The sequence below is a fragment of the Sapajus apella genome, unplaced genomic scaffold (assembly GCF_009761245.1).
Source record: "Sapajus apella isolate SASKATOON/1434 unplaced genomic scaffold, GSC_monkey_1.0 scaffold110, whole genome shotgun sequence".
Taxonomy (NCBI): Eukaryota; Metazoa; Chordata; class Mammalia; order Primates; family Cebidae; genus Sapajus; species Sapajus apella.
Window position 1 is genome coordinate 178,348 of NW_022437050.1, and position 144,179 is coordinate 322,526.

The 144,179-nt window shown below is 44.0% G+C and overlaps 1 protein-coding gene and 1 long non-coding RNA gene across 2 annotated transcripts; one reads left to right on the top strand and one right to left on the bottom strand.

Moving 5' to 3' along the window:
* Positions 1-3,254: 3,254 nt before the first annotated feature.
* On the bottom strand, positions 3,255-60,018 carry ADRA1B (adrenoceptor alpha 1B). The gene is made up of 2 exons (XM_032259538.1): positions 58,652-60,018; positions 3,255-4,380 (listed from the first exon to the last, which is right to left on the bottom strand). Exons 1-2 carry the CDS (start codon positions 59,598-59,600, stop codon positions 3,773-3,775), a joined length of 1,557 nt encoding a protein of 518 aa, XP_032115429.1. The 5' UTR covers positions 59,601-60,018; the 3' UTR covers positions 3,255-3,772.
* LOC116537407 lies at positions 24,292-41,954 on the top strand. The gene is made up of 4 exons (XR_004263114.1): positions 24,292-24,916; positions 29,229-29,230; positions 39,128-39,136; positions 41,942-41,954. It is a non-coding gene; the product is annotated as an uncharacterized LOC116537407 (long non-coding RNA).
* Positions 60,019-144,179: the final 84,161 nt, after the last annotated feature.

The window sequence follows — 144,179 nt, forward strand, 5'->3', positions numbered from 1 at the left end:
CTCTGACTATTTTTTGTCTCTATATTCAGATTTTCCAAATTTCATATTCCAAGTAAATAATTGAAAAGTGACTACCTCTGTTAGTAGCTGCTGTTCCTGGGATGCTCACCGAGTGCTTGGCATGGTGCCAACTGTTAGCCTCATGACCTCATTTGATCCTCCCGATGTCCCTGTGAAATAGTTAGTATTATTATCTCTATTTTATAGTTAAGGAAACGGAGGTTTAGACCCAAGATGTGAGTTGCCCAATGTCACACAGCTACTGACCGGCAGAGGTGTAATTTGAGTCCAAGTCTAGAAATTAACTAGTACTCCACTTGCCAAGCCACTGGCCTCTTAACGGGTTGGCAGATTTATTCCTGTGCATGCTTCAGTGGTGACAATGACCCAGCAGTCTGGGTGGCTGGAGAGGAAAAAGTAGGGCTGCTTTGCCGCCAGTTAGGAGATCAAAACAGAGAGGACCTGTCTGCCTGAGGGGATCTGATGAACCCTGAGTCCTCCTAGGGCCTGGCTACAATGAGGTGACTTGGAAAGGCCAGAAAAATGTAGACTCTGGCTAGGGGCAGATCTGGACCCCAGCACCCTGTGGGGATGTAAGCCACTGCTTGGCCAGTCTTCCTTCTGGAAAGAAACAGGAGACTGCTACTGCCTCTCTATGCTACCTGGGTGACCTCCAAACACCAGTAATGAATGAGATCATCAGAACTGAGCAGCTTAGGAAATGCCTTTAGTGCCTTGTGGCTTCAGATATCCAAGGTCCAAATTATAACTTGCATCTGCCCAGTGATTTGCATTTCAATGATTATACTACAATGATCTCATTGAATCCTTTGTGCGTCCTGGTGGGCTGTGATGATCATGACCATTTGCTAGAACGGAAGAGGCGAGATGAACTACCCAAGGTCATGCAGAGCCAAGACTCGAACCCAGGCCCTACTGACTCCAAATCCCATTTACTTGCACTAGATCAGTGATTTTTAAACATCATTTCATGGAACCCCAGGGTGACTGGGGCAGGCCAGAACAAGGGTCTCAGGAGAGGGAAGAGGCTGAGAAGGCTCTGTCTTCTCTCCACTTCACTATGGACTGATCTGATATCAGATTTCTGTGTAAAGTTTATTAGAAGATTTGTGTTGCTAACAAAATTGTTTTCAGAACTGTCCCAAATGATTCCTTCTTTTCTGGGAATTGAGTTCGAGTTTTCTTTTCCTAGGGCCCCCATTTCTTTTTTTGGGCAAGAAGAGGCCTGCTGTCTGTTGGAGGATGTACTCAACTACAGGATGGTAGCACAGGGGAATACAAAAGGTACTGGACAAAGAGGCAGAGGACCTGGGTTCTACTTCTAGCTTTGGTGTGACCCAGTAAAGTTATTTACCTCCATCTCCCCCTGTGTAAAAATGAGGGAGTTGGCCTAGATAATTACTAAAAATCCAGTTCAGGGCATATAAACCATAGATAGTGAGATCTTAGGGGTACAACATCTACAACTGAATGAAAATGTAATGTTTTTTGGTACGTGAATTTTTATGGAAAGAGAGTCTACTGCCTTCATCAAAGTCTTAAGGCGGTTTGTGATACGGAATCTCTGGCTTCTTCTTCTTCTTTTTTTTTGAGTCTTGCTCTTGTCACCCAGGCTAGAGTGCAACGGCACGATTTCGGCTCACTACAACCTCCACCTCCTGGGTTCAAGTGACTCTCCTACCTCAGCCTCCCGAGTAGCTGGGATTACAGGTGCCCGCCACCATGCCCAGCTAATTTTTGTATTTTTAGTAGAGATGAGGTTTCACCATGTTGGCCAGGCTGGTCTCAAACTCCTGACCTCAGGGGATCCACTCACCTCAGCTTCTCAAAGTGCTGGGATTACAGGCGTGAGCCACTGCACCTGGCTGATTTTTTTTTTTTTTTTCTTTTTTGATGGAACTGCTGGACAATCTTGTTTCTCCTTTTGTGGGTATCAAATCATAAGAATGTTGTGAGAAAGGCATTTCAGGAAGGGAAACTAGGGCAATATGCAAAGATAAGCCGAGCTAAAGGATGGAAACTACAGGGAAGAGTAAGAGACTGTGAGTAACCCAACAATCTCGTTTGTGCCCCTGGATCCAGCAATGCCTGACACCCCTACACTTTTCAACCACATCAATCACTGGTTCTCTCTCCTTTAAGTATTTTCTCTGTCAATCACCTATATAATGAATGATCGATGTACTAATACTATGGAAGAGGCCCTTGCCATTTGTAAAATCATGAAGCTCAACTTAGAAAAGCTAAGTAGAAAGGGAAAAAGGGATGGAATGGGGGAAGAGAGTTCCTTCTATGCTTTTCTGAATGTTTGAAGAAAAATGTTTGATATTTTGTTCACTGTCCTTCATTCTCTTTTCAAACTGGGAGCTTTCAGAGGCAGCAAAGATCTTAGGATCAACCCCACCATTACACAGATGGGGAACCGAAATCCAGAGAGGGGATGTAACTCTCTCCTTTTCATGCAATAAATCAGTAGTAGGAGTGAGACTAGAACCCAAGTTATGAGCTCCAAAGAATGCTGCACCTTTCTGTGTGACCTTCCTCAGTGCTTTTTTTCCAGGCAGGGTCACAAGTTAGCAGAGTGTGGGAGGGTTCTTGTGCCCCTGTGTGTTGCTGGGTGGCAAGGATCCACACCTTATCCAGAAACATCTGCAGTTTGGATGTCTTTTCAAGTTCTGTGGGCATAGGCAAACAATCAGTGGAGTGTTGGCCCCGGGAGGGAAGGGAACCGGCCCCGGGAGGGAAGGGAACCAGCTCCTCTCTTATGAACCCCAGCCTGGGGTCATCCCCTCTCAGGAAACAGGCCCATTTAGGGGATTGACCAGGGAACCCCACCTGGGATTGGGGCTCTAGGGATCAGGACCAAGCTCGACATTGCTCAGTGTTGGTCAGAGCAGGAAGGAGCCGCAGGAGGATTCACATGCTCCTAATGGTCAAAAGCAGGTAAGTAGGATTTATTAGGCAAGTCCAGGGGGTAACGTTCAGCCACAGGGCCAGATTGGTGCAGTCCCGGAGGTCAGTAACCGCAAAGGCATAAATGGGACTTAGGAGAGCCTGCGCTAATTGTCCTCAGGACATGGTGAGAGCAGCTCTTCTGGGGTGGGGGCTGGAGGGCAGGGAAAAGGAAAGCGAAGAAGGAGCCTAAGACCCAGGACTGGGTCAAATCCGAAGCGGAAGCAAGAGGAAACGCAAGGCTCTGCCTGCCGCTCGTCCACAAACCACGCAAAGCCGCACAGGAGAAATGACCTTTAATGTCCGACTTTGTTTCCAACCCCACCAAAGTGCCATCCTTCAGTGAAGTACAAGTAGGGGCTTGAGAGGTACGAAGTCACGACACACAGAACGCCCCCGGCTGCCTCCTGGGCGCACGCTCGCTCCGCCCCCGCAGGGCGGCCCCACGCGCACACACATGCGGAACACACGCACACCGCACAGACACACGCACGTGCACCCACGGTTAAATACAAGTAGAGAGGGACTCGTTTATATATACACAGAGGGAGAGAGAGAGGTAAATCCCGGCGGCGTCGGGTCCCCCAGGCTCTCAGCATGCTCGGCCCGGCTCTCTGCGTGGTACCTGGCACCCATGCCCCTGCCAGAAAAGCAGCTGCCCCTCTCCCCGGCCCTCCCCCCGGTTTCCCTTGGGGCGCGCGTCTACCCGGCGCGGACGCTCCCCTCCCCCCTCCGCCCGCCCTCCCCTCCCCCCCACGATGATTTCCTCCCCAGGGAAAGGAAGCTGCGCACCGGGACCCTAAAACTGCCCGGGCGCCAGGGGCATGTTGCTTTTGAAGCCCGGCTGCCCGTTGGCCACGTCGGCCGCGGGCTCGCAGCCCCCGTTGCTGGCGCCGCCGTCGGTCCCGGGGCTCTCGGGCTCCGCCAGGAGCTTGAAGGTGAAGAGCGGGCCCGAGTCGTGGCGGCCGCGGCGACCGGGGGGCTCGGGCGCGGGCAGGCTCAGGAGGGCGCCGGGCGCCTTCCACTCCGGGAAGGCGTACAGCTCGACCGGCGGCGGCGCGCCGCGGCCCAGGTAGCCCGGGCTCGGCGAGGCCGAGGGCAGGGTCCGCTGGCTGCCGCTCAGGCAGCTGCCGCTGTCGTCCAGCGAGTCCTTGCGCGACTGCGAGCGCTCCAGCGAGCCGCCGCGCGTCCACGGCCGGTAGGTGTAGGCGCAGCCGCCCAGGCGACGGCGGCGGCGGCGGCGGCGGCGGCCGCGGCACTGGCACCCGAGGATGCGCACGAAGGCGCGCTTGAACTCCTTGCTGGAGCATGGGTAGATGATGGGGTTGAGGCAGCTGTTGAAGTAGCCCAGCCAGAACACCACCTTGAACACGGCGTCGGGGGGCTTCAGGGTGGAGAACAGGGAGCCTGCAGTGGGGAGGGGGGTGGGCACGGGCAGAAAGACAGCAATTTGTGAGTAGTCAGGCTCTCACCCCAATGTGCTCCTCCTCAACCTTGTCAGCCTGCAGCGTTTCTGCCTTTCCCAGAGCCAGTTCCTCTGCCCGGAATACTTCCCTTTCCATTTCAGAATGAATGAATCCTACATTCATTTTTAGGGCCGGCCTCGAAAACTTCGCCTTTGTCCATGAAACCTTTCTTGATCTAGTTAAACAGCAGCTAAGCTCCTATGATTTCCTTCGGTAGCACTTGCCACCTTCAATCTAAGGGCTAACAATCATCGCCCACAATTGCACATCTCTTTTGGGTCAGTCACCGTGATGGGTGCTTTCCCTATGTTAGTTTATCCTGCATAAAACTCAAGGAAGTAGATGCTGAATTATTTCCGCGAAAAGTAGAAGGTGTATTAAAGACCTAAATGTGAAACGTAAAGTTTTAAAGGTAAAAGAGGACAACATAAAGGACTATCTTTTTGATCTAGGGGTGAGGAAAAACAATACTTCAAAAGGACGAATCATGAGGCAAGAATCTGAGAAGATATTTACAATGTCCAAAACAGTCAAGGGATTGATATTTAGAATATGCAAGGAACTCTTACAATCAGCAAGAAAAAGTGTTCCCAGTAGAAACGTGGGCAATGGAAATGCGCAGGGAATTTACAAAATAGGAAACTCGAAGGCTAATGAACATATCAAAAATAATCAAAATAGGCAGTCAAATAAAAACGGCAAAGAGACTGAGTGCAGTAGCTCATGCCTGTAATCCAAGGCAGTAGGATCACTTGAGCCCAAGGGTTTGAGACCAGCCTGGGCGGCATAGGGGGACCTTGTCTCTACAAAAGAAATAAAGAATTAACCAGGCGTGTTGGTGAATGCCTGTAGTCCTAGCTACTTGGGAATCTAAGGCAGGAGGATCCCTTGAGCCCAAGAGTTCAAGGTTGCAGTGAGCTATGATCATGCCACTGCACTCCAACCTGGGTGTCAGAGCAAGACCCTGTCTCTAAAAAACAACAACGACAATGAAAACCACAAAGGGACATATGTGATAGGTTGGCAAAAATTAGGAAGCTGGATAGTTCCAAGTGCACACAGGCATGTGGGGACATGAGGAGCCTTGTGGGGACATGAGGAGCCTTGTGCATGGCTGGTGGGGGCACAGGCTGTATACACATACTGGAGAAGACTCTGGTAGCACTTGGTCTAATTAAGTATACACATACCTTGTGACCCAGCCATTCCGCTCCAGGTCACCGATCTCAATGAATTTTCACACAAGTCCATAAGAATTCATATATGAAGGGGGCTCATGGCAATATTGTTTGTAGTGACAGGAATTTGGAGACAAATTCCTCCCTGGGAATGTCCCTCCCTGGGAAAAGTAGAATGGGGTAGATGCATTCTCGGATATTATGCAGCACTTAGAGGCCTAGGGTGACGTGTCCACATGGCCACATGGAAAGATCTGAAATACACGGTTCTTTGTGAAAAAAGTAGGAAACAGAATGAGATTTATGACACAATACCGTTTAAGTAGCTCACCAAACAACCAGATGCATTTTGCAAAAACACTTTCAAATTAACAGAAACATACTAAAGACAGAATGCCTAGGGGTGGAGGCAGAGGGAAATGGGAATGGGAATAAAAGGAAATAAATCCATATAATAAGAGAGAGGCCTGGCATAGACTCATGATGATGAGACATTATGAATAAGAAACATGATTAATTCACCCCTCTGAATTGGAGATCCCAAAACATTTTATGGCAATATTAAATTAAAAACAATTTCCATTTTAAATATAAGTCAGGAGAGGTTAAATGATTTGCCCCAGGTCACACAGCATGCTTGTAATATATCTGGGATTTAAATTCTATTTGAATAAAAATGTTTTTTTTTTTTAAAGATGCAATTAATAATACTCTGTATAAAGATGAGAAAATGGAAAAATGCAAAAATAAAAACTATTTTAAAAGCACATATAACTCCACAGTGCCAAAATACCACATTTTGGTGTATATACTGTCAGATTTTTCCTCTTGTATATACAAATAAAAATTTTTTTTTTTTTTTTAAGACAGAGTTTCGCTCTTGTTACCCAGGCTGGAGTGCAATGGCGCGATCTCGGCTCACCGCAACCTCTGCCTCCTGGGTTCAAGCAAATCTCCTGCCTCAGCTTCCTGAGTAGCTGGGACGACAGGCACGCACCACCATGCCCAGCTAATTTTTGTATTTTTAGTAGAAACGGGGTTTCACCATGTTGACCAGAATGGTCTCGATCTCTTGACCTCCTGATCCACCCGCCTTGGCCTCCCAAAGTGCTGGGATTATAGATGTGAGCCACCGAGCCTGGCCTTAAATATTTTAAAAAATGGAATACTTTCTAGAACATTGTGTATCTTCTAATCATATCTCTGTCCCTACCACCTGGCTTGTGGCATATTAACTTTTGTATTCCTGTCTTCTCAGACTGAGCTTCCCAAGGGCCTGTTGTATGGGGTCTTCATTGAATCTATTTGTTAAATGAAGAGTCCAACCTGCAAAGTCCAACCATTTTGCAGGTGGAGACACCAAGACCCAGAGAGTAGCTGAAAGTCCCTGAGGTTGTTGGTACAGATGCCACAAGGATTCCTATCTGTGATTTTGGATTGCTCTTGCATCTCTTCTCTGTAGCATTTCACCTTCTTGATTATTTGAGATTTGGCCTGTTCCAAATCTCAAATAATCAAGAAGGTGAAATGCTACAGAGAAGAAATACAGGAGCCTGACTCCTAATTCTCTGCTCAGTAACTCAGTGGTGGCTGCTGGAGGGCAATGTCTGGGTTCCTGGTGCAGGACTAAGTCAGCCAGGAGTTCACCTTAGAAAGGTTATCCATACCTGGAGATAAGTGCTAAGTATAAATACTGACTTCTTCAGGTAGGGGGAAATGTGGCAGTGGGCTACTTTCTAGGTTTGGTCTAGGTGAGACAAGGGAGGGCACCATCTTTTTTTTTTTTTTTTTTGAGAGAGTCTCACTCTGTCACCCAGAGTGGAGTGCAATGGTGCGATCTCACCTCACTGCAACCTCCACCTCCTGGGTTCAGGTGATTCTCCTGCCTCAGCCTCCCGAGTAACTGGGGCTACAGGTGCCAATCACCACACCCAGCTAATTTTTTCATATTTTTAGAAGAGATGGGGTTTCATCATGTTGGCCAGGCTGGTCTCGAACTCCTGACCTCAGGTGATCCACCCACCTCGACCTCCCAAAGTGCTGAGATTACAGGAGTGAGTCACTGCACCCAGTCGGAGGTCACCATCTTGTGGTCTGATTTGTGACAAGACTCATACCATTAGGTTTTGGTCTCACTATTGGAGCTACTCTTTTGGATTAAGACAGTGTACAGAGGCCCCAGCTGAAATGCAACTATGGTATATGAACATCAAGTATTCCCTGATGGGGGAAGTTGTCCCTGTCCACAGGGATGGGCTTATTTCCATCACTGAGTCTTGAAGAACATAGGAAACTGACCTTGACAAAATCGGAAACTGGAGAATAAATTTTGGGGAGGGCTAGACACAGAGGTTCACATCTGTAATCCCAGCACTTTGGGAGGCCAAGGCAGGAGGATAGCTTGAGTCCAGGAGTTCAAGACCAGCCGGGGCAACATAGTGAGACTCCCGTTTCTACAAAAAAGAAAATTTGGGGGAGAAGTAGAGTGAGGGAAGCAAAGTCTGGAAGCCTTGTGCATTACCCAGGGATGAGTGCGTATGAAGGCAGCACATTACTTTGCATGGGGACTCATAGGGCCTAGGATGGAGGCTGGAGCGGTGGCCACAGGTGGGCAGGATACAGAGCAGGAAAGCATGATTGTTGCAGACAAGTTTGTGACTTCGTTTGGTGCCAGCGTGAAGGTGGTTGTGAAATAGGCAATAAATGGATAAATGGGGATGCAGCCTGAGAAACTGGCTCTTTTAAAGGATACACAAATATAAAAAAATGCTAATAGCTAACATCTATCATAGCCACCATTTATACTGTGTGTTAAATGCAAGTCCTGAGCTAGCTCTTCACACTACCAGTTATTGAATAATTACAATTGGAAGGTACCACTGAGTAAGGTACTATTGTTGGTCTCATTTTCTTTTGGATCAGAACACCAGTGTAGGATAGTCATAGTTATTTAAATTTTTATACATTCATTCATTTCATTCATTCATTCATCTGTTCCACAAACACTGAGCTCCTGCTAAGTGGTAGGCATGAGGACAAGCCGTGGGAATACAGAGATGAGTTTGAGGTGTGGTGTTGTACCATGGCAGCTAAGAGGCCATTCAACAGAACAAATGTAGCATTGCGGAGGGGGTGTAAGTTTCACTCTTCCCCTGTGTACAAGTGGCGTATCTTTTTTGGTTGTTCTTCACGTTCATCACACTGGAAGCGCCTTGTCAAGGGCAAAGATGGGCTAGATTTTTGCCTTTGTTTTCTTACAAAGCACCCTCCAAGAACCATGGCCCTGAGAAGTGTCCAGCCAAAGGTGAGGAGGTGATGCCAACTTTTCTCATGGGCATTTGCTGCCACATTTTGGGTTTGGGCTCGTTACACTGTTTACTCCTCTGAGAAGAAGGCCATTCTTTGCCCTTGGCTGATTAGGCAGTGTGGTCAAGTGGCTGGAACTCGGAACTTAGGATGACACAAACCCGTATTGAAGCTCCTCTTGATGTATTGGCTGTTCTATCTTAGAAGAGTTAATTAGCCATCTCAGCATCAATTTTCCCATCCATAAAATGGGGACAATATCTGTGTCATAGAGTTACTGTGAATACATGAAAATATCCATGTAAAATACTTGACACAGGGTCTGGCATCTTGAAAATAATAAATAGTGATCATTTTCTAAATATACTTTACATCCTGGTCCATTCTCCTCCAGGAACTCAGCTCTGATTAGCCCCACCCAACTCAGATGGACTTCTTTATTCTGCACCCCACAGAAGTCACACAGGCAGATTGTATTTATTATTTTATCATTTGCTTTTTCATGTTAAGCCATCCCAGGACTGGCTGAGCCTTAGTTCATCACCCAGATTGTAAATTCCTTCTGGGAAGGAGCTGTATCTTCTTTTCTTTTCCCCTCTAGATTTGTATATATTTTTTAATTTCAAAAGTAATACATGCTGAATTTAAAAATTACATATTACAAAAAGTCTGCTAAATATAGAGCAAAAATACTTCATTTCAGCAGAAGGAATCAGAGTTAACAGTTTTGTTTTGAATCTCCCTAGATTTTAAAAAGGGTTTTTTGTTTTACTACACATACCTCTCCCCAAATTGCTCTCTTTGCTTAGAGTATATAAAAGATACTTCCCTGTCAAGGTATGTGGTGCTATTTCACTTCTCTCCCTACCCCACAAGGGCTGCATTACATCCTACTGTCCGGATAGAAGGTAGCTTTACTTAATGCCTTCTCTATAGGTGATTTCCAAATTTTGGCTATTGCAGACTGCATTGATGGAAAGCTAGATGCATTCACTTTTTGCCTGCACATTTGAGGGTTTCTGTACAATAAATTCCACATGTGGAATCACTAGGTCATTTCCACATTTAAGCACTGACAGCCACATGGCATTCTGAACTGGTTGTACTGACTTACCCACCTATCAACTGTGCCTGAGTCTGACATTTTCCCTACAACTCCCCAGCTCTGGGCTCTTTCAGCCTTTTTAAGCCTCACTTGTTTGGTAGGTGAACACTGATCTTGCCCTCTTATTCTATTTGCATTTCATTTTACTTTGTCCTCTTGCAAAGGAGGGCACCCTGAGCGAGTCTACAGTGACTTCCGACAGGGAGTCCCCCTTTTTGTTGGAATGGGGCTCCCTGGGATAGAATCCTGGCTTTAGCCATGTGACCTTGGGCCAGTTTTATACTGTTCCTAAGCCTTAGTTCCTCATCAGTAAGATGGGCTAATGATAGCACTGACCTCTCTGAGTTGTTGTGAGGATTGAGCAAGGTAAAAACATGTAGAGTCCTTATAAGCACTCTGGATCCCAGGTGTCTGTCACCCAGTCAGCTCTGCATGAACAGTAATTAACTAAATAATAATTACTGTTCCTATAAATCCCTGATTGGGCTGGAAATCTAATTTTAGGGAACATATCTGAGATCTATTTTACTAACTCCACGTATCATTTTGGTTAAAATGCTTTCTAATTTTGTGCCTGTTTTCCATCTTTAATTGAGTGGTGTGAGCTGGGTCTTTTTCAGCCTTAAAATTCAGAGTTCTGGCTGGGCATGGTGGCTCATGCCTGGAATCCCAGCACTTTGGGAGGCCAAGGTGGGCGGATCACCTGAGGTCAGGAGTTCAAGACCAGCCTGGCCAACATGGTAAAACCCTGTCTTTACTAAAAATACAAAAATTAGCCAAAATGCTCGCTTGAACCTAGGAGGTAGAGGTTGCAGTGAGCTGAGAACATGCCATTGTTCTACAGCCTGAGCTGTCTCAAAAAAAAGAAAAAAAATTCAGAGTCCTCATGAAGTCGGAGATGGATGCCTTGCCCATCCCTGCTGTGACATGCCTGCTTCCCTAGACTCTCACCACAGCGGGGCAGTGTGGGTCAGGGGCTGGACCGCCAGACTGCCACAGAGTCCACAAATTTTTCGGCCCCCTCTCTCCTTCTTCCTCCACTAGCACAGCAGCTGCTGGGATTTGGAGGGTCCTGTTTGCTGCACTGGCCTGCCCTGGTGAGAACCAAGAAGCTGTCGTTAAGTGACAAGCTGCCGAGCCTTTTAGGCATGTAAAAGGATGTGTGACAGCGATCTTTTTCCCTGAGCACACAAACAGACCTGTCACTGGAGAAGAGCGTGGTGGGTGAAGCTGCTGGGAGAGGAGAATAAATACAACGGGGTGTATGGGTTCTTGGAAGGCCTGCACGCTCTGTGCTGGAACTCCTTAACAATGCCACTAACCCTCTGTGCATGTTCCTGAGCCCGGCCCTCAGTCTGCCTCCGCTTCTCTTGCTCATGGAATGTTCCCGATGCTCCTTGCTCTGCCTCTTGGAATCATGGCTTGCCAGGCCCAGGAAGGCTTCTTCCTTAATGGAGGGTCAGTGAAGGTGAGAGGAGTGACTCACTCAAGGTCACTCATCTGGTGAACGCCAGAGTGACCACCAGGACCTGTCCAAGTTGCCATTTATTTGCTTCAACAAATATGTATTGAGGCAGTAAAGTTTAGTGGTTAAGGACCTGCTCAGACATCATAGGTATGTAGATCATGGCTCAAACCCTAGCCCTGGCGTTCTCAGCTGCGTGACCTTGGAGAAGATATTCGAGTTCCGTTAGGTTTGGTTTCCTGGAAAATGGGGAGGGTAATAATTCTTTTCTTTACGGATGAGTTGAGCTTAGTCTTGGTAAGTACCTGGCATATTGAAAGCACTCAATAAGTATAGCAGTGAAGACTGCCTTGAATACTGCTACTATTACAACTGCCAGTGCTGCTGTTACCACCAGTACCACTGCTACCAAGATGATAGACTATGTGCTGTTTGGGCATTGAGACTTTCCCTACTGCTCTTTCCAGTGCCAGCTGAATGATGGGCTCCACATGGTTCCTGAACGTGCTAAAATTGTGGGCAACGTTCCTGTATTTTCCTTGGTGAGGGTCCATAGCTGTCATCATGGTCTTAAAGGGATCAGGTCTAAAGCTTCCTAAGCATTCATCACTCTGCCATCTGGACCACCATCTACTTAGTGCTTTTCTTTGCATCAATTAGCTTTCGATATCTCAATTCTTTTAAAGGAAGCTTTCTATCACTATTTTAAAACTTGCATCATTTGCTACAAATTTCATGGTGGAGAAAATAAGATGAAAACAAAACAATGTTTGCACCTCTGGATAGCTCCAGACTGTGGTGTGAATGAGGCCTACTCCTTCTTTCTCAAAAAGGGGGATTAGCAGTGCTTGAGAGATGCTGAAGACATTCTGGCTCTAAACTGAGAGGCATTCCTCTTCGAGAAATCTACAGGATTGAAAGAGAAGTGAATAGGGAGCCAGTCTGTCACTGGAGAGACCATGCCCTGGCACACGCAGCAGGTGCTGAATGGATATTTGCTCCGTGATGGACTGACTGAATATGTGACTCCCAGTTTCTTGTGCTTTCTCTAGCTGTCATTTCAATCTTGCACACCACCCAAATCCATGGTGAATTTCACCTGCTGTGTAGATGCAGCCCTGGGAAACCACGTGTAGGAGGCATTTCTATTATTCTTTTTTTTCCCAGGGTGGGGCGGTGAGGGGAGGACGGATAAATCGAGGAACAGATGTTGCCGCAAGCCCACCCCATGTCACTTAGGCTTTAAGTGCCCAAGGGTGATTTAGAGGGACTGAGAAGTGCCAGATCAAAGGCTCATGGTGAGCAGTATCTACACAGGGAGAAACACTTCTTGGCTGGACATGGCCCCAGCCAGTCATTCTTAAGGTGCCATTCAACGAATCTGAACAGTAAACAGTGAACCATGGAGGTCTCAACTCTCTGTGAACCTCCACTCGTCACAACCTCAGGGCATGTCTGTAGAATAGTTGCTACCACTTAACAAGCTCTGACTCTGTGCCAGGTAATGGGCTAAGCGCTTAACTGCTATTGGGCCAGTTACTCATTCAACAGCCGCCACTGTTCCCAGGGCAGCCCCTCATGACCCTGTTCTAGAAGGCACAGTTCATACTGTCATTTACAACAATTCTTGATGACTGTGTCCAACCCGCATCACAGGCCTGGGGGCCATGATTCTTATACAAGCAGGAACAGAAACTGAAATTTGACAGGTAAGTTCCCCGAGGCTACAGAGCTAGTGGGTAATAGAGTTAGAATTTAAATCCAGGCAGCTGTAACAGAGGCTCTTAATCATCACAATGCAGCTCACAGGAAAACAAAATATACATACTTACGCGTGTGGATATATATACATACATATATATATTTAATTTTTTTTGTTTATTCACTGTCAAGGCTCAAGGCTCGTTATAGAAGGGACTGGGAGGGAGGGTGTGCACTGGAATGTCAACAGTGCTTATCTTTCAGTGTGGGGGAATTACGGGTGAATTTTCCTTCTCTGTGCTTTTCGGTGTTTTCCAAAATTTTCTCCATGAACACAAATTCCTTCTGTAACTGGGGAAAATCCAGTGAATATTATCTAAAAGCTAAAGACAGGCCATTTAGCAGTGGCTAAATGGAATATAGGAATGCAGTGGCTCATTCCTGTAATCCTAGGACTTGGGAAGGCTGAAGCAGGAGAATCGCTCAAGCCCAGGAGTTTGAGACCAACCCAGGCAACATAGACCTTGTCTCACACACACACACACACACACACACACACACACACACACACAGAAAAGAAAAGAAAAAGAAAAAGAAGAAATAAAAGCTAAAAATAAAACAAGCCAAAAGGTTAAAAAAAAAAAAAACCAGGTGTGGTGGTTCCAAACCTGTGGTCCCAGCTATGCAGGAGGCTGAGGTGGGAGGACCACTTAAGCCCAGGAGGTGTAGGTTGAAGTGATCTGTGATTGCACCATTGCATTCCAGCCTGGGGAACAGAGTGAGACTTTGTCTCAAAAAAAAAAAAAAAAAAAAAAAAGGTAAAATAAAAGCTGAAAAACAAGCCAAAAGCCGCTGTGCGTATTGGGTCCTTATGTGCCACCAACTTTCTTAGATCCTATTTCATTTAATCCCACCCAACAGCTCCCTGAGCAGGGTGGGATTATCCTTATTTTGCAGATGAAGAAATGGGTAGATGGTAGCACCAGTGCAAGGTATCTTACGGGCGAGAGGAAGTGAGGTTTAAAATGAAATCAGATGGATGGCAGCACCACTCAGACAGATGGCAGCATCAGTCTGAGGTCCCTGAGTAAGAGACTTTTTAAATGAAATCTTTTGCTATTAACCCAGGCAGCTCCCTTATTAGTTCCTGATGTGCCCGTGGCCCCCTTTTGCTATCTCCTTATTATGAGGCGTAAGTGGGGGGAACTTTTCATTCTTTGCATACTCTTTTTTTTGAGACAGGGTCTCACTCTGTTGCCCAGGCTGGAGCGCAATGGCATGATCTCGGCTCCCTGCAACTTCTACCTTCCAGGTTTAAGCAATTCTCCTGCTTCAGCCTCTCAAGTAGCTGGGGCTAGTTTTTTATGTTTTGGTAGAGACAGGGTTTTATCATGTTGGCCAGGCTGGTCTTGAACTCCTGACCTCTAGTGATCCACCTGCCTCGGCCTCCCAAAGTGCTGTCTTTACATATTCTTAAATCCATTGGCCTTCACTCAATACTAGCTGAAGAAATGAGGCAATGAGAGGGCTTGGAGACTACAGCGTGGCATGGGGACTGAAATATCATTTATCTGGTCCACAAAATGCCAGCCACAGGCTGGGTGGCTTCTAACATCCCTCTGGGCCCTGACATTCTGGAACTCTGGGATTATAAATTTGATGTGATTTATTTCACAGCGTCAAACAAGCCAATGACCTCAGGGGAGTCAGTTGGTGGGGAAACTCTTTTGATCCTCTTGTAAATGGAGTGGAACTCCTTTTCAGTGTGGCTCTTATTAGGGGCATTTGGCTACGCTGTCAGCAAAACCACATCTCCTCAGCTGAAACAATTTGGCCCAGTAAAAACTGGAAAGATTTACAAGAGTTGCTCATTGTTTCAGCACCAGCTTTGTAAAAGAGGTTTCCTTGGATTTGGAAATTCCCTTCAAGGTTTTTCCATTTTTGTTTTCCACTTAACCCTAGAATGAAATCATAACCTTGTCCGATGAATACAATATTTTTGGGCCAATAGAGCCATGTTAAGTTTTAAAACAATTGCTGAAAACAGTAATAACCACCAGAGCCACGTTTTGCAACTCCATTCCCAAACGAGTTATTAAGGTACCACATTTACAAACATTCTCTCTTGCAATTCTCCAACAGCCCTGCTACTATGTATTTCATTTTGCAGATGAGGAAATTAAGGCTTAAGAGGCTAACAAGGTCACATGCCTAGGATGTGGTGGACTGTAATTAAAATCCAATTTTGAAGCGTAAGTTTTTACTCATTTAATAATAAGAAAGAGGAGCATTAATTCATTTCTGTAAACACTAGGCAATTTCTCCCTTAACTGGGAACACTGAATTGTCAAAACACCTTTTCTGAAACGAAAATGTGGCATTTATCCCTTTTGACCTTGGATTACAATTGCTTAGGTCTATCACTCATCTCCTCTGGTTAGACTGTGAACAACTAGAAAAGAGAGTTCATGTCTGATGCCTCTCTCTTCCTCAAGGCCTGCCTAGCACAGTGCCTGATGTGTGACAGGCACTCAGCCAACAGGTGTTGCATGAATAATAGTGATGAAAATAAAAAAACCAAAATGTGTTAGCCTCCGGCTATGCAAAATGAGGTTCATGGATAAGCAGCACCTGAGTGGTGGTTAGAAATGCAGAATCTCTGATCCAGTGCATCAGAATCTGCTTTTTTTTTTTTTTTTTTTAAAAAAAAAGAGCTGGGGTCTTGCTATATTGCCCAGGCTGGCTCTGAACTTGCTATGCTGCCCAGGCTGGCCTTGATTGCTGGGTTCAAGCAATCCTCCTGCTTCAGCCTCCTGAGTAGTTGGAACTACAGGCAGGTGCCCCCATGTCCAGATCAAAATCTACTTTTTAACAAGCTTCTGAGGTGAGAAGTTTTGCCTTAGCCCACATTGCAATTTTATTTTATTTTATTTATTTATTTTTTTTGAGACAGAGTTTCACTCTTGTTACCCAGGCTGGAGTGCAATGGCATGATCTCGGCTCACCGCAACCTCCGCCTCCTGGGTTCAGGCAATTCTCCTGCCTCAGCCTCCTGAGTAGCTGGGATTACAGGCACACGCCACCATGCCCAGCTAATTTTTTGTATTTTTAGTAGAGACGGGGTTTCACCATGTTGACCAGGATGGTCTCGATCTCTTGACTTCGTGATCCACCCGCCTCGGCCTCCCAAAGTGCTGGGATTACAGGCTTGAGCCACCGCGCCCGGCTGCAATTTTATTTTTAAGAACTATTATTGTGCGTATCTTGGGATTCATGGGTGAGCAAAGGCTGGGCTGAGGGCCACCTCACTATGAGATTGACTCCCTTGGCCCCAGTCCTCCAGTGGCTCCTCTAGTGCATAGGATAAAGTTCAGACTGCTTAGGCTAGACTGTAAGACCTGTTCAACTTGTCTGCAATGGACTGATTCTTTGCAACAGCATTGACTTTTCTGGACCCTTTCCCTCCATTCATGCTGTCCACATTGGTCTGAGATGCCCTTTTTTCTCCAAGATGCCCTTTTTTGCCTAGCTTAAATTCTTTCTTCTTATAACCATTTTCCTCTGAAGTGTGAAAGCAGAAGGAAGGAATGAACAGGCCAAGAAGGACTGCTAAGATCCAGGTGACCTACACGCCTGACCTATTAATATTTTTATCTTTTTTTTTTTTTGAGACAGAGTTTCGCTCTTGTTACCCAGGTTGGAGTGCAATGGCGCGATCTCGGCTCACCGCAACCTCTGCCTCCTGGGTTTAAGCAATTCTGCCTCAGCCTCCTGAGTAGCTGGGATTACAGGCGTGTGCCACCATGCCCAGGTAATTTTCGTATTTTTAGTAGAGACGCAGTTTCACCATGTTGACCAGGATGGTCTCGATCTCTTGACCTCGTGATCCACCCGCCTCAGCCTCCCAAATATTTTTATCTTTGCAACAGGCATGAGGGCGCCTTGTGTAATGCCTAGGGTTCTGTAATTCCCAATTTACAACCGTGGAAATGGAAGCCGTGTGTGTATGGAACTCACCCAATTTGACACAGATATTAAGTGGTAGAGTTATGATTGAAACCCTAATCTTCCTGCCTCAAATTAGTTTCCATAAGACACAATATTGTCCCTAAACTCTTAGAATACTTTTGGGGTGGGGAAGGCTAGAACTAGGTACTTAGGGTTTTTTTTGTTATGGTGTGTTTTTACATTTAAAAAGTTTTTAATTAAAATTAATGTTATTTTGACAACTGGTAGAAGTAATGACGTCTTTACATATATTTTATCTTTACATATCTTTACATATATTTATGGCTATTAAAATGCAAGTATCTAGAAGCTAGGAGTTTTATGTCACTTTTAACTTGCCAATACTGGTTAAGGAGATAATTCAGCACCATGTAATTTCAGGGGTTTACAGCCCTGCTGAATCTCATCTATGGATGTCTAGGAAGTACAGAGTCCCCAGATTAAGAGTCTCTGCTCTTCTGTCTACAGATTTCCATCATAACAGTTGAACTTCTTTAAAGATTTGTCTTCCTTGTTCACAAGCTCCTTAAAACCAGGCTCAGTCTTACTTGTCTTGGTTTCTCTAGCACTCAACACAGAGCTTGTCTTATAGGGAATGTATAAAGATACTTATTGAGCACATAAACTCCTTTTCATGTGCCTAACTCAGTATTGGGTTCATAGGAGGTGCTGAATACATGGTTGTTGATTGCTGATTCCCTTGCCTGTATTTGATTCCTTTCTCTTCTTTGCTTACCTAAATGACATCCATGTGTCAACACCAGCTCAGTTCCCATCTCCTCCCGAAACCCTTCCTGACTGCTCCAGACCCCTTCTTTTTTATTTACCATCAAAGAGAGTCCATAGTACATGAGTTCATATAAAATGCCATTGTTAGGGGGTGTGCCTCTTGTCTCTTTGGAAACTGTAAAAGCTCCTTAAAGATGAGGCCTGCGTCTTGTCCTTCTAGCACAGGCCTGGGTATGCAGCCAGTGCCCATTCATTACCACTAATTAATGGATCGACCCATTCCAACTTCCAGTAGGGGAGCTACCTTTTGATGGAAGCCCAGAGTTGAAAGCAGATGGGATGAAATGGGTGCTGCAGCACTAAGGGGTCCATCTTTGAGGCCAGACTGAGTTTATTCCATGCTTTGACCTCACTGGAAATAGCAGTGTCCCTGAAGAACACTTTTAGGAACTGAGCATTGGTGGGACTTAACGTGAAGAAGCTGTGAAACTTTATAAAGGGTCCTAAAAGAAGATATTTATAAATGGAGATACATATTGCTTTTGTATAGGAAGTCTCTGTCCAAGATAACTTCAGTTCTCCCCAAATTAATCTGAAAATCCAAAAGGGTCTAATTAAAATCCCAACAGATTTTTGTTTTTACTGTTGTTGTGTGGAGAGCCAAATAATCCAAAACCAAATTTATGGAAGAATATGGAATTTATAAGAATAACCATGATAATCCAGATCAATGGAAATAAAGAGGAATGGTAAGAGTGGGTATGAGGAAAATGGATAAATTCAGCTCTCTAAATATTAAAACCTGTCATAGAATCACACTAATTAAAAAAAATCCTAGGGCAGGAAGTACAGAAAAAGGCAGAAGAAAGATGAATGAAATTATGTAATTTAGAAAGAGAACCAAATATCCATGAGAATTTTATATGCCATGTCAATGCTTCTGGGAAAACATAGACTGTAAGTGGAGTTGGGGCAACAGGATAGCTATTTAAGGAAGAAATAAGGATGCATCTCTCCTTTATTGCTTACAGTAAAATAAACTCAGACAGATCCAATACTTTAAATATAGAAAAATTGTTAAAGTTTAGATGAGGATATAGGTACATACTTTTATAAGTGTGAAATAGGAAAGACCATTTTAAGCACAGCTAAAAGTCCAGGATCTGTAAATAAATGTATTGATGAATTTGTCTACACATTTTTTATAAGGCTGCAAACTTCAAAAACAAAAGAATTGAGAGAAGTATGTGTAATTCAAATGACAGTAAAAGAAATGATATTTCTCCCTTCCCCTCCCCTCCCCTTTCCTCCCCTCCCCTTCCCTTCCTTTCCTTCCCTTCTCTCTCTCTCTCTCTCTCTCTCTCTCCCCCTCTCTCTTATGTCAAGGCTGGAGTGCAATGGCATGATCTCCGCTCACTGCAACCTCTGCCTCCTGGGTTCAAGCGATTCTCCTGCCTCAGCATCCCAGGTTGCTGGGATTACAGGTTCCTGCCATCATGCCTGGCTAATTTTTTGTATTTTTAGTAGAGACGGGGTTTTGCCATGTTGGCCAGACTGGTTTTGAACTCCTGACCTCAGGTGATCCACCTGCCTCGGCCTTCCAGAATGCTGGGATTACAGGTGTCAGTCACCACACCCGGCCAAGGAATGATATTTCTAATACACAAAGCTCTTTTACAAATCAGTAAGAGAAAACTCAGTAGAAAGCTAAATCTTATAAATAAGCAAATAAGAAGAGTAAGTATAATTGACACCAAAAGAATTAATGAAAAACATAACATTTCTTTTTTTTGAGACAGAGTCCCTCACCCTGTTGCCCAGATTGGAGGGCAGTGGTGTGATCTTGGCTCACTGCAGCCTTGACCTCCTAGACTCAAGTGATCCTTTCACCTCAGCTTCCAGAGTTGCTGAACTACAGGCATGTGCCACAGCACCCAGATAATTTTTGTATTTTTTTGGTGGAGATAGAATTTCACCATGTTGCCTGGGCTGGTCTTGAACTCCTGGGCTCAAGTGATCTCCTACCTTGATGGCAGATCAACGTGCTAGGATTATGGGAGTGAGCCACCATGCCTGGCTTGAAATTTCTTTATAAAATACATAATGCAAATTAAAAAGCAGCTAAATAAGGCTAGGCGCAGTGGCTCATGCCTATAATCCCTGCACTTTGGGAGGCCCAGGCGGGCAGATCACTTGAGGTCAGGAGTTCGAGACCAACCTGGCCAACGTGGCGAAACCCCATCTCTACTAAAAATACAAAAATTAGCTGGGTGTGGTGGTGCACACCTATAATCCCAGATGCTTGGGAGGCTGAGGCAGGAGAGTTGCTTGAACCCAGCAGGTGGATGTGGTAGTGAGCTAAGATTGCATCACCGCACTCCAGCTTGGGCAACAGAGTGAGACTTTGTCTCAAGAAAAAGAAAAAAGAAAAATATTTTAGGTGTATTTTTGTGGAAGATATTTTAAAAAGTGCTTATGCTCAATTTGGCAAGTGTGTTTGGAAAACAGACATTGTCATACATTCTGGGTGGAGATGTAAATTTTGGGTGGAAAACTGGTATTATCTAATAAAATTAAAATAAACATGGCTTTGGATTTAAGTATTTGACATTCAGGAATTTATCCTACAGAAGTATTCTTGAAAGAGTGCAAAGATGAAAGTATAACAAATTACAGTAATGCTTTCCCTAAATAGGAAATGATTCAAATTTTTAACAATAGGGGATTGTGAAATAAACCATGTAGCATTTACATAATGAAAAACCATACTTTTATTAAAATGGTAAGCTGTCAACAATGGAATGATGTCCATAACAGAATTAAGTAGCAAAAAAGCAAATTTCAGGAGGGAATGCTTAGAATGCTTTGGATTTCTATAAAAAAAAAACAAACCTGTGTGTGTGTGTGTGTGTGTGTATGTGTGTGTGTGTCTGTGTGTGTGTGTGTGTGTGTGTGTGTGTGTGTGTGTGTTTTGGTATATTTACAGTAAAAAAAAAAAAATCTGGAAATCTGGGTGACTATACACCAAACTGTTCATAGCTGTTATCTCTGAAATGTGTTTATGTGAAAATTTCACTTTGTATTTAAAATTCTTTTTGCAATGAACATTTTGTTTGTTTGTTTGTTTTGAAAATGATCTCCCTCTGTCATCCAGGCTGGAGTGCAGTGACGTGATCATAGCTTGCTGCAGCCTCAAACTCCTGAGCTCACGTGATTTTCCTGCCTTAGCTTTCTGAGTAGCTGGGACTAAGGGTCACCAGGCCTGGCTAATTTAAAAACTTTTTCTGTAGAGATGGGATCCCCCCTATGTTGCCCAGGCTGGTCTCAAAACCTTGAGCTCAAGTGATCCACCTGCCTCAGCCTCCCAAAATGCTGGGATTACACGCATGAGCCATTATGCCTGGCCCCAAATATTTCTTTGGTAATGAGAGAGAGACAGAGAGAGAGAGAGAGAGAGACAGAGAGACAGAGAGAGAGAGAGAGAGAGAGAGAGAGAGACAGAGAGACAGAGAGAGAGAGAAAAAAGGAAGACTGAGGAAGAGACAAAGGTTGAAACTGTAGAGATGGGAAAAGAGCCAGGAGAGGGCTAGTAGCTGGTGGACCTTCAGGCTGGGTCATGGCCTTTCTGAACTCTGGTTTCTCCATGTACAAAAAAAGGGGGTTGCATTAGCTACCAGGGCCCCTCCTGCTCTGACTCTAAGCCTTGTGTTCACCCTTTAGAAGTAAATGGAAATTAGGGAAGAAGGTGCAGATATTTCTCCAGCCAGAGTTTCTTTGAGCCTAGGACAAACAGGCCACACAACACTGGATCCTTGCTTCCAAAGCAGCAGATGAACCTGCCGGCTGGCAGACAGGCCCAGGTGTCTTGGGATGAAAGCCTTTATGGGAGAACAGGGACAATTTCCAGCCTTGGGGAATCAGAGTAAAACATCGAGATTGGGCCTCTTAGGCCATTAGGCTCTCTGCAGTCCCTTTCATCCCTCCTCTCAGCAGCTGTTCGCTGATTTCCCGGCCCTCTTCTTTCTGACTCATCCCTTTGTTCTGTCCTTTGACTGGTGGGCATAGAAACTTTTTCTGTATCCAGACTGACATGACAGGTTAAGGTTGTGTCTGGATCCCTGGATAGCTGTGTCACTTCTCACATGTCTGGCCCAATCTGCGATGCATTCCTCTCTGAAGAGGCCACATCTGGGGCTCATACCTTTCTTGACACCAGCAGCCCTCAGGGCTTCTCCAGTACAAAGTGAATGATGCTCGTACATTGTCTCTAGGGGGTCTTATCTTCTCACCAGACCCCTTTCTTGCCTTTCTGTATCTTGAAGGCCAAGCACATTGCCTGGCATCATGAATATTGTATAATGAAATGATTAGTCTTTGCTGCTGAATGTGTGCCACTCTCCAGGTTCCAGCAAGATGAACCCTTATCTTGCTTCTCTGTCTAGGTCTACTGGGATGCCATAAATGACCCCGAAATTACAGCTCCCAAAGTCTCCTTATAGTGGGGAAACCTTCCAGGTGCAACTCGGAGATATCCTGTAGAGTCTCCTGATTCCTGTCATAGGGCAGGGACGCTACCTTCATTCTGGCCTCTCCTGACTTGTGGTCTCCACTTCCCTTAGTGGCCTCCTCATTTGTACCACACCAAGGCAATGATTCCACAAGAGAAAAATCACCCATACCAAGTGCAATGGACTGACTGTCCTCCTAAAATCCATTTGTTGAAGCCGTATCCTGCAATGTGATCGTATCAGGAGGTGGGGTCTTTGAGAAGTAATTAGGTCACGAGGGTGGAGCCCTCATGAACGGGATTCATACCCTTATGAAAGAGACCCCTGACTGCCTGGAAAGTGCTGTTAAAGAAAAAAAACAAGAGAGAGAGAGAGAGAGCCCAGAGGGCTTCCTCCCCCTCTTTCTTCTATGTGAGGCCACAACAGGAAGGCATCCGTCTGCAACTCGGAAGACAGCCCTCACCAGAACCCGACCATACCAGCACCCTGCTCCTGGACTTCCAGCCTCCAAAACTGTGAGGAATAAATTTCTGTTGTTGATAAGCCACCTGGTCTATGGTACCTTGTCACAGCAGCCGGAGCTGACTCAGACACCATGCATGGGGGAGAACCATTGATTCGGGTCTCCCTGACCCCCTCTTTGTCCACTCGCATCCCTGCTCCTCTCCTTTTCCCTCTCAGTTTGCTTCAGGAGTTCCAAATTCATGTAAATGTCTTTTGTCACTTTTCTTATGTCTCTTTTCCAGCGAGCATTTTTGTCCTGTCTTCTGGCAGCTTTCGTGTCAGCCTTGTTGAGGGCAGCCAAGTAAAGAGAGTTGGGGATGGTAATGGTGGAAAATGGCTTTCATTTTCTTTCTTTTTTTCACCAGCTCTTTTCATGTAGATAAATGCTCCATTTTCAATTCGGTTTAGGTTTTGGATTAACGTCCTCAGCAGGAGGCCCCCGAGCTTTGCTCTACTTCACAGCAAGTCTGTATTGAACATCTCTTAGATGCCTGCATCTGATTCAGGAAGCACAGAGATTTCACTAATTAATCAGTCCTCAAAAGCCTATGAGGTGGGTATAATTATTATGCCCATTTTATGGATGAAACAATGACAGCTCAGCATGATTAAGGAACTTGCTCAAGATTGCACAGTGGTAGAGACAGGCTTCAATTTGAAGGCTGACCCAGAGCTACTTCCTGTCCACCACCCCAGTGCTGATTGCCGCAGACTGGAGACTTGTGATGCCCCTGGAACATTCAGTGTGGGAGTGTCTAGAAGAGGAGGTGCTGGTTACACATAGGGATGGAGAGATGTGTGGTGGGGATAGATGGGAAAGGAGGCATTATTTGACATTGCTGCTATCTTTTTCTTTTTTTTTTTTTTTTAATTTTCTGAGAGAGTCTCACTGTCTTGCCCGGGCTGGAGTGCAGTGGTGTGATTGGCTTATTGCAGCCTCCACCTCCCGGGTTCAAGTGATTCTCCTGCCTGTCTCCTGAGTAGCTGGGATTACAGGTGTGCACTATCACACCCAGCTAATTTTGTATTTTTAGTAGAGACAGGCTTTTGTTATATTGTCTAGGCTGGTCTTGAATCCCCGACCTCGAGAGAGCCACCTGCCTTGGCCTCCCAAAGTGCTGGGATTACAGGTGTGAGCCACTGCACCCAGCTCCTGACATTGCCACTTTCAAAGAACGTTCCTATAAAAGTGGTTCCATATTCACATATTTTGAGGACACAGGAGCTGGAAGGGCAGGAAATAGCATCCCCTCTGTGTCACTGCAACAGGACAAGTGTGTTTCAGAAAGCCTGTATGTAAGAAGGTTATTTAGCTCTTGAGAGGGGAGGTCTGGCTTCTTATGCAGTGTCCTGATCGTACAGAAGGCAGAGAATGTGTGCTGATTCTAACAATAATTAGAAATGGACTTGGTTTTTATGAGAAAATTCAAAGAAAAATACAGGAGAGGGTGGGGAATCTGAATTTTATAACAATGACAATGATGGCAAGAGTAGTTACCAACTACATAGAGCTTATAGGTGGTAAGCACTGTAATAACCTCTAACATGCACCCAAAACAATTCTGTGTGGGAGATGCAATTAACTGCCACCATTTTACAGATGTTGAAATCGACACTTAGAAGTAATTTGCTCAAAGTCACGGAGCTATGACAGTACAACCCACGAATTCCTGCTCTCCTATCTGCTGCTGCTTTAGCCTGGTGAGGCAGCCACCAGGAAGCCAAGGACAGTAGTTCCCCCTTATCCACAGTTTTGCCATCCATGCTTTCAGTTGCCCGAGGTCAACTGCAGCCCAAAAATGTTACATACAGTAAGATGTTTTGAGAGAGGGAGTGAGACCACGTTCAGATAGCTTTTATTACTGTTTGTTGTTAGAATCGTTGTTTTATTATTATTACTGTTAATCTCGTACTGTGCCTAATTTATAAATTAAGCTTTATCTTAGATATGGATGTATAGGAAAAAACTTAGTGTATATAGGGTTAGGTACTATCTATGGTTTTAGGCATTCACTGGGGCTCTTGAAACATATCCCCCAAGAATAACGAGGGCCTCCTATACCAAAAGGGAATTTAAGGAAGTGTAGCAGATTCCACAGGGCAGTGGAGAGTATAGGGAATAAGCATTTGAGTGTGAATACACTAGTATTCAGATGACTCATTTTGGCAGTGAAATCTGGGAGAAACTGTAATAATTTAGAATTGAAAAGTCATCCTTCTGCCATCTCCAGGCCTTGTGAAAGTAAGTTCTGGGCCTCAAAGAAGGTGGAGGGAGAAGGGATGCCTAACTCACACATTCTTCCGTGATCTGTGGACGGGCAGTGCCAAGAACAAAAGTGAGAGGGTAGAGCAAAGAGTGAGTTTTCAAAGGATGAAAAAGATAAGTAGGGATGAAAAGGTAGAACCAAGCCAGACAATAAAAGGGCACAACAGCCCTGTCCCCCTCACCACTCTGTTCCATATTTCAGACTAAGGTAGTTTTATGCACAGTGAGACCCAAAAGGTGGCCATGGGTGGGCAGCCAGGCCAGGGCAGCTCAGGCTCCAGCCCGAGGAGCAGACTGCATTCTTTGCCCCTGTCTCACAGTGGTCTGGTCTATCCATCCAGTCTGAGCTGAATTCTCCACTAGGGGCTCTCCGCTCCTCCAGTTCGACAGACATCCGCATCTTCTCAGGCATCGCCAGCTGCATCCCTGAGACACCATGATGAAGGTGAAGGCTGGAGTCAATGGATTTGGGTGTCCTGGGTGCCTGGTCACCAACGCTGCTTTTAACTCTGGTAAAGTGGATACTGTCGCCATTAATGACCGCTTCATTGACCTCAACTATATAGTCTGCGTGTTCCAGTATGATTCCACCCGTGGCAAATTCCATGGCACTGTCAAGGCTGAGAATGGAAAACTTGTTACCAATGGAAATTTCATCACCATCTTCCAGGTGCAAGATCCCTCCCAAATCAAATGGGGCGATACTGGCGCTGAGTATGTTGTGAAGTTCACTAGCATCTTCCACCGTGGAGAAAGCTGGGGCCGACTTGCAGGGAGGAGCTAAAAGGGTCATCATCTCTGCCTTCTCTGCCGATGCCCTGATGTTCGTGATGGGGGTGAACCACAGGATGTATGACAAGAGCCTCAAGATTATTAGCAATGCCTCCTGCACCACCAACTGCTTAGTGCCCCTGACCAAGGTCATCCATGACAACTTTGGTATTGTGGAAAGATTCATGACCGCAGTCCACGCCATCACTGCCACCCAGGAGACTGTGGATGGCCCTCTGGGAAACTGTGGCGTGATGGCCGTGGGGTGACCCAGAACATCATCCCTGCCTCTACTGGCGCTGCCAAGGCTTTGGCCAAAGTCATCCCTAAGCTGAACAAGAAGCTCCCTGGCATGGCCTTCTGTGTCCCCACCAACATGTCAGTCATGGACCTGACCTGCTGTCTGGAAAAACCTGCTAAATATGATGACATCAAGAAGGTGTGAGCAGGTGTCGGAGGGCCCACTCAAGGGCATCCTGGGCTACACTGAGCACCAGGTTGTCTCCTCCGACTTCACCAGTGACACCCACTCCTCCACCTTCGATACTGGGGCTGGCATTGCCCTCAATGACCACTTTGTCAAGCTCATTTCCTGGTATGACAATAAATTTGGCTATAGAAACAAGGTGGTGGACCTCATGGCCCACATGGCCTCCAAGGAGTAAGATACCTGGACCACCAGCCCCAGCAAGGGCATGAGAGGAAGAGAGGCCCTGACTGCGGGGGAGTCCTTGCCCCCCTCAGTTCCCACCACACTGAGAATCTCCCTTCCTCACAGTTTCCATGCAGATATCCTGAAGAGGGAGGGGCCTAGGGAGCCCCATCTTGTCATGTGCCATCAATAAAGTCCCCTGTGCTTAGCCAAAAAAAAAGAAAAAAATTCTCTACTAGGGTCACTCAAAAGGGCAGATCACTTAAGCTTGCTATTTCCTCTGTCCACCTCCTTCTTTGCAAGCTGGAACCCGATGTTCCACCCCTAATCCTGATGTGTCCCTGAGCCTCCATGGATTATTACAAAAAACTGCCCTGATGGACGATTAGGAAAAACTGACCCATTCCTCCCAGAGAGCATGTGCTGTGGTTAAGGAGGACTCACAGAAAGATCTGCCTGGCACAACAGCATTCGGAGCAGATGGACGGGCGAGGCCCTGGACCTCACTCTCTCTTCCCTGCTTGCTCTGATCCACTGCTTGTGACAGGAGGGGAACGGGTAGGGTTGGTGGAGGTTTGACTGATCTGGGACGAGGCTTTGCAAGCCATAAAGGAGCAGGATGCAAGGGGAGATAATGAAAAACACCAGCGTGTGAAGAAGTGCATTTGGCAAGAGAATCTAACACTTATTCTTGGGAGGTTGCTGAAGTGCGCAAATGGAGGCAGGCTGGTCCCGGCCAGTCCATCTGCTCTGAGATCTTGCTGATCTTAGTGGAGGACAGCATGACCTCAGGAGAGAGTCTTGACCTAGGTATCTTCCACCACGTGGCAAATGCACTGTTATAGTGCCTGGGCGTTTCATTTCAGTCTCTCCTGATCTGGCTCCTTATGCTTCAGGATTGTTAAAAAGAACAATATGGCAAAACCAGCATTTGAAGAATGGGTGTATTAGTCCTGCTTTTAGCTTTAGTTTTCATGTTGTTGATGCATCAATCCTCTGGCAAGCCCAGAAGTTCTTAATGGTGTTTGTGAGCCACTGAAAAATAAAAGGTTATTTGATGTGCATATGTGCATTTTCTGCATAGCTGTTTCATAGCGTAAGCGCCCATGTACCAAAAAAAAAGATAAGAGCCATTTACTTGGAGAAAATCACTATTTTGATCAGGAACCGTGTTGCATGCATGCTCTAAAAGCGTGAATGGGCTCTCAGAATATTGGGCTTCATTTTTCCCTAATGAATGATACAGGTTGAATAGTACCCCATGTTGGTGATGATGTGAGTGGATGGGCATTCATACATTGATGGTGGGAGTATAAATCGTAATATGCTTTCTGTAGGGTAACTGAGTAAGCCGATTCAAAAGCCTTGCAGTTTTATGTACTTAGTTTCCCTGAAATTGCAATTCTAAGAATTTGTCTTAGCTGTTAAGTGTGCTAGCTCTGCAGTTAGACTGACTTGAATTAAATTTTAACATTGCTACTTATTTTCTGTGTCACTGTGAGAAAGTTATTTAACCTCTCTAGGACGCAGTTTCCTCATCTATAAAATGGAGATAATATTATTTATCCACAGGATTTTTGGAAGGGTTAAATGAGATAATACAAGCAAAACACATAGTACAGTATTTGAAACAAATAAATATTCAGTATATGTTATTATTATTTAGACACAAGGATTTTATTGGGTTATTACTTATCATAACTAAAAATGGGAAACAATCCCAAAGATTCAACATAAGTGACTGGCTTAATGACACATACAATTCCACCAGTAAAAATTAGCTAAGTGAATATGTTCATAATACATCAAAAGACAAAAAGCAGGTTACAAAATAGTACGTTTGATATCATGCCATAGAAAAATGGCTGAATAAATATGTCTTCAACATTTCAGTGGTTATGTTTAAGGGGTGGCTTTTTATTATCTTCTTTTTGTTTTTCTGCATCTTTTAAATTTTCTACAATGAAAACCTGTGTATAACTTCTTGTAATAAAACATAACTAACCCAATAAAAGTTACTTTTTGAAAAAATGATGACTGATCTCTGTTGAAAAATGCTTTGTAGTTTTGAGTCATCATTTCTGTGAAGGTTCCTTTCTTCCTGTTGAAATGAGGGTTGTACTTTCTTCCCTTGTTAAGATACCAGGAAACTCAAACGAGAGGGTGAGCATAAAGTGCTTTGTGAAGAGGGGTACATGGCATGTGTGAAAAGGCCCAGATTCTTAACCTGTGGAGATTTCACAAAATGATCTGCTGTAATGCAGGAGGACTCAAGAAGTCCTGTTACCCAGACTTGGAGAATATGCCTCCAGCCCTGGGCCAAAGGCCTGTTATGATTAACTCCAGGGAACTGGTATGGACTCAGGATGAAGGTACAGAGACTTTCAGCTATGAAAATTGGTCTGCAGTCAGGATCCCAAGTTTAATCTCTGTGAAACCGATGGGCCAGTGTGGCCATGCTTACTAATTAGGCAGCAGCAATGTAATTGATCAAATCAATTCCCTTCATGACGCAGAGCCAAAGAACCCAGGGACAGCTTGAGCTTGGAAGAGCTTCCAGAAAGCCAGAGAATGCGAATGAATCCCTCTCCCAGAGATGTTAACATGGTTAATCTAAATTGCTGTGCTAATTGCTGCCTCCTTTCGCAATAATGGATAATATGGTGATGCAAAGTAGATCTCCCGTCCCTCACGTGGCCAGACTCTAGGCTGAAGAGATTTAAATTGTGCTCATTCATTTCTTTCCTGGATATACAGTAAACGTTAAACTTCATCAAGCTTGAAGAGCCTTTGATTTCTTGAAAGAAGCAAAGTCATAGCCAGGTTCTCCATTTTATTTATGAATAGCTTTAGCGTTAATTTGAAAGCCAGTGTATTGAAAAAAAGAATGTAAAAGGGAAACCATTAGAAGAAATGAGGCTTATTGCAGCAACCAAGTATTGAGACCAACACTTCAATCTATTTTATGCAGATCAAATGAAGAAAAGTACTAAAGAGGCTGCAATGGTTGAGTGAAATAAGCATGGGATTTGGTGGCAGACAGAGCTACTTGCAAGCTCAGCTCTGCCACTTATCACTCTGAGAACTTGGGTTAATTATTTTACCTTTCTGAGCCTCGGTTTTCTTTTCTTTTCTTTTCTTTTTTATGAGATGGAATCTCGCTCTGTTTCCAGGGCTGGAATTCAGTGGTGCGATCTCAGCTCACTGCAACCTCTGCCTTCTGGGTTCAAGCAATTCTCCCTGCCTCAGCCTCCCGAGTAGCTTGGATTACAGGTGTACACCACCACACCTAGCTAATTTTTTATTATTTTAGTAGAGACGGGTTTCGCCGCATTGGCCAGGCTGGTTTTCAACTCCTGACCTCAGGTGATCCACCCACCTTGGCCTCCCAAAGTGCTGGGATTATAGGCATGAGCCACCATGCCCAGCTAGCCATGGTTTTCTTATTTGCACAATGGAGAGAATTATGCTATCCTCAAAGGGTTGTGAAGATTAAATAAGAAAACATACTGAAACACCTAGCTCAGTGCTAGGGACATCATAAGTGCTCAGTAAATATTAGTTCTCCACCAGTGTCTTGTCTTCTGAACAAAGCCCTGAAATCATGTCTTTGTTCTATGCTACAAACTCATGTGTCTTAGACTTACATTCTGTGCCATTGGATTTCCAGATGATTCTAGACAAGGTAACCTGCAGACTTTCCAGAATTTATGCCAAGTTTATGTGTGAGCTCTGATTCTTAAGAGAGGGCACAATAGAATCTGAGCATATTTAATATTATACTATAATTTAAACTGTTTTCATAATACACATCACAGAATATAAAATTCAAATCATCTTGGCTGGTGGTATCAGAAAATCTCTGATTGCAGAGGGCATGCAACTTTCAGTTTAGAAAAAGAGGTCATGAGATAAGCAAGACTGAGAATATGGATTTACAGGATGTCATTCTGGCAAAACAAGTGACAGACACACTTGGAATGCCGGAGGTGGACTGGAAGGAGACATGGGGAGGCTTTGCAGGTACTGTTGCTCTTTTCTTTCTTATTTGGGGTGCTGCTTTACTGGGATGTGTTCATTTTGTGAACACTGACACGGCCATCCCTTCTGACTGGTGCTCTTTACTGTATGCATGTCATACTTCAACAAAAAGTTTATTTAAAGAGAAATAAGCGTCACACAGTGTGTATGCATTCAGTACGAGGTGGGAAAAATCCTGGAGAGGACTCATGTCAATTTACCAGGGAATTCTCTGTAAATCCTGGATCAGGCTTTCTCCTGGATGGTCTAGTTTTTATAGGTAAGAAGAGAATGCAATCCAAGGTTACCATCATTTCTGCTGGACCACGCCTGCAGCCTCACAACTGCCCTCCCCCTCTCTACCCTTAAGCCTTTACAGTCCATCCTCCACTTACCCAAGGAGGTCTTTAAAAACAGAAATCGGATTATATTGTTCCCTTTCCAAAACCCTCCTGTAATTTTCACTTGCATTTAGAGAAAATGCTAACCTTTCTATCTTGACCTATAAGGCCTCACAGGATATCCATGCTTCCTTCCTGTCTGGCATCATCTGCCACCTCTCTTCTCCTCCCTCTGTGCAGTCCAGCACCCTGGCTGCCATTTTCCATGTCACCCACCTCAAAAGCATCCCTATCTCAGGGTCTTTGCATTTACTGTCCGTACAGCCTGGGATGCTTTCCTGCGATTCCTGCAGGGCTGGCTCCTTCTAGTCACTCAAGTTTCAGCCTGTGACCTCAAAGACTCCTTCCCTCTCAGCCTTCTCATGCTTTCTTTTTTTGGTAAAAAAATTATTTTCCTTTTCAATCAGCTTCCTCAGGTTGAGCGCACGCTTTTTCTTGATCATCACCACCCTGCTCCTCTCTAGCACAACACTACATTTTATTTCCTCTACATACCCTCAATTACCTGATATCACATGTTTATTTATAGTACGATCTGTCCATGTCCACCCCTCAGGACTGTAAGCTTCATAGAGGCAGAGACTGCCTGTCTTTTTCACTCTTGTATCTGCAGTGCCTTGAAGAGTACCTGAGACATAGAAGGCACTTAATAGATATCTGGCTATGTGATCTTTACAGGCCTCTCACTCTCTGAATTTCAATGTAAATTTAGGCTAATGACAAGCCCCACCCCCCGACCTTTCCCCAGGGTTGTTGTAAAGATCAAAGAAGATAACATAGGTGAGGCACTTTAGCACAGTGCCTGGCACACGGTACAAACGGTGGCCGTGTTCCCCGGTGCTAGTTGTAAGGCGTTGTTAGTTTTACGCCCACCAGAAGCCTCTCTCGTTCATTCATCATGAGGAAGCAATCATCTTTTATTAGGGGCCCTTTGACAAAATGGTAACACAGCCTGTTGAGAGACCAGGTTTCACAGCATTGTTCTGATGTTTCTTTGGCTAAGTGTTAGCCTTTCTCTGTGTGATGTACAATAATTAACTGATTAACAGAGACCTTGTGCTACTTTGGAGCATTCTTTAAAAGACACTGCAGATGGAATTTGTATCTAGAATAATGAGTAGCCTGCAGGACACTGCACCACAGTCAGTCAGGTAGTAAATGAAAGCATAGGAGCACGACACTCTGGCCAGGAGCCAGTGGCCAGTGAGAAAGCTGATAGCATGGCTCTCTGCTGCGGCAAATGGGGCCCTTTGTTCCTGGGGCATCCTGAGTAAATGGGTATCTTTAGAAGGGTTTTGCTAAAAAACAAAAAAACTGCCTGAAAGTTTCAGAAGAAAATGGGCCCCGCCACTTTAAGAATCTGCGATGGTAAAGATGAAAGTGGTCTCTGTAAGATGTGATGTAAATAAATGAGCAAATCTTGGGTAAGGAAGCACATTGAATGGTAAAGAGGTATGGGTTTTAAAGGAAGAGAGAACCAAGAAGAATAAAACTGGGGAGTGAGAGAGAGAGAGAGAGAGAGAGAGAATGAGAGCCAATTGTGGTAGTCAGTCAGTCACCCAGGTAACAACATACTGATTGGAAGAAAATATTACAAAATTTTAGTTACAAAATGAGAAAATCATTTGTTCTTTAAAATTTTTATCTTTTTTCTTCTTATGACCTGAGGAAGAAAACATTGGGAAAAAAATCAAATGAAAAGCAAATCTTTTCCTCTTCCCAACCCCTGAAAAAAATTCCCTAACTAGGTCACACACGGTATCCTCAATTGTCTCAGCAGAGGCTCGGCTACAGCAAGCATAAAAGAATTTCGAGGGTTACCTAGATAGATCTGGTTAGGGAGAGATGCTGACAGGTGACAACAGGGTGGAAGTCATTAGACTAACGATCTTTAATCAGGTTGGAGCTGAGGAGTTAGGAACATTCATGTCTGGGGTTCTTTCATCAGGGTCTTAAACTAGAGGAACTGGCCCTGTGGGTATTATTTTTTTTTTCAGCCCTAGAGCATTTAGAGCTAAGCAATGTTTAAGAGGTAACTTTGTTTCTCTGGGAAAACATGGGAGCTCAATTTACAAACAGAAAAAGTAACTCATTTTAGTTAGTTTGTATCATTGAAACTTGTTCTGTATTATAATTCTCTTTATCCTGCACTGAGATGATCTAATTTATTATTTATTTATTTTTTGAGACGGTGTCTTACTCTGTCGCCTAGGTTGGAGTGCAATGGCACAATCTTGCCTCACTGCAACCTCTGCCTCTTGGGTTCAAGTGATTCTCCTGCATCAGCCTCCTGAGTAGCTGGGATTACAAGCGCTCGCCACCATGCCTGACTAATTTTTGTATTTTTAGTAGAGATGGGGTTTTACCATGTTGGCCAGGCTGGTCTCAAACTCCTGACCTCAAGTGATCCTCCTGCCTCAGCATCCCAAAGACTATATAATTTATGTTTTTATTTTAATAAAGAAAGCATTGAAATTATTAATTACATATGTAATAAATGAATACTTTTTCTTTTAAAAATTAAGAACAAATTTTTTGGCTACCATGTCTAATTCCATGTCCCTCCTTTATAGGGAACTATTTTCATCTTTTGGTGCATTACCTTCCAGTTTTTTTCTATGTATTTCCATACATATAGAAAATAGAATATTTGGGATTTAAAACATGTCACATTTCGTACTATATGCAATGCTTTGAAACTTGTTTCTCCCAGCAACAATTTGTCTTTTTTGTGTGTGTTTGTAGGGACAGGGGTCTCACTGTGTTGCCCAGGCTGGTCTGGAACTCCTGGGCTCAAGTGATTCTCCCGCCTTAGCCTCCCAGAGTGGTGGGATTACAGGTGTGAGACTCTACACCTGGCCAGCCAACAATTTATCTTCAAGATCTTTCTTAATTAATATCCAGATCTAATTTATTCCTTCTAACTGCTGTATTATAGTCCACTGCATGAAAGTGTGAGAGTTTATTTCCTACCTGCTTATGGATAGACATTTAGGTTGTTTCCCATTAGAACAGTATTTTTTTTTAAGCCATACTGAGCTACATAATTCCCATACCATAAATTCACCCTTTTAAAGTGTACAAATTAGTGGTTTTTAGTACATTCACAAAGTTGTACACCAACCCCACTATCTAATTACAGAACGTTTTCATCACCCCCCTAAAGAAACCCAGTACCCATTAGCAGTTATCTCATTTCCCCTTCTCGGTCTCTGCGAACACACATCTACTTTTCTCTGTGCATTTGCCTATTCTGGACATTTTGTTTTAACAGGATTATATGACAAAATGTGACCTCGTGTTTGGCTTCTTCCCCTTAGCATATCGGTTTCAAGGTTCATCTGTGTTGTAGTATGTATCTGTACTTTGTTCTTTTTTCTTTGGCTAAATAATATTCCATTGTATGGATATACCACATTTTGCGTATCTATTCTTCGGCAGATGGACATTTGAGTTGTTTCTTCCTTTTGGCCATTATGAATAATGCAGTTACGAACATTTGTGTGCAAGTTTTTGTGTCAGGACATGTTTCCAGTTCTCTTCTGTGTATACTAGGAGTGGGACAGGTGGGTCATTAGGCAATTCTTTGCTTAACTTTTGAGGAACTACCAAAGTGTTTTCCAAAGAGGATATGCCCTTCTACATTGCTATAAATGTGAGCTTTTACAACAAGAACAAGGAAGAACATGTTCATGGGCCAAAAGGGTGTGTTTATTCCTGAGACATTTCAACCATATTTGAAGCAAGCTGAAAAACAAACAACTCAGCAATGTCCAGCAGAACTTTCTGTGATGATGAAAATGTTCTAAATATGTGCTATCCAATATGGCAGCCACTAGCCATGTGCAGCTGTTTAACACTTGCAAGGTGACTCTTGTGGCTGAGGAAGTACATTTTTAATTTTAATTAATTTAAATATGATTACACTCACGTGGCCAGTGGCTACTGTATTGGATAGCACAGTACTTATTCTCTCCTGTATGTAAAAAATGACAGTACCCAAAAGGTCGCCATAAAGATATTGGAGAAGTGGTTCACCTTCTAGCATGTACCTTGCAACTCCAAGTTAGCTCTTGTCACAGATATCACAAAGAATAAATTCAGAGACTGTAATGCATTAAATCAGAATTGTACCACACTGAAATTCAGGTAACTCCCAGCTTTTACAGAGTTATGCTTGGAAAGCTGGTATTTCATGTGTCTCCTTTCAGCTCACCAGTTTAAAGAACTGTCTTTATATTGTTTTGTTTCTTTGTACAATAGGAACTCATGCTCACTACAGAGGAGCATGAAAAGAAAAGAAAAACTACCAGCAATAATTGCTGCTAAAATCTTGGGGGTGTGTGTGTATGTGAAAGCGTGTGTATATGCATGTGTGTGTGTATGTATGTATGTGTATGTGTGTACTGTTAAAGAAAACATTATTTAATAATCCTTCTTAAAGCACAGTAAAAAAGGCTTTATTTAAAACCATTGAGATGGGAACAGGAATTACTGCAATGGGCCTTGAAGTAGGGGAGAGAGACTGGGCTTAACTGTGAATACAGAATAAGCATGTGGGAATTTATAGCCAAGGAGCAGGGTTGGGGGCAACAGATGGAAAGTTACTAAGAGAAAGCATCAGGAGTAAGGATGATTCTGGCTAAACTGAACTAACGGAGTTCTTGCTGAAGGCAGGCTGGGATAATCACATGTCACTTGTGGGATACTGGAGGATAAGAGGCCTGAGCAGTCAGCTATTGAGAGTAATTAGATATTGAGGTTGATCAGATATTGATGTGGGTAGTTCTTTCTGAACTGACTCACCATGGTTCTTCCCAAAACTGGGTTTTACAAAGAAGTGCACAGATAAATCTAGGAGAAGATTCAGGAGCTGGACTCAAGTTTGGTCAAGCAAAATCTTTGTCGGTAAACACAGATTTCAACTATATTTCAGCTTTGGTAGAAGAGCAGAAGTGACATTGGAATCAATCTTGTTCCTTCCTCACAGTTCTCTTCACAATTCTTCTGATCAGATTTCATTTCGGAGACCCCGTCTCCTGGGAGAGATGGACATCCAAAAGCCCAGTGTGAAGAGGCTCAGATGGGCATGGAGGGAGGACAGAGAGAGCCCAGGAGAGACAGTAGCCACTGCCTGGGGAATCGTGGAAGACAGCACAGGAGAAGCAACATTTGAGCTGGACATTTGAATTAGGGGAATTCACAGTGGACAGGAGAGAAGGAATGGTGTTACAGGCAGAGGGAATTGCACTGGCAAAGGCTTGGGGCATGACGGAGCCAGGTGTATTCTAGGAAGGGAGTCTGCTCCTGTGTGGCTGGAGGAGCAACAGCATGGGCCACATGTGATTGTCTGCCTTCCTATCTTTTATTTACCCCAATGAGGTAAGTAAAATGTCATCCCTGTCTTACAGGCAGAAAAATGGGAGCTGAGAGAAGTTAAGTAACTTACTTAAGGTTGCATAGCTAGTGAGGGACAGGGCTGAGATTCTGATCTGTTTGAGCACAAAGCCCTATCTTGGGAGGTAGGGTACATTAGACTCCTATTATGAAGAGTCTTTTCTGTCACACTCAGAAGTTCAGAAGTCACCCTGGGTTAATTCAGCAGGGTACCAGCTTGGCTGGATCTGTGCTCTGGGAAGATCTTTGTGGCAGCAAAGCAAAGACAGTTAGTTTGTAAGCAGGTCAGCAATTTACCTTGGGCTGAACTATCTTCAGGGCATCACATACACCATACACACACACACACACACACACACACACACACCCCTTCAAAGAAAGGAGCCTTTGAGAACCCAGCCTTCTTTGTTTCCCTCTTCCTTCTCAAATGAAAACTCTGAGTTCTATGTTTATTCCAGATCACAATGGAAGAAGATTAGAGGGGCTGGGGACTCTGCTCCTTGCTGAGGGAACTTGGACTTAATCGATTCTCACATGGCTTCAGTTTCCTTATCTGTAAAATGAAATCCTTGGCGTTTCTACCTTTGCGCACCCTTTCCATCTTTAAAATTGTCTGGTTTCTAAGAGTGGTGGGACCTATTAAGGGATTTCACTCTGGTCGCATACTACAAATATAGTTTCGGACTGGCTGCCCACAAATTTGGATAATCTCTTAGCATTTAGAGACTGAATTTTCTAGGCATCACTGAGGACTTAAGAGTCTTCTTTGGTTTTCGGGCTAGGCCAATGGCTGCAAATAACCTAATTAGGACCTTGAAAGCAGCTTGCCCAGTGAAAGCTAATTTAATTAGGGTGTTATTAGTTGTTATAACTACTTTTTAATGAAGCTTTATTACATTCAACTACCCAAATCCTAAGCAATTGTATTAAATGTTGGCAAATGGCCCATTAGTCTTTGATTTCACTTCTTTTTTTGCATTGTTCACATGTATTCTGAGATTCAGATGCCTGTAGTTCATGTTTCCTCTTTGAACCAGGTGCAGCCTTGAAGGCATATCTTCTGTTTCAGTCGCATTATCCATTCTCTGGGATTCCCCATCCACTTATCCTAATGATAGGATAATGGAGTGATATGAGGGGTGGAGAAAGGCTGGGAGATCTCTCCCCAGTGGTCTTCCATATTCCCTAACGTTTCCATCATTAACCACTCCATGGCTGCAAGACTTTGAGAACAAGGGCCCCTGGTTGAAATGTAGATGCCATTTGCCAGACAGATGCAGAAAACCATTATTATGAATTAACACCTGAGGATTAGCTCATCATATTAGCTAATTGGTCAGTACAAGAGATTTCAACAGAATGGATTCTGGATGGAGTAGTTTTGATAGTGGCTGGTGTGTAGAGGAGGATGAAAGAGGAGGTAATTAGTTTCTACGGTGCAACAGGCACTGGGCGAGATATGTTTGCATATATTACCTCATTTAATTCTTTTAACAACCTTGATATGAATGTATTATTATCACTGACTTGCAGTTGAGAAACAGGAGCACAGAGAGGTTGAGTCAGCTTCAAAGTCACACAGCGAGTAAGAGGAAAAGCCTAGGTGAGCACTGAAGTGTGGGAAGCTTTGGCCTCCAGTGAGGCAGTGTAATGAACCTGGGGATTAACAACTTCAGAGGATTGCCTGAAGCCAGGTGAACCCCAGGATCGGTGACTGAGGGTCACTAAAGACAAGCTTGATAGGGCTCACAATTTGGCCTGAGTGCTGCTGATCTTTGTGATCTGTTTCTTTTCATTCTCAGTGGGCAGTGTGATGTCACGTATGATGTCATCATTAAGAGGCTAGGATCTGGCCTGAGGCAGACTGAGAGTCACATCCTGGTTCCAGCCTTTTTGTGCAGGTATGACCCTGGACAAATTGTTTACTCTCCCTAAGCTGTGTTTTTTTCATCTGGAAAGGAAATAATAGCAGCTTCCTCATAATCTTCTGGAAGTTGTAGAGTATGTGGCAAGCATCCGACACCAGGCAAGTGCCAGTGAGCAGGGCTTCCTCCGCATCTGAGCTGGTGTTGGAGTGCTTTGTGGCAATGGTGGGGAAACCGGAAACATGCACACAGGAAATGTAGGGTCCGTTCTTTTTTTTTTTTTTTGAGACAGAGTTTCACTCCTGCTACCCAGGCTGGAATGCAATGGCACGAACTCAGCTCACCGCAACCTTCACCTCCTGGGTTCAAGCAATTCTCCTGCCTCAGCCTCCCGAGTAGCTCGGACCACGGGCTGCGCCACCATGCCCAGCTAATTCTTGTATTTTTAGTAGAGACGGGGTTTCACCATGTTGACCAGGATGGTCTCAATCTCCTGACCTCTTGATCCACCGGCCTCAGCCTCCCAAAGTGCTGGGATGACAGATGTGAGCCACTGTGCCTAGCCGGGTATGTTCTTATTAGGCTGGTATTTCTTAAACTTAAGTGTGCAGTCCTCTGAAGTTGTTAACCCCCAGATTCATGACACTGCTCCACTGGAGGCCAAAACTTCTGACATGTCAGTGCTCTCCTAGGCTTTTCCTCTTACTCGCTGTGTGACTTTGAAGCTGACTCAACCTCTTTGTGCTCCTGTTTCTCAACTGCAAGTCAGTGATAATACATTCATATCAAGGCGGTGAAAAGAATTAAATGAGATAATATATGTGAACATACCTAGCCCAGTGCCTGCCTCTAGTACCCAGAGGGCTTGGGAAAACCCAGACTGCTTAAGCTGTACCTCCAGTTTCTGATTCACTTGTTCTGGGTTGGGGTCTAGGAACTGTCATCTATAACAGGTTTCCGGGTGATGTCGATGCTGCTGGGCTGAGGACCCCACTTGAAGACCCGCTGGATAAGGCCACTCGCGGTGGATGTTCTCTGACAACACAGGCAAGCAGCTGCAGGACGGAGTGCTCCAAGTCCACCTGAGCCTGGGGTGAGTCAGAGAAGCAGAGCTCTGGCTGTTTTCCTATTCCTCAATTTCTACCCTGTCTCTGTGGTGTCTTGAGTCCTTGAGAGCCAGTCTTTGTGCACAGGGGCCAAAAATGTTGTCATAATTTCAACACCTTATTTATTTATTCATAGCCACGCCAGTCCCTGGGCCTGCTTAGGTTGAAGGGATTTTTAATTTTGTTTTGTGGTTTGAATGAACTAATTTTGTGGCTGAAAGCACTGATACAATTTGGTTTTCACCGAGAGCAAAGAGAAGTTAGGCTCCAAGTAGCAATTTCTGATTAATCTATCAGTCTGAAAGTTTACATTTTTAATAGGCTTATCATTTTGATGTAACAAATGGTATAGACATTCTCAGACATACAGAAAAAACTGTGCTTGCTGTCCATCATTCTTTTTATCAAGAAGGGGCAACTAACTGGATACCAGTGAGATAATTTATGTAAAATTGTTTAACACAACAGCTTTCAAAGAACAAATTATAATAATTTATGTTATTGTGTTTACTGAACAAGTGTTTATTGAGCCCTTATAAAGTGACAGCATGCTTGATGTCAGGTTTTCTCCACTTCAGCAATGATTGACATCTTGGGCTGGGTAATTCTTTGTTGTGGGAGCTCTCCTTTGCACTGTAGGGTATTTAGCAGCATACCTGGCCTTTCTCAGTTCATGCCAGTAGCACCCTCAGCGTGACAAGCAAAAATGTCTCCTAACATTGCTAAACGTCCCCTGGGGAAAAATTGCTCTTGGTTGAGAACTACTGATTTACATGAATAATCTTATTTCATCTTTGCAACACCCAATGAAATTAGCTGTTATTTATTTTATTTTAGAGACGGGAGAAAAGAGGATCGGAGAGTTGAGAAATTTACCACAGGCCATAGAAGTAGTAAAGAAGCAGGAGTGGAGTTTGAACCCAGGACTGACAGTCCGGAGCCTCAGTTTTGACTACCATTCTTGCTTCTTAGAGTACACATTTAAGAATGAATAGAAGGCCGGGCGCGGTGGCTCAAGCCTGTAATCACAGCACTTTGGGAGGCCGAGGCGGGTGGATCACGAGGTCAAGAGATCGAGACCATCCTGGTCAACATGGTGAAACCCCGTCTCTACTAAAAATACAAAAAATTAGCTGGCATGGTGGCGCGTGCCTGTAATCCCAGCTACTCAGGAGGCTGAGGCAGGAGAATTGCCTGAACCCAGGAGACGGAGGTTGCAGTGAGCCGAGATCGCGCCATTGCACTCCAGCCTGGGTAACAAGAGTGAAACTCCGTCTCAAAAAAAAAAAAAAAAAAAAAAAAAAAGAATGAATAGAAGAGGCTAGGCGCGTGCTTCATGCCTATAATCTCAGCACTTTGGGAGATGATAGGCTGAGGTGAGTGGGTCACTTGAGATCAGGATTTCGAGACCAGCCTGGCCAACATGGCAAAACCCTGTCTCTACTAAAAATACAAAAATTATCCAGGTGTGGTGGTGCGTCCCTGTAATCCTAGCTGCTAGGGAGGCTGAGGCCCGAGAATCGCTTATACGCGGGAGGTGGAGGTTGCAGTGAGCTGAGATCATGCCACGGTTCTCCAGTCTGGGTGACAGAGCAAGACCCTATCTCAAAAAAAAAAAAATATATATATATATACACACACACACACACACACACACACAGAGCAAAGTCCACTCGGTCACAGACAATGTGGTAATTGCTTTCAGGAAGGAGAGAGGTGAATGAGATGAGGGGTGCGAGGCCTTTTAGATGTATTTGTAATATTTTTATTTCTTAAAAGAAGTATAGTAAATTCAGCAACATGTTAAATTTGGTGGAGGACTCATGGGTGTCCCAAATTACTTTTTGTACTTTTTGGAATGACTAAAATATGACAAATCTAAATATTGAAACAGTTTTAAAAAGAGAGAAACATGACCATAAATGTTAGGTAAAGCCATCTGATGTTTTTGAACTGTGTGACCATCATACCTGGCCCTCTAAAAAAACTTTAGTTTTTTTCCTCTTTTGCCTTTTTTTAATAGAGGATTTCCCCAACTATTCAGTGAGAAGAAACCTGTCTGATTTTTGTTTCCTCAAAACACATAGCCCATTCATAGAATTTGTCATGAGGTAACAGGTACTTAAATATCTCCTCTGGCTTCATGTACATTAATAGCTGATGTTCATGAAATATTTACCAGTGTTTGGCACCCAGCTGAGTTCTTTTCATCCATTTCTCATTTATTCCTCACTGCAATTCTTTGAGGTTGATGATTTCAGTCTCGTTTTACAGATGAGTTAACTGAGGCTTAGCAAGCTGAGCAGCAGAGCCAGACAGATATGTCAGATTTCAATGTCCCTGTTCTTTTTTTTTTTAGATGGAGTCTTGCTCTGTTTCTTAGACTAGAGTGCAGTGGTGTGATCTTGGCTTACTACAACCTCCACCTCCTGGGTTGAGGCAATTCTTTTGCCTCAGCCCCCTGAGTGGCTGGGATTACATGTGCCCGCCACCACACCGGGCTAATTTTTGTGTTTTTAGTAGAGATAGGGTTTCACCATGTTGGCCAGGCTGGTTTCAAACTCCTGACCTCAAGTGATCTGCCCACCTGGGACTCCCAAAGTGCTGGAAGTACAGGAGTGAGCCACCAGACCTGACCTTCAAGTTTCTGTTCTTTCTAGTACAGCAAGCTGCCGCTCAAGCAGGAGTCAGGAAGAGTTACCAAGGTGTCCCAGAGAAGGGAAGGTGCCAGCCCTCTTCCTCAAGATGAGGGGGTAGGATGGCGGTGATAGAGGCAGGTAGCAGGAAGGGCTTTCCTGGTCAGATTCTGGAAATCACTAGGCCTCTGGCTTAGTGGCATTCCCTTGATTTCCCAACCCTGTGGCAAGTGGGTCAAAGTTCACCCCATCCCTGCCTTGTCCTAGTTGCTGGTTCCAACACGTCTAGATTTAGTACAGTCTGAAGATAACCCAGCTTCTCCCTGTAGATCAGCAGTTCAAGGGTAGGATTAAATTACGCCCCTGACTGGAGCCCATTGGCTCCCTCTCAAAAGACCTCCTTCCCTGGCAGAATCTGCCCAAGCGGCCAGCTTCTTGCTTCTTGAGCGGTGCTCAGTTGAGTTTTCAGTTCGTGAGTCTGGCATCTTCCAGGGCCAATCCGAATTTTGCAATGAAAATGTGGTGCATTTGCTGTGCCCTGATCTAAATGTAGGCTGTCCACTGCATTCCCTTATCCACACAGGCCCCACAGTGGGGTGGGGATGAGCTTGGATGCCTAGAGGAATTCTTCCTTATTAACTCATCCTGTGAGTGCCTCCAACTGGATTGTTTTCCTGGGGATGGCAACAGTGTTTTATTTTTTTATGGTTTTAAATTGGAACATCAGTCCTGGAGCCTCAAACTACTGATGTGGACGTGGTGGGCCTGGCAGCCCACCACGTGTGAAAGATCAAATTGGTTTACACATCATGGCTGACTGCTTTTTGTTCTCAGCTCCTGGATAAAATACGCACGTTCTGAGGCTGTCTCCTCTGGCTTCTCTGATGGATGGGTGTTGCATCCCAAGAGGGCAGCTAGCTAGCCCTGAACTCAGGGAAGCTGACACCAAATTAGCTGGAAGGATTTGAAGCTTTCAGGACATCTTATCACCTTTAGAGGAAGTCATGTAGATGCCTGAAACTTCTTGTGCCTCAGGCAGTGAGAAGCTATCGGCAGAAAAACTGGCTTCTTCATCAATGTTGAAACACACGTTGTGGATGTGCAAATTGCTACACTATTCCCAGAGGGTAATTTGACAATATACATCTGAGGCCTTTCCAGGAGTCTGCCTTTTGATCTAACCATTCAAAGTGGACTTTATCCAAACGAAATCCTAAAGGGCAACTGCCCTAAAGATATTAAGGAAAAAAATGTGTGTATCACAATATTTATCACAGCTAAAAACTGAAAACAAATTGCACATCAAGAGGGAATGGATTATTTTAAACATATAAAAAGATGCTTAACCTCATTCACAAAAATTCCACCTGTCAAGTTGACAAAAATCCAAAAGTTTGATAACAGCTCTTAGTGAATGTGTGGGCACCCTCAAATTGAAATGTAAATTGATATAATCTCTATGGAAGACAATCTGGCAATATTTATAAACATGAAAACATTTACTCAGAATAGTCCACTTACAAGATTTTACAGATATATTTACTCATGGAAATTGGTGATGTATAGGAATATTATTTTGTAGCAACAAAAATTTAAAATAACCTACAGTGTTTTTCCATGGAGATCTATTTGAAAAAAAAGAAGTACTATGCAGCTATTAAGAATGAAGCTACTCTGTTTACATTGAAATGGGAAGACCTTCAAGATACATTGTTCAGAAAAAAGCAAAATGTAGACTAGTGTTTATGTTATTTCCATTAAAAAGATCATATAAACATATTTATATATGCATAGAATATATCTGGAAAGATATATAAGAAACTGGTAACAGTAGTTGCCTCCTGTTCAATGGAGGGGAATTGGATGACTGGGGCCAAGCCAGTGAGAGACAGACTTTTCACTCCACATTTGTGCCTTGTAAATGTGATACCTTGTGTGTGTCATATCTATTGGTATAAATGACTTGTTTACATAACTGGATTGGTTAAGTACATTACGATACCTTCCATTATGGAATTCAGTGCGCATTAAAAAGATAGGAAAGGCTGAGCATGATGGCTCATGCCTGTAATCCCATCACTCTGGGAGGCTGAGGTGGGATGACGGCTTGAAACCAGGAGTTTGAGACCAGCCTGGGCAACTTGAGGAGACGCCATTTGGACAGAAAAATTTATAAATTAGTTGGGTGTGGTGGTGCGCACCTGTGGTCCCTGCTACTTGGGAGGATGAAGTAGGGGACTGGTTGGGTCCAAGAGTTCAAGACTGCAATGAGCTATGATTGTGTCACTGCACTCTAGCCTGGAGGACAGAGTGATACCCTTTCTTTTTTTCTTTTTTTTTTAAAAAAAAGGAAAGGAAAAACAAAAAAATGAAAAGACTCATATTTATTGATATGATAAGAAATCAGCCAGCATGACTCACTGATTAGTGAAAAAAGCACTGGGTCCTCCAATTTGTGTTAATACACATAACAGCACACGCAGAAAATTCTGGAAAGTTACATAGGCAAATATTAAACATGGTTATATCGATGGTGCTATGGTCTGAATGTTTGTGTCTCCCAAAATTAATATGTTGAAACTTAACCCCCAGTGCAGTGGTATTGGTAAGTGGGGCATGTGGAAGGTGAGTAGGTCACGAGGGCAGAACTCTCATGAATGGGATTGGTGCACTTATAAAAGAGGCATTCGAGAGCCTCTTTGCCCCTTCTGCCATGTGAGGATGTGAGGACACTGAATGTGCCAGATACTGAATGTGCCTGCCCCTCGATCTTAGACTTCCCAGCCTCCAGAATTGTGAGCAATAAATTCTGTCGTATTTTATAAATTACCCAGCTGAAGGTATAGCAGCCTGAATGGACTAAGGCAGGTGATATGATTATGGATGACTTTTCCTTTCTTTTGTATAAATTAGTTTTTGCTACCAAGAAAGAGAAAATTCTTCTCATTTTGAAAAAATTAAAAAATCACGAACTTGACGGCATGATTTTGAACTAGGGGAATGAGCAGGGCTGTAACCAGTAGAGGAAGGGGCTGAAGTCATTTCTTTCTGTCTTTTTTTTTTTTTTTTTTTTTTTGAGCTGGGGTCTTAGTCTGCTGTACAGGCTGGAGTGCAGTGGTGTGTGGTTATGGCTCATGGCACCGTTGACTTCCTGAGCTCAAGGGATCCTCCCCACTCAGCCTCCCAAGTAGCTGGGATTACAAGCACGTGCTACCACACAAGGCTAATTTTTATTTTTTATTTGTAGACATGGGGGTCTCCCTATGTTGCCCAGACTGGTCTTGAACTCCTGGGCTCAAGTGATCCTCCTGCGTCAGCCTCCCAAAGTGCTGGCATTACAGGCGTGAGTCACTGCTCCCAGCATGGGCCAAAGCAATTTCTAAGTGTTCCAGGGCTCGTAATCACAGAGCAGGATATATATACATTTATATATATAGTATGTTAAATTATATATATTTATAATAATATATTAAATATATACAATATATTTAAAATAGATATATTAAATTAGATTGAAATTAACATATATATGTTAAATTAGATTGAAAATGACTAAGAACAACAATCTTTTCTTTTTTTACGATTGATAGTTTTTCTTCTGAAATCATAAAAATATTTAATTGTCCCCACTATAATTCTATTGAAACCCAATTTGTATTCTGTCACATTTTCTTAATTTGATGTTCTTAATCATAGAGTATTTGCTCATTGCAACATGTGAAATAATTCAGAGGTTGTGAAAAAGCTAATAATCTACTCCTCCTCACTCCAATCTACCCCTTGAGGTAACTAAACTAATAGCTTTCAAAAATGGGATTAGACAAAACTCTATGACTTACCTTTTTTACTTAGATACCTTGAACAACTCTCCTAATAGATTAGTTAGTATAGATCTAACCTATTTTTTTTTTTTTTTTTTTTTTTGAGACAGATTCTTACCTGTTGTCCAGGCTGGAGTGCAGTGGCATAATCTCAGCTCACTGCAACCTCCACCTTTCGGGTCCAAATGATTCTCCAGCTAATTTTTATATTTTCAGTAGAGATGGGTTTCGTCATGTTGACCAGGCTGATCTCAAACTCCTGACCTCAGGTGATCTGCCTGCCTCAGCCTCCCAAAGTGCTGGGATTACAGGTGCTAACCACTGTGTCTGGCCTAACCTATTTGTTTTAACACCACTTTACATTTTACTATATTTTAAATTTCTTATTACACATAATCAGGTTAAACCTAAAATACCAAATCCTCCTTGCCCCAGCAACTTCATTTCTAGGAATTAATACTGAATATGTGCACACAGATGTATATACAAGAGTATTCATTACAACATTGTAGTAAAAGACCGAAATGAACCTAAATGTCAATCAACTGGGAAATTGATAAGTAAAATAGGACACTCCATAAAATGGATTATTATGTGGCCATGAAAAGCAGCAGTAACGATGCGTTCTGACATAGAACAATGTCTAAGATATGCCGTGCTGTTGAGTGAAAAACGAAACCTTCAGTGAAGTGTTTCTAAAATGACACCATGAATCAAAATAAACACAGTGAAAACACACACATTCTACATGCATACACACTCAGACATATACACATACACATATGGATATGCATGCTTACAAATAAATATGTTTTGGAGAGCATACGCAATCTGGTAACAATGTTTACTTCCAGGGAAAGAAAACAGCATGTTGGATTTGAACATGGGGTAGGTAAGAGCAGAAGAATTTTTTCATTTTTTTTTTCTGATTTGAATAAGAATCTATGCATCATTTAAAAATAAACTAGTTGATTTTTAAAAATTGCTACAAGTAATCATGCAAAATAGTTACAAGGCATTATGGCCTGGTCCAAGTTCCCTTGGTCCTACGTCTAAAAACAGGCATTCTTTACAAAATATTGTAAAGAAAAAAAGTATAGAAAATCTTATATCCTGAAGTATACCTTTGTAATGTTCCAAGGCAGGGTTCTTATTCTGGAGTTAGGGGGTCCATGAATTCGGATGAGAAAAAAACTGTATTTTTTTTTTTTTAAAAACCAAAAAACAAAAACAACCCCAAACTAACCTTTGGCTGAAACTTTGCATTTTCTTTGATAGGAATGTAGGCAAGCAGCCACACTAGAGTCAGCAGGATTTGTCACCAATAGAAATTAGATTTGTGATATCACATTACATTTGTTGCAGATATCTTGAAATAGTTCTACTTGTCAGTACTTCAAAATTATAGTAGTTATCTATTTGACTTGCTGCTAGAGCTTGTTTAATATTTTAAAGGACGTTTTTTACTCTATAATAAATTTGTTTTTTCAACCTTATAAATGTATTTCAATATAATTGCTTTTCTTTGAAATTGTGTGTCTCTTATTTGATGTGTCGACTTTGAGAACGGGCTGCATCAGATTGCCAAAGGGGTCCACGAAACAGTGAAGCCCAGGAACCTTTATGTTAAGGTAAATGCTAAAGCGCTGGGGACAAAGAATCACAAATGCGCGCTGTGGGGAGTGTCCCTAGAAGCTGGGAGGAGAGACCCTATCGCTTCCTCTTGATGCCAGGGGCTGATTAATGGCCTGAATATATGAATCGGAGATGTAATTTTTTGTTGCTGTTCCAGTTGGTGGATCCTCCTCCTCCCCAACCAGCTGCCTGCCTGGATCTCCGCCCGGCCCTGTGGTGTGAGCCCTGGGGCTGACTCCTATGAATGACAGTGAGCCCGGCTTGCCCTTGGTCCCATTTTAACCTCCTTTTGGGGCATAGCCAGGGTGCTAACCTCGGCCTCTAAGCAATGCACATTAGCCTGGCAGGAAATTCTGTCTTGAAGAATTTCAAAAAGTGTGCAAAACCGAGCCCCAATTTCATCCCAGCGGGAGAGAGAAAGCTTAGAGGGGAGCAAGACGTTGTGGGCAGACACCCCTGGAAAAAGTTAAATGGGGCTCTGTGAGGAATGGGCCACTTGCATGTGCTAGAACATTCTGTTTCTGAACATTTTGAACTGAATTGCTCATTGGTGCAACTTTTATAGCGCCATTCCTGCACTCGCACCAGAGAGGGGCACTTGAGTGTTCAAAGGGGGCTCAGATGAGCTGCAGGCGGGGGTGGCCAGGAGTGTGCTGTTAATAGAGCCCTAAGAGCAGAGCCTGCCAGTGAGGACAGATTCAACTGTATACTAAGCTGACTCATGTGCTGTCATGCCAGGAGGAGTGATGGTGGGTGGGGTGAAGATGGCCCTCCCGCGCACTGATTCCAGCCTTCCAAGTCCTTAAAACACAGCTCCCTTTTCTTCTCCTCCCCCAAATCTTATTTCAGCTCAGTCTTCTTTCAGTCTTCTCTGCGTTCTGGAGACACCCGTCATTCAGATAGCACCTTTTAGCTTGTGCTGAAATTGATCCATTCCTCCATTTAGTCATTTATTCCCTAAGTATTTCGGGCTGGCCAGCCACAGATTGAAATCCCAGCTCAGCCACTCACTCATGTCATCAGGACAAGTAAAATAAATAAACACTTTATTTAAAAATTTCAAACCCTCATTTACAAAGCTCCTGCTTCCCACAAAACACGCACACGTTAAGTTGTGTTTTTCCTTCTTAAATGGATGATGGCTTTGCTCTCTCATCATGAATCTTTCTCTGGACTGTTGAGGCTGTTAGTGCCAGTTTCTCTTTCCTCCCCATCTCAGGCTCTGGCATAAACCTGGGTTACTATTGGATGTCCCCACTATAAACACTCTTATTCCAGGTTTTAACATAGGGAGACATTTTATTGTTCAAATTGAGACCCTTTTGAGAATAAGAAGAGGTTATTATAATAATTATAATTATGTTTTGATAATAGGCATGAAAGGAGACCATCTCAGTGAAATGGGACATATGATCGCCCCATTAGAGAACAGTGACACATTATTCAACAGAAAGACCCAGTGTATCTTCAGATCACTTGAAAGCTGGGGCATCTGTATTTTTGGTGAAATAATCTGATATTAAAGAAATAAAAGTTATCTCTGAGGAAAGAATCGGAATACTGTTGGCCTTCCTTACATTTATTTTAGGGCTTTATGCATACATGTCTGTGTGTACACATGTTTTAATGTATAATTTTATTCTTCCCTTTTCAATACCTTAGGCCTTTAGCAGTCTCTATCTAGCTCTGCTATAAAGTCACTGGAATGCTTTCTTCTTTTCCTGCTTCTGCAGGGATCACCTCTGACCCTATCCCTCTCAGAGGTGAGAGGCAGGTGACCAGGGCTAGTAGGGTGAGGGAATATGGGACCAATTGGCAATGGGATGATTTCCCCCAGAGGCAGGTGGAATGGCAGCCTTTTAATAAAGAATGAAGAGGTCCTCCATTTTCAAGATCCTACCTGTGTCCACACTTGTATTCACCAAGCCAATCTTTCTTCACTGGCTTCATGACCAGGCCCAGATGGGCATCTTGGTTTTAGAAGACCAGTCAATGACAGTCTCTTTGTAAGGAGCTTGTGGTAGTTTCAAGGAATGAAACAAGCCTCTTAACCCCTCTAAGCTCATTTCCTTATTTGTTTACTTATTATTTTAATTTAATTTACTTTTTTTGAGACAGAGTCTTGCTCTGTTGCCCAGGCTGGAGTGCAGTGGTGCAATTTTGGCTAACTGCAACCTCCGCCTCCCTGGTTCAAGTGATTCTCCTTCCTCAGCCTCTGGAGTAGCTGGGATTACAGATGTCTGCTATTAGACCTGACTATTTTTTGTAGTTTTAGTAAAGACAGGGTTTCACCATCTTGGCCAGGCTGGCCTCGAACTCCTGACCTCAGATGATCGGCCCACCTCAGCCTTCCAAAGTGCTGGGATTACAGGGTTGAGCCACTGTGCCCAGCCCCATTTCCTTATTTATAAAATGGGCAAAGCATGAATACCTATCTGATGGGCCATGGGAGGTTCAAATGGTAGAAGAAGTCTGGCACACGCTGTATGAATCCTATTGGTCATTGCTATTTTTATTGAGTCTACTATGTACACATCCCTGGGCATGAAGGACAAGAAGACAGTTTGAACTTGGACCCAGCAAAGGTTTGCAGCCTGGCAGTGCTGCAAAAGCTGTGCACATCAGCCTTTATCCCCGGAGAGAAATGTGACAAGCACCACAAACCAGGGATAAAGGGAGTGATTGCTAATAGGGAAAAGGGTGGGATCCAGGAAGACTTCGTGAGGAAGGTGTCAACAGAACTGCATGTTTACAGATGAGCACGAATTGGATATTCAGAGAGTATGAGAAACACACCAGTGAGAGAGGGAATAAATGCACAGAAAATGGAAAATGCAAAGTGTATTTGGGAAGTGCCCAATAATTCTACTACAATTGAGTGCACTCTTAGTTCTTCTGCCGGACTCTGTTCTACTCATTCGTTCATTCATTCAACTTGTGTGATCACCCCTGTTAGGCAGAATTTGATCACTGCTTCAAGACATCCACAGTAGGTAGAGGAGAAAGAACAGTTGACAGGTTGCTGGAGAGAGCCCTAAGCAGAGTAGCCTTAGGGCTTCTCTCCTCATGGGACCCTACAAGGCCTGAGCAGGGGCCTTAGCAAGGCCCCTCACCCCCATGGCCACTCAAAGTTTTCAGAAGTAGGGTTTGTTAATTCAATTAGTTATTCCCCTTATTTAAATATTATTCCTATTTCCCCTTATGTAGGTGGTAATGTAGGAGCCATGGGCATTTTGGGAACCAGCTAAGAGTTGATTTAAGATAGATTTTGTGTTCTGTTGAATATACGTATGTGGTTTACAGTCTTTTCTTTTTGTATAGCTAGGTCACCACTAGCCACAGTAACTACAAAGTGAAAAAGCAGCTTCTAGAAATACTGTCTTGCCCATGATGCCAACTCATCTGACCTTGTGGCATCAAGAAGTAGGACCAGAGGCTGACTCATGATGGAAGAGTGTCCCCATGGTGCTGGCCCCACATGTAGGTGGGTGGATGGTGGTGAATCCAGGTCTGAAACCTATGCAGCCAGAAACTAAACTGTAAAAAAATCCTCTAAATTTTATGTTTTTCTCCAAATTTGATAAAAATCTTAAAAATGTATGTGACATTACCAATAATAAATTGTGAAGCTCAAAAAAGTCTTCTAAAGCATCAATAATAAAAGAGAAATTTGGACTTATCTTGCTAGAGAAAAGACCCAATTATTTTTATCTTCTTTACAGTCTCTTCAGGATACGGTGCCTCTTGGTTGCTGAATGACAGGCAGCCACATGCTTTTTCCTTCCTCCTTCTCAGAATAAACGATGGCTTTCCCAGTTTCTTCCTGCACTTGCTTAAATCAGGCTTAGAGCCCCACCTCCAGGAGAGCTCCAGAGACAAACCCATCTGACTGCCTGCATTCGAATCCGTGTTCTGTCAATGATCTGCTGGGTATCCTAAGGCAAATCACTCAATCTCTCTGAGCTTCTGTTTCCTCATCTGTACACTGGGGACAATACCAGTGCCTACTTCATAATCCTGTGGACAGGTATAAGTGAATGAATGCAGAGAAAGGACCCCCACCCAGCATGGAGAGCACAGTAAGCCTGGCACTGGATGAGACCTAATAAATGGTAGCTATTAGCATTACTATGATCAAATGTGGCTAGGAAGCACAGTGACTGCAGAGACATCCAGCAGATATGGTAGAAAGCAATTTCCCTGTTCTGCCCAGTGGACATCAGTTATTTTTACTAGTCACACACACACTCAGGTAAAGGCGTTTCCTGCATAACATCTTAATAGGCCCATCCGAGGTGGCACTGCAGCCACACGTTCACCTGCTGGCATTTCTGTGGGCTGTTTTGCTCCAGCAGGGGTGGGTGCCTCCACCACTGGCCCTGTTATCCTGTCGAACCTGACAGGCATAGCTCTTCACACATCATTCTTCCCCTCCCTGCCCCTCTGCCCCAGACCACCGAATCTGACAGCAAAGCTGAGGCTGACCCATTCACCCAGCCCTCCTTCCTTCTTTCTTGCCCTCACTTCTTTCCTTTCTCCCTCCCTTTTTCTTTACATATATTTGTTGTGCCTAGCCTCTATGGCATCTTCTGTGATTCCAAGATTTTAGGAGACTCAGTAAAGTTTGAAAACAAATTTCTGAAAGGGACTGACATAGGGTGCTAATGTTTTATTTTGCCAAGTAGGATATCACACACACACACACACACACACACACACACACACACACACACACACAATCACCACTACTTATTACCATCGTTCCATCAAAGAAGTGCTATTTCAGTGTCCCCAAATAGAAAAGACACAGTCTTTAGAAGAAAAAGACAATCATTTATACAAAATACATTCAGTTTTTAAAAGGACACAGCATTTTCCTAACTTTTTTTTCTGATTTGCCATTAGCCAGTAAAAACTCTGGGTGCCCGATCTCAGATAAATGTTGGAGGAGTGTACTAACAAGAGGAATAATAAATGTTTACTGAGCGCCAAATGTGACGTTTGATAGACTACCATTTACTGACTGTGTGATCTTGGGCAAGTTACTGAACCTCTCTGAACTCTAGTTCCCTCACTAGGGTAAAGACAGGGATGATAATGCCAGCTCTGCAAAGCTTTCTAGGGGTTTCTAGGCACGGAAAGGACTTGTGCTGTGCTGGCTGCCTAAGAGTCGCCAGGGAAACTTGTTAAAATTAAGATTCTTGGCACTACGAGGACAGAATCTGATACAAGAGATCTACAACGGGGCCCAAGGATCTATGCTTTTAGAAACAGCCCCCTCCTCCAGATGTTTCCGATGAGCAGCTAGGTTTGCTGTTGCTCACAGTCCCTGGCTTTTGGGTTGGACATTCTGTCTGCTCAGCTCATGAGAGTGTCTGGTGGATTGTTCCTAGCATGGTGTGTTCAGAGGGAAATCTTGGGAGGAATCCTGTTTGCTGTGTTCAGCCTCCCCTTCCCTCCCACTCTGTTCCTCTCCTCAACAAATGGTACCTCCATCTACTTAGAAACCCCAGGGTCATTCTGAACATATTTCCTCTCTCACGGACTCTCCCATGCCGTCACCAACCCATCCCCAGGTCCTTGGAGCTGTCTGCTTCTCCACCTCCACTGCCCCAGCCTGGTCGAGGTCATCATCATCTCTTACGGCCACTGCAAACCCTCCTACCTGTCTCGTCTGAAGTGTATGCTCCACACAGTGGCTGGAGTCACTTTTAAAAGACACGATTCAGACAGTATCTTTCATCTGCTTCAAGCCTTGCTGTGGTGGCCAATACACTGAAGGTAAATCTGAAGTCCTTAATGTGACCTAAAAACCCCTGCATGGCCTGGCCCCTGCCCGCACCTCTGGCCATGCCATGCACCTGCCTCCCTTCTCTTCTCTGGGCCCTGTTAGTTCTCCCATCTCACTTGCCTCAGGGCTTTCAAGCATTCCCCTCCTCCTGCCCACACCTTTCTTCCTCTATCAGACCCCTTTCCTGAATTAGCTCCTCCACACTGTTCAGGGTTCTAGCCAAATGTCACTGCCTCAGGGACCCGTGATGTACTAACCTCTGTTTTAGAATTCCATCAGCATCTCACTCCTTTTCTTCAAGTCACTTGTTGCAATTTCTGTTCATGCTTGTTTGTGTTTCAATATATCTGTGCTCCCTACTAGAGCCAAATTCTATGAAATATAACAATTTTGCTCACCACTATATCTTCAGTATAATGCCTGAAGTGGGACATAGTAGCCACTTAATAGATACATATTTGTTCAGTGAATAGAGAATGATTAAAGATGTGAACTTGTGTCCCTAGAAGAGCAAGTTTCCCTTTTCTTTCTGGCCGGGGTGACACGAGATGCCCAATCCTGAGAGACCCTTGTCATACACAGTACAGGAAAACATCCAGCCCTGAACTAGAACATGGATGACCTGCCCTGACATGTCATGGGTTGGTTATTTTCTCAGGAGTGAGCAGGCAGTGGAAGAAAGGCAGCTTTTGCAACAGAAGCATCGTTACTAGTTCTTGACAGCGTGGTTCTGGGTGTCCTGGAGAACATTTGCTATGAAAACAGGTTGCTACCAAATGGCACAAAGGCCAGACATTTCCTTGGTGTGGTGGAACAGGTATGGGCGTGTTCTGACAGACCTGGATTCATCTTTTGGCTCTATCGCTTACTTGATGTGCGACCTTGGACAAGAAGTCAAACCTCTCTGAGCTTCAGTACATTCATCCGTGAAGAGGGAGCAGTTACTTTTGCCTGTTGGGGTGGCTGGAGGATTAATGAGCTAATGTCTATAGGAGGCCTAGCACAATGTCTGGTACCCATGGTACGTATCTAATACTAATGACAGTCTCACTAGGCTGTAAGCCTCCTTCAGGTAGGGGCCAGGTTTGTTTTTAGCTTGGTAACTCAGTATCTGGTACAGTGCCTGGCATGTAGTAGATGCTTTAGGAAGTCTTTATTAGTGATTTAATACATGATCAAATGTGTTTTACTTCAGTTGGATTTCCCCCTTCTAGGAAGGAATCCCGTGTGTAAAAACTTCCCCCTTGCCAAGTACTCAAACCAATTGATTTCCTGTGGGCAACTCAAATCCCTGTGTTTTGAAATCTCAGCGCTGGAAGATTAATGTGTATTTGTGGGGGGTGGCTCTGTCTTGAGTCACCTCTGAGACCCTTGTGCTTGTGGAAGGTGGAAATTCGTCAGCCCCCATTTGAATGAAGGACCAAATCAATGGAGAGAGGAATTCCTATTTTGTTCCAGTAGTATAGAGAGCACAACTGTTTCTTTGAAATTGACCTTCATTTATTTGGAGGGGAAAGCAGTTAGTTCAATAATGGCTTCCTGGTGCCTTCCAGCATTTTAAAAGACAGAAGCAAGATTTGGAGCAAGGCAAGGTTCCAGTGTTTTCTAAACAACTCACTAAGCCCAGCCACTGGTTGGCTGCTGAGCCCTTCCTGCCACCGGCCCTGCATCCCCCTCTTTCCTTCACTGCCACAACGTACATCCTCAATAGCTCAGCCACTTCTTGAGACCCTGACCAGGCCTTCCCCAGGTGGGCTGGAAGTTAGTCTTTGTTCTAATGCTGGGCATCTGAAGATTCTCTGACATCTTGCAAATGGCTTATGGAGTAGAAATACTGCTATATTGTCTTCCAATTATTTCCTGTCCCTTCCTGGCCTGATTCTAGCACCAAATAAAGAGGTCCTTGTATGGTGGAGTCCATCCTTGCTCCTGAGTAAGTGAGCACTGGTCCCTGGTCCAACTTGGTCTGAGGCCACAGGGAATGGGTGGGGAGGACGTGGGGGAGGGTGTCCAGGTGGGGAGAGCACAGGAGGAGACAAGAGGTCTCACTCTGCAGGCAGCCCAACCCTGCTCCCAGAAATAAAAATAAAAGATGAAGGAAAACAAATGGGGCCCCTGAATAGGATCCTGTAGGGGGCACAGCTATTTTCCCTCCTTCCCAGGAGAGATCCCTACCCTACTCTCCCACGGAGAAGACAAACAGAGCTACGAAATCTCGTGCCATCCTGGCACCTGAAAGTCTATCACCAATTGGAAGTTGCTCCTACCTGCACTTCTCCCTTTGACAAACACAGTCCTCCCCCAAATGTGCGTCCTCCCCTTATGAGTGAAAAGGTTTTGATGGAAAATTTAGAATTTGGAACCTTCTTCAGATTCCAAAGAAGTTATTGTTCTATATCATGCTACTTTTGCTTGGGTGTTATTTCAACTCAGAGGAAGTAGAAACCCACACCTCTATGTTGCTGGAACACTCTTCCTGAATCATTAAGAAAACAGTAATTAAGTACTTTCTTTGTTTGAAGCTCTTGAGTACTTTTTGAAGCCCATCCCAAACCTAAGTCCACATTCCTCACCTTATCCATTGGGTTTTCAGGGAAGAAGGATGTTGATGGGGTCTGCTCAGGGACAAATCGTTGGAAGATCTCTGGGTGATCGTCACATGATAGAAAGTTTTCATTGCAAGGAGAAGAGAAACAAGATAGCATCAGGGTGGCAAAACCCTCTCACTTTCTGTTATGTAGAAGCTCAGGACCTGAGATGCTAGGGGGACAAGGTCTCAGAAAGGCACAGACAGAAAGGAGAGAGATGGTGGGAGTAATGTGAGTGAGAAGAAACTGAGAGTGGGTTTGATGACTTGAAGAGCAAGGCCCAGAGAAAAGCCACATCATCGCATACTACCATGTGGCTGGGAAAGGTCTGAGATTTGCAGCATTTTAAACCCTGGCTTCCAGGGTGCTGGAGCCTGAAGGTAACTGAGAGGATTTCTGGCCAGTGATTTTCAAAGCCTGGTCTGTGAATACCCTCTTTAGAATCACCTGGTGGGCTAAATACACCTGCAGATTTCTGGGATCTTTCTGACTTACTAAATCCCATTCGGTGGGGGTTCAGCCCAGGCAGCTACCATTGTTTATCACGTTTCACGGGTGATTCTTATACTTATCAAAGTTTGAGATCCCTTCATCTAATTCAACCCCCTTGTTCTCGAGATGTGAGACCTGAAGCCTAGAGAAGCAAAGTAATAATCCTAGGGTCACAGAGCTAATTGATGGCAAGACTCAAATGGAAACTCTGTTGCTCTTGATCACCAGAGCCGCGTTCTTCCCATTTCAGTATGCTGGAAGCCTCTTTACCTGTTTGGAGCTATTTCCCCTGCCCCTAAAGACAAAGCCTGCACCTTTGAACCATTCCTGCATCCTGCTGGGGCCTTTTTCCTGAGCATGCTCTGGTCACAGCCTCTGCAGGCTGGAGGGCAGGGGCAGAAGGAAGAAAGGAGAAAGACTCAGGTCTCTTCTGAGACTTTAGTAACAGGTGTGGGATTGGCAAATGAGTAGAGAAGAGGAAAAGACACAGTTATACCCACTGGGAGGTTGGGGTTTGGTTTGTACTGCTCATAGCTAACTTTCATTGAGCATCTGCTATATAACAGATACTGTGCTAAGTCCTTCCTATACATTAGTACAAACTCCATGGAGCAAATATGAATTAGCTCCATTTTGTAGATGAAGAAACTGAGGCTCATACAGGAGTGGTCATTTGCCCAAGGTCATGAGGCTAATAAGACACCAAGTCACCTCCATCAGCTGCATGTACAACCATGATTTTTGTAATGGCCCAATGCAGTGTGAACTGTCATTCACTGAAAACCCAACAAGCCTGCAAAAGGACCTGAGACCTTGGGAAAGAAAAGCAAGCTTCCCTGCAATGGTATGTGATCAAGCCTGGGGAGCAGAACTTTTTCAACCCTTTTCCACTCAACACTAACCACTGAAAATATTTCTGAAAGGCATCAGCCTGCAAGCCTGCCTTAGAAAAGACGATATGGAGAATAGGTTAGATGGCTTTTGAAAATCTTTTTCTTTTTTTCTTTCTTTTTAAATGGAAACTTTCTTTTTAAATGGAAGCTTCCTTTCCATTTGCCTTTTTCTCTTGAAAGCAGTGTGTCTTCAGAATTTATAGCTGCTTGAGGGATTTGGTTACATTTGGGTCTAACCTGAGACCCCAGTGTGATTGCAGGCGTATGTGGTTGTGGCATGTAGCAGCTCTTACCTCTCCTGATATCATGGCACATGACTGTGTCATGATCACCTCCCTCCATTCATTTTGTGTAGTGTCTCCCAGGGATAGGAGAAAAAAATCAAAGCAAATCAGTGCCTCAGAGGAAGGACAAGGGTTTCCCAGGCCATGTGGACAGCATGTGACAGATGCCCCCCTTTAGGTTTACCTGCTAACCAGACCTTGGCTTCTTCCTTAGAAAAAATTAGGTAGCCTTTTGAACAATTCAGTTAGTAGGACCACCAAAGAAAAAGATGACAAACATGTTTTCATAAGAGGGGAAGGGCACACTGAATTCCGTCTCACTGGGATTTGGTGTCTGTCAGCTTAGGTGAGGGACAGCTGTAATTTAATTCTGGGCATTCCAGAAATCACCAGAGTTAGAAATATTTTTGGGTGAAAACTAAAAATGTGTGACCCTCTAGTCATCTTCTCTTTCTATCTCAAGCTTTCAATAACTTAAAGGCTGGTTGGGGCTGTGTGGCTGTAAAATGCTCTTATTAATGGATAATGGATGTAGTGCATTTGGGTGATAGCTGTCAGTGAAGAGGGGAGGGGAAGAATGCAGCCTCTGCAACGCTCTTGAGAAGCGTGGCCTCTGCACTAGCCCTGGAAATGCTGAATGAATGCTGGCTTTCTGCGTATGAGCTGCCTCCCTGCTTCCCAAATGCCGCGTCTGCAGTAACTACAAACTATTTTGTATGCTGCATTAGTGACGCTGCCTTAGCCGACACATCATTACTACTGAAATAACGCCGCTGTGATATTCAAGCCCAGTGTCCTTTTTAATTATTAAACTGAGGCTGTTGAGTGAGTCATTCCCCATACCAGATTTGCCTTCTGTGGTTCTATTTCTAGAGGCTAGTACCTTAGTATGTTCCACTGACACCTGAGTTGGTTTTTAGCCAGCTCCCCAATCTGCAAAGCCTTTGCAGAGCAAACAATATTATTCAATCTCTAACCACGTACAGACTGCATAAGAAACAAAACTCGCAAAAAAAACTTTAGAGTAAGCTCATCAGTAAACCCAAGGTCCAAAAATGCCCAGTTCTCCTCCCACTAGTCCCCAACTTACCAAGTGGCAGAGCGATGAAGAAGGGCAGCCAGCACAAGATGAACATACCGACCACAATGCCCAGCGTCTTGGCTGCTTTCTTTTCCCTGGAGAACTTAAAAAGTTTGACAGCTATGGAACTCCTGGGGTTGTGGCCCTTGGCCTTGGTACTGCTAAGGGTGTCCTCGTGAAAGTTCTTGGAGTGGATCCTCAGGGTCAGCTCCTTGGAGTTGGACATCTCCTTCATGACTCCCGCCTCCAGGTTCTTGGTGGTTCTCTTGGCCACGATATAGACACGGCAGTACATGACCAGAATGACCGCCAGAGGGATGTAGAAGGAGCCCAGGGAGGAGAAGAGGGCGTAGAAAGGTTCTTCGGTGACCCCGCACTCCTTGTCATCGTTGGGCGCCGGCTCCTTCCACCCAAGGAGAGGCCCGATGGAGATGACGGTGGACAGGACCCAGACACTGAGCAGCGCCAAGATGGCCTTCCTCCGGGTGACCAGCGTGGGGTACTGCAGAGAGTAGCGCACCCCGATGTAGCGATCGATGGAGATGGCGCACAGGCTCAGAATGGACGCTGTGCAGCACAGGACATCCACGGCCGCCCAAATGTCACAGAAGATCCGCCCCAGCACCCAGTAGCCCAGCACCTCCAGGGCCGCCGAGAAGGGCAGGACGGTGAAGCTCAGCAGCAGGTCGGCCATGGCCAGGTTGACGATGAAGTAGTTGGTGGGCGTCCGCAGGTGCCGGTTGCAGGCCACAGACAAGATGACTAGGATGTTGCCCACGATGGCAAAGAGGATGAAGGCGCCCAGCACCAGGCCCACAGAGATGGCCCTGGTGATGTCCAGCTGGGGCAGTGTGGAGTTGCTCGAGGTCTGGTTGGGGCCAGTGAAGTTGGCATTTTTCAACTCTCCCCAGTGGGCAGGTGCTGATGTGTTGTGGCCGGTGTCCAGGTCGGGATTCATCTTAGAGTCCGCCCTCCATAGCCAGGGGGATGATTGGGCTCGGAAGCGCTGCGGCGAAGGCTCCTCAGCTGCCCTGAAACTTTGCTTCCCCCTTGGTCTTCTTCCCAGAGGCGCCCTCCCGGCGAGGAGTCATCTCCCCCGGGCAGCCCAGCCCGGCAGCACGTCTCCTGCCTGCACCGAGCCGCTCGCTCGCCCGCCTGTCAGAGGGAGGAGGAGGAGAGAGGGGACGAGGCGGCAGCTCCAAGTTTAATGGTCCACGTCAGGCGCGCCGGGCCGGGCTCGCCGGGGAGCAGCGGGGAGGAGGGGGCGGCAGGGCTGGGGGCGCCCGGGGTGCCCGGCTGGCGCGGGTCTGCGGACCGCGGCGCGTCCTCCGCCCAGCAAGCGCTGAGGGTCTGCTTTCAATGAGCCGCCTCTGGGCTGACTGCACGGCGGTGACATCAGGCGGGGGAGCCCGGCGCCCTGACTCCTCGCGGCACTAGGGGGCAATGCGGGTCCAGCCCAGGCGCCCGCAGCCCCGACGCCACCGCTCGCGCCAGCCGGGAGGCCGACCGCGCCCCCCGCCGCTCCCAGGGCGCGCCCTCTGCGGGGGCCGGGGGGGGGGGGCCGGGAGGGCGGGACCTAGGCGTGGAGATCGCGGGTCACCCTCCCCGAGGCGGCCCGCTGGGGTTGTTTTCCCCGCTAGTCACTCTTCCGTGTCAAAGGTGGGTTGGGGGCTGCTTACCTCTAATAGGGGGCGCCCGGAGTCAGGACCCGGATTTAACGGGATAGGCAACTTGTTTGGCATCTAAAAGAGGCAGAGAGAATTCTAGGGTTAGGCAGGTGGGAGGGACTTGAGTCGGGTCTGAGGCCAGCCCCCATCCTTCATCTCGCTCCCCCGCCCCGTGCAAACTGTTTGGCCCCAGTAAAATCCGGCTTCTCTCCATCGTTTCATTCATGCAGGCATTCACTCATTTATTCAGCCAATGGCTACTGAATCTCCACTCTCTGCCTTGGCACTAGGCGCTGTGGACTTAGCAACTGAACAAAATAGACGGACTTCTGCCCTCTAGGAGCGTACATTCTCCTGACAGAAGACAAACAGTAAATGAAATAAGCAAATGATGAGGTGTGTAGTGTGATGACAGATTTAGGCTGAAAATAAAGTAAGGAGAGGGAAATGCAGTGAGGTGTGTGTGGGGTGGATTTGAAATGTTAAGTGGGTGCTTGGGATGTCACTAAAGTGGTATTTGAGGAAACCTGAAGGGAATGAGGGAGGAAGCTAGCTGGCTATTGGGGAACGGGGGGTGAGGGAGATCAGAGACCTGGGGAAGGGACCTAGAGGATCTTCGTTATTTATTGAGTTTTTTCCTTTCCATCTGATATCCATGTTGGACATTCTGTCACAGGACACACTCTCAAAGGTGGGTGAATGATACTTAGGAGAGAAAGTATGGGCAAAGAAAGAAAGAAAGAAAGAAAGAAAGAAAGAAAAAGAAAGAAAGAAAGAGAGAGAGAGAAGAAAGAAAGAAAAGAAAGAGAGCCAAAGAACTTTATGTTCACATTTATCCAACATTTATTATGTCCTAGATAGTGTGCTAAATTATTTTTGGAGTTTCTCATGACTCTTATGAGAGAAATAATATACTTTTCATCATTTCTGTTTCATGGATGGGACACCAAATTACAGCAAAGTTCAGCTGTTGTCCCAAGTCCACAAAACCATGGAAGAGAGCTGCTGGGAATGGAACTCAACTGTGGGGTCTCTCTCAAAGTTGGGTACTCAGCTACTGTGTCACACTTTTCCCGCTGGGGCAAGGTAGGGGATAGAACCAGTGTTATAGATAGAGTTACCTTTTGAAATTTCGAGTAGCAAATTTTGGAGCCTGAGCCACTGGTTCTGGGCAGGGACTCCCATGAATTGAGCGCTTACTGATAGCCATGCATTTACTCATTTTCTCTTACTCTTCACAGTTCTTTGAGACAAGCATAACCATTCTTCATTGACAGATGAGAAACAGTGGTTCAGAGAGAGTCAGTTGATTCCTGAGGCCGTAGGCTAGCAGATATACGGCAAAACACTGGGCAGTGGCAGCTGGAGATTGAAAAGTAAAGCCCGATACCTTCTTTTACTCCAGTTCACAAACTTGCATCCTGGGCTTCTCGCCTCCTGCTCTTGATCCTATTATAACTTAATATTCAGGGGTGGGGAAGGTGGAAGTCACTCAGGGTGACTTACACCTAAGATTCTCAACCTAGAGGTAAGTTCTTAACCTCTTTTTATTTTTTGGGAAGGGGGTCAGGTGGTTGTCACACACCTATAGAAAGTTTACATTTTCTCCCAGCAAAATGCACAGACTCCACAAATGTGCAAAATATACACTTTCAGGGGGTTTCCCTCCGGCTAAGACATCTGTGCCAGAGACAGCCCTGAAAATAGATTTTTTTTTCTGTTATAATCAAATTGCCCTAAACTGTATTTGAAGATTTGAAAACAAGAGATTCACAAGTTTGTAGTGATTTAGATCTTCAGAAGCTCTCAGAACCCTGTTTACTCTTCCTGTGTTGGAGGTGGTGAACTAGGGAAACGGACTTGGCAAGCTGATCAGGTGCAGAGCCGGTTAGCAAACTCTGTTTCCCTGGCCTACAGGATGGTGCTCTTTCTGCTGCTGCAGCCACGCATGACCTACACAGTGGGGTGTGAGACTGGAACAACTTGGCAGCCCTCTGCCAGGGGTCTTTATAAAAAGGAGAGGCTGCCGTTGGTCCTGGATGGCTCCTGTGCTAGTCTGTCTACAGATAGGAGCTGGCTTAGATGATCTTTTGAGATCCTCTAGCTCCAGGTGGTCAGCTTCTCTTGCTGGGTAAAGTGGCCCCTGAAGGCACCTGCTGTCCTTTCTCTCAAGCATCTTCCAGAGTAGGGGTGGGAGTGAGGAATCATGAACTCAGTCCCCACCATTCCCAATGTATCTTCAAGTCTAGGATAATGGGGCTTCTCTTGAGCTGGTTTACTTACCAGGGGAGAGGGAGGAGGAAGAGAATACTGGTAGCCTGGCACGTAGCTGGCACTAGCACAAAGACAGGGTGTAGGGAAGAGTAAGGGTGGGGTAGAATGAAGAGCAAGTTCCAAATCCACATTTTGATTGTAGTGGCCCATTTCCCACTTCCCTGGGCATTAATTTCACCAGCTATTGAACAGCCAGCAACACACCATTGAATTTACCGAGGCTGTGTCTACATAATCACAGCTGCGATGTGAAAACTCAGCCTATCAGACGTTTTTCTGTGGTGGCAAAAGGCCAGGAGGAAAAAAAATAGAGCAAATCTGAGATTCAGAGATGGTATATCCTCATTGTGAAAGAAAATAGTTTGTTACTTAAATGAGAACTTATGTCTTGATTCAGGTGTCAGGATATGGAAGAAATTATTGAGCAGATCGACAAGTTCAAAATCCTTGCAGATTTCAGACATGTTGTCATTTACCAGTGTCTTTTGTGAAGGCAAAACAAACATCTCATTGTAAGGGAGACAGGTGTTAGCCTTAACTGCAGCCACGTAGCAGGACCCACTCAGCAACCTTTGTTAACAGTGCTTTCCTTGCTGCTCCTCCCCTCCCTTTGCTGGAGATGCCTCTTAACCCCTCTGGCTGATTTTTGACCCATGGACTTGACCATTTGTTTAGGTGTCATGAGAATATAGACGATATTTCATTTTCTCGGTACTCCCTGGGGCAAAGCCAAGCACAAAGCTCTGACTCACTCGACGCTTGTGGAGGAAGAATCTTTTCATTATCCGTCTTATTGCATTAGAAGCCTCTGATGTTGCAGAACTCCCATTTCTGTGAACCCTCCAGGGGAAGCTGCCACTGAATTTGACCTGTAGGGAAACTGAAGCTATGGGAGATTCAAGGATCTGCTTAAGACATCTATGGGAGGAGAACTCTCACCTGTGATCTTGCAATTTTTCGTGGTGCTCTCTCTAGCTTTCAATTCGACCAGGCGTATAGAGGAGCATCTACTCTGTGCAAGCATCATGCTAAGTAGCACGGGCGATTCAATGATGAATTAAACCAAGCAAACAATAACCTGACACTGGGTTAGGTATTGTGGGAGATGATGATAACGCTAAAGCACCTTGCAGAGAGTACCTACTATGTGCCAGGCACTGTGTTAGGCAATCTATGTACATTTAGTCAGTTACTCACAACAATGCAAGGGAGGAATTCTCTCCATTTTACAAACAAGGAAACTGAGATTCAGAGAGGTTCTGTGACATGGCCAAGGCCATTCAGTGAGTAAGTAGCATTGGTATTCAAAGCATTGTTGTCTGGTTCCAAAGCTTGCATCCTTCTCTCTGTACCAGATTGAGATTAAAAAAAAAAAAAAAATGGCAGCAAAAGGCTCAATGGTGGCCTGAAGGAAATAACAGCAGAAAACAGAATGTGACCAGGGTCCTGAGTAAGGCAGAGGTCAGGGAGGAGAGGGCAAGGGAGAGCTGTCTGGGAGAAAAAGGTTCCCCAGAAGAGCACCTTAGGTTAGTCTTCCTTGCCTCCCAGGCCAGCACTTGATCTGCTGAGGGAGTTGAGAGGTAACTTGGATTCTAATGTTTACTAATGTGATCTTGGGTGGGAGAGTGAAGTGATGAAGAGCTTTAATGCTGGATCAGACACACCTGGGTTTATGTCTCAGTTCTACTAATTTATTAGTTGTGTGTTCTTTGGGAAATCACTTAACCTCTCTGGGCCCAGTTTCCTCACTTGTGAAATGAAGATTGGAATAGTTCCTACCTCTACAGGGCTATCGTGAGAATGACATGTGAAAATGTGTGTAAAATGCTTACCACAGAGTAACAGTGACACTATCTGCTAGGAGTTAGTGCTTACTAGGTGCCAGGCATTGGGCCCAAAGTGCCTTATGTACATTATCTTATTTAATCCTAATGATCACGTTATGAGGTAGGTACAATTATTGTTGACATTTGACAGATGAGGAATCTGAGTCACAGAGTGGTTAAATGACTTGCCCAAGGCCAAAGGGCTAACAAGTGGCACAGCTGAAATACAAAACACCCCATAACAAAAAAGGAATTGGAGGAGTGAGGCATCTGCTTTTGGAGGTGCACTAGGGTCTGTGGGGACTCAAAGGAGAATTTTTGCCCCACCTGTACCCCAGTGGGAGGATGAGTTGCATTCTTTCTTTTGGGTGGCAGCAAAGCCTTCTCTTCTACCTCCAAAGGCAGCAGGTCAGAGACTCCCAAGAGTGAGAAATGTCAGCTCTCTCTGAGAAGGACTGCTTTTTCTCTCTGGTAATTACAAGTTGCCACTCTGGTGAGCATGCATTCCCCCAACCCAGGACTTCCAGTCATACAGCAAGCCCTGGTAAGACAGAGAGAGCTCAGTGCAGCAGGCTGGTGAAGATTGATTGTCAAGTCACCCAGGGGCTGAGTGCACATCACATGTTTGGGGAGAGCCTGAGAGCCCTGAGGCAGGGGCTAGGGTTTGAAGGCACTGGGTGCCAGCAGGAGAATCCGAAAGGCCTGCTGTCTCTGGAACTAGAGAGCAGATCCATTCCGCTTTATGCCTTTATGTTAGTCTGGTGGGACTGTGTAAACAGGCTGTCAAAACCTACCCATGCTGCTGCAGAATTGAGGGCAAAGGGGAGCACGTGCTGCTTTCCTGAATGACTCTGGCTGAACCTTGCTGGCCATGGGTTTGCTACCATCACTTTGGCCAAAAGTCTGTGGTGCCTCCAGAATTTCTCTGGAAAAGATCTTTAAGTTGCAATCTGGTTTGAAGGTGAGTGTGCAGCTGTTTGCCCCATGACCTTCTCCAGATAGATGTCATTGTCCACATCACAGACCGAGGGCAGGGAGCTGACGGAGATTTTACTGGGGCAAAAGTCCTCTCAAGATTCCTTGGTATTGCTGCTGCCAGGATCTATTTTGCAAGTGTATGTCCTAAAGTCATCAAAGGTTGAAAACATAAAAACGGAAAAAAGAACAGCAAAAAAGATCTATGGCAATAGTTCCTTACAGCTGACATTTCAGGACTTTGCCCCTCTGGGCTTCACTGCCCCAAGTCAGGATAAGAGACTATAGAAGTGTCAGAACTAGAAAACTCTAGAGATCATCTAATCCAGAGACTGCAAACTACAATTCATGGATCAAATCCAGCCTTGTGTCTATTTTGCAGATAAAGTTTTACCGGAACTATGCCAATTTGTTTGCGTGTTGCCTATGGCTGCTTTCAGGTTATAACGGCAGAGTTGAGTCGCTGCCACAGAGACCGTCCGTCCTGTAAATCCTAAAATATTTACTCTCTGGACCTTTGCAAAAAAAAGTTTGTTAACCCTTCATCTAGTCTAATGCTCTTAATTTGCATGTGAGAACAGAGGCCCAGAAAGAGGAAGAAATTTGTCTGAGGTAGAGCCAGGGTCTCTAGCCAGGAGATTTGACTCCACACCCACAACTTGTTGTCACCACGTTCACCTGTTTCTGCAGCATGGCGCAGGCTCCGCAGGCTCTGAGTTTGAATCCTGGCTTTAGTCGACAAGATGTGTGACCTTGGGCAAGTTACGTAAACTCTTTCAGCCTCTGTATTTTCATCTGTGCCTGGAGGATAATGCTTTCTATTTCTTGAGATAATACACATACTAGGTAGTTGTGAAAATTAAATGAACTATATATAATCTGTTTTGCTTAGGCTGGGAGCTGGCTCTTAAAAATACTCAATGCAAGACCTCTACTATTATTATATTGATGTTCTCTATAATTTATATGTATTTGTATGCATGTAGAATATATATATGTGTGTATATGTATGCATGCATGTACATGTATGTATGTATATGTGTGTATATGTATGCACACATGTACATGTACGTATGTATATGTGTGTGTATGCACACATGTATATGTATGTAGGTATATGTGTGTATGTGTATGCACGTATGTATATGTACGTATGTATATGTGTGTATGTATATGCACGTATGTATATGTACATATGTATATGTGTGTATATGTATGCACACATGTATATGCACGTATGTATATGTGTATATGTATGCACACATGTATATGTATGTATGTATATATATAAGTTGTATCTTCCCCACTCCAGATTTCTTAAGGGAAAGGGCTATCCCTTACTGGTGGTTCTTAAGCTTTTTGGGTTCTAGACCTTACTGAGAATTTGCTGCAAACTGTGAATACAGCTGTGGATACGTTCTTTACCCTACACTTGTCCTGAATTCTTTCTAGGGGCATCCTCAGTGCCAAGTCCGTGGCAGGGTCCCTTGATAAATTGATTTCCACTTTGTTACTTCTTATTTTTGTTTGCAGAGCATCTCTGTTGTAACTCTCTTTATCTAGGTGTAAACTCTTTCACTTTCGGCCAATAGAACTAATTCAGCGTTTTACCATTTATCATGGAACAGAACTTGAACTGAACATAGTGAATTGATGCTGGCCTTCCTTGTCCTCCCGAAGTTTACAGTCTAAGATGAATAACTGGGATATGCAACGGAGGATGCGTGGAAAACTGTGTCTGACATTGAACGGGGATGTGAGTTAAATAAGGAAATAAATACATGACACAAATCTCAAATTTCTCCATCCTTTCTCTCCTTCCATTTGTTGTGCTCTCTGAATCAAAGCATCCAGCCCTTTTGGGGGATCTTCACTTGTAGCTACTGAGTTCAGCAAGGTCTAAAGGAAGTGGTGGGAACCTTTTCCTTGGGGGCATCTAAAAATTACGTCTGGACAAAATGTTAGAGCCCAGCTTTGGAGAGGACAGACCAGGCCCCAGGGGAGCAAGGCAAGGCAGTGAGGTCAGAAGGCGGTTTCTGCCTTCTCATCTCCATTCTCTGGCAGAGGTGGCAGTGTAGGGTCCTGGAATGGATGTGGGCTTGCTTGGGAAATAGCATGTGGCATCACTTGGGAACGGGGAGCGTAGAAAAGGGGGGACCAGGGTGAGAAGGAGGCAGTTTCCTTTGCCCATCTTCATCGTGCATTGAGGAATGCTAGAATGGGAAATGCCCAGCATGTCTCTGCTGTTTACTGGACAGCAAACCAAAAGATTTGGAAGGTTGCCTTGGGAGTCCTGAAAAGATAAGGGGAGAAAGAGGCAGTATTTTGGTTATTTGGCTCCTTATGGCACTTCTCGAGTGAGTGCTCGGAGAATGGGGAAGATCTGTGGAAACTTTAGACAGGGGCAGCCTGGTAGAATGGCAATTAGCTATGTGGTGTGAATTGCAAGTGTGTGGGGGGGCCCCAAATATTTCCCCTGCATTTGGAGTGCTACCCACTTACAGGTAAGCATTGCCTGCTTTCCTTGGCCCCATTTGAGTTAACTATGACTTACTGAGTGCAGTTAGATATGCAGCATTGTGCCAAGAGGAACCACATGCATCATCTCATTTAATTCTCCGAACAACACTTCTGCGGTGTGTCTTAATTCGTTTGCACTGCTGTAAAGGAGTATCTGAGGCTGGACAATCTATAAAGAAGAAAGGTTTATGGGGGCTGTACAAGAAGCATGGTGTAGGCATCTGCTTCCGGTGAGGGACCCAGACTACTTCCACTCCATGGTGGAAGGGGAAGGGGAGCTGGCATCACGTGGGGAAAGAGCAGGGAAGTGGAGGATGTGCCAGGCTCTTTTGAACAACCAGCTTGTGCAAGAATGGCACCGAGCCACTCATAAGGGATCCTCCCTCACAATCTGAGCTCCCCCCACCATACCCCACTTTCAACACTGGGGGATTGAATTTCAACATGAGACTTGATGGGGCCGAATAAACCATATCCAAACCATAGCATAGTTGATATATATATATATATATATATATTTTTTTTTTTTTTTGAGATGGAGTCTTGCTCCGTTGCCCAGACTGGAGCGCAATGGTGCAATCTCAGCTCACTGTGACCTCCTCCTCCCGGTTCAAGCGATTCTTTTGCCTCAGCCTCCCAAGTAGCTGGATTACAGGCACACACCACCGTGCCTGGCTAACTTTTGTATTTTAGTAGAGATGGGGTTTCACCATGTTGGCAAGGATTGTCTCAATCTCATGACCTAGTGATCGGTTTGCCTCGGCCCCCCAAAGAGCTGAGATTACAGGTGTGAGCCATCACACCCAGCCAGCCTCGTTGATGTTGTTAGCTCCAGTTTACAGGTGAGAAAACTGAAGATAAGAGAGATTGATTAACTTGTCCAAGACTACTCAGAGATGGGATTAGAGCGCAGGCAGTTTGACTAGAATATTAATAGTTTTCACTTGCCACGTACCCCAAATTTGGCTACAGGCTGGCCTTGCTGCTAAACAAAACTACAGGGACTTCTGTGCAAGCCTCAGCAGACCAGGGACGTGGATCCAGGGAGGCAGAAGGTGTGCTGGGCTGCGTGCTACTGCACAACTCAAGTATGTGCCCTTCTCCCTGGGGATATCTGAGGATCGAATCTCTCCTCCTAACCCCTCCTGGGGAAGCTTAAGTGAGTTTCTATCAGGATCCTGCCTTAACTCTTCCATGAGAAATGCCAGTTAGAAGGGAGACCTGACTTAATAATTGTCTTCAGGGATAGCAAAAGTTATCATTCTCATGATGGCAACCAACAGTTGTCAACTGGGAGAGGGAGACAGAGAGAGAGAGAGAGAGACAGAGAGAGAGAGAGAGACAGAGAGACAAAGAGAGAGAGAGACAGAGAGACAGAGACAGAGAGAGAGAGACAGAGAGACAGACAGAGAGGGACAGAGAGACAGAGAGAGAGACAGAGAGAGAGAGAGAGAATGCACAGATATAGACTCCAAAGACAAAGACAGCATGAGAAATGCCAGTTAGCCCTAAGGAAGTAGCTTATTAAACACCAAACTCGTTTCATCCAGGCAGATCCAATTCTAGCTCCTGCCACTTCCTGGCTTTGTGACCTTGGGCAAGTTACTTTATTTATTTAAGCTTCCGTCTGTTTATCTGTAAAATGGGGATTTTAATGGTATTTACCACATGGAGTTGTTGTGAAGATTAAATGGAACTGTGCCTGGCACCCAGGAAGTGCTCAATAAATGTTAGTTATTGTAGATATTTTTGTATAATCTTAAAAGCACACAAAAGATTTCTCCGTATCTGGAGTATTTAGGTCCAGATTTTCTCTGTTAATCTCTCAGCTATCCTTACAGACTTTTACTTGCCAAATGATGTCACCAATGCCTTTTTTTCTGACATAAATTGTCCTGAACCAACAGTGGCTGGGAAAAGAACAACAATACAAATAACGACAGCTAACATTTGTTGAAACTTCTTGTGTACTAGGCATCCGTTTTATGCTTTACATGAATTATCTCATTCTAATATGAGAATCTTATCAGGTAGGCAGAAATAATATGTCTGGCCTTTGAGATGCAACTTCTGAAATTGCCATATCCAGAGAGCTGGGGCTTGTTGGAAATATTTGTATCCACAGTAAGGTTGGAGATCAAGCCGGTGTGGGTGTTGGTGAGCTTGGGGAATGGGGTGTGGCAGGTAGTTGGCCAGTGAGCTCGCTGTGCAGCAGGAGAGAAACTCGACTCAGTTCAGAAGGCAGAGTGGTAGGTCCTTGGACTATAATTCATGGCCACTGGTACAGTTAGTGTCAACAGGAATTTTCCTTGTGTATCAGACCAAAGAGGCTCACAGACTATAAACCGTCTTATCAGAGGCTGGCCATTCGTACCCTAGAAGGGTGGGGGAGGCAGGAGGACTCATGTGAACCTCCATCTGCTCCTAGATACTTACACAGAGGACCAGGTCCATGAGAAGGGGATGAAGAGAAGGAGCAAAGGGCAAGGAATAAGTGTCAATGAATTTGTATTTTCAATTAAATCCCAGGGACTAAGGGGAAAAGAAAAAACTGTTCAGTCTGGAGCTCTCACGTCAGGCTGGGGAACTTGTCCCTAAAACAACTGGATCATCTCCAGCTGTGAAAGTCTGGCCCTTCGTTGTCACTTGAAAACTTTATTTCTTTGCTCAGTCTAGGGAACTGCCCACTGTATCCCTTCTTGGTCCTGCTCCGTCAAGAGCCTGGAATTTAGAGAGGAAGGTGTGTAGAGCCCTTGTGTAGGCAAAGGTTTGTCCGCCTAGCCAGCTATGCTCAGACTTTACAGGGAACAAAAATCACCTAGTGCAAGCCTTAAGATGCAGATTCCTGGGCCTCGGCACTAGATATCCTGATTGAGGAGGTTTGAAATAGGGTTCAGGAGTTTATGTTTTTGTAAGTAACCCAATGATTTGATTGCAGAAGACTTCATTTTGAGAAACATCATTTTAGTCCAAACATCCCTATTTTTTTATTTATATTTTTATATTTTTAAATTTTACTTTAGGTTCTGGGGTACATGCGCAGGTCATGCAGAGTTGTTGCCTAGGTGCATACTATATCCTGCATTTCTACCCATGTTATACCTCCACACCCTTCCCACCCCCTGCTGTCCCTCCTATAGCACCCCCCAACTGCCCCCAGTGTGTGATGCTCCCCTCCCTGAGTCCACGTGTTCTTATTGTTCAACACTGCCTATGAGTGAAAACGTGGTGTTTGGTTTTCTGTTCTTGTGTCATTTTGCTGAGAATGATGGTTTCCAGATTCATCCAAGTCCCTACAGAGGACATGAACTCATCGTTTTTTACGGCTGTGTAGTATTTCATGGCGTACATGTGCCACATTTTCTTTGTCCAGTCTATCATCAATGGGCATTTGGGTTTGTTCCAGCTCTTTGCTATTGGTAAACAGGGCTGCAGTGAACATATGTGTGCATGTGTCTTTATAGTAGAACTATTTATAGTTCTTTTGGTATATACCCAGTAATGGAATTGCTGGGTCAAATGGAATTTCTATTTCTAGGTCCTTGAGGAAGCACCACACTGTCTTCCACAATGGTTGAACTAATTTACACTCCCACCAACTGTGTAAGAGTGTTCCTATTTCTCCACATCCTCTCCAGCATCTGTTGTCTCCAGATTTTGTAAAGATCTCCATTCTAACTGGCATGAGATGGTATCTCAATGTGGTTTCGATTTGCATTTCTCTAATGACCTGTGATGATGAGCACTTCTTCATGTTTGTTGGCCTCATGTATGTCTTCTTTCGAAAAGTGTTCATATCCTTTGCCCACTTTTGAACGGGGTTGTTCAACATCCCTAATTTTACAGATGATCCAATGGAGGTCCAGAAAGTACACATTACTTGGTTGGATGTCTCAAAGAGAGGTTCTTATAGGATGCAGGTCTTAAACCCAGGTTTTCTGATTGTCAGTCTGGCCAGTCTTGCCTCCACTGGACTTTAAATATGACACTGTGGCTGGTATGGTGGCTCACTCCTGTATTCCCAGCACTTTGGGTGGCTGAGGCAGACAGATCACCTGAGGTCAGGAGTTCGAGTCCAGCCTGGCCAACATGGTGAAACCCTATCTCTACTAAAAATACAAAAATTAGCCAGGTGTGGTGGCATTCACCTGTAATCCCAGCTACTCAGGAGTCTGACAGGAGAATTGCTTGAACCCAGGAAGCAGAGGTTTGCAGTGCGCCAAGATCGCACCACTGCACTCCAGTCTGGGGGACAGAGCAAGACTCCAACTCAAAAAAAAAATGGCATTAACCTTCACATGCTGTAGTTTATTCTTGCCTAGTGTTTCTCCATTCATCACATCTCAGTTCAGGGTCACTTTCTCAGGGAAGACTGTCTTGTCCCTCCCCACTCAATCTAGGCAAGATTCCTTTGTTCTCCACTCTCTGAAAATCACCTCTCTCTCCTTTATAGCATTCGCCCTGTTTGTGGTTACACACTTCTGCATATGACTCTGTGATCACACTCTGTCTCCCTCCCCAGGCTTCAGGCTCAATGAGAGCAGGGCAGTGTTTCTTTTCGTTCCTTCAAGGGCGTAGTGCAATGTCTAATGGTTAGTAAGAGCTCAGTAAATATTTATTAGATGAGTGAGTGAATGAATGAATGAAAGGGGCAGGTTGGTCTCAGCCTTAACTGAAAGTCAAAATGAAGCAGTATTTATGAAACTTCTGTCTTTCAATGGCATTCTCTTTTTAGACATTTTAAAGTTGTCATTCTTGTTTTTGGCCCAGCCTTTTTGATTCCAAATGCCCATTGCATTCCTGAAACTTCAGCTTTGTTTGATCATCTATGTGCCTATCACAATTTTTCTAGTTCTGTGGTGAATTTTGTGTTAGAAATCCATTCTCCTCTCTGCAACTCTCCTTTCCTTTCAACTATAACCCCTCCCCAAGATCCCAATGCTCTCCTGCTGCTTTCAGCAACCCCCAAATCTGACGTTTTCTAACCTTTTGTTCTCGAAGTCTACCAGTCCAATTTCCTATTTCCTCCAGGCCTGGTGAGTGTTAGGAACTCTTGAAAGAGACAGATTCCTGCTAACAGTGGATAATGGCCTGATCTGTTCGCTCATCTTCCTCCCCTTTCAATTTTAACTAAGATCATTACTTTCTTAACTAGAGCTGTGTGCTTCAATGAGCTGGTCAAATCCTTGACTCTATGGAGCTCACCAAACACTGATGATAGGAGGAAGATTCTAGTGATTAGCAAATATTTATTGAGCACTGTGTTAGGGTCTGAGGTTTATACAAGAATAAATTAAAAGTCTTTCTTTCTTGCAAGGTTCTTTATGGGAAGAGAGTCATGGGCTCACATTCAATAATGGTGTGGCAGTTAAACAACACTTCAAGAGATTTCAGTATCTTGTTACTTGCCAAACAACTGATGATCACAAGTGCTACGAGTTTAAATTAGACTGCGTTTATAATGTACTTTGGAGTGGGCCTGACACATAGTAGGCTCACTCAGTAATGTTAATCCTTCTTCCATCTAAGTGAGGGAGAGATTTTTCTGGGCTGGAGTAGGTCAGCTGGTCTCCACTGAGGAGGGGTCTTTCTTTAAGATCTGGAAAGCACTCGCAATTTATGACGAAACCTTTTCAGCTCCACAAGTGTTCCTATTTGCATTCAGGATTAATTTCTATTTGGGAACAACTACTTTCCCTGGATTAAAGCAGGTCTCCTAGAACCTAGCTTATCCATGCTTTTTCATTTGCTGTGCCTACATAGGAGAGAGGCATTTAGAATCAGAGCTGGAAGGGGCTGAAGAAGTTGTGTAGCCCTTTCCTCATTTCCCAGGTGGGGAAACTGAGGCCAGACAAGTTATTTGACCATGCTTCCTCAGAGCCAGAACCAGAACTGAGGCCTCTAATGTCCAGCCCCATAGTCTTAAAAATAACTACATGTTATTTTCAGTATTTAAATACTAAAAAAATGAAAGCAGTTTAAAAAAATTATCAAGGTAAATCATGCTCATTGCAAAACTATGGAAATACCACAGAAAACAAAAGGAAAGTCGCCCTCAGTTCACCATCGAGAGAGAACATCATTGTTAACATTTTGGCAAATGCTTTCTAGAATTTACACACACAAAGTGTGCGCACACACATCTGTGTGTGTACAGGTCAGGTGCCTCTTGTTTAGACCCCAGCCTACTTTTAGCCTCCCTTTGTAACTGAACTGTGTCCTGAGTCTTCCACCAGTCAGGCCAGGTGAACCCTCCCCTCCAGCTCTAGGGGTACCCCTGACCCAGTCAGAACCAAGGACTGCCCAGGTGCTCTTAAGATGTGGGATTTGAAGATGAGGGGATATAAGGTTTGGAGCCAGGTCTGGAGGTGTTGTGGTTGCTATGCAGCCACAGTGAGAGAGCTTGTCTCGGTGTGAATGGAGCTGAGTGAATGTGGCTGCCCTTCCCACACACTCCCATGGGAATTGCCAGAATAATTTCTACCCTTTAAAGTAGCTAGTTGGCCATTACCAGTGGATCCAATTCTTAGCCGAAGGACTTTGAACAAGTCACTTAACCTCTGAGGCCAGTTTCCTCATCTGTAAAAGGGGATAACACTTGGAAGATCATAGTGAGGATAATATACCACCACCATTACTAATAAAGATAGTAGTTAAATTTAGAGCTGTCTTTATTAATTGTTTGCTAGATATCAGGGCTAGGCTAAGCAGTTGAATATATTGGTTCATTCAGTCTTCACACGCAGAGTGTGGAAGGAAGGATTTGCTTATCATTGCCTATGTTCAGAGAAGGACTAAGACACAGGGCCAGGTCCCAGCTGCCCTGATTTCTGGTGCAGTCGTTTGCTAACTGATTGCTTCTGCCTTTTGGAACGTTTGGAGTGGGGACCTTGATGCTTTTCCAGGCGTCTTGGTTGGGGAGTACCTGGGTCCTTTAAAGGGACAGGTCGCTGGTTCCAAACTAGAGAATGGGAAGGTCCTGCTGGGCTGTCAAGGGAGAGGTGGCCAGAGCCCTCTCTGTCTGCAGAGTCCCCCTTCCTGGCTGTATCCAGAGTTCCCTAGATAACTGCCAGGGTTGCAGCATAGATTCATGGGCCTGCTGCTCCCAAGCAAGTACCTGATGTGTTCTGTCCGAGAGTGACAGTGTCTGATTCCTGTATGACTCATCAGGAAGGGAATAGACAGACGCTGGAGGCATAGGAGGAAGGAAAACCCCCACATTCTCACCTCCCACCAGCAAAGGGATGGAGAGGAATTTCTCCACTGCACACATCGCTTAAAAGGCAGGTGTTTTCCACATTTTATAGGTGGGGAAACTGAGGACCCATTACATCCACTCTTTCATTTGTTCCATGGACATCGGTTGAGTGAGGGCTTTGTGCCAGGCATCATGTTGAATTGTGTGGGAGACACAAACTTGGGAAAAACCCTGACTCTACCATCACCTGGGCTGTTGACTAAGATGTGGCAACCGGGAGTATCACCCAGGGTGGGGCCTTGAAGAGGGAAGGCCCCAGGAGTTAGCATGTCGGCGTTTGTCTTTGAATAGGTTCAACTTCACCTCATGTCAAACATTCCTTTTTTCTTTCATTAAAAAAGCACATAACATCTATTTACCCCTTTAACAGTTTTTAAGTATTCATTACAGTGTTGTTAACTCTATGCACATTGCTGTACAGCAGATCTCTAGAACTTGTTCACCTTACATGACTGAAACTGTGGACTCATGGAACAACTCCCCATTTCCCCTCTCCCAGCCCAATTCTACCAATTCTACTCTCTGTTTCTATGAATTCAACTACCTACCTCATGTTGGTGAAATCATATTGCATTTGCCTTTTTGTGACTGACTTATTTAACTTAGCATAATGTCCTCAAGGTTCATCCATGTTGTAGCATGCATCAGAATTTCCTTGGGTTTTAAGGCTGAGTAATATTCTATTGTGTATATATTGTGTATACATCAAATTTTCTTTACTCACTTATCTGACATTTAGGTTGCTTCCGGACCTTTGAGAATAATGCTGCAGCAAACATGGGTGCATCAATATCTTTTGGAGATCCTGTTTTCAATTGTTTTAATATATACTGAGAAGTGGGGTTGTTGCATCCCCACTTCTTATGGTAGTTCCATTTTTAAATTTTTGTGGAAACTTTATACTGTTTTCCATAGCAGCTGTACCTCTGTACAATCCTACCGAGTGTAGGGGTTCCAATTTCTCCTCAATCTCACTAATGATTGTTATTATTATTTTTTTAATAGTGACTATCCTAATGGGTGTGAGTGATATCTTGTGGTTTTGATTTGATGTTGCATGTCTTTTCTTATGCTTGTTGGCAATTTGTATATCTCCTCTGGAGAAATGTCTATTCTTTTGCCTACTTTTTAATTGGGCTATTTGTCACTGCAAACATTCTTTGAGCATCTAAGTCTACATGCCGAGAGCAGAGATGAACAGGAATCCCCTCAAGATGCTTTCAGGAAGGCTTTGGAATTTTTCTCAAAGCAACATATCTGGTTAGTTATAAGAAATTTAAACTACACAGAAATTAAAATTATAACTTATAGCAGGTTCATTAGTTCATACTGGTATCTAGAAATAATAATAATAATTCTTTTTCTCCTCCTCCTCCTCCTTCTGGTATTGATCCTAGTGGGATTCTATTTGGCTTATTTGGCTGTGCTGGAAAAGCGAAGGGTGTATCTGCTGAAAAGTCCCCTCACTTCTCCCTTTGCCTTTATCCTCTGAGAAAGGCATTTCTCTGGGTTCTTGAAGAGAGTAGATTATCTTTGATCTCTACTCTTTGGGAGCTTATTGGAATGACACCCAGTTTACATAATGAATAACTATAAGTTAATGTGCTTACTTAAAAATAATACATATATATGTCTACTATCTATAACATGTATAATAGTAATACATAATATAATGAATACATAATAATAAGTATATCCATAGCCAGGTTTTTCTTATCAGAATAGTCACGTCAGGAGGCCATGAGCTTGTTGTCATAACCCAATTAAAACTATTTTCTCTCCTCTTTCACTGTTCTTCTCAAACCAATTTGCACATTCTTGTGACCATCATGGTGGAATTAAGCACTCATTCTTTGAGAGCAGATGTAATTTTCAGAAGCAATCCGTAGTCCTTAGGAAGACACTCTGAGCTGGTCCTTGGCCTATCTGTCCCAAGACCATTCCATGGCCTGCCTTTCACTGCTCTGCATGGCTGGGGGCTGCCTACCCCCCATCCAGGCTCCCTGTCATCTGGCTGCCAGGTGGCCTTGGTCAATGGTTGGCATGGCAGGAGGGAGAGAGATGGGAGAAGTGAGGACATTTCTCCCCTTTGCCCACTCTCTCTCTCTCTCTCTCCCGGGGGCTATTTCTGATTAAGGTTCATCACTTTCATGACTCCCATTATACCGGACAGGTCTAGTAGCACAAATACATCTATAAAAAAATCAGTTGCTTGCTATACACCAGCCTGAGCTTGCTAAGAAATATAATAGAAAAGAGATTCTACTCACAAAAACAACCAAATATGCAATGCCCAGGAATAACTTTAACAAGGAACGTACGGGCTGTATGTGAAGAAAGTGACAAAGCTTTACTGAGGGGCATAAAAGAGGCCTTGAATAAACGGAAAGATGTATTCTACTTCTGGGAGTGTTGTAAGGATGTCAATGCTTCTCAATTTAAACTATTAATTTAATGCAATTCCACCGAAAATATCACTGGGATTTGGAGGGTATTTAGTAAAATGATTCCAGAGTGTTTCTGGAAGAATAAATGCTTAAGAATAGCCAAAAAATTTCAGAAAGAAAGGTTAGGTGGAGGGAATTTCCTACCAGATAAAAAGGTTTGATAATGTGACTGTAGTTGAAACAGAGTTCTACTGGCAGAGGGTCAGGCTGGCAGATTATCAGAATAGAATAGACTATTTAAACTAGACTCAGTGACGCATGAGAATTACTGTGTTGATTAAGGTGTTTGTGAAGAATGGAAATGTAACCTTTATCAATACATTAATTGGATGTTTGGAAAAAATAAAGTTACAGTCCTACCTTTCACCTTACATACACTATGCATTCCAGATAAATCTCTTGGCAGAGATTTTGGGGATCCTGTGGTCTACACAGTCATGTCACAGGCTGTAAAACTGAGATCCAGAAAGGAGAAAGAGCTTTCCTGAGAGCACACAACACATTAATAGCAGGGCCAAGGATTCTTCACTTCCCTTTTAGAGCTGTCTGCCCTTTAAAAACCCATCTTTACAGTCCAGTTCAATGTCTCCTACTACAGTTTTCATTTCCATGAGGCATCACGGGAGCAGGGCTGCCAGGTGCAATTGTGCAGGTTATGCCTGTATCATTCCAGGGGGTCCATTTCCATCAAAATCTATATGAATGGCACCCTTTGGAGCTGTGCAGAGCACAATCTATATGGGCATACTTTAGAGTCCTGCTCAGGAGGATGGATCTGGAATTCATTCTTCAGCAAGGATGGCAAGTACTTATGACACGTGGTGATGCTTCTTTCTCCAGCTCACATGACAGGCATTGCCTGTCAATTATGTTAGTCTTTCCCACTGTGCCCAGACTTAATCTCAGAATCCTTCTCAACCCAGTCCTCTAAGTTATCTCAACCCAGTTCTTCCACTAGTTGCCCTCTCCCTCCCTCCCTCCCTCCCTTCTTTCCTTCCTTCCCTCCTTCCTGACAGGGTCTCACCTAGGCTTGTCACCTAGGCTGGAGGGTAGTGGCACGATCAAGGCTCACTGCAGCCTCAGCCTCCCAGACTCAAGCAATCTTACTGAGTCAGACTCCGGAGTAGCTGAGACTACCGGTGCACATCACCAAACTTGGCTAATTAAATTTTTTTTTTTGTAGGTTGGGGTTCCACTATATTGTTCAGGCTGGTCTTAAATTCCTAGGCTCAAGTTGTCCTCCTGCCTCTGCCTCTTAAGTGTTGGGATTACAGGCATGAACCACTGCTCCCGGTCTCCACTAGCTTTCAGTTGTAGCTGGCCCTTGAACTAAAATCCATTTGCTTTAACTGTTTTGAGTAGCTAAAATTTGTCCTCAGAAGGATGCCCCTTCCACGTCTCTTCCCAGCTTCTGTTCATTGATACCAACATAGACGGTGATAAAACTGCCAAACAAACCAATCAATGCTGCCATGGTAACATTAGAGGATGTTTTAAGGATTAAATGCAAAAATGCAATTAAAATCCTTAGATAGTGACTGCCAATAATTACTATTTTCAAGTAACAATGAACTATTTAAAAATCACCTTGTTGAAGTCTATAAATATGTGTTTGTTTTGCTAACAGCCCCTAATGTATTCTCAAGCTAACCCTTAGGTTACAAACATACATTAGAGATACAAACTCCTGAGTATTGTTGAGAATTAGATGTTTATCAGAGAATTAGATGTTTATCAGAGTTTCAGTCATCAAACACACACACACACACACACACACACACACACACAGACACACACGAACACGCCACTTCTGGGAATCAATTTCTGTGATCTGGAAGCTGTTAAAATTTATGGGAGATAGTTTTCTCTGCCCTCCTGTCTTACAGCTATCTCCTGAGTCAATCTCTCTCCCATTCCTGCTATCTGTGTTCGCAGAAAACAAGTGGCATGCAAGTTTGTGGCAGCAGCAGGGGTTAGGAGCAGTGGTCCTTCTTGGTTCTTGGGTGGCCCACTTTGGCATTCCAAAAGCAACCAAACATATTTGCTGGACCCAGATGCCAGCACAACTGGTTCCTTTAAGTGGAATCAACAGAGCCAGCAGTGACACCACAGACCAGCCTTGCCAGGGCTTCTCTGCCTGTGGTTTGCCTGCCTGGCTGGGCAGGGTGAGGAGAGAGGAAGAGAGGGAAGGGGGCGGGAACGGGAAGTGGCAAGGAGCCCTGTTGGCTAAGGTATTAGATGTGAGAGCCACGCCAGCCCTGAGCCCTCTGTCATTCTAGCCTCTGGCAGGAACATTTCTGTTCAGGTGCCAGTGCTCCTTGTCCTTACCCTGCCATTGGGTCTTTTATAAGTGCACAAGGAAGAGGTGGCTGAACCCCTTAGATATCCCCTTAGGTCAGAGTGACATAGAATGTCCCAGCAGGAAGGGTCTTTCAGGGTCACGTGACCCAGACTCTTAATTTTACAGATGAAGACATTGGGATTCTGGAAGCACCGTCTTGACTCAAATGTTTATCAGCAAGGACAGGCCCGTGCTCTGTTAAAGACCCATACAGAACAACTCTGTGGAAGGTTAGTAGCTGGGCCTGATCTTGAGGAGAAGCGGGCAGGGATTTTAGGAAACTTGGAAGGCCATTGAAGGAGAGAGACATTTTTGGAAGTGGGGAAATTCTACAAATCACTCTACCTAAATGGCTACCTACTTTATACCCATGGGAGGGACCAGTCCTAAGCAGAGCCAGGTCAGTTAGTGGGAGAAACAGAGAAAATGAGGAAAACAGTTGCTGGAGTTTAAAAAGCTGCATTTCCTCCCTAGCTCTGTCACCTACTTGCTGTGTGACTTTGGATCAGTTGCTTGGTGGTCTGAGCCTTGACTTTCTAGCCATTGCCAATAGGCTCCAAAGGATTGCTGGGAGAGAAAAATAAAAGATGGTCGAGCACAGTGGCTCATGCCTGTAATCTCAGCACTTTGGGAGGCCGAGGCAGGTGGATCACGAGGTCAGGAGCTCGAGACCATCCTGGCCAACATAGTGAAACCCTGTCTCTACTAAAAATGCAAAAATTAGCCAGGTGTGGTGGTGCATGCCTGTAGTCCCAGCTACTCGGGAGGCTGAGGCAGGAGAATCACTTGAGCCCAGGAGGTAGAAGTTGTGGTGACGTGATTGCGCCACTGTACTCCAGCCTGGGCAACAAAGCAAAACTCCATCTCAAAAAAAAAAATATGCAGGCAATTTTCCATTGTCTCATATTAGATAAATAGTTATTTAGGAACTGGGCAGAATTTGGATATGTGGAGCTGTTTTACTTGTTTTGATGTGCTGAGCGTAGAGTTAGGTGCTTTTCCATGTGAATTCATTAAATATATGCAACAGTCCTGCATCTTTCTGAGTTGATGACTTAGGAAAATAAGATATTTTTTTTCTTTCCCCTGCGCTGGGCAGTACTCTCTGTCCTTGAGAATTTTGTCAAAGGGGTTGTTACATTTGTGATTTCAGTGGAGCACGGCCGATGAGTATGTTACCCTGAGATGATCACATCATAAAACAGGAATGGATTTGACAGAGGTCCTAATATGCTCTTCAACATGCAATTCATCTCACATCATATTTCGTCTCCAAACCCTGAGAAATACGGGGTGCCTGTGCCTCTACCCTTCCTCCCCACTCTTCCACACCTGCATTCACTGAACAATAGCTTTTTAAATGCTTCCTCTCCTCCCTGAGCAGACACCTTCCACCTGACTCAGGAGGAACACTTGAGAATTCCATGAACACATTTAATCACTTAAAATTAGTTGTTGCCATCAGTCTTGGGAGAATTGATACAAGAGCTGGGAATTATGGCAAGCACACTCGTGGAAGCACGTTCCCCAGAAGATGGCTCCATTTGGGCTCAGGTGTGATTTCATATCCAAAGCTTTTAAAATTTTATGTTTATCTAAATTGATCTTAATGTCCTGTCTTCTTCCTTTTACCTTCCTTCCTTTAGGTTATTTATTTATTTTTAACAGAAGGAAGTCCCATTTAAAATTCACATTCTTTTGAATTCTAGAAAGTAGAATGTCAAAATCTTAGTTCTGCTTCATCTTCAAGTAACAGGACTACCATTTAATGATTCAACAAATATTTACTGAGATCCTTCTATGTGCCAGGCACAGTGCTAGGTACCGGGAATACCAGATTTATGGGTAGATACCAATATAGCATTTCATTCATCCATTCACCAACAAGTGTTTATTGAGCACCTACTGTAGTTGTCAGGCACAGCACTATGTGAAGGGGACACAGGTGAATGAAACAGAAGAGATTCTTGCTTTCATAGCCCCTATAGTCCACCGGGAGCATTGAACTCCTGACCTCAGGCGATCCACCTGCCTTGGCCTTCTAAAGTGCTGGGATTACAGGCAGCACCTCACCTGGTCTGGAAGCATTGAAACTGGACCATGCCTTCCAGGAGCTCACAACCTGGTGTATGGGGCAGAGATAGCACAAAAAATGCAAAACAGTATGTCAGGGCTTGAATACATCTGGGCTGCAGAGAGCCCTGAAATGCCAAAGCGAGGTTGGTAATGATCTTTTTTTTCTTCTTCAACTTTTAAGTTCAGGGTACATGTGCAGGGTGTACAGGTTCATTCCATAGGTAAACGTGTGCCATAATGGTTTGCTGCACAGAAAGGATGGGAATGATCTTAAGGAGATGTGGGATTGTAAATACTGAGCACAAGCTTGTAAACCTGAGACCTGGGTTTGAATTCTGGCTCTGTCTCTAGTAACTGTGTGACTTTGGTGTCCCCTTGTCTTAGTTTCCTGTTTCCTAAGAGGGTAGCAGTAGCATCTGGTTCTAGGTGGTGAAGCTTCAAGGAGGTATTGTTTGTAAAGAAAGCATGTAACACAGCGCCTGGTGGCTACTCTTCTTCTGCTCTCAGAGTTAATTCTGATGAGGACAAGTTCCTTGGAAGGTGAAGGTGCCACTGGACCTGGGATGTGGTAAGCTGACGAAATGGGTCCATGTGGTTTTTGCTGCCATCTTGGTCCAGAAGGGCAGTGCCTTGTGAGAGGAAGAGCATCAGGCTCTGGCTGGCTCCACTTGTCAGCCTAGGTCAGCCTTTCTCAGAGTGTGCAGGCTACTTAGTGCTAAAGTGGCACAGAGGCAAGTGTTGAACAAATTGAAGAGCTGTGTATTTTTGTGTGTGTTACAGAGATACCGTCTTACCATTTACAGTAGTTCTACAATGCTTCCTTTAAAGATGAATTTATATACATTAAAAACATGATTTGATTTAAAGGAGAAACTGAAGAACTAGCAGAGGTATGGGAACATGGTAAAATCATGATGGTGCTTGTTTGATGCTCTGTTGTGCTAAAAGGAACATAAAGAGTGCTGGCCCGGAATGAGGTTCTTAATGGCACCGGTTCTCCTTTTCCTTGCCTGTAAAATGATAGTGACAACATCACCTTCCTGGGGCTAGAAAGCTGACGTGAGAGAATGCATGTGAAGGGTCCTGCATGGTGAGTGGGCCCCTCCCCTGAAGTTGCTCTGTCCCTGCCTCATGCATGACCATATTGTCCTCTTTTATTGTACCACAAACTAAAATTAATTTGTTTACAATTCCTCTCCATAACACTGAAATTCCAAACATTCTGAAAACTGAATGTTAAAAAAAAAAACCAAGTTTGGCACACATCAGTTTATTTTTGAAATGAATTTGCAGTTTTTGTAGCATAATTTGACCTAAACCGATGCAAAACTATCTGCCTACTTAATTTATCCGTCTTGGTGTAAATATTTATATATATGATGACAGAACTGTGAATGTGCTCGACTCTGATGTGCTAGCCTGGATTCTATGGAGTATAGCATACTATATGGTATTTGAACTACATAACCTCTCTAAAATGTGAAAAATTCTCTATCCCCTGAAACATCTGGTGACAAGCGTTTCTAGATAAAGGATTGCAGACTCTTAGTTGTTTGTTTTCCCAACCAGCACATAAATCCCAAGAGGGCAGGGATCACATTTGTTTTATTTAAGGTCGTAGCCTCAGGCCAAGACCAGAACTGGCACATAGTAGGCGCTTAGTAGATGTGAAGGAAGCTGAATGGTGTCTGAATGGTGTCTCCCTGTGGGGCACCAGGGCCTATCTGTGGGGAGGGGGTTTCTGGCACTTCAGCAAAGTGTGGCTGTTGACTACTTGGCCCTTTGCCCAGGGAGGTGGATGTTCTGGCCATGTGAGGGGCCAGCCTGAGTCCCCTGAAACTGAGTCTACCTTAGTGTTTGGTTCCAAGAGTGATTAGGTTTACTTGGATGGTCCAGGCTGGGCACAGCATCCAGAGAAGCCTTTCCAATCCAGGCCCCTGTGGCCTATTAAACTCCCAGAACCTTGTGCAGATTCAGGGCCTGTGAAGCTATTTGATCTGTGGGGAAAACTTGCAAGTTTCTGCTTGCTTCCTGACCCACCAGGGCAGCACCTAAATCTCTGGACTGGTATTTTCAAAAGCCTTTTGATGACAGTTGAGCCCGTGACTGCCTATCGGCCCACCTTCCACAGACAGCACCCAGTTCTCTGCTCCTTTTGGCACAATAGTGCATCTTGCATGCAGCAGGAAGCTAGGAAATACTGAATGACTGAACGAATGAAGGAAAGAAATAATTGAATCTGGACACTTGACCTTCCCCTTCTTCCTGGCCTAGTACAACTCCTAGTCTTCACCTTTCAGGTCCCCGCATGCATGTCTTGTGCTCTGCTTTGTTTTGCAACATACCCAGCTATCAGTCCTGGCTCCCAGGCTCTGGTGCCACTTGGAGCCCCTCCTTCCAAGCTGCATCTCCATTCTCATATTCATCCCTGTTAAGCATTACTTCATCACTTCCTATGGATAAAGCCCTGGGCATAAGCTCATTATCTCATTTAATTGTTTTATTCCCTCTTTGCAGAGAGGTGAACTAACTCACACGATATTTGGCAGAGCTGCGATTCAACCCCAGATTTGACTGGTTCTTCTGACAATCTTTTTACATAGCCTGGGTCTGTTAAAGCCTCCTGTGAGTTGTCTCTACAGATTATCAATATATACTCAACTTTTAGTTCAGCTTGCTTAGCCCTGAATCTCGAGGCAAACCCTTGGATGCCTGGCACCTACTGCTCAAGTCACCAAAGGCATGAAAGTTACTAGAAATGGGTTCTGCAACTTTGTGGTTAATGTGTTAGGCTCTGGAATTCCACAGAGCTGTTTTCAGTCCCAGCTCTAACAGCATCTGCCTCAAAGAATACAAGCTTCAGGAAACCGTAATAGGTACTCAATGACATGGGTTTAATTAATTCCATTAATTAATTAAGTTAAATAATGCTCATAAAATGCAAATCAAAACCACAATGAGATACCATTTCATACTGGTCAGAATGGTTATTATTAAAAAGTCAAAAAACAGAAGATGCTGGCGAGGTTGGGAGGAAAAAGGGATGATTTTATACTGTTGATGGGAGCATAAATTAGTTCAGTTACTGTGCAAGATAGTGGTGATTTGTCAAAGACCTAGAGGTAGAAATACTATTTGACCGAACAATCCCATTATTGGGTATGTACCCAAAGGAATATAAATTATTCTATTATAAACATACATGCATGCATATGTTCACTGAAACACTATTCACAATAGCAAAGACATGAAACCAACCTAAATGACCATCAATGATAGACTGAAAAAAGAAAATGTGATACGGATATACCATGGAATACTATGCAACCATAAAAATGAATGAGATCATGTCTTTTGCAGGGACATGGATGGAGCTGGAGGCCATTATCCTTAGCAAACTAACACAGGACCAGAAAACAAAACACTATATGTTCTCACTTATAAGTGGGAGCTGCATGATGAGAACACATGGTAGGTAACAACCCACACTGGGGCTTGTCAGAGTGTTGAGGGGGCGGAGGGAGATCATCAGGAAGAATAGCTAATGGATGATGGGCTTAATACCTAGGTGATGGGATGATCTGTGCAGCAAACCACATTGGCACACATTTACCTATGTAACAAACCTGCACATCTTGCACATGTACCCCAGAACTTAAAAAAATATATGATGCTCATACTGCTGTTAGTTCAGTGACTGGCACAAACCAACCATCTTCAAAGGATAGCGGTTATTTTCATTTACCACCAGGAACCCCTTTCAAATTTCAGCATTGATAACTTAAGCTCTTTGAGAGGTGTGAGTTACTCCTCTTCTGTAGCCATGGTTGAATCCTAAGGCAGCTCTCCCCTACCAAAATCAGGGCCTAGACTGAGCAGTTGAAAGTTTGTGCCCAATTCGGATTTCCCCGCCACCATTTTGTCCTTGTCTCATCCAGAGTCAGGCCAGGCCTGCAGCTGAAGACCTGAGAGAGCAGGGCTGCAGGAGAGTGTTATGAAAATTCTCAACAATGAATCACTGATGCTTTGCCTGAGGGTTAAAAGCACAGTCAATTTATTTGGTGCCTTTCCCCCTCCAAGTCATCCAGCTGCTGCAGGATCCCTAGCTTGGAAACATTAACTCGAGTGTGCCAGTCTCCCCTTCCTGACTGTGTAAGCACCTTCTTACCTGCTTTTCCCTCCCCCATCAACCAGATTGCTCATGTAGAGCCCTACTTCTTGCTGAGGTGTCAGTCCCTGAGGGGCTAGCTCTTAACCAATGGCATTGAAGTAGGTGGAAATTGATCTAGGGAAGAGCGGTGTGAGTGATTTTCAAGCCATGTTTGCACTTGACACTGTGTAGTTTTATTTATTTACATTTTTCATCAGAAAAGTCATCTTGGAATGTATTGATTTAATAAGCTTGTGCCAGCAAAAGCAGTGCATAGATAGCTCTGAGGGGTTCTTGAAATTAGTATCGTTGGGTTAACGCTTGTAGCAGGGAGGCTTTTTGAGTTGACATTTGCGTTTGTTTATTTGTTTTTCTTCAGAAGAAGGAGCCAGAAGACCATCTGGAACTCACTGAGCATAGCTTCCCTCTTAGAGGGTGGGTGGGTATAGGATATTCTGGACTCACTGAGGGGATATAGTTAGAGTGGTAGGTGCAGCGTGAGTTGCTGTATGATCCAAGGAGAATGAGTTCAAGGAAGTCTTTTAAACCTGGGAATTATTGAAGGTGACTGTGGTAGGAAGTATTTTCCCAAGATAGCCACATCAGTGGATTTCCCATCTCACAGGTTTGTCTTGCAGTGAGACATTAACACACCACCTTTGGGGTGGGGATGGAGGATTGTTCCTGTTCTCTTCCCTTGAAACGGAGCAGATCTTTGTAGCTGCCTTGACTAGTAGAATCTGGTAGAAGTGATGCTGTGTGGATTCCCGGGTTAGACTGTAGAAGGCAATACAGTTTCTGTCTGGCCCTTAGAGCCCAGCTGTCATGTGTAAGGAAGACCACATACATGTGTGGGTGTTTCAGTTGATGGCTAGGCCCCAAGCCAAGGGTCAGCATCAACAGCCAGACATATGAATGAATGAACCTGTAAGTGAGTGCAGCCTTCAGCCTTCAACTTTCTTGATGAGATCTCTGAACATTGTGGATCATGGAAACAACTCATCTAAACCATACCCTGTCTGAATGCCAATCTTCAGAAACGATGATCAGTAATAAATGACTATTGTTGTTTTGAACCTCTACGTTTTGAGGCGACTTATTATGCAGCAGTAGATGACTAATTTAATAGATGGCAATTTAGAATAGGAGGAGCAGGAAAGTATCCTAACCCTGGAAAATCCTTGGTTGATATTGGGAGGAGGTTGGGGGTTCTGAATTTGCAAGGCAGTAGAGCTCAGTTGTTTCTGACAGTGCTTCTTGGGGCCATCTACGGTCTGGGAGATGGCAGGAAACGCAACAGAATCAAGAGCTTCCTGGCAGGGTGAATCCTTGAGAGAGGGGCAGAAAAACAACTCCGAGTCTACTGCTGGGTCTGGAGCCTGACTTTCAAGGCAAGCACCCCTTGCCCCTGGTCATGGCTGGAGATAGCATGCTCTTACACCTCTGGATGCTGGAGGCTTGTAGTATATCTTAGCACCTTCTGGAGGCTTCTGTGCCAGAGTCTATTTATCTGCCATTGTCCATTTCTTTTGTATATCATGGGAGATGAAGCTCCCTAAAACATTTAAACAATCCTGTGTTAAGTTCAAGATAGAAGATCTCTGGTTTCAAAACAAGGAAGGAATTTATACTAGTCATGTTCTTGGTTACCAGCAACAGACGGTTATTCTAGATGATTTAAACAGAAAATGAGATTATTGAAAAGATTTGGGTAGTTCTCAAAATCACTGGGAAGTCTAGAGGATAAGGGCCAAATCACATGACAGAACATGTTTAGTAAGGATGTGGATGCCACAGCCATTGGAACTTAAATGTCATTGAACCCCAGATGCAGCCACTAGTGTGACCACCATTATGGTTCTTCAAACCTGGATGTGGCTACTTCTCCATCAGGATGGAACCTCTCTGTCTCTACCTCTTTGTATCACTAGTTCCACTGATTGATGGAGTCTGGGTCATGTGCCACCTCCTAGCTACAAGGGAAGCTGGCAAGACAGGGATCTAGAGTTTCATCTTCGGACAATGAGGAATTCCTTCCCAGTAGGAAGAGGCTTCAAGTACTGGTCAGAAAAAAACTTACAAATGCCCACTGCTGTGTGTTCTGGACTTGTTGCTATATGGGTACATCAGTGTGTAGATGCGTATTTGTGGTGGGGAGAGGGAGGATAGACCTTGAATTTGAGAACTGTGAAGAATTGCTATAAAGTATGTTACATTTAGAAAATACAGTGTGGTGGCTACTTTCCTGTTTATTCTCAGCACCATTCTTGCCCTTCCATGCTGTGCATCTCATGTCCTGGACCACTGCCCACCACAGATCCCAGGCTCCCTTGGTAGATTCAGTCAGTATGAAGCACTGGTAGGAGGTTGGAAGATGAGAGAAGGCAGGAAGCCATGTTCTTTCTCTCTCACTGTTTCTCATGTGGTCTTTGGGAGTGATGTATCTCTAACAATTCCAACTTTAGTCATAATTGCTCAGTACTAGCTTGGATGAGCTCTCCGTGTTGGCACTAGTACTGGCTTGGTGGCCTCTCCTTGGTGATTCCATCACCCTTCTTGGCACCCCCAGTGGTGCAGTCATAAGTGCATTCCTGGGCTTAGATAATAATATAGTCTTATCTTTGCTCCAGCCCTAGGAGGGGTAGCTACTTTCTGCAGTTCCTACTCTCTGGGCTACTTCTCCTTTCCCATTTTTTTTCTGTTATTCTATTATTTTCAACAGTTTATTACTAGGTTTCAGGATTAAATCCCCTCTATTTGAAATACCTAATATGCTTCTTGCTTCCTGACTAGACTCTACTGATATACATGGTAATTTGGTAAGAATAATATACCTTACGTTTATAACATAGTTGTCAATTCCAAATAGGTTTCATGTTTGAAGGAGCCTACTCCAATTAGACTCCATTACTTCCCTTTTGCATCTGGGGAACTCATATCCACTATTCAAAACTTTGTTCAGGCATTAGTTCTTCTATGAAGTATTCTCTGATACCACCCCCACACTCTGTTCTCCTAAGTTCTAAGGTGCCAAATACAAGTACCACATACTCATAGTAGGTATATGACAGTAATATTTGTCGATGTGTACTGTGATGACCATGAAGATTTGAAGGGTATGTTTGCAAAAAAAAAAAAAAAATGCTTCCAATAGCCCTTTTTAGGCATGTGTGCTAATCTCTAAGCCTGGAATTCTAGTCAGATTTTACTAGTAGCTAGCTGTGCAACCTTGGGCAAGTCTTGACTTCTCTTGGCTGCATATTTTTCTCCTGAAAAATAAATGGGTTCAATCAGGAGGGTGATTTACAAACCTCTTTTAAAAGTTATGAATGATATTATTTGTAAGCCCAAAATGGAAAACAGACATAGGTGCACTGCTTGCAATGAGGGTTAGGCATCCTAGAATTCTGTGAACTCTACTGCTCCCTCATCCCCAAACCCTTGTTGGTACTTCCACCAAAATGCGACGGCTCCATGGAGCATAGTTATAACCCTGCACTAGATGACGTCTGTATATTCCACCTCTACACAGAGAGGCTGGCACATGACGAGATGTGGGATGTTTTTGGCTGCAACTAATCAAACTTCTAGCTCAAAGTGGTTTAAAAAAGGAAGTGTAATAGCTTCATGTAAACCAAAGTTCAGGTAAACAAGTAGGTATCCAAAACCAACCAAATATGATACCCATGCAGTGCTCAAATTGTAGTCTAAACACGGCCTGACTTATACCACTTGATTTAGAAGTCTGGGTGCAAGTCTCCCTCAAAATCATGTAAAACAAGGCATGTATATTTTGGTCAACTGGATAACCACACCAGACTCAATCGTGGATATAGATGGAATCCTGGGGAAATCTTGGAGTAAGGTTAGTTGAAGTCTTTTCAACATCAAGCTGATAAGATCATTATAATAGCTTTGAACACTGAAGCTTAGTTGTCCTGTAACCAACATCCTCTATTGATATTAACTATATATGTGTTGCTTTATCTTTTCCAACTCCATAGGTACCCTGACTAATTGTCTGTACTTAGTTGAGGTGGGCGTTCACCATTAACACAGCTTGATATAATGGGAAATCATCTTTGTAGCCAACCACAGAAGAGCTGCTTGATGGTTTGGTTAAAGCTCAAGTGTACTGAATCGTACTTTCAATAAGGAGGGAAGAAACATGGCAACATGGGGCAAAACAGAGGCAGAGAGTTTCTTTGAATGAGTCTGACACCTGTCTTGAGTTGTTATTAAGGAGAATCTTTGATCATGAGAATTAACACATATTTTTTTTTCCCATTTATTTATTTTATTGCATTTTACATTTTGGGGTACATGTGAAGAACATGCAAAATTGTTGCATAGGAACACACGTGGCAGTGTGATTTGCTGCCTTCCTCCCCATCACCTACATCTGGCATTTCTCCCCTTGCTATCTCTCCCCAGCTTCCCACCCCCCACCCTCCCTCCCCTATTTCCCCCCAACTGACCCCAGTGTGTAGTGCTCCCCTCCCTGTGTCCATGTGTTCGCATTGTTCAACACCCGCCTATGAGTGAGAACATGCGGTGTTTGATCTTCTGCTCTTCTGTCAGTTTGCTGAGAATGATGGTTTCCATGTATCCACTCAATTTTTCATCGTGATCATGATCATGATCATCTTTGAAGTCAATATCATTATCTTAGAAAGTATTGAGCATTACTAGGTGCTGGGTACTATACTCATCATATCTAATCTCCACAACCATCCTACTTATATATACAGAGGAGGAAACTTAATTCAGGGAAAGTTCCATTACTCTCTTTTTTTAATTTATCAGCTGGCAAGTAACTGAACTGAGAGGCAGATCTGTAGGTCTGTATCTGCTTAATTATAAGACCACGCTCATAATCACAACACCCTGCAATGTAAGAGTGGGCTTTCCATTCCTGTTTGTTTTATTACCATGATGACATTGCCATCATCAATATGTCTCCTTGCTCATGGACAATCCAAGGCCTATGAGGTCCCTGTGGCAGGGCCCCCTGTGACTTATCCTTAGCATGAGGCAGCTTCAACTGTTTGCTTTCTTCCTATGCCTTGAACTGCTGGGCACTGTTGAGTTGTCACCTGGCTTGGGAGACTCACTGAATCTAGATGAAACCATTTAGCATGGGAGACCTGCCAACTCATCCTCCATGCTCCCAGCAGACAGCTTAATTTCCTTGCTGGTAAAAACTCCTCATTGGCAAGGATCTCACTCCTGTCATGGGGGATTTTCCAGGAGGTTCACATGTCTCTCTTTAATGGCTACAAAAAGTCAATTAATGAGCTGAAAAGGCAGAAATGCAGAAGAAGGTGGAAGGGAGATGAGCATAGAGAGCCAGAGAATGTGGTCAACGATTAGAAAAAAGAGCCAGACATTTAAGGCAGTCTATGGGTCCCATGAGAAAGGATGCCTTGGTTTAAGGCGGTGGCAGTGGCTACACTAGCTCCTGCTCTCCAAAATCATCGTCATTACCTAAGCATTGAAAGATTACTGGATCTCAGTTTTAATCCCTGAATGATACTAACTTACTCTGTTTTTTAGAGCAAGTTCTTCCCTTTTCTGGATTGCATAAAATGGAGATTGAAAGCACAGACCCTGGAGTCAGACTGCTTAAATTTTGAATCTAGTCTCTATATCTATGAATTGATTCTGAGAAAGTCTTTTAATCTCTCTAAGCTTTAGTCTTTTTCAACTGTATAATGAGGCTAATAATAATATTGATCTCAGAGGGTTGTCACAAGGGTTAAGTGCAATAATGCTTGTAGAGTTCCAAGCACAGAGGCTGGCTCATGGTAAACACTGTTTAACTTGGGAAGTTTTTGATTGCAGCTCATCAAACCTCCAGCTTAAAGTGGCTTAAAAAAGAATGTGCAATAGCTTTATTTAAACTGAAGTTCTGGAAGAGGATGTCTTCAAGGTTGGTTAAATAATTGCCTCAGTGGTGTCATGAAAGACCTGGGTTTTCCTGTATTTCTGTTTTGTGGTTCTGAGCATTGGCTCCAACCTTAGGCTGATAGCAGGATGGTTACATCACTTTCAGGCATCACATCCAGATGTGTTAGTGTTAGTGTCCAGAGGAAGAAAAAGTATGTCTCTCCTGAGATTCTCTATTTGAAATGAAACTCTTTTGTAGAATCCCATTGGCAAATACCTGCTTCTGTCTCATTGGCCAGAACTGGGTCACATGCCTGTTGTGACCGATCACTGGTTATAAGAATTTGACCAATGGAACTCACCCTGGAGTTGATGGCTACAGTCACTTTCACCTGAGGCTAGATGGAGGGAAGTTGATTGAGGTTCTATTAAGAAAGAAGAAGGCTGATGTGGATGCTGGCTAGGCATCTGGCAAAAATCTCCAGAAAAATAAATAAATTTCACTATTATTATTTTTATTGTTACTGTTATTTATTCTCATCACTTTCTTGTTTGGACTGCTTGCTCTCCCAGTCTCTTTCCTGTTCCGACAGTCTGTGACTCTGATCTTACTCAGCATTCTCAGTGTGGGCTGGGCTGACTTGGTCCTGCGTCTTCTGATGAGAGAGCAGCTGAGATGTACAATTTCTGCTTCCAACTTTCTTTCCCCTCTTACAAACACTTCAGGTGGAATAGCCAAACACTCCCAGGTGTGCTGAGCTACTAAGAACCAGCCAGAAGAAATTAATTTCAAGATTCCAGCCTGTCACTCACAACAGTGAGTTGTGCAACTGAGCAGAGGATACAGTTGATTATGTGCAAAAGCATCTGCCTTTTCAGTCATATATATAGGAGTCCTTTCTCTATTCAAGATGGCAAGCCCATCTCAAATAGTGTTTTGGATTGCACGGTGGTAGATTTGAACATTTCTAGTTCATTTGGCTGACTTGTCTGTGTTTTATGGTCACAGATTACATAGTTAATACATTTTTTTTGTCTTTTTGTTTTTTTCCTTTTTGTGGAGAACAGGGTCTTGCTATATTGCCCAGGCTGGTCTTGAACTCCTGGGCTCAAGCTATCCTTCTGCCTCTGCCTCCCAAAGAGCTGGGATTAGAGGTGTGAGCCACAGTGCCCGGCAACACATTTTTTTTTAAAAAGAAGAACCAGTGTGGCTAGATTGGTGAAAAACCACTCCCATTTTTGGAGAAAAAACCATGTCTTAGTCTGCTTTGTGCTGCAATAACAGAATATAACAGACTGGGTAATTTATGAAGAACAGAGATTTATTTTTACACTTTTGGAGGCTGGGAAGCCCAAGGTCAAGGGGCCTGATTTTAGGGAGGCCCTTCTTGTTGTATTAACCCACAGTTGAAGTTGAAAGGGCAAGAAAACCTACACAAGAGAGAGGAAAGGGACAAGCTTATCCTTTCATCAGGAACCCACTTCCGTAATAACAAACCCACTTCCTGAATAACGGCATTAATCCTTGCACATGACCTAATCACCTCTTAAAAGTCCCACCTCTCAACGCTCTTGCATGAGGAATTAAGTTTTCAAATTTCCGGCATATGAGTTTTCAACCCAAACATAATAGCATGCCATTTAGGGATTGGAAAAATATTCCTCACTTACATGGGACAATCAATTATTTTTTGCATCCCAATCCTGAAGCATAGCTTAATTCTACATCCATAATTAAATTGGTTTTTTCTTTTTATTTATTTTTGGCTTTAGGCCATAACAAAGGCTTCTTGTGGAGAAGATGGCACAGATCACTTCTCTCTGTTGCAAGTAATCAACTCATTCAACCATCGGCAATCACTCATCCACTGGTCAATTGGCCTGAGTCAACTAGAAAGTGATGTGTTTGGTATTGAGGGTATATATGAACCTATTGCCTCATACTGCAGAAAACAATTTCCTCCACAGGTCAGGTTAGACCCTGCTGTCTGATGTCATAAACTCCCAGGCAAGTGGCAGAAATTCAGCACCATGGGAGTTCTCTCAAGAACCAGCCAGGAAGTCTCTGGAATCTGGTGAAGTGAATTATGGTTCATTGAGTAAGATGTTCGTCACCGTCTTCTAAGAAATAAATTCCATTCGCATCATCAGGGAGTCATAGACTCTTAGAGCTTGAAGTAGCTTTGGACATTATGTGTTTAAGTGTTTTTGCAGCCAAGTCCATGGGGAGGGTCTAATTTGTGTCCTCTTGCAGGGACTCTGACACAGAGGTCCTGTTTATATGGAGTCCCTGTAGGCCTTCTAGGAGAACCAGTGAGAGCATATGTTGGCACTGACTGTTGCGCTAGGCTAAATTTCTTCAACCAAGGTGGAGGACAAGAGTTGCCCTTTAAGTCTTATACTGAACTGACTCTAAGTTTGAGTCTAATTCTCGGATGGCCTGTTAGAGAAGGGATAATTTTGGATGTAACACTTTTTGCATCTTGCCCTCTGTTTCAATCCTAAAGAAACCTCTCTGAAGTTCCTAGAAGAGAGGACATGGTAGAAAATTACATGTGTGAGTCAAATAAAAGAATCATCACGCCAGGCTGCAAGACACTGGGAACTCAGGGAAACTCTTCTTGGGAATTTGATAAGAGGTGGGTCTTTTGATTATAAGAGTGGAGGCATGACAAGAACCAAGTTAGAAGGAGGAAAAAAGAGAAGGAGCAAGGGCCACTTGTGAGATAGAGAGCTTGCTTAAATGACAAGTCAAGACTTGGCTCAAGAGTACCAGTAAATACGGTGGCCTGGAAAGCCTAGAACCAGCCACTGGCACACAAGAATGTCAGTGGCCAGTGAAGAGGTAGTCATGTGAACTGAGCTTATCCAGTCTGTCTCCCTCTCCTAGGACCTTGAATCTTGGGAAGATTGGTTGGCTGTCATTTATTCCAGCCACGACATCTTGATATTGTTAGTTTGGAGAGCTTCTCAACATTCTCTCTCTCTCTTTCATTGGAGTTGAGTTCTGTTGATTGCATTTAAATTGCCCTAACAGTTACAGGGTCCCTTTGCCAATTAGCTAATTGCAAAATGAACGGACACCCAAGGAGCAAGTTTGGCAGTTTAGAGAGCTTGAGCCCTGAAGTCACAAGTTCATCCCTGTTCTACAGCTTGGATACTACCAAGCACAGCTGTATGATCAGGCTATTGGGTGATGGAAACATGTCAATAGTGAATGCCTGATGCTTTGTGCAGGTGGAAGACACAGATGGTTAGCTCTCATGACAGTTTTCCTTGTCAGAAATAATTGTTCTCTTTTTTGTCTCAATGTGACTTGTGCCAGCAGAAAGAGAGCTCTGGGAGTCAGCACAGCTGGGAAGCAGCACTGTCTGACCCTGGGCAAATTGCTCTACCTCTCTGCAATCAGTTTCCTCACCTATAAACCATTGAAACAATACATAGCAACCCAACATATAAAACTAAGAACAGCAGAATTGCACTGCTGCCAGAGGATGCTGGTGGGTGGAATCCTGTCTACCCAGGAAGGATTCCTGAATACTTTCCTGCTACCTCCTCTTTTGGTCCTTGAGGTTCTTCTGGGAAACCCTAGAGGTCTGAGGCACATCCTTTGATGACTACAGGGCTAGATGATCTGTAAGGGGCTTTCTAGCCTACAAGTCTATTCACTTTTTTTAAATGAAACAGTCACATTTCCATAGTCCCCTCCTCTTCATCCCCTCCCTACTGCATAATCTTCAGCTCTGAACACATACAAACTTTCTCTGTGCATACAGGGAGGAAAAAAATGAGCTGTTTTTGTGTTATGCACTTGTGGATTGGATCTTCTGTGTTTCCAGAGATGGCCAGAATCATTGACAAGATGCTAAGGAGCCACAGATATGTCCAGTGCAATGTTCTTCTGCAAGAGAGAAGCCTCAGCCATTTTGGGCCACCCATGCCACTAGTCAGGCTTTCCGGGGCTTCATGGCCCTGAATCAGAATTTCACAAGTGCACGAAGTTCTGAAAGCCTCCAGTTTCTAGAGCCCATGTCTGGACATCCTAAGGATAACATACTTCTCTGAGAGCATCCTGACCTCTCAGATCAATTTATAATATTGATATTTAAAGGTGTACAAGAGATGTCAGCATTTCTATTCTATTCACTCATACTCCTTCCCAAAGATTCTTCCCTCCTCTCCAAGGCAGCCTTCGAAACCTCGCTAAAGAGATGCCTAATGCAGCCACGTTTTGTACTAGGAGGTTCCTCTCCACTGCCTGACAACCACTGCTGATTGTTAGATCTAGGAGTGATCACTTGACCAATCGATGCCTCTCTATTAAGACACAGAGTCTCTGTCATTTAGATGCTGACCGACATGAAGCTGTGTGGGGTATGTCTTTGGGATAGCTGCTGTGTTGAGCCATGTGCAATAGAGAAAATTTGCATGCTAAGAAGAGAATGTAGTAGATACACAAAATGAAGGTAGATAGAACACGGGGGTGGGTGGGGGGAGAGGAGAAAGGGGTAGAGACAGAGACAGGGAGAGAGAGAGCGAGAAAGAGAGAGAAAGAAAAGCTTTCTGGTATTGTTCTCATTCCACAAGCCCCTGTAATCGTTCTACATTTAGCTGTCTTTAGAGTCCTCTGAATCCCTCCATCATACCTGAATTTTTATTGAAGTAGCCAGAATACACTGTTCCTGGCAACCAGGCAATCTTTAATGAAGACAAAAGACTTAATAAAGCAACGTATGGCACCATCTACCCTGAAAGAGCTCATGTATCTCTTCCTTCACTCAACTGATATTTACCTAACCCAGATGTGGCAGCACTGTGGGTACCAGCATGAAGGATACAGTGATGAACAAATATTTAGGGATTTAAAATAACTTCAAATGTGGAATGGCCTGGCCAGGTAAGGAAACAGTAGATGACTTATTTGAAAGGCAGTGATAAGGGGGAGGAAATAGAACTGCTTTATTGGCTCCAGAGGGCATAAGAAAACTTGGGTGGGTAGACATAAAAAGCGGGTAGATTTGGCCTCAACACAGAGGAGAGCTTCCTAGAGGCTGGTACTGCCTGAAGGTGGAAACTCTTGTCTTGAGGGTCGAGTTTCTCTGACCAGGTTGCTGAATGACCACTTTTCACGAGTTTTGTAGGATTAGATGCAGGCATTAGACGGAGGTTTAGATGAGATGACCTTTAAGATTCTGCCCCAAATCCCTGAATTCACATTTCACCTTGGGCCCATGTGGTCTGTGTGATTTTAGACCACTTATTTAACTTCTCTAGGCCTGTTTTCTTACATTTGAAAACTGGGATGGGAAACTCTCTTGCGCTGCTGTAAGGAATGAATTATGTGGCACTTAGTAAGTGTCTAACATAGGGAAAAAGGAACTCAGTAAGGGAGTGTTTTCTTTACTCTTCTCTGTTATAGGTGAGGGTTTTCTTTTTATGAAATGCTGCTCTCAACTGCTACCACCACCTCAGGGATTTTATTTGCTTTAAGCAGTTGTAGTCTATGAGGATGATGGAGCTTGTGACTTATTCACCTTGCTTAGCATAGGATAGTGCCCAAAAAGGGCCTTAATAAATGTAGATGTGGTTTACTATCGAGCCTTAGCTAACATTGCCAAACTGAAACCTGTATAAGGAACGCATCTCTTCTCTACCCTTTATTTTTTTAATTTTTAAAATTAAAATTAAATTAATTAATTAATTAATTTTGAGACAGGGTCTTGCTCTGTTGCCCAGGCTGGAGTGCAGCGGTGGCGCGATCTCAGTTCACTGCAACCTCTACTTCCTGGGTTCAAGTGATTCTCCTGCTTCAGCCTCATGAGTAGCTGGGATTACAGGCGCTCGCCACCATGCCCAGCTAATTTTTGTATTTTTAGTAGAGACATGTTCTCCATATGTTGGCCAGGCTGGTCCCGACCTCCTGAGCTCAACTGATCTAACCACCTCGGCCTCCTAAAGTGCTAGGATTATATGTGTGAGCCACCGTGCTCAGCCACCTCTCTGCCCTCTAAGCTTAAACACTGAGTCACAGGTAAGTACACATGTACACACAGACACACACATGCATGCATATGGACTGCAACCAAGACAATGCACACAGCATGCAGGCAGATATGCACAGACGTTCACTCCTCCCTCCCTGTAATCAAGAAGATGGAATAAGAATTGGCTTGTGGAATGAGTCACAGAGACAGCCAGGATGAAGGAAGGGCAGGATTCAGAATCCCCAGGGAATCTTTATTTATAGCCCTGGCTGCTGGAGAGGGGGCTGGAATTATTCCTAAAGAGTTTCAGTGATGGAGAGTGATCAGATAACCAAAAGATGTCATTCCCACCGCCGTGCTTAGAGGCAGGCGCCTGTTGCTGCTGGAGCCAGCAGAAGCGCTGTGTCACTCCAGAGCTGTGGTTCATGGGAGGAGCCGAGCTGACTGCATTCCAGCTGGTCCATTGGCAGTCGCTGGGCCCCTTTCCCCGGTGCACAGACAATCTCTATGCTAATCCGAGCAAATCCCCCTAACCCCAAACAAACACAAATCTCTGGGACAGCAGAGACCATTGATTGTGGAGGATGCAGCTTAGATTCAAAATGATACACTCTAATCTGCTGGCCCCACAGCCCTGCCTCTGTCAACAGTGTGGTTTCTGTAATGAACAGAGAAAGTGGCATGAGGAATATGCAACAGCAGACCTGAACTGCCTCACCCAGGGCTGGGGTGGGGACAGGAGGAGGCAGCTGGCTCTTTGCTGGGTTTTGAGGGACATCAGAAAAGTCCAGGGGGCATGTGCAGTAAGTTTCTTGGGTACAGGCTGTCTGTCTCATCCATTCTGGCACTCTTGGCACCAAGCACACAGATGTTAGTTGATAAATGGATACATGCATGATCTATGCAATACCTCAGTGTGTAAAGACCCCACAGTTCTGGTTCTTGAGTAAGATACATGATAGAGAAGAAAGAACATTTTTTAGGGAGCTAAGATGACTAGGACTCTAATCCTGTCATTTCTTGTAGAAGACCTTGCACAGGTCACCTAATCTCTACAATCCTCGGTTTGCTCACTTGTAAAATGGAGACTCCCTAATACCTGCTATATTTTGGGAGTCATGGTAGGGATTAAAGATGGTGCAATAGGTTACTTCACTTTCTTATATGTGTTACCTAGGGGAAATGAGGTATTATTATCAGCCAATAACATTTTAGTTGAATTAATTGGACAGATTGCACATGGAAAACAGGGAATCCAGAACTGCTTGAGATGGTTTGGTTTATTGGCTCCCTATTTCCCAGCCTCCCTCCTTGGCCTGGAGCCCTATTCTGAGTGAGAGTTCTCTTCTCAATTGGCTCAGATGTGTGGCTGGAACTTTGTTTCCAGCTGGGGCAGGAGGCCCCTTGGACTGGACCCCAGTTGCCCAGAGCAAACGCTGTGCTCAGCCCTCACATGCTCTTCCTCTTGGTCCTTGACCCTTACCTTGGCTCCTGGCCCCGACATAGCTTAGGTAACAGCTGCTGCTCATCTCTGGACCTGACTGATTCAAGAGGGCAACTCTAGGCCTGCTGGGCCTGACATCCCAGACTGTCAGAGCTGCCTGAGATTGCCTCGGCATTTGGTCCTCGGATTCTTGGGGCTCGTTCAGCCCTGGAGTCCTAACAAGACCAAGCTGAAGAGACCTGAGCCTGCTCTTCTAGGTTACAGAGCACCCAATCCAGCACTTGAGACTCAGGTTTTTCCCAGAAGAGGTCAGAAAACAGGAAGTAAGTCTCAGGAGAGAAGGAAGAATCAGGAAATAGATTTCAAGAGCATTCATCCCAGCTGCCATCAACACATCACTTCCTAGCCTGGGAGAATAAAATAGTAGTTATTAAAAGCCCAGACTTTCAACTGAAGAGATCTGAGCTTAAAGCCTGCCTCTGTCGCTTGTGAACTGGGCAGCCCTGGGCACACTGCCCCTTCTTTCTGAGCTTTAGATTCCTTGCTTATAAAGTGGAGTTAGGAGGCCAGGCACGGTGGCTCATGCCTGTAATCCCACACTTTGGGAGGCCAAGGCGGGTGGATCAAGAGATTGAGACCATCCTGGCCGTCATGGTGAAACTCCGTCTCCACTAAAAATACAAAAATTAGCTGGGTGTTTGGCACACACTTGTAGTCCCAGTTACTCAGGAGGCTGAGGCGGGAGAATTACTTGAGCCTGAGAGGCGGAGGTTGCAGTGAGCTGAGACTGCACCACTGTGCTCCTGCCTGGTGACAGAGCAAGACTCCATCTCAAAAAAAAAAAAAATAAAATAAAATAAAATAAAAATAAAGTGGAGTTAGGGACAGTCCCTACCTTATGGGGCTGAGAGCACTGACAGAGATAATGGATGCAAAGTGCCCAGCAGAGTGCCTGGTGCACAGTAGGGAATCAATATAATAGTGGCTATGATGACTGTGCTTTGATGGTTTTTATGACCACTGCCCTAGTGGCTGCCCAGGGTCATCAGGAGGACCTGATGAGGTAAGAGATTTGAATGTGTTTACAAGGAGGCTGGAGAGCATGACATCAACATGGAGTACTGAAATTACTATTTTCTCAGTTTTTGACATTTGCCAACTGATGTGCTGTTGCACCCATGGATTGGGTGCACGGCAGCCAGAGGGCGTGAAGGACTTCCCCAGAGCTGGTTCCTGGCACGACCTTCCCATCTGGTGCAGAGGGAGGGAAGGGGCTCGGACAGAGTTCTCCTATTGTTCCAGGGTCTTTGGAAGCCATCAGCTTTGCTCAGTTCTTCTAGCTTAGCAGAGTGGTTTACAAAGAGTGGAGGGGAGGCACGGGGGAAAGGGAGCTGAAACTTTATTTGCTAAGTGTTTTTCAGAGCCTGCAGCTCTGAGGAGGTGACTTGGGGTCAGGCAACAAGCCTTGATTTATGACCCGAGGCTCCCATTCCAGAAAACACATCATCAGTCCTTTTTGTAAAGAGCTTCAACCAGAGGGGCTGCCCTTCTGACTGCAGGCCTGAGTCCCAAGACTGCTCTCAAAGGCAACCCCCTTTTATGCACCCCTTAGGGGAATAAAATCCAGAGAACAACTTCTGGGCCCTTGGTAGGGATGGGAACCTGCTCTTTGCTGACCAGACAAGTAACTGAAACACAAGCGCCAGGCCCCTAACGGTAAAAGGGAGGAGTGGTAGAGTTCACAACAAAATGACCTTACTGTCAGCTGGTCATATATAGAGTCCAGAAGAAGGGACAAATGGTCCCTTACTTTTTACTTATAACCTCAACAGACCCCACAGAGGCAGATTCCACTCAGCCACATGTTCAGTTTCCCAGCATTCCAACACAGAGTCACCATAACAGAATCTCAGGATGCCCCCCATGGCCACACCTTTCACAAACGGTATGTGTCACCCACACCTACCACTCTCCCCATCTTCTTTTTCACAGAACTGTGTCCACAGCAGTGTGCTAAGATGGACCCCCTCTTCTGGATCTAGAGAATGAGCCATGTTTGGTCTCACTCAGAGACATGACAATTTTATTCCCATTCACCAATGATTGATTTAGGGATGGTCATATGGTTCAGTTCTGGCCAACAGGATCTGAGTTAAAGTCTTCGGGAATCTTCTGAAAAGATTTTGCTCCTTGATAAGAAAGAGACATAGGAAGAGAAATTTCATTCTCTCTCTTTCTTCTTTTGCATGTCCTTGTATGAGGATGTGGTGCTTGGCAGCCATCCTGACACCATGAGGAGAGAGCCAAAAACATGGCAGAGAAGCTGATTCAGAGTCTTGACATTGTTGAGCCACAATCTAACCCTGAAACTGCCAACGTGTAGACTTTTGTTGAATGAAGTAATAAAAGTCCTATTGTTTTGTTTTATTTTGTTTTGAGACCAAGTCTTGCTCTGTCCCCCATGCTGGGGTGCAGTGGTGTGATCTCAGCTCACTATAACATCTGTCTCCTGGGTTCAAGCAATTCTCCTGCCTCAGCCTCCTGAGTAGCTGAGATTACAGGTGCATGCCATCACGTCTGGCTAATTTTTGTAGAACAGGGTTTCACCATGTTGGCCAGGCTGGTCTTGAACTCCTGACCTCAAGTGATCTGATGGCCTTAGCCTCCCAAAGTGCTGAGATTACAGGTGTGAGTCACCGTGCCCGACTCCCGACTCCTTATTGTTTAAGCAACTTTTAGTTAGGTATTCTGCTCCATCTATACCAAAGCATCTGAAAAAACCATCAGGGAAAACTCTACTCAGTTGACCCTCCCATTTTCTTCTCCCTTCCCTGCTTTAATTCAGAGGACTCAAACCTGGATGCCTGAAGGGGCCAGAGCAGAACTATGCAAAACTGGAACTTGGGTGGCATAAGGGAAGTGAATTAGAGAGTGTGTGCCCCTTGCGAAGGGGCTGGTGCTGGTTATTGAGCTCCAGTTGGTTCTGGTTGTGTAGTAATGCTACCCAGGTGTGGCCAGATATTTTTATTTTTCAGGAGAAATTGGAAAACTGGAATTTGAGGTCTCTCTCAATTTAGAAATGCATGTTCAAATTTTAAAGTAAGACACTGTATATGAACCAAACTGACATATCTGTGCACTATGTGTGGTCTCAGGGTCATATATTTGTGACCTGGGTTTAACCCCAGAGTTTCATTTTTCCTTGAGCTTGACCCTTAAGGCTGTCAGTGACTCATTTTAGATTTTGCTGTTGGGTAGGGGCTGTGGTTGTGGGCTTGAGTTATATGGGAGTGGGGAACAGAGGAGGGTAGAAAAGGGAAAAAATGATATAACTGTGTCCTGACATTAAGGTAGGACATCTGCAAGCCAGCAAGCCTTTATCCTGCAGGTAAACCTTCTCTTAGCATAAGTCTTATGCGTGGTTTTACTGAAAAGGCCACTATTGTTTTCTCCACCATGAATTATGTTACCAAAGCCCCCTTCTTTTATCTAAATGTCAGTGTGGGTCATGCTCTAAGAATGGGGGTAGAGGGGATCTATACTACTGAGTGACCACAAAGCTAGGAGTTTTGATGTAACTTCCCAGAAAATTGTCATCCTGTTTGACTTAATTAGTGCTGTGAAGACACAAGTTTTGTGCAGGAGCATGAATTCTCAGTTCCCGTTTAGCTCAGTAAATGTTCAGTTCTTTTCAGTGAAAGAAAATATTCCATGGAAAATGCAAGGACATACTCCTTTCGTGCAAACTGAGTTTGGGTGCATGAGTCAATTCAAACAGGTCCCTCTAGGGAAGGCCTGGACTGCTGTGGACATTTTAGACCTTTGTTAAACTAACTTTCTAGGGACCTGAGGACTCTGACCCTCAAGGGGGCAAGTCCAGAGTCCTTGTCCCTGCACGACTCACACAGGTTGATTAATTTAATTCTTCAGGCTAAATTGGGAATTTCATGTTTACCTCCAGGTCATCAAATTAAAAGTTTTGAAGGCATCTTTGTTGCAAGGCATCAGAGAACAGCTAACATGAACTTCACGCTGTGTACTGTGTACAGACCAATGATGCCTCTCGATGACTGAGAGGATGAGTCACCACCAGCTTCAGGGATTTGGAAGAAATGTCAATGAAGTCATGAATAATAGGTGCTGCACTGACACCTAAGAAGGTTAAGGTCAGGAATTAGTCGGCAGGGAAGAAAGCTGCGAAGGAGACCACCCACAGTTCTGCAGAGCTTCAGGAGCTTATGTCATCTGATTAGACAGTGGTGAGCTGGGATAGCCAAGAAAATAAGGCATTTATTTCATTTTGAAGAAAGAAAATGTGAGTATGTTGTTGGTGGTGGGGGTTTCTTTCTGGGGGCAGAGAGGTGGACTTGGTGGCTTCTGGAAGCCCCAACACGCTTCAGGTCTTTACTTGGCTGTCGGGGCTGGCATTAGAAATCAGTGGGTCTGAGCACTTCTCCAAGCATGCTGGGGTCTTCAGAGGGAACCTTCTACAGAAAGGCAGAAATGAATCTAGGCTACCTCTAGAGAGAAGACCCCAATAGCCCAGAAGGGCTACAGAATGTTAGGTTGTATTTCAGTTCCAGCAGGAGACACTATCAAGACAGTAAGTAGTTGAGAAGACATTTTCTGCCTTCTGCATAATAAACAAGAGGTGGGGTTGAAAAGCTATTGGCTGTGTTTCCACTGACCTTCCAATCAAATACAAGTTTGGTGATTCATTCTGGGGGAATGAAGCAAGGGATGATCATCAAAAAAATGATGAAATGCCCCACCATTTCATGGTGTCTCCACTTGCTGTCTGTCTAAATCAACCAGAAAAACCCCAGGCCTGCAGACTATCTAGAGAAGAAAGGAGGTGAAACTACCTCCACGATGGTCATTGCCATGGCTTTCACTCCTGTTGCCACCATCATCCACTATACGTGTAGACTGAGGGGCTCTAAGGCGAGCACAGTAACAACAACAAGGCCTGTCATAGGCTGTCAGGGTCAGGGTTTGTTGTTTGGGATTGGCACTTGGGGAAGAGAGAAGAAACAGGATTGGACAGAGGGAGAATTCGAACTGTGATGTTCATTAGAGTTGTCCTCAGTGAGCCCAAAAGACTGAGCCTTTATCATTGATTGGATGTGTGCTATCAGGGAAGGGTACCCTCCTGGGCAAGGTGGCTCTCTGAAGCTGAGGCCACCAAGCTCGAGCTGACAGCTAGAGTGTCTGCTGATGCCACTTGCAGCAGCAGGCTCAGTGGGTTCTTTCCTGAAGGAGGCCTGAGCATAGCAACTCTGTATCCTTCAAAAAGCCCAGATCTTGGGTATGTACCCAAAGGATTATAAATCATTCTACTATAAAGACACATGCACACTTACGTTTATTGTAGCACTATTTACAATAGCAAAGGCTTGGAACCAACCCAAATGCTCATCAGTGATAGACTGGATAAAGAAAATGTGGCACATACACACCACGGAATACTGTGCAGCCATATAAAAAAGAATGAATTCATATCCTTTGCAGGGACATGGATGAAGCTGGAAACCATCATTCTCCACAAACTAACACAGGAACAGAAAACCAAACACTGCATCTTCTCATTCATAGGTGGGAGTTGAACAATGAGAACACGTGGACACAGGGAGGGGAACATCACACACTGGGGCCTGTTGGGGGTTGGGGGGCAAGGGGAGGGAGAGCATTAGGACAAATACCTAATGGATTCTGGGCTTAAAACCTAGATGATGGGTTGATGGATGCAGCAAACCATCATGGCACATGTATACCTGTGTAACAAGCCTGCATGTTCTGCACATGTATCCCAGAACTTAAAGTTAAAAAAAAAAAAAAGCTCAGATCTTGAATCCAGGGAAGGTTTTCTTGCAGATTTCACAGCCATAAAGCTGCCTCTCAGAACCTTCATCTATCTCCTGACCAAGCAGTCAGACAAAGCAAGTGAAATTTCTATGATGGTAGTGAGAACCAGGCAAGACCTGTGAAGACCTCTGTTTTATGGTTCCGACAGACCTGGATTCAAAGTCCGCACTCATACTCACTAGCTGCATGACTCTAGGCAATGATATCACTTTCTCTGAGCTCCATGTCCCTTTCTGTAGAATGGGGATAATAGTGTGCTGGTCTGGGGCCCCCTTGTCTTCCCATCGTGTCTTTCCCTTTCTGCCTCTGTTCTGTATCACAGGGATCTTGTCTTTGCAAACTGCAGCTCCTGGGCTCCTGTGTTAGCTGGCTTCTAGTTGAGTTTGGCCAGAGATATTTTGGGGACAAGAGGCAGCAGCTAGTCAGGGCATTTCTCTCTCCCTGCTTCGGGTGTTGTCCCCAGCAGCTGCTGCATCTCTGCAAGCAAGAGCACTTGTTAACATAGACACACTCCAAAGGCCACATGTGCAGTTTCTAACAATGTTGGCGAGCCAGTGCCTTATTTTATTATTTTAAAATAAGATTATTTTATTTGTTTAATCATAAGAATATCTTAATCTTATAAGATTATTTTAGTTGATTAATCATCACTCATGTAGAGGATACGATACAGGTTGGGAATTTTGATTAGGACATGAAAAAGCAATGTTGAAGTTTATCAAGTTTATTAAAGCTTATTGTACTGCAGGATCCCTAATGAGTACATGAAGTAGTGGGGAAGGACTCCAGGGTGTCAGAGAGGAACAGTAAGGCACAATAGGAGACCCTGTGGAGAGATGTTTAAATAGCATGCAAGTAAAAGTTGCTATCATCACAAGCCTGCAGAGAGCTAGAACCTCAAAGTCATTCAAAATTGGCATTCAAAGCCTTTCAAAAAGGGGCTTCAATCTACTTTTATAACTTTTTTTCTTAGACTCTGTATTGGGTTGAATAGCAGGTCTCCAAAAGATGTGTCTAAGTCCTCAGCCCACCCCACCAGCCTGGTACCTGTGAATGTGACCTTATTGGAAATGATGTTAAGAATCTTGAGATGAGATGATCCTAGATTTAGGGTGGGTCCTACGCTCAATGACTGTTGTATTTATAAAATAAAAGAGAGGGAAAGTTGAGATACAAGGGCACAGTGAATTAGAATCACTAGAGGCTGGAAGAGGCAAAGGATGGAATCTTTTCTAGAGCCTCCAGAGGAAGTGTGGCCCTGCTGACACCTTGATTTTTGGACTTCTCCTCTCTAGAAAGAACCGTGAGATAATAAACTTCCATTGCATTAAGTCATCGAGTTTGTGGTGGTTTGTTATGGGAGTCTTAGGAGACTAATATAGACCTGACCTTCCAGTTATATTGGGCCACTGAGCTGTTTCCTGAAGAGTCCAGTTCTTTGCTGACCTCGGGTCTTTAACCATGTTACATTGGACACATTATTATGTTTATATTTAATGCATATACAGGTAACTATTTAGTTGACCAGGAATAAAAAGAAGAGGTAGACTAAAAGAAGCTGAGAGCAGAGCAAATTGATGGCTAAGCTGCTAGGGACGGCTCTGCCTGCTTTTCCATGCTGAGTGGTGAGTGCTGCCCTGCAGGATGCAGGAAACATGGCCATGGCTACTCCTCCTCGCCACAGCTACCCCTCCTCACCACTCCCATGGTCTTTCCACAGGATGAGCATCTCATCACACCATATGTGGGTCCAATGTGGAAGATTTCATACAACCTGGCCCCTTAAAGCAAGCTCACAAATTCAGCTGAAGCAACAATTGATTTCAGGACTACAGGACCCAGTGGCTGTATTGAATTTTTTGAGAGATAGTTTCATTTTCCAACAGTCTCTCATAAGGGATTTTCAAGAGAACTTTTGACTATCTTCTATTTATTTTTTTGAGCTTTATGCATTGATTTTAGAACACAAATGCTGAGTAAGATTTGATTCCTTTGAGTTCACTTTGCTTAGAATCCCCAGTATACTTCAACACGCCACTTTCCCAACAGCTTCTCATGCCCTTATTAGTGCTGAATTTCTAACTTTTAAAAATTCCATACCATTTCCCTCCATCACTCCCATGTATCTTCACTTACAGGAATTTATACACACATATCGGCTTCCCTTGCAGAATTTTTTGACATTGGGTGCTACATATCCTTGAATCTCCCATTGGCCAGTAGATCAATAAATGAATGGTTGGATGGCTGGATGGATTTATTGATGAGTTTATAGATTTCAGAGAAAAGTCAAATGGAATCTGATAGCCAAAGCAAAGAGAACTTGTCTACATTTACACTGCCAATGTTAGGCTTGAGGCACAAATTGGGAATCAGATTGCCAGGTGATGCCACACTGCTGCAGATAGACAGCTTACTTTCTCTGTGGACTTAAAATAAGTCAAGCATGAGGGCACCCCTCTAAATCACTGGTGCAGGGACGCATCTACACTGCTAAGTGTCAGTTCCTCAAAGAACTCTTCCCTGCACCTCCCAGTCTAGATGAGTCTTCTTCCTCTCAGTCATATGCTATCATGGCATTCTCTTTTTTCCCTTCATAGCATTGCCACATTTTGAAACTATATTTGTTTTTGTGACTTTTTGTTTGCTATCTTTTTCACCCTCCAACCACTTGGCTGACTTTAAACTCAGGGAAGTTAGGATTGATGTCTGTTTTCTTAACCATGGTAATCTAGTGTCTAGCTCAGTGCCTGCCATTGACTGCAATATATTATAGCAAAAACATATCACATATTACTGGTACTAATGTCTAATATTATTTGATTATGCAATATGTGCCAGGCACTGTTAGAAACTGCTTTACATAAATCATCTGCTTTTATCCTCACAATAACTCTCTGAAGCAGGAATGATTATTATTCCCACTTTGTAGATGAGGAGACTAAGATACAGAGACACTAACTTGTTCAAGGTCTCACAGCTGGGAATTGGCACAGCGGAGATTTCAACCCAAGCATGCAGGCCCCAAAGTCAGGAAGTGTTCACTAAATATATGTTGAAGAAATGAATGAATCATGATCCATATTACTGTGTATCTTCTGGACTAATTGCCTAGCCAGTGCAAAGATGTTTTCTACAACTATTCTAAGAGTTAGTTCTCCAGATCCTTCTGAAGTACTTCTGGCAATAGGATTCATTAGCTTTTCCAGTTGGGCAACTTTAATAACTAGGATGATTTTCATTACGTAAAACTGAAATCCACTTCTGTGGTAATTTTACCTGTGGACCCTTGTTCTGCTCTAAGTAGTTTAAACGAATTTCAGTTCCTCTCATATAGCTCTGATAAGAGTTTTTACTTAGATGACAGCCTATGTTTCAGCTATATCTCCAGCTTCTGGCCAAACCATAGTGTACTGGTATACCTGTTAAATTAAGGCACCCACACCTGGACACAAGGCTTTCTAGGCATGGGTTGTCCAGGGTGGAGTAGAGTAGGATCATTCAGCTCTGCAACCCTGGGGACTGACATGATGCTTGTTGAATTCAAATGAAATGCTTTCATAGTGGTAATAATAATCCCTTTATTTTGTAGCTGGAAATTACAAAATATGTATGCATGCTTGGTTTTAGTTGATTTTTCTCTATAATATGTTGTTCAATCTCTGCTACCTTTTTTATTTGAGGCTTTAGGATATTAGAGCGATAAGCAACATGAGAGATGCTTTGAGGTCCAGAGAGGTTGAATGGCTTGCTTAGAGTCAAACTAAGTTCCCTTTTAGAACTTATACTTTCTTGAAACTATGTCCTTCTTACCATGATCTCCCATGAACCTGGTGGGTTTCCTATTCTCTGGTTCTTTTCAGTATATTAACTGTGATCAAAATAGTGTTAGCAATGAACTTTCTATCATTGGAGGTGTATGAGCTGATAATGAGTCGGCTTTTGAATAAGGATGTTGTACCCCCAACAACAGTTGAGACATCTAATGAGTATTGATCTAAATGATCTTTCAGGTAACGTAACCTCCGGCCTTATAAAAACTATGCCACCCATAGACTGCATAGGGATCAGGTAGAGTTTTAGCCACAAAGCTTTAAAGACTTCTATTAACCAAATCATTTCTGAATATAGCAACGTAGTTTTTCACCATAACTGGTAGGAGCCAAGATCATCATCCTTCAAGAATGAAACACTACCAAAAATACACAAGTTTTCAACACTGATTCTCAACACCTCGTGGAAACTTCCCCGGATCATTTGTCCCAGTCCTGTTTATTCTTCACACCTAGTTTAGCTTCTATCTACTCTGAGGATTCTTTCTCAATCCTCTAAATTAGAATGAATCCTTCCCTCCCATATTTCCCCATAGGACATTGTAACTCTTCTGTAAAACCTGTCAAAGTCTGCCTTATATTATGCATCTTTTCCCATTTCATTGAGCAATTAGCACGGATTCATTTGTACATAATTTGTCATTATTAATCAGGTACCAAACCAACTACTTTACATGTTCTGCCTTTTTGTTTTATTTTTACCTTACTTATTCTTTGCAATGACCTTATGTGGTAGGTGTTGATAATATCACCATTTTACATATGAGGGAACTGAGGCTTGGGGGTTAGTCATTTTCCTAAAATTATGTGGTAAGTTGGTGCCACCTCTGGGCTCATGAGTTCTTTTAGAACAGAGGCCATACTTCTCTCTCATTCCCTAGCATTTTGCTTTGTTTGCAATGGGTGTTTAATGATTTTTTTTCCTGTTGTTTGTAGCTACAGATCCAGAACACATTAGACCACACTTTCAGTGAAGAAAGCCTTTGGTTCCAGAGAATCAAAATTAGGTAGATAAGCTGGCAATTGGACCAAGGTGAAAGCAGTTCTTCCATTGAGTTAGGAGAGCACTAAGGAGCTCTATTATGATAGGGACTCTGACATCTTTCATCATGTGGTCAAAGGAAACACTGAAGATAAAGAACAGTGGTCTACATCTTTGATTTCAGTCATGGGTTGAATAAGGCATGGAAAACTTTTATTGTCTTAGCAGTTGGTTTGAGAATTCTTTCCAAGGAGAGATCCACCTTTGTGGAGAAAAACCCCTTGACAAGTCTACTTACTGTAAAGCACTTACAGCAAGTAGAGCTGTCCCTGAGTGAAGAGGAAGAAAGGGAGAGGGAAATATGAGAGAGGGCAAGGGAGAGGGTGGTGGAACCAGCAAGATGGTGAATCAGCTGTGCTGCACTGTACATGATGGAATCACTCCCCAGAACTGTGTGATCTTCAGTGAATTCTTGAAAGCTTGGCAAAGGGCAGATACAAATAAAATTCTCATGTAAAATAGAGAAAGCACTATGCCTTGGTACACAGGGTAGAATGGAATTAGTGAGCCAACAATAAGATTTTCAACACCAGAAACATGCAAAGGTCTTGAGGATGGCTTAAGGCTTTCCCAGGCTGTAGAATTTGGGGTTCAAGGCAACATCATTGAGATTTCAAGGATTTTGGGGGAGGGGCAGTGAGCAACTGTTTGACATTTGGTAACATACCTACAAGAGGTTATATGATTAATTTATATTCAATTGAACAGAGAGTAAGTAGATGTTTCTTGAGCACCAATCCAATGCCAGATGCTGTGCTAGGTTGGACATCACTTCAACCTGCTGGGAGAAATTATGAAGTAGATCTATGGGACTACTTCTCCTTGTTCTGCTGAGAAATGTCTCTCAGTTCTGCTGGCCACTCCCTGGTTCCTGAGATAACTAATCTGACTTATTCCTCTAATATTGGAACCTCAGTTTAGGAGCTTTCTTTTCCTCATTTTCTTCCATCAAAATTTGTCCATTCATAAAATACTGTAGAATGTTGTTAAGAATGTTCTGAACTGACACTTTGGAGACCTTAGACTTTGCAGGAAATTATTACTCCAGAACTTTCTAGTTGTTTGACATGGGACAAGACACTTAACTTTCGGGAGACATTCTCATTTTGGTTTGTTTCCCTGTAATGGTTTTTATGTGTCTGTTCCCCACTACACTGTGAGTGGCATAAAGCCAAATACCATTATTATCTTTTTTTTTTCTTTTTTTGAGACAGAGTCTCACTCTGTCACCTAGGCTGGAGTGCAGTGGCATGATCTCAGGTCACCCCAAACTCTGCCTCCTGGATTCAAGAGATTCTCTTACCTTGGCCTCCAGAGCAGCTGGGATTACAGGCATGTGCTACCACGCCCAGCTAATTTTTGTACTTTTAGGAGCAATGGGGTTTCACCATTTTGGCCAGATTGGTCTTGAACTCCTGACCTTGGGTGAGCCACCTGCCTTGGTTTCCCAAAGTGCTGGGATTACAGGTGTGAGCCACCTTGCCTGGACCATCTTTTTTTTTTTTTTTATGTAGGGTCTTACTATGTTGCCCAGGCTGAAGTGCAGGGGCATGATCATGGCTCACTGCAGGCTCGACCTCCAGGGCTCAAGCTATTCTCTTGCCACAGCCTCCTGAGTAGCTGGGACTACAGGCACAAATCAATATGCCTGGCTAATTAAAAACAAAAAAAATTTTGTAGACATGAGGTTTCGCTGTGTTGCCCAGGCTGGGCATTTTTATCTTGTCTGTATCTTTAGAACTCTTATACAGTGCTTGGCAGTCAATAGTTTATTCTAGGAGTAAATTAATGATGAACACACAACTCTCCTTGCTACTTATGTGAAGCTCAAATGAGTTAGTAAATATGAAAGAGAATTTAAAAGACATAATTTACCTGTCTGTTAGAAACCTCATTGTAGCGAGCTGCCACGTCAGAAATAATTCAGCTAAACCACTTTTATTAAGGTGTTAATGTTTTAGAGTTAACTTTATGGGTTACGTCTGCCAGGGGCTACTTGTGTTTTTGTACGTAGGTTTTGAGGAAGAGCATATTTTACAAAGAGAGTTTAATTGATGCATAGGTATTATGAACAGCAGTGACAAGCATATTGAAAAAGGGATTTTTCTGAACAAAAAGGGGGGCTTTCTGGGTTTCTTCAAGCAGGAAAGAAAAATCTGCCAGTTTGAATCGTTTCCAAAAATGCCACTACTATAGCATCTTTTTTAAGACTCCTGGAAAAATGCAATGCAGTTGTAACGGCTATATCTTTAACTCAGTCTCCATTTAAAATGAAGCGCAAGAAACCAGAAACAAATGACTGAGACATATAGAGACTGCGAGAATTAGTGATCAATGTTGGCTACGAACCATGTGAGTTACGCTTTTCTTTAAGGTTTCACGCACAAACTTGTCTCATTACATTTTAAGTTGTATGTGCTTTGCACAGTGGTTTTCTTTGTTCCCCAAAGCACCATGAATGATTTATGACTTTCTGACGCCACATCTCACAAGATTACATAAGGAACAGTGAAAAACAAGTGATCGAGCCAAACTTAAAAAAAAAAACCCCAAACATTTCCAAAGTGGATTTCATCTTGACTGCAGTCAGCTAATAGTTTTTGACTCACCAAAAGTGCTCCTTCATTCCAAAGGGTGCCCCATTTCTGTGAGGATCCCCTAGATTTTCTTTCACTGTTGACAGCACGCTATGATCAACTCAGTGTTTGGTTCCCAGCAATGTCCAGTTTTCCCAAATCCACCCCTTCTCTCTGAAAGTGAACTTTGCAGTTGTATTGCAGAAAGTCTCATTAGTTTGGTTAATGATTGTACAAAAACATTGATAGGAGTAATAGCTACCAGGCTTGTCATTTCTTTCAATCACAGAATAATAGGATTTCAGAGTTTTCAGGGACCTGGGATTCCCTAGTTCTACCCATTACTTGGCAGATAAAGAAGCTGATAACCAGAGAGGTGAAGTAAGTTGCCCAAAGTCACACAGCTAGGTTACCTTAAGCAGAGTAATGGACATAGTTCAACCTCAGAGTGGGGTCGTCTGTGCATGTTTATCAAGAAACTTTTATCTCCCTTCTTCAGTGAAGTGACAACATTAGATGCTATTTTTTAACTATAGGAATTTTAGAGCTTATCTGATGGACTTTCTGTCATTGAGTTGTTTATGAAGCCAGGGCAAATCTAGGGGAGTGGTGGGGAGGACAACTGTTTGCAAGGCAAGGGCTGTGTTGATGGCTAGAGTCCTGGGTAGCTGGCTGTAAGGGGTGATGTATCTTTCCAGAGTCTGGGTCAGAAGTGGCCAAATCGGGGTAATGAGGGCTTGTCTGAAACCTGAGGTCCGAGTCAGTGGCCTGTATGAAATTCCAGGTTTCAGGGGTTGGTGTGAGACGGCAAACTGAAGGTGAGTGAAACGTAAGGAGTCAAGGAGTCACAGAGGGCAAGATGGCTGAGATCAGTGGCCAGGGTGTGGGGCTGTGATCACATAGAGGGACCACCAGACAGAGGAAGCACCAATTGTTGGCTTAAGGGAGCAGGATTGGGTCACATTATTTCAAGTGTACAGATAAGAATGGAAAATCCACCAGGCTGGGTGTGGTGGCTCACACCTGGAATTCCAGAATTTGAGGAGGCCGAGGTGGGTGGATCACTTGGGGTAAGGAGTTCAAGACCAGCCTGGCCAATGTGATGAAACCTTGTCTCTACTAAAAATGCCAAAATTAGCCAGGTGTGGTGGCACACGCCTATAATCCCAGCTATTCGGGAGGTTGAGGCTGGAGAATTGCGGAGACTGCAGTGAGCTGAGATCTGGACAACAGAGTGAGAGCCCCATCTGGGTGACAGAGTGAGACTCTGTCACAAAAAAGAAAAAAAAAAAAAGAAAAAGGCCAAAAAACAAAACAAAAAACTTCCCACCTTTACCGATGAGAAAAGCAAACAAATTACAGAATAAAGTGTAGCATATGACTCCATTTATGCATAAATCTGTCTCAGCCTATGGAGCGGAGGGAATCACGTAGTTCCCAAGTTAAGAGCAGAGGCTTAGGAGTTAGGAATTCTGAATTTGCTTCTTGGTTGCATTTTTCTAACTGTTTAATGCCGGGCAAGTCACTTAACCCTTCTTTGCCTTCAGTTTCTCAATCATAGAATAAAGCCTACTTTCTCAATTTGTTGCAAAGATCTGAGATAATGTACATGAGGCACGTAGCATAGCGCCTGGCACATAGTAAAGGTAAAAAAGTTAGTAGCTATTTTTATTTTTAGACTTGGCCTTTGGAAATGGAGTCTGAATTTGAAACCCATTTCTGTCACTTTACTGGCTGTGTGCTTTTGGGCAGGTTACAACCTCTCTGGGACTCAGTTTCCAATCTGTAAAATGGAACCAGTAGTCACCACATTGTGGGATATTGTGAGAATGGAAGGAGGCCGTGTAAAGCAAGGTGGTGCAGCTGGGCGTGGTGGCTCACGCCTGTTACCCCAGCACTTTGGGAGGCCGAGGCGGGTGTATCATCTGAGGTCAGGAGTTCGAGACCAGCCTGGCCAACATGGTAAAACCCTGCCTCCACTAAACATACAAAAATTAGCCGGGCATGGTGGTGGGCACCTGTAATTCCAGCTACTAGGGGGACTGAGGTGGGAGAATCACTGGAACCCAGGAGGCAGAGGTTGCAGTGAGCTGAGATCAGGCCATTGTACTCCAGCCTGGTGACAGAACAAGACTCTGTCTCAAAACAAAAAAAAAAAACGAAAACAAAAACGGTGGTGCTCAGCACTGAGAGCACCAGGATTAAGTTCCAATGTTAGGTGATAGAATCAGGGAAGTGAAAAGAAGGATGCTCATAAAATGTTGACAGCTATTTTAATTTTCTTCATTGTTAGTGTCTGTGCTGTTCGAAAAAAAAAATTGTGTTTACAGTCAGTCTGTTTTATTGGGAAAAAAAGGAGTGGTTAGTAAATAGCAAAATCCCAATTAACAAAGATGAAACCTATTGCTGGCTTTGCAATGCTTGAGTGCTAAGGTTAAGTAGGTAAAACCAAAAGAGACAAGCTCAGGCTGCACCAGAGACATTCTGATGTCCAGAGACTTCTCTCTTAGGTGGCAATCACCGTGGCTGTTTTGGACAGGAACAAGATTTTACAAATCACCTTATCGGGCTGAGTGTTTTGAGGGTGTTGATATGATTACAGCCAGCAGCAGGGATATCCTGATTTTAGGTCAATTGATGTGATGAATTACAGAATTTTGGAACTGGAAGTAATTTCAGCCTGCCACTAGGCAAGCTCTTGAACTTCTTTCTGCCTTGGGCTACGGGCAAGGATCTGAGAACGCTCCAAGGAGGTGTTACTGTAACAGTCTTCTCAATTGCTACCAAATGCTGCTGAATTTTTATCACCCCTTCTTATTCTGAGCCCTGGACTGCATCTAGCAATCTCAACTTTCTCTAAAGAACTCAGCTTATCCAACATGCTTATGTGTGTACCATTTGAAAGATCAATGATGACTGAAAAATGAATTAAAAAGTCCTGCCAGGCACAGTGGTGTGCACCTATAATCCCAGTTACTTGGGAAGCTGAGGTGGAGAATCCTTTGAGCCCATGTATTTGAAACCAGCTTGGGCAACATAATGAAATGCCATCACATATAAATAAAATAAAATAAATAAAAATCCCCAACTTTCCCTCAGAAGGGAGATGCATTTATTTATTCACATAATACTTCATTCAACAAACATTAAATGAAAGTCTATGTGCCAGGCACAGAGCTAAAAATTAAAAAAAAAACTAAGAGAAACAAGGAAAGGAAAGGGGGATAAAAGCAGAGCTAAAACAACAAAAGGTAGATTTGATTTAAAGTTAGTTTAGAAAAAGAGGCGATGCACCAGAGATCAGAAAGAACTGGCCTTTTAGTTCCAGACCTTTCATCAAATAACTGCCGTCCTAGGCAAGTCACTTCTTTGGGCCTCACATTTTCATCTGTAAGATGAGGAGAGGGGGCAAGTTGTCCCAGGTAGAATGATCCATTAGTTTTCAGCTTTGGAGAATAGAATGAGACGGCATGCTAATATCCACTGGGGTTCACACCAAACCATTTTTATTATTTCTTTTCTTTTTCTTGTCAGCAGAGGGAATGCTGGGTGCTCCAAAGAGAATGAAGAAGAGGTGTGTTTCCCCTTGCATCCATAAAACCAGGAGGCGGACTGGGCTGCCTCACCTGATGTTCAGAAAATGTCAAGACCAGAGGGAAGGCAGCTGGTCTGGGGTTTTCAGTGTTGGCAGCAAGAGACCTAGACTCATAGGGGTGAATACCATGTGTGTGATCCAAACATTGCCACAGGAAGCCCAACATGTCCAGCTCCTGGAGGTGGATACGCATCTTTCCTTCTACCGCTTTCTCTCTGTCCATGAGTGTACATTCCAATTTAGTGACCTCTAACTTGGCTTTCTAGCACAAACTTGTGCTTCTAATTTCTTCAGGAGTTTTGTTCCCAGCCACCCCACTCGCTCAAGATGTGTTTGCCCAGCAAATCTTCCCAGGGACAAGGGTACTCAATTCTACACGTGTGTCCAAGGTGACAGCCCCTTTGGCAGCTGTGAAAAGCAGCTTCTGTGAGAGTGACAATGGATGGTGCTGACATCCCCCTTGGCTACTAAGTTTGCTTCTGGAGCAATGGGACCCAAATGACATTGGACTTAACTGCTTGTGTTCTTGGAGACGGTTGAGGTGTCATGATTTTGCAATAATGCTTCTTCCTTTCCCCCAGTCTTGGGAAAGAACATCCCAGTCCTCAGCCAGGGCTTCCCAGGTGCTTCCAGGGGAGGTTCGTAGTCTGAGCCAAAGCCCAGGGATGGCGCCCACCCTCACTGGCCAACTCTCCCTTGAGCTACCTTTGATTTTCAGCACTAACTCATGGTTTTCTGCTTTAAAGAAGAGACTGAGATGGCATGCTAATATTCACTGGAGTTTATACCAGTGAACCAGAGACAGAGCACTCAATTGTCCTGTTTGTAAAATAAGCCAATGAATTAGACCAGGACTTTTCATTCTGTTCTCTGAGGCACCTTGAATGTTCCTCACCTGCGTCTGTAGATAGTGGAGGGAGAAGATGGGGCTTTGGTCCTTAAATCAGCCAACTCTCCTTTAATCTCTTTTACATTTTGAACTTTGTTCATAAGATTTCCTTTGAAGAAAATGTCCTCCCTTTGAAGATAATTTTGCAAAGTTTTGTAAAACCAATGGGACGAATGCATTCATTTATGTAACTTGATTTTTTGACACCAGCTATGTTCCAGGCACTGCTATAGGCACCGGGGATTCCAGCCGTGTCAGCTGCTCTCACGGTCCTGCTCCCACCCGCAGGGACTCATCTTTCCTTTACTCCCCAGCTTCTTGCTGCATGCACCTGGGACTCTGGCACTGGGCTTTCTTAGCATGCTTTGCCAAAGTTCAGGGCAATCTGGGGGTGCTGGGGACGGAGAGCTGCAGGAGAAGCCTTCAGTTAATAGATGAGAGTTGGTAGAAAATACCCCTTGGTAGGGGCAACTCTGAGGCACATGCTACGTTGTCACCCAGAGGTCCCCAGTGGGAATCTGACTCAGTTGCTCATTAACACATCATGTTTTGGCTACCTGCCTTTCCGTCTTACTTTCCAAATCTCCTACTGGTGCTTTCTGGGATCACCCCCCCAAATGAACTACTGGGGCTTATATCCTTGGCTCAGGGGATGCCCCTTGAAGGCACTGGGACACCCTAACCTGTCCTGTAGAGCTTACAATTGTTGTGTGTGCATGTGTTTATAAGACAATGGCTGGGGTCTTCTCTAGCTCTAGCATAATCAAGGATGTAGACCCAGGGACCTGAAGTTGCCTTTGAGTGGGGCAAACCCCAGTCAGTCTTTTAACCAGCCTCTTGATTGAGCTGCCACATATTTACCGAGGGCCACTGTGATCCAGTCTTGTACTGGGCTCTGGGTGGGGAGCCAAGCATTGGACTGGAAAATGGATCTCTATGATTCCTCCTTTAAGATCCATTGGCATTCTCTCAATGTAGGGATACAAGAGAAAATTCTGGCCTCATAAGTTATAACCTGGAAAGAGAAGAAAAGACTTATCTATAATCCAATTTGAGAATAAAAGAGTTATAGGAGAGAAAGGTTCTTGAGTTGTATAACAGTGAAATATGCATATGATATATATATGTATATACAATAGTAATATTAAATGTGCACACACACACACACACACACACACACACACACACACCTATGCACCCTTCCCTAAAACTGTTTGCAGAATAAAGGTACTAGTAGCAAATGGTTACCTGCCTTAGCCTTGGAGTCAGGGTGGGGCTTGGTTTCTTGAGCCTTAGCTAAGTAGATTGACCTACAGCTCAGCCCTCCGGTTGGGGTCCCTCTCCAATGAGCAGACCAAGGAAGTCAGGGGCTACTGTGCTATAAAGTGCAATGCAAGCAGAAAAACAGGTCTAGGAGTGTTTGTTTCTAGGTCCTTTCAGTATTTGCAGGTGAAGTTCAATTGGGCAAGGGTCTAACTACGGTAGTAGGGTCAAGCTCCAAAGAGCGTTGCTGTCCACTGAGTTCCATAGAGCCTTGGACCTTCATTACCACAGAGGCTCTGTTTAACTCTCTCCTCCAGCAGTTACATTGGCTCTTGGCCCTAGATGATTAAGTTACATGTTTCGTCAGCCCAGGCAGGCTGCAAAGCTGCTATTTGAGAAACTTTGCTAAGCTGCAGAAGAATATGAAGCCTGTGTTGCCTGGTATTCAAGCAACTGTTCTATTTGTTCGAATAAAACGGGTCAATTCCTTTAAAGAAAACAAAATTATTGTGAATGGTTGTTTAGCATGATAAAGACGAAAGCCGCTAGCTGAAATAAGAAGTCCTCATCTTTCGCCAAGAGGCCCTACAGTGTGCCGTCTCAGCCTCCCTATAACCACATTTGGTCAATTTTTTCGTTTTTCTTTTTATTTTTAATAATATAAACTTTGGATTGGACAGCTCAAATTGCAGTTGGCTGGAAAGGATCTCCTTCCTTTTCTTGGCTCCTGACACCCTCTTCCGTCACTGAGATTATGAATGATCAAGTGGTCAGCTGCTGGGATTGAGCAGGCGTTGCTGATTGGGATGGAGAGGGGCTGCAGCCTGTCTTTGTTTCCAAGTCTAAGTCTGAGCCCCAGGCCAGCCACAATTGTACCTCCAGGCCAAGAGGCTGTCCCCTTTTATTCCCCCATAGGTCCAGGGAAAGGATTGCCTGAAGCACTAAACAAGATGGAGTTGTTGGGAATAGAGGAGGTACAGGTAGATGTCCTCTGTGTGAGATGTGGAATCTCCTGAGGGTCTGGACAGTCCCTCATAGAGATCAGCTTGGTTTAACCCAGTTCCCGCAGCCCTCGGAGACTAAATCCAAATACCAAGTGAGGGCTTCTTAATCATTTGGCTCCCTAAGTGATCCTTTTTTGGCAGACAGAATATATCTCACTCCAGTGTGGTGGCAGAGTGAGAGCCAGAAGCTGGCCTTCCTGCCTCCCCATTAGGCTCACTTTCAGTCCAGAGGCAGAAGACACAATTCCTAAGGGAGGTCTCAAGTGAGCACCTAAGCAGAAAAACAGACTATAGTCAAAATTTCCCTGAGTGTCCCTCTGAAGGGCTTTCTTGCTCTTGTTGGAGACTGATAGAATGCAGTCATTTTTCTCCCAGTCTTGGACTAGATCACTACTGCTTCTTGGAGCCTCAGATGATGCAGCTGGCTTACACTTCGGTGAAGTGTTTAAAGTGTGTCTTTAAACCCTAGAGTCACTCTCTGCATGTGGCGGTGATGAGGTGTGTGTGGCCGTGGAGGTGCCATCAAAGCACATATGCAATCTGACACTCATCTTGGGGTCCATGGTCAGTGGGAAGAAGGACAGGTGAGATCACGTTCACTGTTCACTTGTTTTTCTCTCTCTGCTTGTTTTGATTGTTTATTTGAATATATCTAGTTCAATTCATGTAAGTTACACGTGGCTACAGGTGAATCCACTGTATACCGTGGTTAAAAGCAAGAGTTCTGGAGTTATGCTGATGCGAATTCAAATTTTGGCTCTGTCCCTGTCTTGTGATCTTGTGCTACTTACTTAATTCTCTCTATTCTGTTTTCCTCATCTGTAAAATGGGAATAGTAATACCTGCCTCATAGAGTACTTGAGAGATCTAGATGAGAAAACCAACACGTGTGACATGTTAAGCACAGGACCTGGTTCAGATAAATAGTCAACAGCTGACAGTTCTGAGGTTGCATGTGAGGATGTGAGGACAATAATTTAATGGCTTTCCTGGAAACTAGACATTGTATATATACAGAACTTGCCTAATATGGGATTTCATAGATTCTCTTTTCTCTCTCCTTTATTTCCTCCCAATCTCTTTTAATTTGGCTTTGTTTGCTCTTTTATGAACTGGTTTGAAAATAAAAGCAAAAGCTAAATAACAGAATGTGCAAATTCTTGCGTGGTACTGCAGATCCTAGGTACAAGGTGTATGTGTGCCTAAGAGAGGTTCTCCATGTATCTGGATAGAAGACAGATCTTTTTAGCCTATGTCTCAAAGGAGAAGCAGCATGTTGGACAGGGTGTAACATTGATCTAATTAAAGACAGCATGGTTGTATTGAGAATATTAATTACCTAATAGTTAATCATTTAGACTAATTTATTTATGCTTGACAAACATTTGGAGACATAAAAGCCAGTCCTGGCTGGGCATGGTGGCTCACTCCTGTAATCCCAGCACTTTGGGAGGCCAAGGCAGGCAGATCATAAGGTAAGGAGTTCGAGACTAGCCTGGCCAGTATGGTGAAACCCCGTCTCTACTAGAAGTACAAAAAAACTAGCTGGGCATGGGGGTGCATGCCTATAGTCCCAGCTACTTGGGAAGCTTGAGAATTGCTTGAACCCAGGAGGCAGAGGTTGCAGTGGGCTGAGATTGTGCCACTGCACTCCAGCCTGGGCAATAGAGGAAGACCCCGTCTCAGAAAAACAAAAACAAAAATAAAAAACCAGCCCTGTGTCTGGTAGATATTCACAATGTATTTTTGGACAAGTCACTTCTCTCTGGGCCTCAGCTTCTCTCTTTGTACAACGAAGAGGTTGACTTATTTTTAGTAGTGAAAAACATTTCATCAAGCAAAATGGTACATACAGCTTCTATATAAAAAAGCAGGTCAAAGTGGGGCCATTCTAGTTGAAGAGCTCACAGGTTGCCTAGAGGCTTTTAAATTTGGGGTCCTCTATGTCTTACCAAAAGCTTCTTATGGGCCTTCAAGATGCCCTCTGGCCACAAGAAAAGAAACTCTTTGTATGAAATAGTCTTACTTCAATGTTGTTCACATCTTTTCACAGTCTAGAATCCTCCAAATCCCAGTAAGTAAAAGTACGAAGTGACTGTAGCAGTGAATACGTTATCTACCATTTTTGGACTGCTTTCTTTGAGAGAAGCCCTGTGCTTAGATTCTTGCAAAGGTCATCTCATTTAATCCTAACAACTGCTCTTGAAAGTAGCTTCTATTATTATTCCCACTTTGCAACTGAGGAAACTGAGACTCGGAGTGGTTAAGTGGCCCAAGGTGACAGAGCTAGGATTTGAACCAGGTCTACCTGTTTCCAGAGCCCACATTCCTAACCCTTTATCAAGCTTCCAGCTGCTGAGGTCAAGGAGGGAATTACTCAGCAGGCTTGAAGGAGCTGCTCTACTTTATTGTCTAGCTCACTACTTAAAACCACAGTCACTGCATTTGTTTAGAAGTGGTTGCCAGATGTAATTTTTGTTAATGGAGCTGTGTAAACTTGCATTCCATGAACATAAATAATTCACACCCTGAATGAGCTCGTTCGTTGGTGTGCCCTCTTCATCAGCAATGAGGCCCTGGAAGGATTTTTTTCACATATACCCTTGGAGACAGATTGTCAGATGAGCTTCACAGATAATCCAGTCATCCTTGAGCTGGATGGAGAAGGTTGGTTTTTCTTTTGGCTGCTGTCTTAGCTGTCTTCCATCACTGGCCAAGTTAAGGAGCTCCTCCCCACTCAGTTGTCCAATCAGCTTAGTTGGAGTCAAACTTCTGACTGGCCAGGCACCTGTTAATCAGGGTGATCCAAGCCAAGGGCAAGGCCAACAGCCGTCTTGACACATTAAATGATGCAGACAGCCCAAGAAACATGTTGGCTCTGCACTGCCCTTCTGACTCACCACTTTCTACATGACTTGACTCTCCTGTTCCCCCCTCGCCATTCTGGGGTGTCTTTTAGTTTGCAAAGCATTTTAAGTTCCATTGTTTCATTTGATCCCCTAATAATCTCATGGAGCTAGATAATCTTAGTCCCTGTTGTCAGATGTAGAAACCAACACCCAGCAGGATTCATGACTTGCCCCAAATCTCATGGCTCCTAATTAGCAGAGCAATGATTCAAATTTAGGCTTTCTGTCTCCAAATGACACATCCCAATTTTGGCTCAGGCTATGGGATTTTAAATTCTCTACCTTTCTTTTCTCTCCTAGTTGGACCTCTGATTTTATAAGCTCTGGTTTCTCTGTTGTTGATTCCATTTCAGTGGCTGATAGTTTCTGCTTCAGGTCCTGGTCATTTTTCCTTATGGATTACATAGTGACTCCATTTGTCTTTCACTTTATCCTCTTTTGTCATCTGTTCACAAAGATTTATTAAGCACCTTCTGTGAACCAGGCACCGTGAACAAGAAGAACAAGGGACCATCCTGACCTCTCTGCCATGTTGGATGCCATCAACTGGGTTCTTTTCCTCTATTTCTTTCATTGGTTCCTTCTCCTTAATCAATGCCTTAAACGTTGGTCCAAAAAATAAAAAACAAAGCCAAAAACTACACATACATACACAAACCAGGAGGTGGGTCGTAGCACAGAAGTGCAGATATAGCGCTCCGGTGGGGTCCCGGCTGGCATCTAGACTGGAAAGTCATTGTTCATGCTTGGCATTGGAGACCAGAGAGAGTGAGACTGGTTAGGGGAAGGGACAGAGCAGAGGTGCCTGCAGGCTGAAGCCACACTCTGATGCTTGTGTTGAGCCTACACTGAATTTTGGAAAAAAGCAAACTAGTCACTGACATTTAAAAATCAGAGCAATTTACAAAAATCTAGGTTTCTGGCATTTCTTTAGTGATGAGACTATCTGGCAATACTGAGCCTACATCACAAGGTGACAGGTGACTGCAGCTGAGTTGCTGTCACCCTTTAAAGAGGCAGGGACACTCCAGGTCCCCACTTTCCCCAGACAGCTCCCTCCATTTCCATTCCCTGCCTGGTCACTGAGGACTTCCAAGTTTGTGATGCTCAAATAGAGTAATGAGTGGGAAATACACCTGAGAACACTCATGGTCACTGGATAACTCCTAGGTAGATCTCTTTTTCTAGTTTCACCTCAAATTCTTCCTTTTTGCCCGGATTCTAGTCATAAGACACAAATTCAATCTTCCTAAAAGAAAGGAAGAAACTCTTCACAGGTGGAGAAGTTTAATGCATTGCTCATTGCAGCAGGTGCTGGACGAAGGTGGTTATTCATTCCTACTACTAGAATTAAGCCTGCTGTCTGGTTTCTAGTACACTTACAAGTAATCAATATCTAAAGGAAGTTGGAAATTAAAAGGTCCCCAGCCCTGCCTACTAACGAGAAAGAACTGGAGAGGGTTGGGAATTTGTTGTTCAGTTTTGAAGCCAGGAACCACTCAGACAGGGCTGGAAAGCAATTTCTTTTTTGCTCTCCGATTGCCACTGTACTGATTTTACCCCTGCAATGTAATCTTGTTATGCTATGATTACACTGGACCACATAAATTCATCTTTTGTCCTCCAATGAAACAAATGCTTTCTCGCCTGCCCTTTTTGCTTTTATGAAAAAAGTCATCACTGTCTTTTCTGCTTTAGTCATATGCTTTTATGAAAAGAAATTAGGAACCCAAAGGCATATCTTATACATGCTCCAAAGAAAACAGTATCCTTAGTTCTGAATTGTTTTTGTGCCTTGCCTGAATTCTTTGAAAACCCTGAAAATGATATTATTTCCTTTTTTTTTTAAAAAAAAAAAAAAAAGCAAAGTGGCTCATTGTAGTTGAGGATTTCCATAATAATAGCTTAAGTACCAGGATGTCAAAGAAGTGACCACTCACTTCCAGGGATACCTTCTAATTTGTTGATTCTTAAGACATGATCAACTTAGTGACCTGAATACGGTGCGTTAGGTAATACACTCAACTGGGTTCTGAATTCTAGAACCACTTTGCTGCTAGCTTGCTGTGTGACCTTGGGGAAGTCACTTTCCCTCTCTGGGCCTCAGGTTTTCATTTGTAAAATGAATAAAGTAGACTGGATCAGGCTTCCCAAAATTTAGTTATTCAAGTACCACTTTCATGATTTTTGCCACAACCTCACATTATCTGTCCTATTGTTAATACACTATTTTTGGGTGACTTTAAGTACGTCTCTTACAAATATACTTCGTATTGCTATTAAAAATGAAAAACCAGTATCATGTTCCTCAAGTAGAAAATAATCCTAAAAATAAGTACAATGAGAACAGAGCAATTATATTCAATTCAGATACCGTCAGCTGCCACATAATGCTTGCTCACATCAGCGGAGGGCCAAACCTGTTTCCTGTGAAGTTACTCATTGAATTCCCATGGTAAGTCTATGAAAGAAGGACCACTATTAATCCCATTTCACAGACAAGACGCTGAGTCTTTACATCCCAAGGTCACAAAGTGCCTTTGTGCCTTAGCGGTGATTTTAACCCAAGCAAGCTGTGCTGCTTGCCTGTTGGTGTGAGCCTGCTCTCTGTTTGTTAACAAAGGGAGATTGTCTTATGTCCAAGCGTGTTAAAGACACACTAACACAAAAAGAGAGTTCTTGTGGATGTCATCAGAGGTAGTGAAAGCAGATCGGAAGGGCATTTGGCAACCTCTACCCCTTTGCTCCTCCTGTGTGTCTGCTCTCTTCCATGCCTACCCGACTGCACCAAGCTCTATTTTGTGATTCACTTGCTCCGTACTTAAATCCTTATCTTACTCATTTTCAATTGCTGAATATCACATTTTGCCCCTAGTTATTTTTCTTAAACTAAATTTTAGAAGAAAGATACAAAATGGGATTTTTCACACGAGGCGGCTCCCCTCCATTAGGAACACAAAGGGAGTCTGAGATTAGTGGCAATCAGCTCAGTCTTCGCAATGTTACAATAATGACTTGGAGTATCTTTTAATAGCAGTTAATACATCCTAGAGGGCCAGCGTGGCGATTGTCATTCACATTACCCCACAACTCTTTCATCCCAGGTTCCTGAGGGATTCAAGGTGGTGGCTGGTGACAGCAGGTAGGAGTGGAGGAAGGAGGGGTGGGAGGCGGGCAGGGATGGAAACCACAGCCTCAGTCCCATCTCTGGAGTGAGTGAGCTGGGACTGCAAGACTGATTCATAGCAGGCCTGGGGCCAGAATCACGAAAAGTTAATCCAAACATTTGTGCAAAGTGCTTCCCTGATGTGCAATAAAGGGCCCCCATAAATGTGACACATTCCCCATTCTCTATGAGAAGCAGAGTTGAGCACCGCTGGCAGGTGCAATGGCCTGGAACTTCCTGCCAGGGTGCGAATCACTCACGCTTGCCCAAGACCTCAAATCCTGGTGGCTTCCGGGGAGGGGCGTCAGGTGACTGGGATGTGGTGAGCTGATTTCGTATAATGGAGGCTAAGGACCTGCTCTTATTTTACCTTAATAATCATACTAGAAACAGCTATAGAGCCTGTGCTGTGTGTGGGACATTGGGCTAAGCACTTAACATGCATGATAGCATTTAATCCTCTTCAACACTGTGGAGCTGGTACTATTCTTATCCCTACACTACAGATGAGAAAACTGAGCCTTGGAGCAGTTAAGTAACTAGTAAGTGGCAAAGCCAAGATGGGTAGCCAGGCAGTCTGGCTTCAGAGCCAAAGCTTTAAAACCCTGGGATATGCAAAAGGAAGAGGTTTATTAGATCCTTGGTGGCTCACAGAATGGAAGCGAGAGGCACGTTTGGTGGGACAGGAACCAAGGAAGATCTGGGACTTGTTTCTTTAGGCCATTGCCATGGAATGACTCAGCCTTAAGGAGTGAATGTTCAGCAGCTGATTTTCTGCTCTGTGGTTTGGAGTGGGAGCTGATCACAGAATGTGCTGCGTTTTATTACCTTCTGCTCTGGGCTCAGCCCTGGAGTTGGAGGTAGAAGGACTGTGTGCTGTGTGACCTTGGGCAAATAATTTAACTTCTCTGGGCCTTAGTTTTTTCAAATCTGTAAAATACAATTAGAGAGGGATGTTGCAGGGATTATATGAGCAAATATTTGCCAAGCATCTAGCATGGTGCTTGATACTTAGCAGGCACACACAGAGTGATTATTAATAAAGGGGGTGGGCATCTGGTTGGGACCCTACAGCTGTGGATCCTGAACACCTCTCCCCTTTGTCTACTCTGTCAGCTCATCCTGAGGAATATGACCACTTTTTCTATGTGGTCCACTAGAGAACCTTGTTACTCAAAGTGTGGTCTGTGGACCAGCAGCAGCAGTGAGCTGCTCACCTGCGAACTTGTTTGACATTCAGAGACCCAGGCCTCTCCCCAGACCTCCTGAATCAGACTACATTTTACCAAGATCCCCAGGTATTTTGTAGGCACAGTAGTTTGATAAGCACAGCCCCAGAACTTTGAAAAGCAAATAAAAGAAGAAAAGAGGTCTAGAATCTCTTTATCGTCATTGGAGATTCAGTATGAAGCATGTGCTTTTGTTTTCCCAAGCTACAACCTTTAGAATAATAATAATTCCCATGATGGTAGGACTTTATGACATGACTAAAAGGCCATCACACTCACTTTTTTTGCTAGCTTTGTGATATCTTGTAAGGTAGGCAAAGCAGCCAGTGTTTTCTCCATTGTACAGATGTGAAAACTGAGGCAAAGGGTCTCAAGTGATTTTCCAATGTTACCCTGACACCAAATGTCAGAGCCAGAAAGCAAGCTCAGGCCTTTCGATGTCCTAATTCAGGGCTCATTGCATTCTCCATTCTGTTGATCAACAATGAGAGAATCAATGCTGGTTCTTCCTCCTTCTCAGTTACCAAGACCTAGTGTATCACCAAGTCCCATGACTTTGTTCCATCAGGATGAACTTGGATTCAGTCTTTTGTTATGATTTCCCTTGTTCTACCTTCAGCTAAGCTCTGGTGATAATAACAACAATATCAGTGATTGCATATTGAAGACTTACTCTGCTAAGTAAGGGCCTTTCTTGTGTTAATTAACCCACTTTACCCTCCCAGCCACCCTATGAAATAGGCAGTTATTATCACCATCTTATTATAGATGATACGATTGAGGCTCCAAGTGAGAAAGTTGTCCAAGATCAAACAACAGCAAGTAGTGGAGTTGGGATTTGAACATGAGGAACTATTCATATCTCAATTTCTGCACTAGCTTCTGAGATGGTGTGTCTATGCACGGTCTACCTTCCAAGCCTCTGTAACATGGGTCTCTGTCTTCTTCTCTTCCCTTCTGCCTTCCCCAGGAAGGCTTTTTTTAAAAAATAGTATGTTCTAATTGAAGCCCCCCTGTTTTTGCATTCCTCAACATGCGCTAATATGCATTAAGTTTGATCACAAATTACTTGTTAATTTCTTGTTTCTTATTCTCATGAGAGTATAACCTCCAGGAAGGCAGGGGCTTCTTGGTCACAGCTGTTGTCCCAGCACAGTGACTAGCACAGAGTAGGTGATCAGAATGTTTTCTTTTTAAAAAGTATATAGAGTTGGGGACTTACTATGTTACCCAGGCTGGTCTTGAACTACTGTGCTCAAGTAATCTTTTCACTTCGGCCTCCCAAAGTGCTGGGTTACAGGTGTGAGCTACCATGCCTGGCCTCAGTAAATGCTTATTGGATGAAGACAGTTCATTGCATTAGTTTGGTTTCTTCACCTAGGCTGTAGTTACATCTGGAGAGTATCTAAAACTATGTCTGTATCTGCACTTCAGATGGTTCCAGAATGCCATACAGTTGATATCTGTTGATACAAAGCCATGGGTTCCCCTCAGTGCATTCATCGGGGGCCGACACAGTCATTGGTATTTAGTCCTCTGGGCTTCTTATCTCTGTCTAAAACAAGGTGAGGTGAGGCCTTCGCAATGACCTTGTTTATCATCACCAGGATTCAGGTAGAGATTTCTGGACAAGCAGGGCCTGCAGTAAGGAGATACTCGACTCCCGATAACACCGCAGGCTGAGCTTGAGAGGGCCTGTGTAATCAGTGGCTCCATTGACTACAGCCTGAGTCCTGAACCAGGTGCCAGGCAGGGGCCTGTGGGAGGTCCAGGTCTGTCCCCTCCCTGGCCCGTTGGCACAAACCAGTGCTGATGAGCTAGAGGAGGAATTCCTGCCTTTGAGGCATGAGCCAGCTGGGCTGCTGCTACCTATCAGCTAAGAAAATAAGTCATCCCAGCCGCCTGTGGTTGACCCAAGGGCTGGCGCCAGAGTGGGAGCTGGGAAGGTCTTCTTGGAAGGGCTGCGAGCTGCTGGGGATATCAGCTGGGCTCAGGTAAAAGCTCTGTGGATGGGGAGGTCCAGACTTGAGAGTGGAGGATTCATACTAAATTTCAGGCTGTGGGCTCACAGTCTACCCCTTGGCTTGTCTTCTAAGGGCTGAGAGGCCACAGCTTATGCATTTATGTGATTTGGGTGAGCAGGGACCCTCATCTGTGTTCCATGAGGTGGGAAGATCCTTCTGTTTGATTAGTTGGGAAGGAATGGGCCTGTGCTCCCTTCTGCCTAGCAGTCCAACACTGGGAGTGTTAGTTTCACCCACCACTCACCACTTGCCCTTTGCAAGAGTCCTGATCTTGAGGCCTGCCATTCTCATCACCCCTAGATGAAATTCAGTTGAATTTCCACAGAGGTAGGTATGAACCATTCTACCATCAACGTTTCAGAAGAGCACCTTGAAAAAAGTAGAGGCAGGGCAGGGGCCATCTGTGACCATGAGGAGGGAGAAGGGTCTCCTAGTGAAGGCTCTGGGGACATGCCCTACCAGATGCCCCCATCCTGCCTCTGAATCCTTTTAGACCCTCTATGTCCCTCTTCAAGTTCCTGTCTTTCCTCTGGTCCTCATTCCCTCCCATTCCCCTCGGAACCTTTTCGCACATGGCAGCTGGCTCAGGCTCAGGCAGGAAGTGGGGGTGTAAAAGGCATCAGAATGATGTGTGAGGCAATGACTTGTGATTTATTGGAATATTAATGTGTTTTTGAGTTCCTTCTAGTGCCTTCCTCCTCCCCATGTTAAACAGGTAGCTTGGGCTTCTTGCTTCAGGGTCTTTTGTCAACAGAAGCAGCCTGCAACCCGTGGTTCATCTGCATCTTGTGAAGAGATGCTCTTAGGTGGCCTTGTGGGGGAGAAGAAAGAGGAGGCAAGGAGAAATTCTCTGGAAAGGGAAGGGAAGAGAGGTCTGGGGCAGGGGCAGCCTGGGGTAGGGACCAGGGGATGCATCTCCTAGGCACATTCTCAAAGAGTGATGCTTTCTGCTCTCTATGGACATCTCTCTGGCCATGGGAAGCTGTGAGCCTTCTGTAGCAGCTGCTTAAGGGGATAAAGAGACCCAATGGGGATGGCAGCTGGTGCTCCCAGGAAGGTGGGATCCTGGGGCTGGGGATCTGGGTCACAGTGGAGTTCTGTGTCCTATGTGGGGCATCAAAAGAGAGTGGGCCTTCCAAGCAAGAGGTCACTACAGATGTGGACCTAGAAGAATCAGGGGCTTCATGATAGGCTGGAGGTTACAGATGCTTTTCTTGTTTCCAGACCATCACACAGTTGCACTGTGGTTCTTATTCACAGCTGGGAGAGGGAAGGAACGGGGTGCTCCAATAAGGACTTTACCCCTCCATCTCCATTCTTTGGGAATAAATTGATTTTAAATAATAAAGAAGGTGATATTCTTCTCAAACTTGAGTTTGAGGCCTGTAATTTGTACTTGCCCACTTGATTCCAGGGTGCAGACTGATTCAGGGAAAGGGGGTTTCTTTCCTTTGACAATATTTCCTATACCAACTGCACACATCCTCTATTGCTCTGGCACTTCCATTTATTCATTTTATGAATATTAATTGTGGATTTACTATTTATTAGGTACTGGGTTAAGAGTGGAGGATACAATGATGCATCAAGCCACCTGCCGTTCCCTAGAGATCTCACAGTGTCACAGGGAAAATGTGTTCATCAAATAATTCTACAAATGTGCATATATACGTGCATACACTGGGATAAAGCCTTAAAGAAAAATAGGTGCTGCTACAAGAGTGAGTAGTGTCAGGTCTGATGAAGTCTGGAGTTGGGTGGGAAGTGGAGGGGTCAGGAAAAGCAGGAAGTTCTGTTTGAGCTGAGCTTCTAAGACCCATATGTGTGTGTGGGTGCATGTGTAAATGCGAGCATGTGCATAGGTATATATGTGCACACATGTACCTGTGTGTACATGCATGCAAGAAGGGTATTTTAATGAGAGGGAAGAACATTCCAGAAGGCCTTGAGGTGGGGGAACAAGCCAAGTTCCTTTAAGGAACTGAAGCAAACCCAGGTGGCTGCACAGAGGTGAGGCCAGGGAGGGGACAGTGGAAAGTAAGGTCACCTAAGGCCTGAGACATCGGGTTGAGCAATTTGGCCTTTATCGTAGGAGTAATGGGAAGCCATTGAAGGTTTTTAAGCCTGGAGGTAATAGCATATGATTTACATTTAAAAAAGATTATTCTGACTGCTGTGCTCAGCACAGATGATGGGAAGACAAGAGCCAAAACAGAGAGACCAAAATTTTGCAAGAAGATAGATTTATCTGTAACCACAGGGAAGATGTTCAAACGTCATTATGTGAAAACAAAAACAAAAACAAGTTGCAGAACCAGAAGTATGACGCTATTTGTATTTTTTTCAAAGCATGTGCACATTTACGCATATACATTCACATCATAGCAGTTTGTGCATGCATAGCTTCTTTCCAACCCTTTGCTATTACGGGCACATCATTGTAGAATGGAAAACATCTTAGATTTGGGGTCCCAAGAGCTTGGGCTATTGTCACTCTTTACCAACTTTGGGCATGTCATTCAGCCTCTCCATGCCTCAGCTTTCACACCTGCAAAATGAGGGTATTGGACCAGATGAGCTTTAAACATGAATTCCTTCAACCTTTGGATTCTTGTGACTCTGGGCAGAAAGAAGGTGTGAATAAGGGAGGTTACATACATTATGCAGGCAAGTTGCCTACCCCAGCTCTGTTTTAACACTGCAGGGTTAGGGTGACATTCTAGAAGAGCAGCAGCAGGACTGCTGAGAGTGAGAACATCTCCCAAGGCAGCCTGACAGCAGGAGGAGTGGGCAGCTGTCTCCACGCTGTGATTTACCACCTGCCTGGACCAAAATAGGCCCATCTCCTGGCCTGCTCCAGGAAGCTCCTTCCTGGTAAACAAGCGATTAACTTACCCAGGACTGGTGGTGGATCTACATCAAAATATTCCCCTCCAGGATCCCATAAGCACAGTTGAAATAATTTTACTGGTGGAAATGAAAGAAGGGGACCAGAGGAAATGGGGGAATCAAGGTCTAACCACTTTTGACAGAGAGTATCCTGGTAGCATTCTTCTTATGACTGACCTGATTGCGGTGAGGGGTAAGTATCACCTGGAGTAGAGTTGGGGTATTGTTTCCATAAGGCTGTACTTGGAAGTTCCACAGGATGTAAGGTATTATTCAATATGGGAATTCCCCAGTCAAATAAGTTGGTGAGCTACTGGCTTAAATAAAGTTGAGCAGGTTTTTTTTTTTTTTCCCATAGGACTTCTTCAAATTTTACTAAGCTAACTTCATCATGAATTCTTGAGAAAGGAGAAAATAATATATGGTGTACCCAACTGTTTACAAATGGCACTTCCTGGGATAGGTCTTCCACAGGTCACACTGTAAAAATGACAGACTAGGCTATAGGTTTGTGGGGAGAGTGGCTGGGGCTTATTTCTACCTGAGCACCCAGTACCTCTGCCAGTGATAGTTCCATGGTGGGTACATGCACTGTGATGGCTATTGAACTAAAAACTTCCAAACAAACTTTGCCAATTTTAAGATGTGGCTGGTACACCCTGGATATCTAAATTCCCATCTAATACATCTTATTTCTTATCTTACAGGTCTCCTATTAATATCAGTAGGGTGACTATAATAACCTCAATAAAATGGCTTCCTCATTATCTTTAAGAGCTTTATCCTTTATTCTTGATAACATTTTCACGTTCATTCACTGCAAGGTAAGGGGATGACCTGAATATTAGGAGACCTGAATTCAAGTTCTACTGATTAACTATTAAATAGCTATGCTAACAAGCGAATCATCTAAAGTTTTTGGGCTTTGATTTCCTTATGTTTGAAGGTCAAGGATGGACTATGTATCAGCTTTGCAGTGATAACAAATGATCCCCAATCTCAGTGGCTGACGGTAACAAAGGTCCATTTCTTGCCAGTTTTAGCTGTGGACATGGGTTTGCTGCCTCTCTGCATTGATGACTGGGAATCTTCACTGTGGGCCCAGGTAGAAAGTGCAGCCCTGATGAAGGTGTACTGAGCTGTGTAATGGCTCTGAAAGCTTCTGCTTGAACAGGGCCTACTTCACATATGTTCTATCCCTTTGTCCAAAGTGAGCTGCATGGCCGAGCCTACCATTAACAGGGTAGGGAAGTACCGTCGTCACGCAGTAACCTCAGAGGATTGGTTCCAGAACCCTTTGTGTATACCAAGATCAAAGGATGCTCAAATCCCTGATTTGAAATGATGTAGTACTTGCCTATAACCTACACACATCCTCCTGTATACTTTAAATCATCTCTAGATTATTTATTATACCATATATAGTCAATAATTGCTTAATGATGGAAATAGGTTCTAAGAAATGCATCATTAGGTGATTCTGTCATTGTGTGAGCATTCTAGGACTATATTACACAAACCTAGATGGTACAGCTTGGTACACACCCAGGCTATGTGGGATAGCCTATTGCAGCTCGTCTACAAACTTGTGCACCATATTACTGTACTGGAGACTGTTGGCATTTGTAACATAATAGTAAGTATTTGTGTATCTAAACATAGAAAAGATACAGTAACAATATGGTATTGTAATCTTACGGGACCACCCTTATATATGTGGTCTGTTATTGACCAAAATGTCTTTATGGGTGTTGCATGGTTGTACTATGTAAATTCTAGGTAAATAGTCATTATACTGTATTTTAAAATGTATGTTTTTGACTGTTGTATTGTTTTTATTGTTTTTGTGATCCACAGCTTGTTCAATGAGTGGATGCAGAACCATAAATATAGAGGGCTGACTGTAGGTATGCCCCTCCCACAGGAGGGCGCTGACAGCCACCAGACTGTGGTAAGGATGTCTAACTTTTTGACTGGGAATCGTTGGGGACATGGACACAATCCATCACAGATTACATGAGAGTTATGTTCCTTCATCCCCAGCTTCAGTATTCCTGGTATTCTCCTAGAATAAATCTAACCTTGATGCACAACATTGGGAAATAATTTTTAGTGGACCTTAATGAAAGAGAGAGAACAACCTTCCACTTGCTGTCAGCTGGCAGCAAAATTCTGGAATGGGTTTTTGCATAGAAAATGAAGGGCAATTGGATTAAGGAGTACTTTGCGTGCTTCAGTTTGGTTTCTAAGAGTCATGTCAGAAAGAACTCATTTGGTTTTAGAGGGGCGGCGAGACTGGTGCTCTGGGGAGTGACATGCACAGTGAGTCTGGGTTTCAACAGAACTTTGGCAGCATCTCTTTTGGATATATGATTAGAATTTTTTTTTTTCAGAGTGACCAACTATATCTGGCAAGCAAGAATGAAGAGGTGGACAAGTTGCCTCAGGGCTTTGCACTCAGGCTTTCCTCATTTGGGCCATAATTTTAGCAACATTGAGTTGGACTCTGGTTTATCAGATCCATCCCTGGCACTAACCTAGGAAGGGCAAAAATGCACAGTGTGATGAAATTGGGATCCTTAAATGATCATCATAGGTAAGAATCATGGGTAAAATCAGCAGGATGAAATTGAACAGAAGTAAATACTAAGGCACAACATTTATTTATTTATTTTCTTTCTTTTCTTTTTTTTTCTTTTTTTAATTGCATTTTAGGTTTTAGGGTACATGTGAAGAACATGCAAGATTGTTGCATAGGTACACACGTGGCAGTGTGATTTGCTGCCTTCCTCCCCTTCACCTATATCTGGCATTTCTCCCCATGCTATCTCTCCCCAACTCCCCACCCCCCACTGTCCCTCCCCTATTTCCCCCCAGCAGACAATATTTAAATTCCAATAACTGATTATATAAATAGAGTATTAGGGAATTCTGACTTGATAACTGGCCTTCTGCTAAAAGATTATAAACTCTAGAAGTCTGGTTGGGAGTAAGTTTAACATAAACTAATATAAAGTGACTGCCATATAAAATGCAATGTGGATAATTATATATATATATGTATATATTTGTGTATATATATGTATATGTATGTATATATGTATATATATGTATACATATATGTATATATGTATATATGTGTGTGTGTGTGTGTGTGTGTGTGTGTGTGTGTATTTGCCCAGACTGGTTTCAAACTGCCGGTCTCAAGAGAGCCTTCCACCTTGGTCTCCTGAAGTGCTCAGATTGTAGACCTGAGTCGTCATGCCTGACCAGATAATGATTTTAGATTTTATAAATAGAAGTATAATCAAGTCTTATTTCTAGTCTATGGACTTGAATGGGACAGCTGGATTAGGTACAGAGGGATTAGAGAGAAAGAAACAGAGAGATGTTAAGAGAGGGAGAATTTAGCTTGCCCTGCCACTCAGTGAGTGTATGCCCTAGGTTGAATCAAAGCTGGGATTTGTTAATCTGCTATTTCCTTTGCTACTTTCATTTCCTTTGTGTCTCTCCAAGTATGTGTACTTTTCTGTGTTGAGTCTGAATCTGTTGCAGATGCATGTTTTAATGCCAAGTTTAAAGGGCAAGTGACTTCCTAAATGCAAGCAACTGATCATTTGATCTAGTAAAGAACGTGATCTAGCACTGGAGAAATCTGAAGATGTTGGACTTCTTGAGAGGTAATAATGCTGTTCCACAAAGCAGCACCATTTTCAAGGGTAATTTAGGTAATACTCAGTTTTTGCCTTGTGTGCTAATTTTAGTCTACTTTCTATGTGAGATATGACTCTATAGTGTCAAGATCGATGTACGTGATGGTTCTGCTCTAGTTAGAGAGGGATGTTGACAAGTCAGAGCTCATAAAAAGAAGGGTGAAATGTCATTTCAATAGTTGAAGGAATTAGGATATTTTGCCTATAGAATGAAAGCTTGAGAGAATTATGAAAACTGCCTTTAAATATCTACAGGGCTGTCATGTATCTGGATATACTCCTGTATTATTCTGAGAACAGTCAATGATAGTTCATACAAGTTATGCATGACCTTAGGTAAGGAAGATTTTTTCTAACAATTTAGGATAAAAGATGGAGTAAATTGCTTTTGCAAGGCAGTGAGTTCCCTGTTCCTTGCAGTGAATTGGCAGAAGATGATTGACCATGTGTCTGAGATGTTCATAGAGACATCTCATCTTTTGTTTCATCAGCATGCATCCACCCCTTCAGAATTCTGTTGGTTATTGCACCTGATTTCCTCTTAGAACTCTTGAAAAAACTCCATTTGCAGTTCATCTGTCTCAGATGAAGTGATGTTGACTCCACCTTTGGCTACAGGGACCAGCCTGTGAAGTTCAGGTCTGGCATCACATTCTTGGCTACAGTAATTATTTGGGATGGGCACAGGACCTGACTCTGGCCAAAGAGAACTGCTGAGCAAGTAGCATGGCTTTCTTCCCCGCTGGGTTTGAAGCAGGAAGGATGTAAGTCAGGGAGAGGGTAGCCCTCTTGGCATCATAAAGAGCTTGAGAATGAAGAAATCATGGAGAGGGCAGAGTCAAGAGATGTAGAGGGGCCAGGCCTTGATGACCATCAGATCACGCCTAAAGTTAGTGCCCCTGCAGGGCCACCTGGTCACATGGACCAGCACATTCCATTTTGTGGTAAAACAGTTGGAGGAGGGCGCTCCATAACTGGCAAGCAAGAGTCCATGATAGTTACAAGATGTGCCATGAGGTTAGAGTCCATAACTTTCCAGATGGTGAGTTACAGTATTATTCACCTAGTTATTTCTCAGATGTATCTGTGGAGGAGCTAAACACCAACGTGGGTTTCACGAGCAGGAAACACATTGCAAGTGGCAGGAAACTGAGCACAGAGGTGGAGCGATTTCTCTTAATTGCTTCTGGAAGCATCTCCTCTTATACTAGAGGTGGAAGCAGAAGTTAAAAAAAAGAAGAGCATTTGATTTTAACATCTTTGGGTGTTGCCAAAGTCATTTAAAAGTCTTAGTTCATACTTACTAATTTTGCCAGAAGTGACCTATGTGAGTACATTCGGTGGTGAGGATGGGGGTAGGAGAAGCAACTGTGATGTGGGAGTTTGCAGTTGCATCAGAGGAATTTAATGAGCTCAGATATGACAAGAGCAGAGGGCAAAAAGATTATGGAGTCATCTCAGCCCCAGGTGAAAAAGATGTCCTTGTGAATTCCAGGCCAACATGACTTATAGTGTGGGTTTAGTACACTGGGGGCTATGGGGTGCCCTTAGTCACTTCTAAATTCAAGCTCCAATTTCTTCTTTGTCTTTCATCATTGAAAAAAACCCCAACCACTCAGAGTGGTTGTTTGTTCATTCAATAAATATTCTAGATGTTGCCTGAGCATGTTTCAGGTGCTGGAAATGCTTCAAAGAACACACTAAGTCTCTGCCCCTCATGGAGTTTGCATTCTTTGGAGGAAAGGATACTGAACAAATAATATGAAATATTAATGTAACATCAGTCAGTGTGTTAGTTTCCTGCTCTTAACATAATAAATCACCACAAACAGAATGACTTAAGACAGCACAAATGTATTATCCTGCAGTTCTGGAGGTCAGCAGTCTGACACGTGTCACATGGGGTTGAAATCAAGGTGTTTGCAGAGCGATGTTCCTTCTGGAGCCTCTCGGGGAGGACCCATTTCTCGCCTTTTTCAGCTTATAGAAGCAGCCCATGTTCCTCAGCTCATCCCTTTCTTGCATCACCCAGACCTCTGCTTTTTTCCTCACATCTCCTCCTCTGACTCTGACCCTCCCGCCTTGCTCTTAGAAAGACCCTTGTGCTTACATCGGGATCATGTGACTAATCTGGGATAATCTCCCTTTCCCAAGATCCTTAACTTAATCACCCGTGCAAAGCCCCTTTTGCCAGGTTGGTAACATATTCACAGGCTCCAGGGTTTAGGATGTGGACATCTTTGGGGGATGCTAGTCTGCCTACTAGAAGTAGGGTTTTTTTTTTTTTTTAATTATACCTTAAATTCTGGGATACATGTGCAGAATGTGCAGGTTTGTTACATAGATATACACGTGTCATGGTGGCTTGCTGCACCCATCAGCCTGTCTCTACATTAGTTTTTTCCCTTAACATTCTCCCTCCCCTCACCCTCCACTCCCTGACAGGCCCTGGTGTGTGATGTTCCCCTCCTATGTGTTCTCATTGTTCAATTCCCGCTTATGAGTGAGAACATGTGGTGTTTGGTTTTCTGTTCCTGTGTTAGTTGCTTTACCAGAGGTAGTTTTAAGGGTTATGAAGAAAAAGAAAGCAAGGTGAAGAAAGAGAGAATGAGGTGGGGAGGAGAAGACCCTCTGTGGTTGTGGTGAGGTTTGCGTTGAAACATAATGGAACGTCTTCCAGGTAGAGGGACCAATGGAGGCAAAGGCATGGAGGCTGAGCTTGGGCTGTCTGAAGGACAGCAAGAAGGGCTGGGGTAGAGTGAGTGAGGAGAACAGTGGTGGACGATGGGGTTGACAGGTGGCTGAACCTGGAGTGGGGCTTTGCTGTTCCGATAAAGGCTGTTGACTTGATCCCAAGCGTGATTAGAAAGTGTTGGTCAAGGAAATGACGTGATCTGGATTAATGATGGAGGAGGCCACTGTGGCTGTTGTGTGAACAGACCACGGGAGCAGAAACAGGGAGAGGAGCTGAGAAGCTCCTGGAGTAGTCCAGTAGAGGGATGAAGGGCCACAGTGTGGGTGGAGGTGATGAAAAGTGCTCATATTTAAGATGCTTTTTGATGTTGGAGCCTTGGATTGCACAGGAACCACTATGAGATTGGAAGTGAAGTGTGAGAGAAAGACATGTGTTAAGGATGATACAGTTTTAGGCTGAAATCCTGGGTGAATCAGGTGCCATTTGCTACAAAGGAAAGCACTGAGGGAGGCGCAAATACTTTTAAAAATGGGAGTGAGAAAGAGAAATTGAGAATTTGATTTGGTTTGCACATACTAACTTTGAGATGCCTGAAAAGATGTTCAAAGGGCAATGTTGATGAGAAGTTAGATAATCCAAGTCAGGGATTCAGAGGAAATGCCAGAGCAGAAGATAAAAATTTGGGGTGAGTATATGGATGGTATTTAAAGCCACAGGGCTTTAATGATGAGGTCATCAGGAGAGTAAGAACAGAAGCTGGAGAGAAGACCCAGGGCAGAGCCCAAGGGCCCTCCTATGTCAAAAGGTCAGGAAGATCCGGTAGCAAAAAAAAATTGACAAGAAAGTCCAAAGAGTTGATAGAGAAACCAGGACAGGGTGAGGTCCTAGATGTCTAGTGATAAAAGCGTTCCAAGAAGGTGGGGTGTGATCAACTGTGCCATGTGCTAGCAGCACAAGTAAGCATTATGGGGGCAAAGCAGTGGTGACCCATTGGGCTGGTGACACGAGTTGGTTGGGACCTTAGGAGGAGATCTTTCAGTAGAGTGGAGGATTGGAAGACTTGGTGAAGACGATGGCAAAGACAATGAGTGGGGGAGGGATTGCAGGTGGCAAGAAGACACAATGTTTTCAAGGAAGTTTGCACTAAGGGAGGCAGAGGAAAGAGCATGGTAGCTGGAGGGAGATGTGGGAGTGAAGACGGTGGGAGGTATTACCATGAATCTCTGTAGGCTTAAGGAATGATCCAGCAAAGAAGGAAAGGCTGTTCACATAGGAGAGAAAGGGGAGAAATATATCAGCAAAGTCTCTAAGTAGGAAAGAAGCAGCAGGGGTCCCCCAGCATGGAGGGGGTCATTGGCTTTAGTCTAAGATCAGTGGGAATTTATAATTTGTGGCCTGAAAAAGTTAAAGTGAGACTAGTCAGCAGTGTGTGTGTCTTCTTCTGTAGCTACAGTGTGAGCTGCTAGGGGTTTTAGGAAGTGGACTTTATTTAGGGCTGGGGTTTTGCCAGCAGACTGTGACAGAGTGGGGGCGGGCAAGGAGTTGTTGAGGGTGTCTGCAGGGAACCCAGTATGAATGCGGCTCCAGGCTGTGCAGACCCAATGAGTCTCTATTCTTCTAGCCTTGCTCTGGCCTTGTTTCTCACTCCCCAAACCCAAATGGGGCAGTGTTTCTCAGTCATGGCAGAAACACCTGATGCTTGTTAAAAAGGCAGATTCCTGAGCCCTATCCCCAGCTTACTGAACCCAGATCTTTGGGGATGGACCCAGTGTCTCTATTTGAAACTTTGAAGCCAGGGCCCCAGTGGTCTTAGCCTCCCTGGGGTTGAGAGTCAATGCTTTGGGAGCATCAACTTGCTTTTATAAGAAATCTTTGCTTAATTTTCTGTTCTAGGTGATATTTGCAACTTGGTTTAGATAAACTGTCAGAAATTTAGATTCTTCCATTATTCTTCCTTGTCATCAGCACTGCAACTTTCCCCTTTAAAAAAAAATTATACCTCCCTTCCATCCTGACATGCTACCACTAGGCACTGCCTTTCCGGTGGAAATTCTTGAAAGATGCTAATATTTGGTATCTGAAGGTTCCCAGGGTGTGGTGTGTTTGGCTAAGAAAGCAGAGCTTTGTGGACTTATGAATAAACTCAAAGGACATATTCTTCTCTCCTTGAAGTTTTTTCCCCAACAGGAAAGCCGTCTGTTTTCCCACCACCACCTCCCTCAGCTCCACAATATATAAAAGCTTGTCTGCTCCTTTCTTTTGGCCATGATCATAATCCATTTGGTCTCACAGAGGTATCCATTATACTCAGAAAGTTACTTCATATGAGATGTAAATGTTTAAAATGAAATCTAACAGGACAGATGTTCAAATGAACTTGTTCCTTGTCAATGGGTCATGCCAGTTCCTATGAGAATTATGATCTCTGCTCCACTGATGCCTCAGCTACCCTGTTCTGCTTCCAGTTTCATTTTCTGACCAGGCTCTTCCTGCCCCAGGGCCTGGGCATGTGCCATACGTTCTATCTGCAAAGCTCTTCCTTCCATTCCTATTTCACTTGGCGGATTCCTTTCCTTCTTCAGGCCTCTGTTTACGTATCACCTCCTCAGAGAGGCTTCTCTGACTACCACAGGTCTTCTATCACTGCCACCTCTCCATTTCTTATCTCATCACCACATGTGTTTCCTTTGTTGTTCTCGTTGCTGTTTGTAATTGTTTAATTAATAATCACCTATATTCTACAATATTTTGTGATTAATAAGAGGGCAGCATGTAATCTGCTTTGTCCCTTATTTTCTTCTCAGTGCCTGACACCTTATGGGTCCTCGATCTGTTGATTGAATAATTTAGATATGTCTAACATGGGGAGTGGTGTGATTAAAACACACTTAGGTTTGTATTCCTTCTCTTCCAATTAGGATTAGGTTCTGCAGCAGATGATCCAAAACTAAGAATAGAGGCTTGAACAAGATGGGGCTTTATTTCTTTTTCTAATAGGGGGTGGTCCCGTGGCAATCAGGGGTTCAGATTTCTGGCAGCTTTTAGCTCTATTTGGCCAAGAGTGTGGCCACTGTACTCAGTGTTCAAGATGGCAGCTAGTGCTCCAGCCATCACATCCATATTCTAGGCAGAAGTTTAGAGGAAGAGGTTAAACATGATGGAAAAAAGAGCCAATGCCAGTTGCCTTTTCAGAAAGTTTTTCAGAAGCTGCTACCACAATGCTTTTGCTTTTATCTCATTGTCCAGTACTCAGTTGCATGGCCATATCTACCTGCAAGGGAGCCTGGGAAATGCTGTCCTTTTGGGGAGGCACATATATACTCTAAATAAAACCAGAGGTTTTGTTAATAAAGATGATGGGGAATATAGATGTTTGGATAGGCAATTGTCAATCTCTGTGACATGTTTCCTGCTCAAAAACATTCTATGGTTCCTCAGTATTTATGTCAGGCGTTATTAATACACAAATAATGAAGTTATTTGTGTATTTGAAACACTTTGGAAACTTTTTCAAAGGCATATGCTTGGACTTCAACCCCTGAAATTGGGTAGATCTGGGGAGGGGTTTGTTGTTAGTGGCTTCAGGGGCCAACCATAGGTTTCACTGCCACTGCAAGCCTGAGTTCTGAACCAATTGAGGAAACCACTTGAGGCAAGTAAGGAAAAAATATTCACCTTCATTCTTGCTTAGGCTGGTTGGAGAATGCAGCTTTTAGGTGTACTGGCTAATCAGGTATTTAAATAATTCCACCACTGAATTAGACAGACTTATCTGGTTGCAGAGTGAGGCCACCGTGTGCTTTGCTTTGGGGAGGGCCTTTGCCTTTGATGCCATGGCAGGGTCAGCTCAGGGCACAAATTCTCTGCAGTAGGCAGGTCCCCCGGGGCTGAGCCACCCATGCTGTTTCCTCCTCCCAAACCCATCGGTCAGATGAATTGTACCTATTTCCCATTCCCCCTCTGAGGTGAGGCATGAATAAGGAGCGGGGCCAGTGGCTAGGAGGGTTATCCTGGGAAAGAATCAAGGAAAAATGTGAAAATCTCTAACCTGCATCATAAAGCCCAAGTTACTTTGCAAAGCATCTGAGCACCTTCGTGGCCTGCCTGGGACCTGTAGTTCTGCTTTATGTCTTTCTTCGCCATAGTCTCTCTGTGCCAACATCTTCCTTCCTCAGTGCCTTTGCTCTTGCTGTCTTCCTGCCTGGAGGACACTGCCTTTTAAACGATGCACAGTAGACCCCAACTCCCTTTCAGAGTCCAGAGTGCATGTCTTATTCTCCGTCAATCCCATTATACCAAACCATCTCTTTGCTCCTGTTCCCATGGCACCCATGCCACTCACGCTATCTTCTCATTCTTTATATATGCCTCCACCCAGACAGACACGACACGTTGCTTAGCAGGGAAAACAACAGGAGGGAGGCTTGCACGAAAGGAGGTAGGTCAGTTGGAAGGCAGGGAATGGAGAGAGGGAGAAACATGAGGCTGCAAAGTGGCTGCCCCCACCAGACTAGACCTGTGCTCTCTGCTCACCACACCCTGCCACACACCCTGGCTACAACACCTGCCTGGCCCTTGTAGGTGCTGGTCTTGGGATTGGTGTTCTACAGCCTCCCCTGGAGGTGGCTGAGGCCACTTTGCCTGCTCCAGAGACTGAGAAATGCCCTTGTATGGATCAGCCCATTGTCTTGCAAACAACGCCCTTAGTCTTCCTGTAACCTGCACTCAGTGGCCCCTGTCCTATCTCTGGGAGGTTGCACACATTATACTGACTGCCTCTTGCATGTGATGGTCCTTATGACATTTAAAGTTCGACGTGTCACCGTTGTTTCAATCTCCTCTCAAAAGCCAGCATATCATAACTATCGGTTGTTTTTCTAAGTGATGCTAATAAATGATGTTATGACTGATTGTTAAATGCCAGCTATGAACTTTTAGCAAGCGAGGCAGGCCCAGGGCAGCAGAGACAAATCAGAATGTCAGAATTTTATGGGCATTTTAGAAATCTTTAGGCTAGGGATAACAGACATGTGCTCACTTTGATAAGTGGAGAGTGGCTGCTTAGAGCACAGTGTTGGTTCTCAGCCCACATCTGGGTTCGCTGGGAAAGGTGCTGGCAAGGATGAGGGATGCTGCCAGGAAGAGGAAGGAAAGGGCAGTGGAGGGAGGTCAGTCAGTCGCTATCCTTGATTTTACCTAATTTCTTTCCTTTTTTTTTTTTTTTTTTTTTTTTTGATTTTACCTAATTTCAAGGGCTCAGAGAGGTAGAAAAAGTCCCAACTGGAGGAAGGAACAGGATGGGATTTGGAATTCCTGATTTCTAGTCTTAAGTTTTCTTCCTTCTGACCAAACTGCCTCATTGTCGTTGGTGTCTTTCAGGGAAATTCAGATTATCAAGACTTTAGATGGTTGCTGTTGTCTCATTTTCTTACCTCCTAGCTACCTCAACTGCCTCCTCCACAGCCGATTTTTATGCTAATCTGCCTGTACATCTCCCTCTTTAGTTAAATAAAAAATAATCATCCTGCTTCTTCTACTGCCATTCTTTTTGGAAGGCACAATAATCAGTCTTTAATGAGCTTGTGACTCTGAACCGAGGTATAATAATTTCAGTGACTCTGCAGCTTCCGTGGATGGAAATATATTTATTTTAGAAACTGATGACCTGTGGGAAAAGGCTATTATTCTAAATACCATGATGAGGTCATGGGAGTTGGTGGAGGGCTTGGGGAGAGGGGAAGAGAGGGAAGAGAACCAGTGAAACCAGAATTGCTTATGAATGAAAATAGACTGCTTTCTATTCTGAGCAAGAGATCCTAGTTTTGTGATTTTTTTTTAAAGGGATATTGAAGTAAAATGTACAGAGATGGGAGAAGTTTCTTGAGCTTGGCTCAACCCTTTGCCTAGAGTTTCATTAGGTGACATGAAAGATGGTTGGTAAGGTCAGCCTTAGGTCCTAGGGTGGAAGACTAGAGGGGGCTGGGAGCAGGAAAT

Bases quoted from the DNA above. Each gene is read 5' to 3' on its own strand.
- ADRA1B (XM_032259538.1), bottom strand. From the start codon at position 59,600: ATGAATCCCGACCTGGACACCGGCCACAACACATCAGCACCTGCCCAC. The intron at 4,381-58,651 runs GTAAGTTGGGGA...TCCCCACTGCAG, and splicing joins CTTCATCGCTCTGCCACTTG to GCTCCCTGTTCTCCACCCTG.